The 144,179-nt window shown below is 36.6% G+C and overlaps 16 protein-coding genes and 2 non-coding genes across 22 annotated transcripts in view; 7 read left to right on the forward strand and 11 right to left on the reverse strand.

Annotated features, from left to right (window-relative positions):
• The window catches only part of LOC147868678 (F-box/kelch-repeat protein At1g15670-like), a 1,692-nt gene extending 1,361 nt beyond the window's left edge, over positions 1-331 (reverse strand). Inside the window, exon 1 of the mRNA XM_087322268.1 lies at positions 1-331. This exon is cut by the window's left edge and continues 1,361 nt beyond it. Coding sequence (XP_087178394.1) covers positions 1-258 — 258 coding nt within the window. The 5' untranslated portion in view covers positions 259-331.
• A 5,075-nt stretch (positions 332-5,406) lies between these two features.
• Positions 5,407-12,676, reverse strand: EMB1789 (CCCH-type zinc finger family protein). The gene is made up of 7 exons (XM_087322279.1): positions 9,575-12,676; positions 8,263-8,352; positions 7,277-7,336; positions 7,032-7,193; positions 6,879-6,929; positions 6,661-6,801; positions 5,407-6,238 (listed from the first exon to the last, which is right to left on the reverse strand). The coding sequence occupies exons 1-7, from the start codon at positions 12,575-12,577 to the stop codon at positions 5,486-5,488; spliced, it is 4,260 nt and encodes a 1,419-aa protein (XP_087178405.1). The 5' UTR covers positions 12,578-12,676; the 3' UTR covers positions 5,407-5,485.
• Positions 12,677-20,822: 8,146 nt separating this feature from the next.
• LOC147868680 (pentatricopeptide repeat-containing protein At5g66631-like) lies at positions 20,823-24,132 on the reverse strand. Its single transcript, XM_087322293.1, has 2 exons — positions 21,292-24,132; positions 20,823-21,042 (listed from the first exon to the last, which is right to left on the reverse strand). Exon 1 carries the CDS (start codon positions 24,005-24,007, stop codon positions 21,863-21,865), a length of 2,145 nt encoding a protein of 714 aa, XP_087178419.1. The 5' UTR covers positions 24,008-24,132; the 3' UTR covers positions 20,823-21,042; positions 21,292-21,862.
• Positions 24,133-25,388: 1,256 nt separating this feature from the next.
• LOC147868681 (zinc finger CCCH domain-containing protein 37-like) lies at positions 25,389-31,343 on the reverse strand. Of its 2 annotated transcripts, none has more exons than XM_087322311.1 (9): positions 30,823-31,343; positions 28,239-28,301; positions 27,941-28,147; positions 27,688-27,725; positions 27,492-27,538; positions 27,265-27,335; positions 27,006-27,110; positions 26,477-26,602; positions 25,389-26,150 (listed from the first exon to the last, which is right to left on the reverse strand). In XM_087322311.1, the coding sequence occupies exons 1-9, from the start codon at positions 31,222-31,224 to the stop codon at positions 25,989-25,991; spliced, it is 1,221 nt and encodes a 406-aa protein (XP_087178437.1). In that variant the 5' UTR covers positions 31,225-31,343; the 3' UTR covers positions 25,389-25,988. The 2 variants fall into 2 exon arrangements, with proteins under 2 accessions (XP_087178437.1, XP_087178429.1); XM_087322303.1 differs by having other exon boundaries at positions 27,265-27,353; positions 30,823-31,336.
• Positions 31,344-40,951: 9,608 nt separating this feature from the next.
• LOC147868682 (F-box/kelch-repeat protein At1g80440-like) lies at positions 40,952-42,637 on the reverse strand. Its single transcript, XM_087322324.1, has one exon. The coding sequence runs from the start codon at positions 42,624-42,626 to the stop codon at positions 41,430-41,432; it is 1,197 nt and encodes a 398-aa protein (XP_087178450.1). The 5' UTR covers positions 42,627-42,637; the 3' UTR covers positions 40,952-41,429.
• Positions 42,638-43,630: 993 nt separating this feature from the next.
• On the reverse strand, positions 43,631-51,398 carry LOC147868683 (pentatricopeptide repeat-containing protein At2g33680-like). The gene is made up of 2 exons (XM_087339560.1): positions 49,468-51,398; positions 43,631-46,496 (listed from the first exon to the last, which is right to left on the reverse strand). Exons 1-2 carry the CDS (start codon positions 51,139-51,141, stop codon positions 44,424-44,426), a joined length of 3,747 nt encoding a protein of 1,248 aa, XP_087195686.1. The 5' UTR covers positions 51,142-51,398; the 3' UTR covers positions 43,631-44,423.
• Positions 51,399-53,431: 2,033 nt separating this feature from the next.
• Positions 53,432-57,263, forward strand: LOC147868684 (pentatricopeptide repeat-containing protein At2g39620-like). The gene has a single exon (XM_087322334.1). It carries the CDS (start codon positions 53,669-53,671, stop codon positions 56,885-56,887), a length of 3,219 nt encoding a protein of 1,072 aa, XP_087178460.1. The 5' UTR covers positions 53,432-53,668; the 3' UTR covers positions 56,888-57,263.
• An 83-nt stretch (positions 57,264-57,346) lies between these two features.
• LOC147868685 (pentatricopeptide repeat-containing protein At5g16860-like) lies at positions 57,347-59,494 on the forward strand. Its single transcript, XM_087339561.1, has 2 exons — positions 57,347-57,394; positions 57,890-59,494. The coding sequence occupies exons 1-2, from the start codon at positions 57,347-57,349 to the stop codon at positions 59,492-59,494; spliced, it is 1,653 nt and encodes a 550-aa protein (XP_087195687.1).
• TRNAL-AAG (transfer RNA leucine (anticodon AAG)) lies at positions 57,578-57,658 on the reverse strand. The gene has a single exon. It is a non-coding gene; the product is annotated as a tRNA-Leu (tRNA).
• A 5,989-nt stretch (positions 59,495-65,483) lies between the features above and the next one.
• LOC147868687 (purple acid phosphatase 7-like) lies at positions 65,484-70,908 on the forward strand. Its single transcript, XM_087322345.1, has 7 exons — positions 65,484-65,855; positions 67,074-67,230; positions 67,743-67,859; positions 69,429-69,562; positions 69,666-69,794; positions 69,872-69,933; positions 70,223-70,908. The coding sequence occupies exons 1-7, from the start codon at positions 65,580-65,582 to the stop codon at positions 70,428-70,430; spliced, it is 1,083 nt and encodes a 360-aa protein (XP_087178471.1). The 5' UTR covers positions 65,484-65,579; the 3' UTR covers positions 70,431-70,908.
• A 333-nt stretch (positions 70,909-71,241) lies between these two features.
• Positions 71,242-74,110, reverse strand: LOC147868688 (pentatricopeptide repeat-containing protein At4g13650-like). Of its 2 annotated transcripts, XM_087322359.1 has the most exons (2): positions 72,291-74,110; positions 71,923-72,193 (listed from the first exon to the last, which is right to left on the reverse strand). In XM_087322359.1, exons 1-2 carry the CDS (start codon positions 73,952-73,954, stop codon positions 72,064-72,066), a joined length of 1,794 nt encoding a protein of 597 aa, XP_087178485.1. In that variant the 5' UTR covers positions 73,955-74,110; the 3' UTR covers positions 71,923-72,063. The 2 variants fall into 2 exon arrangements, with proteins under 2 accessions (XP_087178482.1, XP_087178485.1); XM_087322356.1 differs by having other exon boundaries at positions 71,242-74,110.
• Positions 74,111-74,952: 842 nt separating this feature from the next.
• On the reverse strand, positions 74,953-77,457 carry LOC147868689 (putative pentatricopeptide repeat-containing protein At3g01580). The gene has a single exon (XM_087322368.1). It carries the CDS (start codon positions 77,419-77,421, stop codon positions 75,184-75,186), a length of 2,238 nt encoding a protein of 745 aa, XP_087178494.1. The 5' UTR covers positions 77,422-77,457; the 3' UTR covers positions 74,953-75,183.
• Positions 77,458-80,968: 3,511 nt separating this feature from the next.
• LOC147868690 (uncharacterized) lies at positions 80,969-83,012 on the forward strand. Its single transcript, XM_087322379.1, has one exon. The coding sequence runs from the start codon at positions 81,450-81,452 to the stop codon at positions 82,812-82,814; it is 1,365 nt and encodes a 454-aa protein (XP_087178505.1). The 5' UTR covers positions 80,969-81,449; the 3' UTR covers positions 82,815-83,012.
• A 1,377-nt stretch (positions 83,013-84,389) lies between these two features.
• On the reverse strand, positions 84,390-86,138 carry LOC147868691 (chalcone synthase-like). The gene is made up of 2 exons (XM_087322388.1): positions 85,941-86,138; positions 84,390-85,426 (listed from the first exon to the last, which is right to left on the reverse strand). The coding sequence occupies exons 1-2, from the start codon at positions 86,110-86,112 to the stop codon at positions 84,390-84,392; spliced, it is 1,209 nt and encodes a 402-aa protein (XP_087178514.1). The 5' UTR covers positions 86,113-86,138.
• A 10,881-nt stretch (positions 86,139-97,019) lies between these two features.
• Positions 97,020-97,100, forward strand: TRNAL-AAG (transfer RNA leucine (anticodon AAG)). Its single transcript has one exon. It is a non-coding gene; the product is annotated as a tRNA-Leu (tRNA).
• A 13,096-nt stretch (positions 97,101-110,196) lies between these two features.
• LOC147868693 (FAD/NAD(P)-binding oxidoreductase family protein) lies at positions 110,197-114,934 on the reverse strand. 2 transcript variants are annotated; one of them, XM_087322395.1, is made up of 9 exons: positions 114,813-114,934; positions 114,228-114,327; positions 112,965-113,142; positions 112,800-112,872; positions 112,007-112,186; positions 111,561-111,652; positions 111,285-111,379; positions 110,800-110,970; positions 110,197-110,621 (listed from the first exon to the last, which is right to left on the reverse strand). In XM_087322395.1, the coding sequence occupies exons 1-9, from the start codon at positions 114,868-114,870 to the stop codon at positions 110,441-110,443; spliced, it is 1,128 nt and encodes a 375-aa protein (XP_087178521.1). In that variant the 5' UTR covers positions 114,871-114,934; the 3' UTR covers positions 110,197-110,440. The 2 variants fall into 2 exon arrangements, with proteins under 2 accessions (XP_087178521.1, XP_087178527.1); XM_087322401.1 differs by lacking the exon at positions 114,228-114,327 and having other exon boundaries at positions 114,813-114,905.
• A 10,726-nt stretch (positions 114,935-125,660) lies between these two features.
• On the forward strand, positions 125,661-134,645 carry LOC147868694 (uncharacterized). 2 transcript variants are annotated; one of them, XM_087322413.1, is made up of 14 exons: positions 125,661-126,218; positions 126,959-127,122; positions 128,021-128,150; positions 128,263-128,365; positions 130,656-130,779; positions 130,885-130,947; positions 131,061-131,099; positions 131,186-131,266; positions 131,551-131,598; positions 131,807-131,857; positions 132,511-132,579; positions 132,792-132,855; positions 133,180-133,265; positions 134,100-134,645. In XM_087322413.1, the coding sequence occupies exons 2-14, from the start codon at positions 126,973-126,975 to the stop codon at positions 134,466-134,468; spliced, it is 1,377 nt and encodes a 458-aa protein (XP_087178539.1). In that variant the 5' UTR covers positions 125,661-126,218; positions 126,959-126,972; the 3' UTR covers positions 134,469-134,645. The 2 variants fall into 2 exon arrangements, with proteins under 2 accessions (XP_087178539.1, XP_087178534.1); XM_087322408.1 differs by having other exon boundaries at positions 125,664-126,218; positions 126,416-127,122.
• A 5,099-nt stretch (positions 134,646-139,744) lies between these two features.
• On the forward strand, positions 139,745-141,748 carry LOC147868695 (uncharacterized). Its single transcript, XM_087322421.1, has 2 exons — positions 139,745-140,589; positions 140,950-141,748. Exons 1-2 carry the CDS (start codon positions 139,895-139,897, stop codon positions 141,401-141,403), a joined length of 1,149 nt encoding a protein of 382 aa, XP_087178547.1. The 5' UTR covers positions 139,745-139,894; the 3' UTR covers positions 141,404-141,748.
• The last annotated feature ends 2,431 nt before the right edge of the window (positions 141,749-144,179 follow it).

The following is a 144,179-nucleotide window of genomic DNA, read 5'->3' on the forward strand; positions in this document are numbered from 1 at the left end:
TGGAGATGGAGATGGAGATGGAGATGGATCAAGATCCTCGACTGGTGGCACCGCTGCCTGCACAAAGCACGCATAGTCATCCGCGTACCCTAATTTGACCCTCGATTCACCGAAGGAGTCGCTCTCCACCACAGCTTTCCATGAGGTGCATACTCGGCGGAGATCTGAGTGAGAACCGGCAGGCACACGGTAGAGACAGTCGAGCGCCACATCATCAGGCAATGGCGGAATCATGGGTTGGGAATAGACCAGAGACATCGGGTGGGGAGGGGCCGCAGACCGAATGGGGCTCTCAAACGCAAATAATTCAGTAACTATGGTTTGAAACAGGAATTTTGATCGGGAAGATTCCGTTTTCCTACTTACAATCAAGATCAAGTTCAGTTATTGTTTGAAACATGAATTGATCGGGAAGATTTCGTTTTCCTTCTTCACGATCAAGATCAAAGTAAAGTTATTGTTTGAATCAGGAATTGATCGGGAAGATTTCGGTTTCCTTTCTTACAATCAAGATCGATAACAATGGTGGGGGAGGAATGGTTTTAGGATTATGAGAGGATTATGAGAGGAATGGTTTTAGGATTAAGATAAAAAAGAAGAAGAAGAAGGAATAATCAGTAGGAGGAACTTTTGGCTATGGCGGATAAATTAGATTAGATGGAAATAAGATACAACCAGAAAAACAAGAACAGAATTCAAGAAGAACAACAAACAAAGAAAAAAATAAAACCACGAAAGAGATGAGAGAAGGGGGTAGCTAAAAATAGAAAAGGTTTCCAATCTTCTTCTGCTTCTTCTTCTTATTCTTCTTCTTCAGAAAGATTGAAATATTTTAATTTGTTCATAGACTAGTTGTTATGTATTGGTTTTCTTTTTGTTGTTTTCAAAAATATAAAAATGTATTGGTGTTTATCCAATTGGAATTTAATCTAGGCCAAAAGGAACAAGTAATAGACTAGGATGGGGGGCGGGACCCATCAAGTTGGGCGGGCAGGCCATTTGAGCCACTCATAACCCCACGTGTTCCCGAACTCGACATCTTATTTCATGTCATCCCAGCCCCACCACGTTCACATCCGTATTATCCATGCGCCCCGGTCCCCATCCCCAACTTCCTACAACTCTAACCTAACCCATCTCTTTGGTCTCACCCCAGATCTTCCTTTTCCGCCCATAGTAAGCTTTTCTTTTTAGTCACTGTCACTCAGAGAAAAGAAAAGTCATTTCTCACATGCATGATTTTGTTTGGATGTCGGCCTTCAACACACCTGGCTTGCAGAATGAGACAAGTCGATTACTTGATGAAGCGCCCAACCTTTTCTTTTTTTTGTTTTAAAAAACTAACATTTAGATAGGTTAGGTGTGTTCCAACTAGAAATTAGATATAAGCCGTATTGCTTGACATTAAGTCCAATTAAATTGCGGGATGGGTTCAGAATTTATTGATTCAATATATAATTCAACTAATGTGTGTAAGCACCCTATATATTTTCTTGATCAAGTTTCCGATTAACTCCATCGTATAAATGGTTTAAAAAATATCTCGATTGAATTTGTATTTCAACTAAATTGTCACATCTTCTATCAAGGAAAAGACCAACATGTTCATTTGCATATGTGCATATTTAGAACCTATTAAGAAAGCAACTTGCATAATCTTTGGAATTGCTTCACACTGAAGACCAATCCATATAAAGACTGGCATGATCATACTTATGATCAATCACGAAGATTGTCTAGGTAGTACTATATTTTGGATTATAGTAACCAGACATGTTCATTCTATCATATTGAGTATGAAAGAGTTTATTAAAGAAGTCTAGGTATATTTACATAATTGCATTGTATGCTCCTCTATTATTTTATCGAGCATTATGAAATTTGGATTATATCAATCATACACAGTCATTGGATATTTGTTGGATCATGTTGAGTGTGGCTTTATGTGTCTTGTGCCCGACATTGAAAAGCAGGCAATTTCCAAGGTAATATTTTCAATGCTTGTCACACATGTGCATGATTGCAAGCCTTATATATACATATTACGTGGTTTGTACGTAGTTTCCTATATGTTTCCATGAGGTTAAACAACAAAATAGAAAGTAGTTTGTGAAGGGTTATTTACATGAGAGTTGGCCGTGCTATATTTAAATAACATATCACAATTATGAATATGAGTGGGTCAACAAATAAAGTTATTAAAAGGGTGTAAAGCTTATTATGTTATAATTTTCAATGTTGCCTTTCTCATAGAAGAAACCCATCCAATAAGCAAGGAGCAATTGGCATTCAATCTTGAATCTCCGAGCTTTACGGGTATTCTCTCATTTAAGAATAATTTCAGACCATGAAGAACAACGCTACTTTCTTTCTTTTCTTGTTTCGAGTTTTACAAATGAGCTTATGATTCAAACTTCTACATGAAATATTGGATTTACAATTGCAAGTTTAGGTTGTTAAGGTGACATGTCACGCATGATCCATGGTGGCTTTTCTCTCTACACAATGTCAAACCTAATAATTAATTACAAAATCGTGTTTAGACTTTCCCCTTGCCCTCCCTCATTCATGCAATTATTTTAATATCATTCACCTGAGGACTAGCAATTTTATGGCCAAAACTATCACGATGAGTGTTGCAAGAGAGAATGTGAAGAGTGATCTATTGTTGAAAGAACAAACATAAAAAAAACTCGATTCCACATTTTGTTGAAATTACTTATGGGGGTTTAACTTGGAAATCTCAAAACTTTAGAGTTACTGTATACATCTCATTTCAAACTTCAAAAAGGTGATATTGTGGCTAAGAATTACAATCAAATTGGGATTTTTTGAGCAATTTCTTGACAATTGGGAATGAGTTACAATCACAAACTTACAACAGTCTACTAAGAAATTTAGAAGGAGGCCGTTCGAACGACGAAACGAACAAGGCGTGCGTCGTCCACAGTGGCCCTCCACCAACGACCAAAGTTCCTTGCTAAGAATAAGGACAAATTATCACCTTCTTATCTACTAACTACTTAACTTACGCGACGAATAAAGTTGTGATATATGTATGATGTAAATATAGATAAACATAAGTTTTTTTTCTTTTTTTGTTGGGGGGCGGCGAGCCATTTGTATTAAAATATGCAAATTATATTAACATTTTATTATCAACAAAGTTGACTTTACTTTTTAAGCTTTGTTTTTTTAAATAAAATGATTAATATACATATTAGATAGGTCCAATAGGTAGCCAAGTCTTCAACGAAAACATATATATACATTATCTTTGACAAATTGATTATGATCATTTGTTCATGAGAGAAATTTCTAAATTGCAATGTTAACACTAGAATTTGTTTTCACATTAGATACATAGTCGAGGTTCTAGGTTGTGTGATTCTATTAATGATTCAATATTGATGTTTGGTTATGACTCAAACATCTCACACAATTTGTTTTGATATGTATATGTTATGTCATAAACATGACAAACATGAATCATGTTCATTTACTAAATGACACATATTTCTCTTTGGCCCACAATTTGCATAAAATTTTAAATATTCTTAGCTTCATCTTCGAAGCAAAACATCTTTTTATTAGGATTAAGAAAAAGTAATGTATGTGAATGAATTGAAATAAAAAAGAACTTAAGTCATGGTATCTTTCTAGCTTTACAACTAATTAGAGCGTCTTCGGTGATCGAGCTCCATAATGGCTATAAACATTTGTGCAAATTATCAATGTTATGATTCCTTTTTAATATTAGTATTGCGTAAGGGAAGCTATTGTTTTCAATCATTGGATTGTGAAAAAGTTGTTAAACTGAATTTGTAAAGCCATTCCTATTCTTTTAGTAGAAACTATAATTTTAAAAGCTTGCATACTATGTATGTGGAAAATACATTTCATACATGCCTATAAGGCATTACATGCTCTTACATGATGTGACGGTTTTGTTCATCATCCTTCAATGCCCTTGTTTACAAATGTGAAATTGATGCTATTAAAAAACATAAATCCATAAGGTTTTGAATAAGATAAAACAATTACGGACTCATGCAAACATATGAAATATACAACAACCATTAGAAAACCACGACGACTAAAAACACTAGTGGATAACCTATACAAAAACAAATTTTAGAGTGTTTTTGCATAAAAGAAAAGCAACTCAAAGAGGAGATATAGGGTTATAGAACCAAATTCTTTATAGAGGTATCTCCCTCCAATCCTTATATCTCGTGAAGAGATGCCATCACTAATTCATTACATCTAACCTAACACTAGAGTTTGTTACAAATTAGTAAAAGAGCTAAGATTTGTCAACATAAGTAAGAACGTTAGTTATCATTTAGATTGAAATAATTGTTGAGGATCCAATGCTAGGACAACTTAATATTTCTCCATCAATAGGGCTCTTAAATGTATGAGTATTTTTCTAGCTCAAAATAATCATAAAAATCTCAAAACTACTTCTCAATGTCCAATGTCTCATTGCTCAACTATCACATACCTCATAACATCACCTAACAGCTCTGATAGATGTTTTGCTCCTAATTTCTTAAACCATTTCATAATGTCAAGCATCCAACCACCTCAAAGCTTTTTTTGTACCTTGCATCCTATGTTCCAAGCTTGTTTAGGAAATCTATGGTTAGGCATATTCTTGACTTTCGCGTATTCTTTGCATGGGTAGTACCTATGTCGATTGGGCACCAATTTCTAGTAGCAAGATAAGATAGGATATTGTGGAGATGGGTGTAAGGAGTTTACAAGAGTTTTAGCAAAACAATGGATTTTTCTTGTTGGACAGAGAGAGAGAGAGAGAGAGAGAAAGAATACTACCATTTCACCAAAAAAGAGAGAGTACAGCTTTAGTCCAAAAGTTTGTTGTTGGGGATAAACTTCACAAGGTGGTCCATCCCAATAGTCAATAGACAAGCGCATAACAAAATGGTTTCCACATTTGTTCTAGTCATCTTGAGAACCTAAGTTGTTTGGACAAGGATCTAGCCAATTTTAACCAACCTCAATGCAGCACAATCTTACTAGACTTCCAACCATTTTACAAAACCAGCCTAATCTCCATTCCTGTGTACAAAAGAATTGTTCCTTTGTACCAGCAAATAAAGACAACCCTAGCATGCAGATCTATGTAAGTGGATTGGTCAGTTGTAAAACCTAATTTGTCTCAAATATGATTATACAATCAAAATAACAATGTCATTTTGAACTTAGAAGACTGCAAAGCAACACCCGCTGAGTAAAGTCGTATTACCAAATATAGGGAATAAACGTTGACAGTTACACTGACACAGATCAACAATGCTCTTTAAGAAATCTTGCACAAGGGCCTAAAATTCTATGAAGAGTAATTTATACTCAAATCAAATGTATTTTCTTATATACTAGGAAGGAAAGCCGGGAGTAAAACTCCAATCATTTGCATCATCAGGATAAATTTTATACAAGAAAATGGCTCTTCTTCATTTCATCCTTTCAATATTCTGGTTAATAGACTATCAACACTTGTAAATTTATTATTAGTTTTGATCTCCTTAGGCTTCAGAAATTTGTCTAATAATAACGATGATGACATGGACACATCCAAAACAGATACCTTAGATCCTATACATTCTCTACTCTCTTCATTCTTCTTGTCTTCAGTTGATGAACCAAATTGAGAAATGGGAGAGGATTTCAATCCCAACAGCATCTCATTATTTCTCGATGTTGATTGTAATGTCTCCATAGTTCTCGCTTTAGGAGCTCTTAACAAGGGAATTCCAAATGAATCTTGTGTTGCTGGTGGGGCTTGGGATGAGGGATTATACATCATAGATTCCTCACCTATAGTGGTAAACTTTCTCTTGGAAATGTGTTGATTCGCCTCTAATGATGCTTGCAATATCTCCATAGCTTTTTCTTTCCTATCATTGATCAGAGCCATTGCACTAGAATCACTATCATTGTATCCAATACCTTTATCATCACCAACTGAATAATTGATTTCGGGGAAGTATCCATCATCCTTGGTAGCTTCAACATCATAGATGTCAGCAAACCAGTCATTCTTCTCCTCCGGTATGTATTTTGATGGGAAATCAGGAGAAAAACTCAGTGTATCCATCCCTGAGTTGGCATCTATGGCAACTTTACAATCACCGGCTGCTAATTTTTCATGGCGAAGTCGATCCTTCTCCAGGGTCTTGAGAAGTTCTTGTCTTTCATCTTCGGTTATTGGCTGCAAAATAGATCATATAGGAAAAAATTAACTACAATTATATAAAGAATTTTTTTGAAAATAAACCAGAAGAATGAACTAGACAAAACATATAGGAAAAAAACTCCCTACTACACCTAACATTTTCTTTACTAGCCAGACTGCCCTTAAATTTTCATTATTTGCCCAAATAGCCCTGCTAAGCCCCCCCAAAGGATTTACGGGGATAAATTGAACATATAATTGCTAAAATAGTATATATGGGGATGAATTGATCATGTAGTTGCTCAAAATGTACATATATTACTGAAGACAGGCGAGAGAGGGCATTTGGGGAAATAATGAGAAATCAGTAATGTTAGGAAAATAACGAAAGAATCCCACAACAACGAGCTTTCCAAAGCAATAACTTGAAATATCATAATTTTTTTTAATAGTTGTACCTCGTGAGAAAATCGGCATGATTCCATATCCAAACAGTGTCCTCGAGTATGAAAGAACTTGCAAGGAAAGGTTGATAATGCATGTGAAAATAGACAGTCCTCTCCTTTCAGACAGCAATTGTTTTTAAAGTACTTGCACATCTGACCATCCATGACTTAAATTAGCAATTTATGTCTAATCCATAACACTTCATTTGATAATGAAAATCATGCCTCACCTTAGATTTTGATTCAGGCACAACATTGTGTGAGAAAGAACAATCCACACCCTGTTGATAAACAATAACACATCAAACTACTTTAACTTCTTGTCCATATAAATCTATAAAATATACTGAAATTCAGGGGTACATAGGAGATATTTCACACACCTTGTTGCATTTTCCTTTTATATAAAACTGGCAGAACTTGATTTCTCTTTCCTTCTTAATGGCATGTAGGGGGTGAGGGGGAGGTTTAAAACTGACTTTCCGAATGCCTAGTGCCGCTTGTTTTTTTTCTTGTTTTTGTGCATTTCTTCTATGCTTTGCTCTCTGCATTAAAAAATGAAATTTAAACAAACATATTCTTTTTCAAATTTTTGTAGAAAAATGAACCATAAGTATTGATTGCTTACCTGTTTCTTTTGCCTCCTTTCAGCAGAGATTTTTTTTTTCGGCTTCTTTCTAACTTCCTCCTGTACAAATATGACGAGGATTCATCTTAATATGACATCCAAATTAAGCTAGGGTTTCTTAACTATGTCTAATTAGGTTTCTCCTTCAACTTTCCCAAAATAAGTAGTCTTTAATTGTACCAAATTGGGAAAAACTTTAACATGTCAAACCTGACCTAAGATTTTAACTAGTGCAAAGTTAATTAAATAACTTTTTGTATTATGCTAGCATCATTACATAAGTTTTAATTTGATCATGTTAAGAACAATGTAAGCTTTAACTATGCCAATATGTTTTTAAAAAAATCCACGACCAATATTACTAATGGAATACATGTAATCATTCTTTTTGTTATGAAAATCGATACATGCATGACCTATAAAACATAGAGCTCACTGATCTGATAAACCTGTGTTTGACAACCATATAAATGCACATACAGGAGGGAAAGATCATTGGAATCAGAAGTATATGTTCATAAAATGAATTGCAACATTTATATCAAGGAAGGGGTATAAAATCATATTGATATGATGATGATGGTCTCATCAGAACAATCTCGAATTTCATGTTTCATGGGCTCAATATGTAGGCATAATGGACCCATGGAGAATTGTATTAAAAGCACATCAAAGATAAAGCATGATGTCCAAAGACATGCTCCATGTAGAGCAGTCCATGGTGAAAGCATGGAACCGTGTTAACCCATCACCATGATCCATGACATTACATACAAGGCATATGAAAGCATGAAATAATGCGATAGATTTCATTTTTTTTCCAAATGCCAATAAAATTAAATTAGAACAACAAAGAATAGTAGCCAACATTAGAAAATTTCTCAACGTTAAAAAAGTAAACTATGTCATGCACAAGTATAAGTTTGAAACCGTCAATACAAATAACACTAAAATAGTCGGACCATAATAATCTTTTATTTAGTAACCTCGATAGAAAAAATTTGATCATCTCCAGCATCAGTGGTCCAGAGACCAACTTCTTCTTCAATCGCCTTTGATAAAAGGCCCTTCACGCTCTGTTCAACACAAAATAAAGAAAAATATTACCACCATGATGTGTCTCAATCACGAAGTTTCTCCATTATGGGATGGCATTTTTTTCTAGTCTTTAACAATACAGAAAAGAATAATAACTTTGTGCATTTTAGTACCCAGAATTTTTGTGATCTCTCATAGCGAACACTGAATTATTACAACAAATTTATATAAAAATGCCTAGAAAAAGAAATGGGTTTAGTACAGTGCCTAATGAAAACTTAATACCTATAAATGCTTCCTCACCGATCATCAAACCTCATAGTTCGCAGTCAGCACCTACTTACCCCTACACAAATGAGCAACTAAATTGTTGTTCGATAGAGCCATCAGAAACAACCAATGTCGTAGGGAAAAACATCCTTTATAATTCCCCAAAATCCTCCTGAACTTTCCATCCTACAAAGAGAATTCCAAACATCATGCAATGCACGAAAACAGTCATGTCTCCCAACTAACTAGAAGTCAAAGTTTAGGGAAAAGCTCCAAAGTAACTCATAGTTTTTCTTTATTTCCTTAACTGCCCCTAATTTCAATTATTTCCGAAAAGAACAATTTATATGTGATCTTCGACCAATTCTATGCTATCCTCTGTTTCTTAATAACATGTGCTTTGTAGGCTTATGTCATCAATTCATCCGCCCTTTTTTCCCTTTCAGTGACTGAAAAAGAGAGCTGCGAGATACAACAAAATAGTAATATTTGGGGAAATAATAAAAAACATTGCGAGTATTTCAGAGTTCTTTTACCTAAATATTACTTAATCGAAAATTACAGATCACTCAATGAATTTGCCCAAACCTATCATTGGCTATGTAAATTGAACCATCTAATAGACATCATGACTTCCATATGCAATGAATGATTTACACGGGTTATTAAATAGATAGAATGAAGTATGCATGAAACATCTTTACCACTCATCCATAATCAGAAAGGCATAAATAAATCAGTCAGTCATAATCTAAAGTATTAACAAGAGATATACTTGGAAAATTTTAAAACCCAAAATACCCAAGTTTTTCTTTATTTTCTAAAAAACCCTAAGTTCTTAGTATCCTTTATATGCAGTCAAATAGTAAATTCATCCTCCTCCAAAGGCATCTGAGGAAAACAAAGTAATGCCTGGTTATTTCCCTAAATTAAATATTAATCTAGGAGTGAACTTTTCTAATCACTTTGGTATAACAACTTGCCAATTACCTTCTTGCTTGCCTCTGTCTCCCTTGCTGCTTCGTTTTCTTTTGAAGATGACCTTGGTTTTGTACAATGAGAACTGTCTTTCGTGGTGATCACATCAGCATCAGCCTTTGTAGATGGCATTTTCTTTCCCTTTTGTAAAGCTGTTCCTTTGCTACCTGTGGCCTTTTTCTTGATATCCGAACATTGACCATTGTTATGATCAGCCTTTCTTTTTTTGTTTGGCTTTTCTTTCTTCTTTTTTACACTACTGATATCAGTCTGTGGAGACTTCTGGTTGAATAGCTGCCCATCTCTTCTCTTTGCAGAACGTGTATTATAATAACGAGACAAGAAAAACCCAATTGGCATGTCCATTTCATCATCCGTTGGCAATTTAAAATTTTCTTTGGAAAACTCAGGCGCATCTTTTGTCTGAGTTTCAACCTCATTTTTGTTGTTCTCTTCTTGTAATGAGTCGTTATCAATCCATTTCTCTGATAGTTCACCTTCTTCAAGATCATCATTATCTTCTAGAGTAGTACTATGTACAGTATTTCCACTTTTTCCTTCATTTGAATCATCTACATTGCTACATGGTAACAAAAAATCATCACACGACGAAAGGGATGATACTTCGTTCTTTTCATCGCATCTGTAAACCATTAAGGGCACCTCATGTTCTGTTTGAAAGCATGAAACTTCTCTTCCTTCCTTTTCACATGGTATAGCAATATCAGCACAAGCAAAAGAAGAAGAGATGTTATTATTTTTATTGCATTCCATTGAGTTGTCCTCATTGTTACATGGTATAGCAATATCCTCACAGTGCAAAGAACAAGATGCCCTATTATTTCCATTGCTTTGCTTCAAGTTACACATATCGTTACATTGTATAAGAATATCATCACAGTGCAAAGAGCATGATGATTCATTATTTTCATCCCCTTCAAATGTCCCGACAGATACCTCATGTCCTATTTGAATGCAGGAAATTTCTCCCCCTGGAACACCCTTTGAATCATCTACATTGCTACACAGTATAACAGTATCATCAAAAGGCAAAGAGCATGACACATCATTCTTTGCACTGTCTTCATTAACCCCTAAGGGCACCTCATCTCTACATAAACTGCCATTATGAATCATGTTAATATTATCCTCCATATCTGTTAGGTTACATGACCTTTGTCTCTGTATGTCTACAGGTATCACAAGATGTGAACTATTACATAAATTAATATTACGATTCATCTCCTCTTCATCTTGCATATCAACTTGTTTTGATGAAGTTTCTCTATGTATATCCATAGATACAGTAGGATACAAACTTTCACCTCCATCACTGTTATGAATCACATCCTCTTTATCTTGCAGATCACTTTGTTTGGATAGCATTTCTTTGTGGAGATTCACATGCACCGTAAGATGTGAAATTTTGCATACATCACCATTACAAATCGTGCTGAATTCATTCTGCATATCACTTGGTTTCCAAGACACTTCTTTGTGCATATCCACAGGAGCCACAAAATGCGAAATTTCACTGCATACATCACCACTACAAAGCATGTTGGCTTCATTCTCCTTATTACATTGTTTGTATAAAATTTCTCTGTGTATGTCCACAAGTGTCGCAGATCGTGAGCCACTACATGCATTTCCACTATCATGAATCGTGGCTTCTTCAACTAGGCTGCATAACATTTCTCTGTTTATACCAGTATCAGAAATTATGTTTTCTTTATCAACATTGTTGCATAACACTCCCCTATGAATATCCACATGTGCCACATTATGTGAATCATTATGTGAATCCCCATAATCATGAGTTATGTTATCTTTCCCAACTTGGTTGTATAAGATTTTGGTGTGTATATCCACGTTTACTACATGATGTGAGCCACTACAGCTTATATTATCTGTCTTGGAGTTCATATCATCAGATTTCGCATCATGCATATCAGCCAATTCAACATGAAACACTTGATCATCAATACTCGAACAAAAGACATCATCGATGCCACTTATATCAAAAATTTCTTTTTGATTATATGAAATATTTCTGGATAAATCCCCATTAGAGAATGTTCTATCTTCATGCTTCATGTCCATTTGGTTGCATAATACTTCTCTGTGTAAACCATCATTTCTCTGTGGGTCATTGCGCCTTACATCAATCTTAGAAGGAACATCAGTATTCATTTCGATGACATCTATAATACCTGATATATTATAGTTTATATTCTCCAGCTCCAAAGCCATAGCGTGATGTATTTTGTCATTAGATTTGATGGTGTCCATCTTTGAAGGAACATCAGTATTCATTTCAATGACATCCATCTTAGAAGGAACATCAGTATTCATTTCAATGACATCCGTCTTAGAAGGAACATCAGTATTCATTTCGATGACATCTATAAAACCTGAACCCTTACAGTTTATATTCTCCAGCTTCAAAGCCATATCGTGATGTATTTCGCCATCAGATTTGATGGTATCCATGTTTGAAGACGTATCAAGATGCACTTCACCATTAAAGCTTGTATTACCCTTTCTAGAAGCCATATCGTTATGCATTTCGCCATCAGAGTGCATTTGGAAAGGAAACATTTTTGAATCAGACCTCACAATGGTATCATCATCACTCATATTCACAACAATACGATCGCTAAAACGTGAAGATAAAGAAGCAGAGATGGCATCAATTCGATGAGGAAGACGCCCTTTGATGGATTTCTTGTTCTTACCTGAGCAATGAGAGAAAGTGAGAGGAGGAGGAGGAAGCCATGGAAGCTGAGGTTTGCTCAGCTCTCCAAGATTAGCGAAGAGAAACTCTGTGAACTTCAGGAATCGGTCTCGCAACCTGTGTGACGGAATAAAATCTTGAATCACTGGAGAAGAATGCAACGATGTTGATGTTGATGGTGATGGTGATGGTGATGGTAATGGTGATGGGGATGGAGCTGAAGAAATATTCCGACAATCTTCTTCTTCTCCATCTCCTTCATCCTCAGCTAGAGTCATCCTCGGTTCAGAGGAGATCTGCGCGGCGTGAAGAAGAAGAAAGGTAGAAAAACCCTAATTTTGTGCAGACACAGATTCTGAGAGGTTTTTCAAAGCGCCTAGTTTGTGTAGATATTTAGAAAAAAACCAGTATTGTATTAATTTGTTAATTATATGAGAAATTTACTATCTTTAATTACATATCTAAACATGGATTAATAACTTCAAAGAAACTAAACTTTCCTTTTTTCCTCCAAAATTTTCATTGAATTACATGCATGTAGTAGAGTAGTAGTAGTAGTAGTAGTAGTAGTAGTAGTGACAAGGTAGTAGTAATAGTAGTAGTAGTAGTAATAGTAATAGTAATAGTAGTAGTAGTAGTAGTAGTGTCTTCGAAAAATTCTACGTTTTAAATACGTACATAGCCTTCACAAGTTTTTGAAGAGTAGATGATGATACTTGCGAAATGAGTCGATTGCTCTCTACTCGTCAAGCAAAAATACCAACCTGATTAAGATAATGACACGTTTAACTTTTTGCTTTTGGTTTTCCATCCAGATAAATACTCATTGGCTAATGAAACGTTGCTAAATTAATCGTGTGCGCATAGTCATTTACAAGTTTTCTGAATTATAGGCTTACTGTGAACATTCATGTGATTTGGAGCCAATACTCTGACCATGCAAACTGAAAACATGACTTTGTTCCAGTAAATTTCCCATAACTATATTGCCTTAACTTAAGGGAAGTTTATAATTACACATCGAGAACATTGGGGATGGAGAACCTGGCCTAATCAACTCTATTACTTGACTCGGCAATATGAGAGGTCTTGAGGCCATCTTATATTGGTATCGGTTAATAATTAGGTAATTAACTAGGGTTAATTAGTGACTAATTATGTGAGTAGTTAAGTAGCGGAAGATTATGTGATATTTGTGCGTATGTGTGTGAGAGGAAGAGAGAGAAAGAGAGAGAGAGGAAGATACACTTATGAACGATAATGTAAAATGGGGGATGATTAACAAGAGTGTAGCTAAAGACCTTTCCTCTATATTAATAAGCATCAAAATACAACGATATCCTCAATGAGGTATAGATATATCTCATGTGCAAGGTCAACACACTAACTACATTCTATCTAGGTAACTACTAAGTTACGCGGTTAACCAAATGGCTAAACTAAGTTGAGCTTGATATCTCAACATATCAAATAGTTATTTGCATTTTGCTTTAGTACTTCAGGAACTACCAAAAAGTGGTGGCTAAGGTGATAAAGTCAAGATGGTAAAATGCAACAATAAAAATATTAACATGTATGGTTGAAGATCATTTCAATAACGGGACAAATGCTCCAACCAATTGATCAAGATACCTAACACGGTATCTAAGATCATGGAATTGATGCTTTATCAACTGAAGGCCTTATGATGACATCAAACTCTATGAACCACCAAAATGCGGTGGTGGAGAGGGTGAATGTAACAAGTTACATGATCCTCTATCAAGGCAAAATGTAAGGATGATGTAAAAATATATACAAATAAGGATTTGAGTATGGGATGGATCATGATCTAAACAAGTGGTTAAATTGATTGGTTCAATACAAGAGTAGCAATAAGTATTTGTGCCTTAATATTGGAGTATTCTATGAGCTAGTAAAAGGTAGTTGTCAATAGAGTGAATTTACAAGATCATCAATCCCCAATAAGCCTCTACATCTCTTGCTCTAATGCCACAATTTGGCTTGCAAGGTAAAGCTAGCTTAAATAGAATATGCATGATACATGTATTCTTTCTGTTACAGGCATGACCATATAATATCCCGTGGTAAGTTTTACCGTAGTATTCTATACACGTGGATAAAGTGTGAGGGTTAAATGAGAGCGTAAAGAAGGGAAGGATTACTTTTAATCTTTGGGATTGGGACAACCCATTAGGCCAAGTGTGAACTTGCTTGGGGGTCAAACTCTTAGGTTTGGCTATAAATATGAGGCCTAGCTACCCTCATTTGATATCTCTTGACTACATCGAAATTCTGTCCCTGTGGTGGGTCAACTCTTGTAGTGAGCGCGCCAATACCAAGTACGCCACAACACCACGACGATGGTATGGAACGCCGATGGAGGCTCAAGTCCGTCTTGATCCTTCGCTCGGGGGTGATCGAGTGGATCGACACCCTTTTTTCTCTCTCCTCTCTTATTTTTCTATTTATATTGTCCTTATCATATGCTTACATTAGTAGCTAGCTCTAACACTTTCTTACCAATAAGCTCCATTTTTACAAACTCTCTAACAAAAGAAGAAGTTGAATCGGAAACAATGTTGAACTCGAGAAACAATATAGGAAAACCAACTCATTTATTTACAAGAAGAACAAAATTGCTTATTTATAGATGCCTACATTAGGTAGTTGTAGATGGTACCTACATGTGTAGGGTGTAAAGATAATCCTACATATAAGCATGGAGAGAGAGACATTGTAAACTCTTGGCCATTTGTGACCTTTTGGTGGGAGACTGTAGAAAATAGGACACTTTAAGGAAAACTTGTCAAATTAGTGTGAATCCTCCCCCTGATTATATAAGACGGAGAAAAGAGGCTTGAAGAGTGGTGGCTTGTGTATGAGTTTTTGTGTGGTCAATTGAGTGAATGTTGATCACTACGTGAAAGATCCTACAGTATACTATTATTTGTGTGAAGGTCAAGCACAACCCTCTGTTTCTATTTGGTGTATTTTGTCTGTCTCTCTCGTAAATCAATGTTTGTTATTAAAACAAGATGACAATAAAACCCTTGCTATCTTCACTACTTCATAAATAGTGATAGTGCAAGGGAAACACTCTCAAGTGTTGCAAAACTAGATGACGTTTCTCTATCTCCTCTTGGGACAATGTCCCCATACAACACAGATGTGTATTCTCTCTCTCTCTCTCTCTCTCTCTCTCTTTGCTCTTTTAGTGACCATCTGTGTTGAAATATTTCTATTGTAATAGAGATTGCCAGGATACCTTGTTATCATCCAAACTCCAATACTCTCAACATAGAAATGGCAACTATATGATTGGATTTAAGGTTTTCTTCCACTTGTTGGTAGTTTATTCTTTAGTTTAAGTATAAGCTTCATGTTTAGGCTTAGATAACAACTTTGAGTGTAAGGTTCGATGTTTAGTCTCAAATAATAACACAAAAAAGTGATTATTATATTGTGTGGGTTTGAATCTATGTTTTAGGATATGAGGCAAATTAGCATCAATGGTCAAGTTTCAATCAATGTTGGTGGTATAGCTTATGCTTAAGTTTTTGGATTATTGTAAATTGGGCCATCGCGAATTCTTCCTCCTCGAGAAAAGACAACATATTGACTATATTAGACATTCTAATTGTTGTAAATTGTAATACTGATGAAGATGTCTTGAAGGATGAATTCCTTGTAAATGATCTTAGTGCACATTATAGATAGATCTAGAACGTATCAAGATGAAGTATCCTTGCATCTTATGGTTGGTATTCCTATATTGCATGTCCACAAAGCACGTGTGTTTTTTCAAGATTACAAATTTTCTACATATATTACAATGTACACTTTTTCATGACAAGAAAATGGCCATCTCCAACTTTCTTTGATGTGTTATCTAGGTCGAAGTCTCTTGTTTCTTGAACATGCATGTTCATTCTATAAATTCTATAAGGAGACATCATTTTGCATATATTGTCTATGTGCATTGTGCATCATCACTTACTCATGTCAACATCAAGAACATTATATTTTCACTTTCACTGTCATCGTCATTGGATTATCTGGTAGTTTGGTGGTGTTTATACCATGTAGATATATAAACTTCTACTTCCTCATATTGGAGAAGGAAAGCTTCACAACAAAGATATTAACTTGTTTCTTTTCAAGCTCTAACTAGTTACGTAACAAGTTTATCGAGTGATTACTATATACCTTAATCCTTCCAATTGTGCTCTTCATCTAACAATGCCATAAAAAGATTCATTGAGGAAGTAATCATACAAATGTTAGACAAGAGTTTTTTACCTTGAAACGAATCATTTTAGCTAACTATGATTTCAATGATAAAATTGTATTGATAACCTTATTTATCGAGCCATGGAAATTACAAGTTTTTATCACTTTTGAAATAAATAGTTAAACATATTAGTTTCTCTATCAATAAACATGACTCATCCTTCATTTGATATGGGCCACTAGGTTACCCCCCTATGTTTTCTATTCATGTAAGGAGTCGGGACAAATCAATCATTCACATTGTTAACAATGACATATCATTCAATTCAAAGTGTTCTTTATGCATGCCACACCTTAGAAGATTATGATAACTCAATGAGACAAGTTCCCAAAACTATGGTTCATGATCTTGTTATTATTCCTTGTACCGTCCATTTACATTAAACATATGGAACACCATGTGAATGTTCTTTTTTCTATTTCATTGCATGTTTGAATCTAGAATTTAAATATGTTTTTTTCTACTTGTTTTCGAATATAATGTCAAAGTCACTTTGAACCATATGCTTTTATGTGCTCATTTCTCATGTTCAACCTACCTGGATTTAGATAATCAAATCGTAATGCTCCCGAAACATCACTTCATATGTACATATCACTTCACCAAAATCATTTAGTCCTTTTATTATTTTACAACACAATTTCTTGTACTTGTCTTGTCTAAATCTCCGACATTACATTCAAGGGGGCAAATTTTTGGAATGTTATTGATAAAAAGGTGGCATTCCTCATTCCTCATCGCCTTCCAAAGGATTTATAAGTCTTCAATTTCACGAGCAAAATATATACTTTTTGAGTTTTGATTTAAAATAACGATGATCAAGTCATCATCACACACGATTTTGGTGCAATAATTCCAACATTTGAGAACTACTTTCAAATATAGGGATTCCACGACAAATTGGCCAACGTCAAGAGAATATCTTTAGACCAATAGTAAATACGAGGATATAATAAATGTATAGAGAGAGCTCATATGAGTTTAAAACAAACATTAAGAAACTCAGGATGGTCCACGTCAAAAAGTTTAAGGGTCCACAAGTAGCAAAACGAAACATAAAGAGGTTAAAACTTGCATTGTGCTTTAAGCTTTGAACCCGGTTAAAGTCATTCATTCACCCCTTGGTCTTGAACTCTTTACTCGTTGGCACGTATACCTTATATACTCATCGCCTCCGTTACTTTCACATTCTTTTCGAGATTCTAATGCACATGATAATTAAACAATGGGAACGTTAGCGGCATACAACATCGATGAGAAGCGGTTGTTAAACCGACGTAGTGTTTGTTACTATTATATTTCAAGGTTGAAAAAAATGAGGGACCGCAAATTGTGTGTGTGTGTGGCGTGGGGGGGCACCCTACCAAATTTGGTAGAGATATGTCCGCCTGAATTATATACATGTTTGCCCAACCCGAATTCGGTCGAGAAAGGCCCGCCCGACCCGAATTCGGTTGAGAAATGTCCGCCTGACCTGAATTCGGTCGAGAAATGTCCGCGAGAATGGGGATACACAATATATACATATATAAATGGATGGCCATGGTGAGGTGGAGGAATCTAGTGGAGGGAGAGGCATTTTTTTACAAGAGAAAGGGCCTGTCAATATAAAGACAAAGAGAAGACACCACCAAATTAGCACCCCTGTTGATGATGAAGGCCATGACATATGCCTCATTGGAGAGTACTCTGTGTGTGTGTGTCATACAATCTCTGATTAGATTAATGAACCATCTTTGAGATGCATCATCAATCATGCCAATATTTCAGAATGCTGTAATCTTTAAAGAATTTCTACCATCCGATCATGATTTCTTAGTATGCGTGTAATATATCTGCTGTCCTTATACCATACTTTGTGTATAATACTTGCATAATACTATGTATAATACTGATTAGTTGGAGGAGGAGGAGGAGGAGGTTAGAAGAAGAGGAAGAGGAAGAGGAAGAGGAAGAGGAAGAGGAATCAGAGCTTGCCCATCAACGAAAATCCATGATCATTAACGCATATCCATTCTCCAGTAGATAATTAGATCATAGAATTTACAGAAATAAGGAGAAGGATCGCTCCGAACCAAAGTTTCATCGAGAGGTCCAAATTGTCAAGTGATTTAAATATATGGAGACTGAGATGGTCATGATCGAAGTCCCTGCCATGGCCAATTATATGGAGACTGAGACGGCCATGATCGAAAGCCTCTCCATGCCCAATTATAACTGTACCATTTCATCATCATTGTCTTCATGTCCATCTTCTTCCTCTGTTTCACCCTCCTCTTCTTCGTCCTCCTCATTGTCCTTACCATCACCATCTTCTTTTTCATCACCATCACCATCAACATCACCATCACCATCACCATCTTCTTCTTCTTTTTCTTCTTCTTTGATGTCTTTATTGTTTGCCCTTACATCAGTTGCAGAAGCAGCAAAGTCTAATATACGTTTCATGGCAGCTAGTGTAATATCATCATCACCCGCTAAACAGAACGTCACTAAAGAGATTCAGATGACGCCAACTTTCATGGATATTGCTACGCAGGAGCTTAATGACATGGTGACCTTTATGCTTCAGGATATAGGTTGCAATATAAGTACTGAGAAAAACAAGATTAGATTGGATAATATAATGGAGACAGAGATGGCTTTCCAACAACGAAATCGCTGAAAGATAGATTTTGCATATCCATCTGTCTATATATATCCCCGATAGAAAAACTTTGAGATACAATCATCTGAAACCAACAGAGATTTATTTTCCCCTGATCTGAGAATTCTACATTGTCATCGTAGCTTTCTGAACATCATATATAGACATACGTACATACATACATACGTTACGTACACACACACACACATGTGATGTTCAGAATGATTTCTCAGGTCAAAGAAAGTTCTGATCTGTAGTTTCTGGTGATAGTATACAATGAAGAGACTGACCATAATGTACATATATTTTTCTCAGATGAAAGAATATTCTGAACTGTATTTTCAAATGATTATATATAATGAAGAGACTGATCAGAATTTAATTATATTTTCCGAGGCGGAAGAAGTTTTGGGAGTATGAATGGCTTTCTCCAGATGAAAAAAATCACATTCTCTGCGTGTTCTGATGATTAAATACATATGCACGCCAATATAAGAAATGTTATAATTGTCGCTGATTTCTCAGATCAAAGAACAAATTCTCTGTTGGTATCTCATGATTATATATATACGTGCACATATATCTATCTATCTATCTATATTTATTTATAGACATCTGATGTGGTTTCAGAAAATTTGTATTTTTTGGATACATGGGGCAATGCTCAAAAAGAATGTAATTTCTCAGATCAAAGAACTATTTCTGGTTTGTGATTATTATTAATATGCTATTATGGAAGAGAAGCTGAAGTGCATATATTTATACACACACACACACACACACACACACACACACACACACACACACACACACATATAATATTTGTATTCCATACCATGGAAGATATATCTATCTAATGCAGTGTTGTATAGTATCATCAGAAATCCATGCGGAGTAGGTTGACATTTTGAGATATGTGTGTGTGAATGTGTGTTGATGATGATACTATACAACACTGTATTATATAGATATATCTTCCATAGTATGTAATACAAAATAACATCCCATGATTTTAAGATAATAATACTGCAGAAATTCATGATCAAATCATGAACGAAGAACCATTAAATTTGTGGTGAAAGAAAATGTAGCTCTAATAATTCTTTTCATGGGAGCTCCCCATTATAAAGGGATATAAAGCTAATGTTTCAAAAGATTTCTGATGATATCTTCGAGGTTTCTATTTTCAAACAAGTTAATATTGACAGTATAAATGTGTGTGTAATATATGTTGCTGTAACTGACTGACTATGTAGAAAACCAGATAACACATCCTGGTATTTACCTATGCCCATGGAATCTCTCCTACTTTCCAGCTGTGAGAATACTTGAATCTCCCTTCTTGCTGATACTGAGAATACCTACCCAATCCATTAAACACACACTCATAACAAATTCCATGATCTACCTGACATGCCTTTCACTTTGATGATTCATCCAGATACCAAATCTAGCATAACCACAATCATAATCATTATCAGTCATTCAAAACTTATCTCTTTGACCTCAAGTATCATCCCAAAATGAGACATGATCTTGTGGCAAACCACAACAAAGAAACGAGGTTAGTTTAGACTAGAAGAGATTCAAAAATGTATCATAATATAACCTCTTCATGATTACACAATGCACACTACATATCTTTTCAACCAATACCCAACAACACATAATCGTTTACAGACCCGCATGATATTTAATTTCCCAATAGCACATCCAGAGAGAGAATTAGCATGTCCAAACAGACATTTTGCGCTCTCGATCAGCAGTGATCTCTTGGCAGAATCTTTGCTAGATAGCAAGGTCTTTTGAATGGATGAGATATGAACTTTGAACACACCTCCAAGAACTTTTAGTAATCCATCAACATAATCTTGAATGTGGATTATTCCCATCTCGGACATGTAGCTCAAAAATGCTAAAATAACGAAAATAAAATTTCAAGATACCTTTTTGGAAAGTTATCCATTAGTACGAAATATACTTTTAACATCAAGAATGTACACTTCTTTAAGGGTTCCCACAACCATCAAAATGAAGATACATAAATACACCAAGTCCCTGCTTTACATAGCAGGGGAGCAATCCATCTCAATGGTTTAGTACTTATCAGGGCTTCCAAGCATCACATAAACACTATTCTTTATGTTACAATGTGATCTTTGTATCAGCTTCTTTTATCCGAGTATATCTCAAGATGTATTATAATTCTCTGGTTCAATCTCCTCTCCTCTCTTCTCTGTCTCACCAACTCCACACTCTGTGAAAATGGTTTGCATTGTTGTCAGATGTCCTATTTGACCTCCAAGGATGATTACAAAATCTGTATCTCTCTCTCTCTCTGGTGGGGGGGTGGGGGGGGGAAATATACAAAATTTAGCCTCAGCTCTCCTACATGCTCAATCCAGTATTGTTATCAAGAGCATCGAAAGTTCCTATATATTCCATCCTGCATAGACATGGCTGTGCATTTGCAGGTACATGAACACACAAAGTTGGATGTACTCTTGAAGGAATTGGAATCACCATGAATAATTTATTTTCCAGTCTTCCAGCATGAATCTTTCTCGTCACTCCACAAACATCGCCCCATGTAAAGAAGCAAATAGATTATGCAAAAATCTTTTAGCATGACAATGTAGACAAAAGCTTGGCTCCTTGAATGAGCCCTTTAACAAGAATATCATGAATTGTGATGAAACTCTCTCTGCGAATAATTCTCAATCTTTGTTGCTGTGATAATCTATCTTTTGGTGGCTTCATACAGTCATGAAACTTCTCCAGATCTCCTATTTGAAGGTAGACCCATGCCATAGTCCATAATGTCTCTGGAAGTGGCATTATTCCAGCCTCCCTCATACTTGTAAAGATTTGCATAGCTGACATGGTATTACCCGAGTGACTGTATGTTTTTATGAGAGACGTAAAGCATCGAGCGTCTGGATTGCCGCCACATTCAATATAAGAGTGGAAAACGTAATGTATCTCGTCAAATTTCCCAGCCAATCTCAACATATCCATGAGCAAAGTACATGACGAAGCCTCTAGAACATAGCTTTCTTGCAGCATATTTTCTAGCAAGAAAATAGCTTTTTCGTGCCATTTTGCAAGAGAATAAGCATCCATCAAAGCCGTAAAAGTCTCTTGATTAGGAGGCTCTGATATAGAGTCTTTCATGTAGTTGAATACCCACAATGCAGCTCCCGCATTCTTAGCAATGGAAAAATCTTTGATAATAAAATTGAACGTGATAAGAGAGAACTTAGCACCTTCTTCTCGCATTTCAATCAGGAGCGAGCGAAGAGGTGGAAACATGTCATTTCTTGAAAGGATTCTCAACATTGTTATCTGGTTAAAAAGGTCATGTTTCAGACCTTGTTCCAAGGTTAGCCAATGAAAAAATTTCCATGCGATAATTGGCTTTTGGATGCGCCTCGATAACACTTCATAGATTGTCTCATGGGTCCACTTGATTTTTGCTTGTTTAAGGGCCAAGACGGTCAAGGGATTCCATGTTTTTAGAATTTTTTCCATGTGTAAGTGACTAGGATTCTCTCCACCAAGATTCCTTCCACTAAGATTCTTTCCACTAGCACCATACAACTCGGAGCCTTCTGTAGACAGGTATCCAGATGCAACTTTTTCCATTAGTTCTTCCTCTGAAAGCTCAGGCCACACTTCTTTGCCAAATAATAAAGCTTGTTTCTCCCCACATTCCTCATAAATTCTCCTGATACCATTGCAAAATGGGTAACCAGGGCGATCACATACAAATCGCAAGTGCTTACTGAACTTCTTCAACACCATGACATTACTGAGCTTAGCATGTGCTACCATCAGGGAAGCATATGAAATCATAGTTGGAAACATATCGATTTTTATCATGTGCTCAACAATTGCATCAGCATCATCTAACTTGCCAAATTCTACAAGATGGTCAATAAAGATCGATACAGTTCTTGGGTTTGGATCAAGCCCAGCGTCTATCATCTCGGAGAAATGCTTGATAGCTTCATCAAACCTCTTTGCTTTAGCATATATATCGATCACAGATGTCCATAATGAGGCTGACGGCTTGATTTCATCATTCTTTGCATCTTCCCAATAAGACATTACTCCATCAAAGTCACCACCACATGCTGACCAATACATCACATCACGGTACAACATGGAACGGATATTACAACCTGAATGTCGCACCTCATCGAACTGATCTCGCATTAGGGAGAATTTTCTGGATTCCCCTAGAGCATCTATGAATGCATGATATGTTCTAAAGTCATGAAAAAAACCTTGTGTTTTGAGCCAATTGAAGAACTGTATGGCTACTTCTATTTGAACTGTTTTTATGGCTTTTATCACCACATGGGCATTCATGGATGATAAATAGAATTTTAATTCTCTCTCTGTTTCTTCACACCATTGACTCTTACAAAGAATTTCACATACCTTACCTATTGTTTTGGACTCTCCAGAACGCCATGGTAGGTACTCTTCTTCATCCTTTGCTTCCAAGGAGAAATTGCGCCTTGACACAAGAGACGTTCTCCTTGAAATATTACATAAACAGCAGCTGCATTTAAAACCTAATCCTACGTCGAACACCAACTTATTTACATGTTTGCTTGCATTTCGATGCACATGGCAAGCTCCTTGTGAGAGAACTTTGTGACGATGAATTGACGTTGAGGCCTCCATAGCCGAAGGACCATTGATAAAGGAGGAAACCCTACACAGAAACAGAGTAAAGTTTCCCCTGTTCTTGCCCATAACAAGTTTAGTTTGATGAATGTGTCAGCATTTGTATGCATCCATCCCTCTCCTTCAAATGAAGGCATGAAGAGAAAAACTTGGAAAACGAAGCAATCCCTCTCCTTAAATTGAAGGCATCAAGAGAAAAACTTGGAAAACATGGGAATATCGGAGAGAGTGATGAAGTTCAAGTTCTTTACTCGCTCATGTCTCCATGTCGACAAGAGCTATACCATGAGGGAGTTCTTTACTCGCCTATGTCGATGAAAGTTATACCACATGGAGTTCTTTACTTGCCCTTCTCTAGGATAATCAATGTAACTGAGTGCATGGTTAGCCGGAGGATAGGTGTAACCTAGCAAATAATTCAATAAAAAGTGATAGTTGGTCAGTCAACCAAAAAATATAGCTTTAATGGCAGCCTACGAATATTGCCCATGGTAACATAGACATACATGATCGTATAGTGATTCATCTTGTAACATGACCCATTGTAACATTACTAAGCAAACATCTTTGTGTTTAGCTCTATGCTTCTCTATTTGATGAGGAAAGACTTAGGGGATTGATTGGCATGCAACATTTAAATCGTTTGATGGCACTAATCATCATGACCAACCAATTATTCTAGTTAGTTCCTAAGTACACACATCAAAGCACAATCTGATGAAGAGTACACCTATATAGTTACAAAGGATAAGTGAGACACGAGCAAATTGAAATGTACTAATCAAAACTTACAATGTTAACCTAAACTATAACAATTAACTTTCCAAATTCTTCATGCAGATCATTTGCAATTCAATTTGATATACGTCCCTAATTCCTCCTAAACAATAGCGCTCCCTTCAAAATACCACATCAATTGCATCCACTAATTTGCACACATATCAATAGCTATTCTAAGACACTAAAATATGCCTACGTACTAGTAACATAACAGCAACTTTACTAGGATCTACATAATGGCATCTCTTAAAATCTTGCACATTTCAAACACACCCTTAAGGTTTTCCCAGAAACCATGTCTTTGAAAACAATTGCCATATTTTGAGTGTCATTGACTTTCATAACAGATTAAATGCACCGAGCTTGTCTATCAATATTGCAAGCTACAAAATTCTAATTTTTATAAATCGTTAATCAAGGAAACAATCTCTTAAATTAGTCACTAAACAAGATTAAATAGTAATTAGTATGACTATTTAACTATCAGTCAAAAACTCTTATCAGTTTGGTCTAACCAATTGTCCAAAGGTAGCTTGGCAATTCTACCAGAGTCCAATTGTCCACAAAAACCATGCAAATAAAATTGGAAGAAGCGTGTGCAGACAACCAGCAATAATTCATGAGTATAACAGTAGAGCAACAAATAGAAATCAAAGAGCTTAAAGCACTCTTTTTCAAGTTCAATACGGGTCTTGATATATAACAGCAAATTTGTTTAGTAAAATATGTTGCCATACATAAAAAGGACATGGCATTAATCATATATGCTACAACCATCATATATTGTAACTCCCTACATTGAAAGTACAGGTCAATCCTAAAGACTTCATATGACTAAAGAAAACAAAGATCAATGTGGTTCACCTACATCACCATGTCTGTTCTATAACAGGGGTTGGGGTTTATATTCAGCCTTCTGTGTTATATTCATCAACCCATTCTCCAATTGAATCAAAAAGTTCCATGGTGTCTTCACTTTCCAATGGGACTTTCAGAAAAAACAACACGGCATGTCTATAACAGACACAAAAAAGGCTCTCTATCAATATAGGAAGGCTTCAAAAGAAAGAAAGAAACACCATGCCATGAAGCAATGAGACAGTGACATCTCATTGTTGTCACAATCTCATCGATCATAACAATGTGAATTTGGTTTTTTTCATTCAGGATGGATGGATGGATGGATGGATGTGATTTTGAATCACAAGCAAAGTGCAAAAGAACAATGATGTTATAGCCTTTTTCTGCTCTACATTCCATTTAACACTTTTTAGTAGTGTGTGTAGACTTCGCCAACCTCAAGCTGATCTGATTTGCCAGCCTCAGCTATTGCTTTTGCCGCCGCTTCACCAGGAGGAGGATGATCAAATTTGCATGTTAGTGCATATTTGCAAGTTCCCGTCTTCATGTAAAACGGGCAAGCTTGCTCACCCTGAACCATGGAAGATAAGTTTAAAACACATGTATAATACCACATCGTATATGCCATGGAAATATCTTAAATAATATTAATAGTACATAGTAAAAAATCACATGGTATATGCCATCAAATATGTTAAAAATGTGGTAAATTGCATATGGTATATGCCATCAAATATGTTAAAAATGTGGTAAATTGCATATGGTATATGCACAGAAATATGTTTAAAATGTAAAAAAATATGGTTCATGACATAGAAATATGTTAGAAAATGTACAAATCACAGCATATATATGATTTTATAGAAAAGATGAAACCCAACAAAAAAGTAGCATTACCTCCCGCCTTGGATATCCAGCAAGTGTAAGTTTGACAGGGTCTACTTGTGCAGCCTCTTTTCTCCCAAGAGGATGGTGAAATTTGCAGGTGGTTGCAAATTTACAAATACCTGTCTTCATGTAGAACTGAAATCAAGATTACAAACATTATATTAGATTTGCATCTTTTTTAGTTGCACAATCTATTGTTTCAAAAGAAAATTGTTGTGTAATGTCATTAACATATGTGAGAAGCGGTTATAATTTTTATTTCTAATTTCAATCTTTCATACTAAGAAAATGGTACTCAACCTGTTTAGATAAACTTTTGATAAATTAACTAGATGATCTGGTAGATAAATTAATCTTTTAAAAACTAGTAAGAGATAAGACTAGACAAAATGCTTCAAAATGGTGGGCAAGAAACTACAATTATAAGAGCAAATTCATCATAAACCAGTGCTTTTGCAAAATAATGACGTTTTTGTTTCTTTGCTTTATCAATGACAACGCAACGAGCAAAGATATATAAATTTCTGGGACTTAGTACCGCGCATGCAGTTTCACCAGGCCGTTGAGGGAGCATTGCAGTTTGCATTAAAGACTGCAATCCGAAATCTGTAACTGGTAAACTCATCCCATATTCTGAAAAATTCTGAAACAATAATAATAAACAATTTTCAAGCTCATTATAAAAATCAGTTATGAGTAAAGCACATAACATGAGAAACTCTCGAAATAAATGATAAAGAAATCAAGCATATTTAATATCGGAGCGGAGGAAAGCATGTCACATTTCTGAAACTTACCCCAGGGAAAATTGAATAATTCCCATAAGCTCCAGGTAATGTGCTCAACACACTTGTTTGATTTTGTGTTCCTATAGTAGACATGCTTGCTGTGATGTGAATGCATAACTAAAGGTTAAATTAGATACATGAAAACCTACATATATAATACGAAAGACGTAAGTTACCGTGTATATACAAACACATTATATATGTTATGGGGAACAGTTTAAGTTATCCCACGGTACCTGGCTTTTCTGGATGATTGTAGCGACAAGCCGATCCAAATTTGCAGCTGAAGGTTCGTAATAAATCAAGCAAAAGAGACAAGACCCATCATCCAAACATCATTGGAAGGAACACAAACAAAACGTACTTATGTTCTCTAATCCATAATAATACAAAAATACTGAGTAAAATATGTAAGTGTTTACACGGCAGTACCTCCCAGTCTTCATGTAAAAGGTGCACTCAGTTTCACCCTGTAATACATTAAACACAAAGCATGTAAGGTCAAAAAACATTCAAAACGTTTCATCACATAATACAATCAAATAACAATCCGTTCATCTAAATCAAATTAAATTTATATACCGATCACCTTCTAGACACTTTCACGAGTTAAACCAAAACTTTGATAATCTCTTGCAAGTTAAACCAAAATTCCAATGAATTGTAAAAGTTTGCAGATGCTTACAGGTCTAACAGGCAGGCCTTTTGCATTAAATGTAGAAGCAGGCTTCACTGATCCATTTTCACCATGATAATCACCATTAGTTACTATCGAAGAAGAAAGCTTTGTAGTTGTATAAGTTTTTGCCACGTCTTCATTAGTTCCTTTGTCTTCAGGGTGATTAAACTTGCATTTGGATCCAAATTTGCAAATTCCGGTCTTGACATAGAACTAGAGGAGCATAAAAGCTTGTTACATAACAAAGATAAGAAAGAAAATGATTGTAAAGGGAATATCAATAGAAGCAGATAGAAAAGCTTACTGAACAGTCAGGCTCCCCTGAACGTACTGGCAACACTTCAGATTTACTGGTAGTTGTGGTCGCCTATGCACATCAATGTATCAAAAAAGTGATAATAACTTATCCAAGATCAAACAAAGGGAATTCAGTTATTATGAAGGGAGTTTGCAAATTCCAGCAAAAAGAACCACAAAGACAAATGAAGCTTGATAAATTAAACAAAATTTCATTCAGAAAGTGACTCAAAATGCAAAAACCAAAAGTCTAACTAAGGGTGATTAATTGAGGACTGCATCTCTCTCTCTCTAAATGTTGACAATTATTCCATCCTAGTCAATTGTTAGGACAAGAAAAGTAGACAAATCATGCATTAAAGAAAGAATTGATAGAGGCATAAGAAATATCAAAGGAACATTGGTAAGAGGAATATCAATGGCTTGACCTGTCTATAGCACAAAGACGTGTTAATGTTAGCATTCATTCAGCAGCGTTTGTTTCAAGTTTTGATCTTATACAATCTATTATGTATTCCTACTTACCATAAGCTCCCCTCCAAAATCAATCTTAATTACTTTCTTTCATGTTATTCCTTCCACCATGTCTTCACTAGTTCAACACGTTGTCAAGCTCTTTAATGTTTTTCATGCGTAATATCCCCCTCTATTATATCATCAATACATAGAAGGTATATTATATAGTCAAACTGTCAACGTATACTCTCTTACTATAAGTAATTTTCCATAATTGATCTTAATTATTTATTTCATTTTTATCTTCCCTTTTTCAAGATCTTTCATGCCTTCATCCAGAACATCTTCAACATAAATTTTTATATCCTGCTCTATTACATGTTCCAAGGACTTTGCATTGCCTTCCCATTTATCATCATCAACATGATCCACTTTTGCATTGTTGTGAACATATTCACCATATTCAACACCTAAAACACATGTTTTTTATGCCCTCGAGAACCTCAAATACACTAAAAATTTCTAAATCGTGTAGATCTTTGTCAATAAAAATTACTCAAGAGGGATAAACTCACATTGCTATCATCACAAATACCATGAAAAGCCTTATATCTCCATATTTCTTCAAGATGTCCCCTTTCTCCTTGTGGCTCAAAAATATTGCTAAAAAACATCTTGATAGACCTTCATCAAGACCGCTAATATCTTCAGCATAAGATTCACCTTCACCGTCATCATCTATGGTTGCTGCTTCTATACCATGTTATCATCACACATATCAGTTTGTGTACCCATAAAACGCTTTATATCTCTGTTTATCTTCAGCATGATCTCTTTTCATCTTGCAGCTCAAAAATATTGCTAAAACATCTTGAAAGACCATCAAGACCATCAATATCTTCACCATAAGATTCACTTTCACAACCATCATCTGTGGTCGCTTCTTCTATACCATATTCTCATCACAAATAACTTAAAATGCACTGCCTACTTGCCACATCCAAGATTATCGTCATTCATGCCCAAGCTTAACCATTAGATTTGTATGTATCTTCACCGCACTGTATTAAAGTCTTCTATATGGGCTTAAAACCATCAAATCTCCAACAATTGACTTGATTTAGGCCCAAACACAGAATTTAATGGCATCTATACACCCGTTGAGGAACGGTGTATGTTAGAACTTACTATAGTGAAGTCTGACCACTTCATATGCTACAATATACATGAAAAGTTTGAAGTTTGCTTTCAAACTTTAACATAACGAGGTCAACAAACAGTTTACTCCTAAAACAGATTCCTCCTAAAAAAGAAACTGAAGAGGAAATATGCACACAGATTCAATGCATTGAATAATTTGTAGCACAATTGGCTTAACTGAACAATGATTTTAAACAGACAATAATTAGAAGTAAAAGAGAAACCTTGAGGAAACGTAATAATACGGCAACAATAAAATGAAGCCATACAAACATAAAATTCATGAGCTTTACATAATCTTTACACCATAAGACTATCATCACAGTCAAGATGCATAGAAGAATGAAAATCAATGAGGTTCTATTGTGCTACTCGCATCTCAGAGTCAAAACATAGTTGTATACTTGAAAAACGAACAATCTCACCTTAAGATTTCATGCACCATGAAAGCTAGGAAAAAGGAAAACAAGAAAAAAATTACAGACACAAGAGAAAAACTGTCTAGAGGGGAGAAAAAGATAAGTCTCCCAAAGCAATGGGGGCAATTAGGACAATCTTATAATTAAATGAACTTACTACCATTCCTACCAAGAAACTAACAATTATATTGGATCAACGGTGTGGGTTGGATATTACGTAGCTTTTTCATAATAGAAAACACGATTTAACAAATTACAATACACCATATATAGACAAGCTGAAGAACTAGATGTATGAATCCAAACCCTTGATAATAATATAAAAGGAAAACCTTCGAATTAGACTATAGTGTGGTAAAATGTATCAGAAAGATAATGCCTTCAAAAGGACAGTAAAAGTAAGTATAAAATGCGTTCAGAAAGAAGATAAGAGTAGATGGAATCCTTGTCTTAAAAGTAAGTGTATGTGAACATGTATATATAAATGAGGTATTATAAGAGTATGAAGGGTTGCACCTCCTTCCAGTCTGGGATGCCACCAGCTGGGACCCACGCGGGATGATCATACTTGCACGTAATTCCGTAGCTACACATCCGTGTCCTCATATAAAAAACACAATCTTTTTCTCCAGGTCTTTGAGGATATATAGGGAGCATCGGAGCCAATTCGAATCTAGCCCTCTTGGACATTGCATCCCCAGACTTTACCAAAAAGTATAATATATATGTGTCTTTGATTATCATATAATTAAATTTTAGATTTAATATCAATGAGTTATTCATATTCATCATAAAATAAACGCATGCAGAATAAGCATAAATAGTTAATACAGAATACGGAAAACCATCCATGTTTGTTGAAGTATATGCATGAGAGATTGGGCACAAGTACATGAATATACCACCATAAATTACCATAGTAGAATTACCATCATAACATGATAGAGAGATATTGTATATATCGTCACACGCAGTATCCAGCAAAGCCCGTGCGATTATTATGTACCAATGCAGAAGAAGAAAAACAAAAGCAGACAAAAAATGAATGTCAGATAATTATATATAGCTGATTTTTTAATCAAATATACCATAACTACTGGTATAATATGATGACAGAAGGTTCAAACGATGCCCAAATTTTAATAACTCTGATACTTAATAATGCACTTCAAAATATTAAGAAAAAACTCGGCCAGAGAGAAAATAGATAATAGAGTCTTGATGAAAATCAAAACCTCGCTCAAATCTATACCATATCGGTATTTTCATATCATCACTGGAAGGAATATTAGATGATAAATACCAAGGATGCAAAATGCACCTTCAAAATACAATAGTCTCAGCCCAAGGTTCCAAATCATTTTTTTCTCGTAACAAATTTGTTGTACTTTTGAGCACAAGAAGGTATCATATACATAGATCAATAGTAAATCAATCTCCTCACTGAAACCTTTGATAAAACCGCTTAAATCAATAGTTCAAGCTTAAAATGATACGTTAAAGAATTTTATTAATATAATGCAATTCAAAAGAATAGCATAACTCTCAGCTTGGAAAGAGAATTGGTAAGATGTAACTGGAGAAAACATTCATGCTAAATATATTTATGATTATAGAATGCACTTTAAAGCACTGATTTACAAGATGGTATCATGGTTCATGATATATAAACCAACAATAGATTGATCTCATCACTAGAATTCCATGAGACATCCATCTCTTAATTAACTATATTGCATAAGATCAAATTTAAATATTATAATTCTCTGGTGAACTTTTCTTAACCATGTATAAACTTGAGGAACGATTTTGGAATTTATATGAAAGCATGCACGAGTTCTTTTTAGCATTCTTTCTTTTGTAGTTAGAAAAATCTAGTTCTTCTATTCAGTTAACATCACATTTTCCAGACTAAATGAGCATGAAAGAAACCCAAACCCAATACGGTTTCATTATTCATTAAGAGAATGGAAAACGTTTTATAATTTCGGGTTTCAAGTTCACAAATAGAAAAAAGATGTTCCTAGACAATTACGGTTTGAGCCCACGAATTGAAAAGACAAACTAAACCATTAGGGTTTTTATTGTTTACACAGAGAAAGGACACACAAAGTAACTTTTTATCATCTAAAATTTCAACTTCACAAATAGAAAAAGAGATATTTATTGGCTTCTGGATTTTAACCACTAATTGAAATTAGTTTCTTTAAACATTTCGGGTTTAACCACAAACTTAGCATAGCTATCGCTTAAATCCTATATGTTTAAAGGTTTAAAGGTTTCGACCTCTACACATAACAGAGCTTTTTACCTTTTTGGGTTTCGACCCAAGTTTTTTTACAGCATTTGGGGTGTCAATCTCTACATAAGAAAGAGCTTTTAGTCATCTAGAATGTTAATACGGAAAACAGAATAGAAATTCTTTCTCGTTTAGAATTTCAATCTAGAAACGTAACACGGATTGTTTTTAACATTTAGAGTTGATCTCACAAACAGAGTATAGCTTTTTTATTGATTAGCGTTTGCTTGCGACTAACAGAAAACATACGAGTGGCACATTTAATGTTTTATGTTAGCGTTTCAGCCCACAAACAAAAACGAAAGAAACGCCCTTCCTTTCATCATTTCGGGTTTCAAACATCAATAAAAATAAAACCAAAGGAGGAACACATGACAACGCAGAAAATGAAGAAGATAATTACAGACTTTTGCCAGGGTTTCTTTTGTTTTTGTTTTTTTTTTGAAGAGAAGAGAGACTTAGGGTTTCTTGTGAGGCAGTAGAGAACACAGTTTGTTTGTTTTTTTTTAAAAGGAAAACATAAGAGAAAGTAGAATAATTAGGTTTTCTCAGGTCATGTCTTCTGAAAGAAAACACAGAAATAAAGAAAGAGAAAAGTGTCGAAAGACAGCAAAGTATAAGGGATTTTCTTAGAAATCGAGAGAGAGAGAGAGAGTGAAAGAAGGGGGGGGGGGGGGGGAGATGAGCATACCTTCTTTCTTCACCAACAGAGCGCTTGAAAGAAGAAGAAGAAGAAGAAAGATGAGCCTGGAAACAGAAGGAAGGAGAATATTATTTACTGTTGAAGAAGAAGAGGAAGGGGGGGGGGGGGGGGGGGGGGGGAGCTTCTCGGATTCTGATCAATATAGCGATGGCAAAGAGGGCATGGTGTCTGTCTGTCTGTCTGTCTGTCTGCTTCCTTCCTTTCCTTCCCTTCTTCCTTTCCTCCTCCTGTTCTTCTGTCTGTCTATGAGAGTGAGTGAGAGTAGAGTGAGTGAGAGAGTGAGCCAGCCAGCCAGTCAGTCAGTCAGTCAGTCAGCAGAGAGTCCACTGAGATGAGTGTGGAGAAGGAGCGGTTCACAAGAAGTAGCCATACCAGAATAAAACCCTAGTTTCATATTGCCAGAGCCAGAGCCGGGTGCTTGCAGGGGTCTCTCGTACACCTTTTCAGTTCTCGATCGATCGATGTATGTATGTATGTATGTATATATGTATGTATGTATCGGATCGGACAATGGCTTCCATGGGTCCATTGGTCGATGCCGCCCCTAAAAAAGTGCTCTCCACATGGTGATGAAATACGTTACGTGGCCAGGTCGATTGACCATATGGGAGTTTGGCTACCAATAGAGAGGCACACACGCTCTGCTTTGGGCTCCCTTCTCTGCTCTGAGGCGCACTTCCACTAGTGGGTCGATCTAGTGTCGGGTAGTATATGGCTCGCAATTCATATTGGACCAATTGCACTTTGCATTCGATTTTTGGTTGATACTATGAGATTGCCCTCGAGTTGAGGCATTGAAACTCTATCCCCAATTATACATGACTGCGTTGGTTCAAGCAAGAGGCATTTTCATGTGGCTGTTGGCTAGCAATTAGTAGGAGCATATGCTTTGTATTGATTCTCGTCTCTACCTTCAACCTACATCTTGTGCATGTGGAGGACATTGCTGGGAACAATGTTTCGAAACTAATTAGAGGGGCAACATCGATGGCACCGTCCTAGATTTGTAACTTGCTAACCATGTGGTGGCATTCAAAATGCATCATGGTTTTTCTACTGGTTGCTCTACTATGAGAGAAAAACATCATTGCCTCTTTGAAGGCACCATGAACTAATAATGAAACGAATATATATCGAGGAAATTAAGTTTCGTTTTTTTTTTTGAGGGGTGGGGTGGGGGCTGGATGATAACATGACATCAAGATAAATGACAAAAATTGAAGTTTTAAGTTTAGGGATGTTTCTTGCCAACTGTTGAGTGACAACAAGATAGATTATACAAAAGACATATAGTTTTATAGTGTCCACCTCAATTAAGTATTGCATATCACATATGACATTGCGGATACGAGGTGATGATTGATGGAATAAAAAAGAACATGGATAGTGTTCATGTTGCTAAAACATTGGTTGTTGAAGCAACAAACTATTTAGCTCAGTAGACTAATGTGAACCATCCAACCCTGAGCATGAAAAGAGATAATCTAGCGCATGCAGGACAACTCTTATGTTGTTGTAAAAAAAACATCGTATTTGTTAATATAGTGCTTTAGCTTTGTTGTCACTCTTGACATTGTGTTATCCACAAAAGCAGAATATTAGGTTTTGGATTGATGCAACTTATGACAAAATGGTTTAGAAAATGGGATGCATTATAGTTGTATCATGATGTGCCAATAGATTCTTCCATGAACAATACTTTATTGTAATGCATATGTATAATCGCTTTGGGGAAATATCTGGAGGTTCGTATTTCACATTCTACTAAACCACATTCTTCTCCAAAGTGGAAATCAACACAGAAACACATGCTAGATCCCATTCTTTGTTTGCCATCCACGTCATCATTTCTATATGACTTGACTCGCATTCTCTTTGATGTGACACACGACATTGGAGCACATCCTAACTTGCAAATGTGCGTCGGATCGATGTGTGCATTGGTTCAACCTCCAAGGGTTATGGTCAAGAAGATTGATGAGATGCACAAATTTTGAGATGAATAATTTGGCTAAATGAAGTAGCATAAGCTAGGTAGAGATTTGAACCAAAAACCTTCATACATAGCCAAAAGATGGAGAAAATAGATAAATAACATATAAATAAAGCCTTTTGTATATTCATATTATATTTAGTATATTATAAAACTTTAGGATACCTCTAGGCTAAGCATGTGTCCCCACTTGGCGCACATGCTTTAACCTTCTTATGCGCTAATGGTTGCTTGTGCCACCACTTGCTACACATTCTTCAAATTGGACTTAAGTATTACTAATTAATTCTTTGTAATCTAATTAAAATATGTAAAACAATTTAGCATATATTTATTGCCTTGCTGATTTTACATTAATTCGTATACATGAGCTATAAGGTTTGATGCCCACATCAAAATCACAAGGACACTTGTATGTATATTTTACCCTTAACAAGTTTAAGAGTCTAAACATCACACTTTGATGCGATGCTTTACCTTTGACCATATTTGAGTTGCTTTCCACATTTTGTCCATCCAGTCACTCTTTATGCACAATTTTTCGTAGTCAAAATGTGCAACATCAATTACAATTTTTTTTTAACATTGAGAGTTTGGCTCTGGGAGTATATTGTATGATCATTCAAAATCTCAATAAAATCATTTGACAAATTTCTCTACTATTGGGAAATACTTGAGGAGATTTTCTACGTCAAGGCAAAGTAGAATGAAAGATGAACAAATTCATGCATCCTAATCTAATGTGAACAAGCCAATCCCAAGTATGAGATAAGGATCAACGAGGATTTGATTTTTTCAATGTTTGTCATCTCGTAGAACGAGAGAGACAAAGAGTGAGAACTCGTGTATGGTTTTGCACCTACGATTATGATTAGTGAAACTACCATCTATATGATTTGTATATTAATTTTGTGTTATATCACTATATCTTTGAGTCTTGTGATATTATTCTCATGTTATATCACTATCACTAAGTTTGGCTACTTTTTGGAGTCACAATGTAAGATATTTAGGTCTCCAGGGATTACGAAAACCTTTGAGTTGTGTAACTCTAGAAGATGGTATATGAAATAGGTTTGTCTACGACAAGTTAAGAAGGAAACATGTTGGAAGACTTTACAAATTTCACAAGAAACCTAAGCTATAATGCACAAAAGAGATTAAGATTAGTAGGAGATTAATCGGCAATTGAGAAAAGTGGAAGAGTTGAGATGGGGGCTTAATGACTCAAAGATATTCACCATATCATAACATGTGTCAAAAATAGGAAGTTTTTGAAGGGATTTCATAACTCCAAGGAGAATCGCTTAGAACTTTAGATGTTTGATGACTTAGATTTCAACTTGTGGAAGAATTAGATCCGTGATGTTCTAATTCATGTGCAACAATGGAAGTTGGTTGATTGGAAGAGAACTACCCACATGATCAATGAAGACTGGCATATCTAAAATTATCAAGATTGATCATTCGGCTTCATCTCATTGATAGCATCTATTTGTGGAAAGTACATTATTAGAGCTCAAAAAACATGTGGAGGAGGCTATCACATAAAACCATGTCTTCCTAATGCCGAGATTGTATGAGATTTGGATGAAGGAATCCAATTCGATTACCATTAACATAGATGATTTTTATGTCCATAAAAGTTGGTGATAGATCTATTTCAAGGATGACGATGTAAACGAGGGTGATTGAAATTGTTTCCCTGACCATACGTGAACGTTTCCTACAATATAAGAGGCCCTTCAACTTCTTTTAAAAGAATAGTAAATAGATCCATTGCAAATAGTCTTACCATAATGGTTAGATGTCTTTAAGCTTCACTCCTAGATTTTTGTAACTTCTCCCACTTTCCTACTATACAAGACACGACATTGAAATTCCCATGATCTCTTACACACATCTAGCACATGTCCATAACGTAACTTCTACCGAACCCTATGATTTGCTATTGTTGAACATGCAACTTGTGCCATATGTCTGCACCACCTCTTGGGAGCTTTAGGGGATAAACCATGTCTCAAGAACAAGTGGCACATGAAGAAACATGTGATCACATGCCCTTGGGCTAAATGATAAGCCTCCCACTTCTTAAGAAAAAGATCGCGGTTATGTATTTTTTGGGGCATAAACCTTAATGATATCGTGAAGATATAAAGTTCCATGAAAGGAACTCTTACAATAAAATATAGCAACATTCTACCTCGTTTTCTCTTGTTAATTATTCCAAAGAAACATAAGATTTTTTTGAGTTGTTCATAGTACTTTTTGTTCTCTAACCGTTTTGATGATGTCTTTCGTTAACTAAGGGGCAAAAGATGAGAGGTGTAAGCAGTGATGCTCATGTGCATGTCGCTGACTCAATGGGACATTTCATGATACTAAACATCATTGCATTAGACAATATGCTCTCATATACAAAGGTATGGGGAGCACTTCTCCATGAGGATATACACCAACGATTGATGGTCAATGGAAAAGGAGGGGAACACATAATGTATGTGACTCGTGAGGGAGGTTTTGAAAAGGGTCTCATGACATGGTTGGCTCACAAGGAGAAAGTGGCCGAAGTTTGTACCATAGATAAATTAAAAAACACTACAAAAGTGGAGTAGTAAACATGGTAGCTTGGTGAGTTAATAATGTTTTACTAACATAGACGATGCAAGTTTGAATCTTAAGAGAAGTAGAAATCAATGAGCTTATTAATTAATGGTGAACACAATTATGTGTCGGCACGAGTTCTCATTGAGCACAAGTTTTTGTATTAATAGAGTTGTACCTTTATGTTGGTATTGTAAGTCAAAGGGTTCAGACCATTGTAGTCCCTATTGATGACAAGCTAGATGAGAGCAATTGTCAATCACCCTTGAGTGGCTACTTCATTTATCCTAACCTCGTGAACTCTCACTCACCTTTTGCCAAGAAAGGTCTAATTAAGAAGTTAACTAAAGACTAAATAAAAAATTAAGTGATGGCTTATAAAGGATTAACTACTAAAAGGACTTGTTAAAGTCACACAAATTTCACAAACGACAACTATCACACCTTTATAATATGTAGTTTTGCTTGATAGAGCCATGATTTACTATTTTCTGTTGCCCCAAAAGAAGATGATGCTTCCTAATGAGAAGATGAAACTCAATGTTGACCACCGATCGGTTGAACTTCTAATCTAATTAGTGCATGTGTAGCCGTCAAGTTGGGTTAGAACTCCCATTTCATAGAAGCTATCATAGTTTGCAATGTTGCATATTACATCACTCACTTAGCACAATCCAAGACTACTCATTGCATGACATTTGCTCGAATTGGCTAAAATGGTTGTCAAAGTAGTTGAGGTCAAGATAGGTGATCGTTAACTAGACGAGGCATTTGATGACATGCTAATACCTTGTTACATCATGAATAACATAGGTGACCATAGTTAGATGAGGCATTTGATGATTTGCTAATACCTTGTTAGATTATGAATAACGAATATTCAAGATATAGTAAAGTGATATTGTAATAATTTACCTATTATGCTCCAATGACATGACATGTCATTTATAGTCTTGGGTCACATCATCGTGTTATCTGGAATCAATTCACAAAGTTGGTACTTTCTTTAGTACTTGTGACACCTCTAGATGGAGATCGCAAGATTCGGGATTGGATATTACAAAAACGAAACATTGTTATTCCAATGAATAAGAATACAACACATTCAATGTATATGTTGTTGCAACCTGACATGTGGTTTCACGAACATGCAAATGCATTGTGGCACATACACAAACACAGTCCTGGTGGAAAAATTGGCTTACAAACTTATGGAGCTCTGGTCTTCCACTAAAGCAACGGGTATTCCTATGGAGATGCCTATTGGGTGTGCACCCGATTGGGTCAAATCTTCAAAAGAGATCAATAGCCTCACCGCATTGTGCAAGATGTGGTGGACGATTGGAAATAGTCCCACACTTATTATGGACTTGCTCATCCACTACAACATTTGTACAAAGATTAAGTGCATCTCTTTCTCACAAATTTCCTGGCCGAAGGTTTGGGAAACACTTTTGGCTATTTGGACAAATTTCGTGCGCCCTATCAAGCAATGCCTATTTTCTCCAATGGACAAGATTTTGGGCACTTTGGGCCTTTTGGACGGCCCGCAATACTAAGGTCTTTGATCGCAACCAACTGCATGAACTTAGCTTCTTTAAGTAATCCCTCAAGCAATCTCTATTTGATTGTCTACAACTTAGAGACATCACATTGCAAATTTACACTCTTAACTTTGAGTGCTTTTAAGCTCTTTCGTGTCTAATCGACACTCGTATATTTCTCTTTATTCTTTGTGGGTTTTCACCTCACTTTGAGGTTTCCCACTAGTAATAAAAGTGTTACTATAAAAAAAAGATGTTCAACTTGTAATAATTTCACAATGCCAAAGTTGAACAAGTTCAAAATGTATTATTGTTGGGAGAGCAAGATTCTATAAGGTGTATAAGCAATCTTCATGCTAAGGAAGGAATAAAGTTCATCCATGTCCTTCATTTCAAACATGGTAGGGAGCAGAGACTTTAATTTCTTGATTGTGATCATAATGGGGCAAAGCCAAAAGTTATATTGAATTGAAAAACCAAGTAAGAAGGAAAGGAATTTGTACTATGAACAATAAGGGCTAGATTCACAAGGATGCGCCAAAGGACGATGTTGGGCTAAAATGGTTCAAACAATACAAAGCCTCTTCTATATATGGTATATTGTCTTGTTATGCATAGTCGCTACTTAGCCTTGATGCATGATTGCGACTAGGCTATCTTGGTTGCATAACCATTCCACAATAAGTGATAATATATGAATATCTGCAATATTATATAGCATCACACAAATAGCGAGAAATTCAGTTAGCTTGAATCTCTTCATGTCAAAGTAGATGATCCTCCATAAAAGGATTTTTCAAGACATCTAGATATTCAAGCATCATCCAATGAAGATAACAACCTTTTTTTTGTTGTGAAGAATGGATTGTATCCCCTTAAATGGGCCTCTAAATGAATCGATAAATGAAGATATCACATTTGACATCCTTCAGGATTGATGAGATGATGTTAACAATAGATAATATAATGCTCAGATGAAACTCACCTAATTGACGTTCTAATATGATATATAAACTTAGCTACTCCTTGCCCAAGAAATCATTTGCTTATGCTTAGATGTGCAATGGCCTCACTGTACTTAATGAGCCAATTCAGTTGTCAAAATCAAATTGACTAGAGACACATGTTGAAACCATTGAAAAGGAGGAAAAGCAATTGATTATCTTAAAAACAAGATATGTTTGAACGAATCCATATAAGGTTCTCACAAAAGCAAATAAAGTTGTTATGTGTGTGGCATCTTCTAGTTAAGAGTATGAAAACTTCGAAAAAATATGAGCTTTGCATGAGCACAATGATAATAAATACCAATAAATTGACTTCCTTTTTACAAGAAAGGCCGGTTTAAGACCACATAATGCTGAATTAGCATTACCTATCCCAAAAAAAGGAGGCCACCCAAATCAGATGCATAAGATTTCCTATGGTTGCAAACGAACATGGAACTTGAGGAAAAGTTGAGGGTTCTTCAAAAGGTTGCAAAAGAGGAAGCAAGATAGATATGAATCAAAGCTGCAAGACCATATATAAAATATAAATTTACTCGACCACTGTTACACATCACTCTTACAATTATTTTTTTGAGGGTCCATTATATGTACAAAGATTCATGTGAAGACTTTTTTTTCTTTTCAATATTTTCTTCTATTTTTTTCCAAGAAATAAGGAGAGCCTTGGAAATTTAATAAGAGTACGACAATAAAATAAAATAAAGAAAAGACAACAAACTTTTGGTTTACATTGATTCACTTGTCTCAAAGAATGGATGGGTGGTGCATATATGAAGGTCCGCATTTGATACCTTGTCAATATATGTACATATAGAATGTGTGGTGCATATCTGAATTGTGCTTGCTTGGTATGGGACCACCTGGAAGTTGTCACCATTCCCATCCCTATGTGTTCACACACCACCTTCTCACCCACATTCTCAACATTCCTTGTATTCGGACACCTCCCCATTGTCCGCTTTCCTCGCGTTCACACCTCCACTATACACCCAAGCTGGACAACACTTCGGAAGCCACCTTTTTTTCCAACCCTTTGCCATCTCACCTTCCCACCCGTTGTGTCGTGTTCACACCACCATAGGGCCGCTTCAAAAGGCTGCCCACCACCACCACTAAATCCAGAGACAACAATCCCGCCTTTTGGTAGAGGGGCTGCACACGCGGCCATCGCGATGTCCGCTGGGAGTTCTAACACTACTTCCCAACGCCGTCCGGGCTTACAATCACTTGACCCAGTCAATTTCATGAGCTTCCGGTCAATTAGAGCATGAAGCTCCCCGTTCAGCACCATGGCCGAGCTCGGATTCCTCCCACCTTCGATCCACATATCGTTCGCCACCATCCCCCATTTCTCGGCCTGGGGATCGTAAGTCTCACAGCTCGTGCAAAACCGTCCTTGCTCCAAGTGTGAATACCCGCTAATGACCACGAGCTTTTCGCCCACGAGGAGTGCCTTGCACTCGTCGCGAGCCGAGGTCATGTCGGGCAAGGGGCACCAGGTGTCGGAATCGGCATCGTAGAGGTGGGCTGAGGAGAGCGCGTTCTTGCTGGTGTCATGGCCGCCAGCCATGACGATGCGGCGGCCATCTCCGAGGGCCTCGGCCGCGAATAAGGAGCGGACGGGGGAGGGCATGTCCGTCCCGCGGAGCCAGAGGCCAGTGGCGAAGTCGAAGAGGAATACGGTTGGGAGGGCGGCCCAAGTGATGGGGTGCCAGCCGCCCAAGACGATAAGCCGGTGTCCTAACGAGACACACCGGCAAAAGAGCGGGAGGCCGGGGGCATCAAGCCCGGGCAACAAAGGGAGGCATAAGGGGTCGTGCCGTGGATCGGGAGCTAAAATCCGATGCTCCCGGCAGTCATAGAGGCCGATGCCATAGCAAGGGGGGGACTTGGTGCCGGATCGGGAGGCCGAGAGGTGGTGCGGGTAGCTATTGTGGTTGAGGAGGAGGCAAATGTAGTGGGTGCTGTAGCCGAGGCGGTGCCGGGACTCGAAGAAAGCGCCGATTTTGGTCGCGACCGAGCTCCATGCTCGCGACACTTGGGATAGAACCGGGAGGGTGTGGACTGGCAGCCTGTGGAGGCAATTCAGGGCAACTTCGCCTGGTAGTGAGGGAATCAGATCAGGGATCATGTTAGGGTATTGGCCATCTGTTGTTGCCTCTGCCATAGATCGTCAAAGAAGAGAAGGATGAATATGTGCTTGTGGAATATATATATATATGTATGTATGTATGTATGTATGTATATGTATATAGCATATATGTACATATATGTGTACATATAGAACAAGGGGGTTGGGCATGGGCGTGGCCGTTCATACTTGGGGATGAACTTGTTTGCCGAATGTTTCTTTCTCGAGAGCCCTATGAATTGTGTGCGTGTATCCAATGCTTGCTTTTTGCTTAAGAGAGAGAAAGTGCGTGTAGATTGTCAATGCTACGATACGAGCGTCCTTCTCTTTGTGTTCTTTGGGAATCCTCATTTGAGAAGTTATTACGAAGACTATTTCCTTATGTAACTTACTGAATCTATCTTGGACACAACTCTCGAATATCCCACAATTTCTCTAGGTGTTCATTTCCTTTTCCCTAAATGCCCTTAGTTTACATGGAAGTACAATTGTATATGCACTCATATGGTCACAATCATCTCCACTTCATGATAGAAACCAAGGGTGTTTTGTTTGGGGAAATAACAAAAACTTAAGGATATTTTGTAAAGAACGAGAAACACAAGGGGTTTTCAAAGTTTTTTCCGATGAAAACATTTTAATAATATTTATGTACAACATGACAAACGTATGTACGTATCAAACTAAGGCTAGGTTTATTTCACTAAGGCTAGTTTGAAGAGTTACCATAACGCCTCTATTTTGGGAAGATATTCAAGTGCCTTTCGTTGATGGCAAAGGTTGTTTATAGCTGGATGGACATGTTGCAAAGCTTTAATAAAGACTTGTGTATTGCATATTTAATGTTAATAACACATTTGTAGTTTATTGTTTTGAGGAGATTGGCCTAGAGGAAACTTGTGGTAAAGGCTATACATACTTCATAAAAACATTTTTATACCTTATCTTCTCTTAAAAAAAGGGGGTTATGCATACTTGGACATACAAAAAACTAGTTTTTAATGTTCCCAAGAGCATTCTTCAAATGAGGCAATTAAAAGTCTTGAATGAAGCATGTCAGTCCAATCTACCTCTATCTAGTGTTTTGAAACGTTATTGCAAAGACTATATTTGGTATTGTTAAATAGATGTGAGTGTTTTTTAATAGGATCACATTCTCTTGTGCATGCAATGTCTTGTTCTTTGTTCCCTAGGTTTTTGGGCATAGTTTTTTACACCAATACATTAGGTTCCAAATAGACATTATACATGGAAGTTTTCTTCATAAGATCACATTGTGCTCATGTGATGGCGAGCCAACTTTGCACCTTTTTGCCCACCTTGAAATCCTTTTTTATCCAAAGTACCCCTCATGAGCATTAGCTATCGTTAATTTTGTTTTTGACCAATGACATGTCACCATGTCAACTCCAAATCTCCTCAATATAAACCTAAACCGTAGGTATTGTGCGGAGACAATGGTTTGTGTCATATCTAGCCTATCCAAACACTGGGGGGGGGGACCGTAGCATTGCCTTGACGATGTTCGGCCCTTATGTCGCCTTTGATTAGGTTGGACTACCTCTAACCTCAAATTGACTTTTCATTGCATATTAAATGCGTGTTTGATGGGTACACTCATACACGCACTCACTTAATGGCTCTTGGCCACCAAATATAAATATGAAGTTTGAACCTATTATCCCCATCTTGCATTTGCGGTGGTTATGTTACCTTATATATTCATTCATAGAGCATGCATGTATAGCATCCTTTTTCACTATGCACTGATAATAAGTTCTCAATTAAGTGCTTGTGACACATCCATTGATCAAGAGGAGCGTTTCTAGCACATCACTCTACCGAGAAACATTCTCTTTCCATCCATGCTTCATTTCTTATTCTCAACAGTTCAACTTTGTCTGCATCAGCTTGCATGGATGCAGATACATAGATATTTCTCATGCTTACATATGGGGCCACATCCTTTTCATCCAATTCTATTGCATGTTCAAAGGCCAATTTTCCGAGGCTCACATTTCCACATCTTTGACAAGCACCTAACAAAGCATTCCATATTGGAACATACTCACAAATCGGCATCTTATTGATCACCATTATTGCCTCATCAAACCGGCCAGCACGGCTAAATAGGTCGACTGTGCACGCATAATGTTCTAAACATGGTATTATACCATAGTATGTGCTCAACACCTCATAGTATTTATGACATTTATCAGGTAAACCCGAGTGACTACATGCATTTAGCATGACAGTTAGTGTCACGACATTTGGTTCCATTCCTTCTCTGAGCATTTTGTCAAACAGCTCAATGGCAAGATCATCTCTTCCAAGTTGGGCATATCCAGCTATGAGTGTGGTCCACGAAGTTACGTCTCTTACAGAAAGCTCATCAAACACCTCTTGTGCGTTCACGAGCAAACCACACTTAGCATACATATCCACCAATGCATTTCCTAGTAATGCATGCTTTTCTAACCATCCTTCTCTTACAATAGTGTTGTGTATTTCTTTCCCCTTACCAAGCAATCCTAAGTTGCTACATGCATTCAAAACACAAAGAAATGTGATGGAATTTGGAGAGAAACCTCCACGCAGCATTTGCCAAAAGCAATTCAATGCTTCTTCGCCATCTCCATGTTGAACATATCCTGATATCAAAGTCGTCCACGATATCACATCTCGGATTGGAAGCTTGTTGAAAACTTCTCGTGCTTTCGCAACTTCCCCACATTTTGCATACATATCTACCAATGCATTGCCAACTAAAGGGTCTTTTCCTAGAGATTTCCTTCTAGAAATGTCTTCATGTATTTCTTTGCCTTTATCAAGAGCTCCAATACTACCACACGCTTTTAGAACACAAGAAAAAGTGACTTCATTTGGATGAAAGCCATCGCTTTGCATCTTTTCAAAGAGAATTAGGGCTTCATCACCATGTCCATGTTGGGCATATCCAGCAATCAATGCGGTCCATGAGATAACATTATGAACTTGTAATGTATCAAACACTTCTTTTGCTTTCACAAGTGAATCACATTTGGCATACATATCTACTAACGCAGTGCCAAGCACAATGTTGTTTTCTAGCAACCCCTCTCTAACTATAAACACATATATTTCATTGCCCTTTTCGATTGCTCCAATGCTAGCACATGCCTTTAAAATGCAAATAAAGGTTACTACATTTGGTGAGAGACCCTCATATACCATTTCTTCATAGAAAATTAGAGCTTCTCTACCATATCCATGTTGATTATATCCAGAAATAAGTGAAGTCCAAGACACAACATTTCGTATTGGAATTTGATGAAACACTTCGTATGCTTTAGAAAGTTCACCGCATTTAGCATACATATCGATTAAAGCTGTCCCAACTAACACATTCTTCATCAACAATCCTTCCTTTTCAACTTTACCATGTATTTCTTGACCTTTCTCAGACGCTTTTAGGGTTCCGCAAGCTTTCAAGATACAAGCATAAGTAAATGCATCTGGAGAGAACCCATCGATACGTTGCATTTGCTCAAAGCATCTTATAGCTTCTTCACCATGACCATGTTGAGCATATGACGCAATAAGTGCTGTCCACGAGACAACATTTCGGATCCGAATTTGATCGAAAACTTCTCTGGATTTGTTTAAATCGCCACATTTTGCATACAAACTAACCAAAGTATTTGCAATATAAAGCTCTTTGCTAAGTAAACCACTTTTGACAACATCAGCATGTATTTTGATACATTCTTGAAGGTCCTTTTTCTTTGCACAAGATTTGAGCAATGCCATAACAGAAGAACTTTGTCGAAATTTCGGGTTTTCCATGGCAGGTATCTTCCTACAACTCTGTTGCCTCTTCCAAGCCACATCGCAATGCGTTTCTTTCGACAAGCTCAGGGATAAGATCTAGGATGTACGCTGAAGAAGAAAAGATCTAGACGGCAAATGAAAAACAGGGGGCTTGTCTAGCTCATGGGAAAGCAGAGGTTCTAGGAAACAGAACTATCGCTTTAACGATCTCAATCAATTCATTATATATGTATATATACTTCTAACTAAGGTTTTTGCTAAAACACAACATTTGTCACAACTGCAAGTGTGAGAACGCGTGTAGATTTTGATTTGCCCATTTGCTGAACTATCCCACTTGAGGACTATATCCATGTCAATATATATACATATAGATGATTTGACATAGTCTCACCGTAGAGCTAGGGTTTCGTGGCGCATCAATCGTTGATACCCTATTGTGGCGCTCGCCTACTTCCTCGTTGCCAGTAGCTGGACAACTTACTCATAATCCTAGTGACCCTTAGGGAACATGGAACATGCTTTGTGGTATAACAATGGAGAATCTCTGATCTCTAGAGCTCCCTCTTATTTTCATGATTGATTGGTGAATCTCTTCATTAAGCTATCCCAGTGGAAGAAAAACATCTCTTTCCATGTCTTCGAAAATCACACATTGAGGTTTACCAAATCTTTGTCAAAAAACCTTGGTTATCAAATCATGAGTTTCCATAATTCTTTTGCTTTCATAACACCCTTCCCAACTTGTCTATCACAATATGAACTAACGAAATGGTGAATTGTTACCTTGATTTGGTTATAACCCAATGCTAGTTGTATAGGCAATTATATATACTTATATATGCATATGACTATGTGTTTATTTATTTATTCCAAGGTGTAAATGGGTAGTCGGTTGGATATTTAGAAGCATTAGTCTCCCCACCCCATGGAAAAAACAAAAACAATCTCTTGCATTATTACAAGAACCTCGCCTCTAGTAATATTGTGAAAAAAAGAGTACGGAATGTAACATCCTTCTAACTATGATGGTTCCATTGTTCCATGTATGTACGTTTCTGAGATATGATCAATTATATAGCAACTTTCTTATTGGTAGCCTTACCAATGGAAGGTAGGAATTTAATGCCACGTCCCTAATAATTGATGATCCTTTTGTTTCTACAAGTTCTACTAATGGAGTTCTCCATATGATAATAATAATGATTGGAGTGAGATAGGTATGTCATGAGTCATGACATGGAATGCATGGACCACAAGCTCATTAACTTGACACACTTTGCATAACAAAGCCCAATAATGTTGGAAATTGGGAAAAGCTCAATGTAGAGACTAAATCACCATATTCTAAAAATGAGGGAAGATCACGAGGTTCAAATACCATAGAGCTTGGGAACAAAGAGATGTATTAAAAATGTAGTTTTCTTGCTTCCAACTATGTAGATGAGATAAGGCTTCGATTGAGTGGACCCCATCCATATCATTGACCTAAAGCCTTTCTTCTCATTGGTTGTGAAGACCAATTTATAAAGAAGCCATCTAAGTCGAAAGGTGCAACTCTCAGTGTGGAAAGAGCAAGAACTCATGTATCAAGTTGTTGCAAGGATCACATTGTTTACCACCACGCTTCACCTAGCAAGTAAAGATTGAATTCCCTCACATTGACTCAAGTCATGAATATCTCCAAAGAAAATTATAGGGCTTTTAAAATACAAAGTAAATTTTAGTCCAAAAGAACAATAATTTTGAATGGGTATTAATTTGTTCTCATCCTTTCATCTGTATTTAACAACTTTTGCATCAGCCACCTTGGATTAGCATCCTAGAAAATAGACACATTCAACAAGTGTTATGCTTTGAAAATATTCAATAAATGGAATGCCGAATGGTTCTTGTTAAGTCTAGTAAATGTCTTTCAATGGACAATATCACGTTTACACACATTTATTAAATATTCTTGAAAACAACACTTAACGTGAACATATATGTATTAAATAACTCAAATATATATATATTGTTAAATGGTTTGGTTTAATTATGATTGTGTGTGTACTAGGATTACCAACATAAATAATGTTTTCATGTACTTAATTAAGCTTGTGAACAATTTGATTTATAGGAATTGTATCTCTATGAATAGGACTTTATGTGAAGTTGAGTAACCCACTGCATGTAATCATTATATGTTTAAACATCTACACCACATGCGTTTGAGGCTTCAATTAGTAAAGCAAAGATCTTATATGTGCACCAAAACCCTTTTAGCAAAGGGACTTTAAAAGCCCCATTGCTGAGCTCATGTGAGATGGTTATATCAAGACATTCATCTGTGATTATCACAATTCATGTCGGTAGGCTCCCTCCTTTCATGACCCTTGATCAACAATAACTACCTGAATTCACATATATTGTTTTTGTACTCCACTTTCATAGCAATGGTCATTGCTTTTTGCTTCAACGAAATGATATGGGGAAATACTTTACATCATAGATCTATTTGTGGTCAAGTTGTCAACTTTACAACCAATATAACCATCAAATCATCATTCAAGAGATAAAAAGCTTTCAACAAATTGCAATGAATCTTTATCCAAATAGCAAAAAGAGACTCATCACTACAGGTCAAATTTCCCTCCCTATGATCATGTGACCCATGCATCCCATACAAGATTTTGCACTAGATCTATTTGGTGTCAAGCTAACTTTACAACCAATACAACCATCAAATCATCAAGGATAGACTCATTCAACTGTTGAAAAGCTTTCTTCAAATTGCACTGAATCTTCATTCAGATATTGACAAGAGAATGGTTACTACAGTTCACTGATCCCTCCCTATGCTTATGTTATACATATCATGTGATCTGTGTCCCCTAGGAGTATTTGTATATGCATTTGTATAGCTTTGTTGTATGCCTTCACAGGTCATTGTCACATATTTCTATTACTAAAATCTTTACGAAACTTATCATGAGAAGTTTTCTGAGAACCTCTACAAAAAATATATATACATCAGCTCAAATTGAACCCAATTTCATGATGATGAGTATTCATTGCTATTGTTCTATAATATTTTGGCATCTTCTATGTTTTCACTTGAATAGACATTACACATGCCAATATATGAGGAGGCATAGTTCTCGTCCAATTGTAGTGCGCGTTCAAAAGCCAATAATGCGAGTTTTTTATTTCCCCATTTCTGACAAGCACTTAACAATGCTGTCCACAATGGAAGATAGTCAGAGGTTGGCATCTTTTCTATTATTGCTAATGCCTCATCAAAATGTCCAGCACGAGCAAATACATCAACCATACAAGTATTTTGCTCTAACATTGGAATTATGCCATAACTTCTACTCATGCTTTCACCATACAATCGGGCCAAATCTAGCAAACCTGAATGACTACATCCATTTAGTAAAACAGTGAATGTGACCAGGTTAGGTTCTATACCGTCACATACCATTTTATTAAATAAATCAATAACAACGTTATCGCTTCCGAGTTGTACATATCCTGATATTAATGTGGTCCAAGAGACAACATCATGAAAAGGAAGTTTGTCAAACACTTCTTGAGCCTTTTCATGTGCACCACATCTGGCATACATATCTATCAATACATTGCCAATTGAAATGTCTTCTTCCAGAGATGATTCATTGACAATCTCAGCATGGATTTGTTTGCCTTTATCAATGGCTCCTATGCTTCCACATGCTTTCAAGCTGGAAATAAATGTGACAGAATTCGGTAAACACCCCTCACGTTGCATCAATTCAAAGCATTGCACTGCTTCTTTACCATACCCATGCTGGGTATATCCTCCCATTAATGAGGTCCACGAGATTAGATCCCGATCTTTAAGATTCTCAAACACTTGATATGCTTTTGCAATCTCACCACATTTGGCATACATGTCCACCAATGCATTCCCAACTAATACATCTTTCTCCAATAAACTCTCCCGGATAATTTGTAAATGTATTTTTTCACCCTTATCTAATGCTCGAGCACTACCACATACTTTCAAGATACAAATGAGAGTGACTATATTTGGAGTTAGGCCATCACACTGCATCTTTTCAAAGCAATAAAGAGATTCTTCCCAAAGTCCATGTTGCCTATATGCGGTGATGAGTGTGGTCCATGCAACCACATCCCGAGATTTGAGCGTTTCAAACACTTCTTGTGCTTTTTCAAGGAAACCACATTTTGCATACATATCCACCAATGAGGTACCAAGCAAAACATCGTTTTCAAGAGATCCCTGTATCTCAGAATGGATTTCTTCACCTTTCCTAACCAATTGGATGTTGCCACATGCTTTCAAGGCACAAGAGAACGTGAGCCCATTGGGTGAGATCCCATCATACCTTATTTGATCAAAAAGATTTAAAGCTATCTCTGGATGTTCACATTGGACATATCCAGAAATCAAGGATGTCCATGAAACAACATTTCGAATCGGAAGCTCATCAAACACTTCTTGTGCTTTAGAAATTTCACCACATTTTACATACAAACTTATCAAGGAGCTCCCAATGTATATGTCCTTATGCACTAAACCTTCCTTGAGAATATGCTCATGTATTTTTCTCCCTCTATTCAGATCTCTTCTCTTAGCACAATCTTTTAATATCGCTACGAAATCAGCATTTTTAAGGCATCGAACTCTCCATATCTGCTCAGTAGTAGCAACATTGGTATGCGAACTTTTTTTGCTCACTATTTTTGCATTCATTCCTCATGAATTACTTCTATAAGTGTCTAAATTGTATCTTTCACTTTCTATTGAACTAGCCATGATTCCTATGCCTAGGAAGAAGAAAACCAAAACAGAGGAAAAAGTGGTTAAGTAGTGCCTCCAGAAAAAGAGCGCTGCAGCACTCTGTCCTTTCAATGCCCCAGCATCTATGGACAGAGAATCCATAGCTTGAGTTACTCTTAACAAGCAAACAACCGAACAAAAGAGAACTTGATTTTTCCTCTGTTTTTTGAAGGAGGAAAAGGAGGTTCCATGAAATGAAGAAATAATAGGGCCTATTTTTCACCCTATGAGTCTTGGACTGTGAATTGATTTATTGATGTGTGTAATTGTCCCATAAATGGATCGTTGAGTCCGGGAGGCCAATTGCCAAGCCCACAACAACCACTGCAAGATGTATGTGTTCGACAAACTCCATGCCAAATACAGTTTCAAACATCTTGTCCGTTATCAAAACATACATGGGTTTGGGAGGTCCGATAATCATTTTCACGAGTAAGAAGTAGGAATTTAGTTCAAAATGAAGTTTAAAAACATCTATTATGGTATTGTTAGAGTAATTGGGATAGTCTTTGGTGATAAACTTCAAGAGTAATTCATAGGTTTCCCATTAAGGAAGAGATTCTAATTGTTTTGAACATTTGGAATTATTCTCAATCTATTTTACCACTCAACTTTCTTGACTAGTTGGACATTTTGGGAGTTGTGGGATGCATGGTTATAATGCTTTTTTTTTAGTAACACTTTTGTTACTAGTGTGAAACCTCAAAGTGAGGTGAAAACCCACAAAGAATAAAGAAAAATATACAAGTGTTGATTAGACACTGAAGAGCTTAAAAGCACTCAAAGTAAAGATTGTAAATTTGCAGTGTGATGTCTCGAAGTTGTAGACAATCAAATAGAGATTGCCTGAGGGATTGCTTAAAGAAGCTAACTTCATGTAGTTGGTTTCCATCAAAGTCCTTATTATTGCGGGTTGTCCAAACGGTCCAGAGTGCCCAAAATCGTGTCCATTGGAGAAAATAGGCATTGTTGAATAGGACACACGGAATTTGTCCAAATATCCAAAAGTGTTTGCCAAACATTCGACCAAGAAATCTATGATAAAGAGATGCACTTAGTCTTTCTACAAATTTTGTAGTGAATGAGCAAGTCCATAATAAGCATGGGACCGTTTCCTTCATTGTTATAATGTAACATTAGTCATCCATCAATGTGGAATTTCTTTATCTAGAATAGTAATAATCCCAAGAATCTACTCATAGCATTCAAAGTGCTAACAATATTTCATGGCTCATTGAATTCCACTTATGTAGGTTACAAGAGAAAAGATTTTCCACAGTTATCATTCCATGCTGAATTGCCCCTAATATAGCTTTCATCAATTAGTGACATATAAAGTTAAGAACTATCATTCCATGCTGAATTGCCCCTAATATAGCTTTCATCAATTAGTGACATATAAAGTTAAGAACTATCATTCCATGCTGAATTGCCCCTAATATAGCTTTCATCAATTAGTGACATATAAAGTTAAGAACTACATGTATTCATTCTCTAGTGCATGAAAAAACTACCATCCACCATGAAGAAGGTGATTATCTACCTAGGATTTGTCCCACAATCACTAAGGGCTCTTAATTCATCGTGTTCACCTAGTTAGTCATATGATATATCTATGTTTACCTTACACAGTTCTCAATTAAAACCAGGTCAGTGCAAATGCAACATTTGGTGATGTGGCCAAAATCTACAATGGCAATTAAATAAGTTTTCACTTGCTCAAGTGTATGCAACTACTATATATCTAGCATCATTCTAGGTTTCGTGTGGATTGATCACATCAATAAGGTGTTCTCAAATAGAGTGAGCATGTAGAGCCTTAGTTTTATATCTAACATTGACAAATAAGCCATTTTATTTAAATCCATTACAAAGTTGTCGTGATGCAACAAAATTTCGCGACGAAAATATATGTCCAAGAGAATTGGAGTCATCGTCATCAATGGCCCTCACATACCCCCAAACATCATGAATTGGAAGCAATGCCTAGAATGGTGCTTACCGAAATCAAGTATGTGTGTGCTTAGCGAGCAAAGTCATGAAGTAGGCACTTTCCACCAATGCGGGGCATGTGTGTGTGGTGTGTGTCGCTTACGATCGTTCCATGCTAGATGATGATAGCATAACTTGTGGCACATGTTAAGCTAAAGGTAGGTAGTTAGTTAGTTAAAAGTTGGTTCAAGAAGGAGGTTTTGTAAATGAACTTAAAAAGCTTTAGCTCTTGAGAACTTTCAAAGGAAATATGAACCATGCATGCATGCCAAAACTATAACCACATGAAGAGAGAACAGAGTGGAATCTTCTTAACCATACCCTGTTCTGATCTCCAACAGCAAAGGTGTCATATAGACTTTCTGATATACAATGAAAGGGGTAACGTGTGCTCACATTACAGGGCAATGTTAGAGGAGCCTCTGTCTGTGAGTATTTGTGTGAGGGGATGAGAAAAGATACGGACAAGATCAATGCTGAAAACCGGTATCCTAATCAAGATTTTACAGTTGTTGAGTTGCTTCAGTCTTGTGCCAAGAAGAAGGATGTGTGCAGAGGCACAAGGATTCATGTGGAGGTTCTAAAGAGAGGATTACTTGAGAAAAGCCCTTATATAGCTACCACTTTAATCCATATGTATGTGAAATGTGGTCTTTTTTCGAAAGCTAAGCAAGTTTTTGAAGAACTTTCCACTAGAGATGTAGCACCTTGGACATCACTCATTGGAGGCTACGTCCAAGATGGTCAATCACATGAAGCAATTGATTGTTTCTATCGAATGCAGTCCGAGGGTCTCTACCCGAATGAAGTTACATTTATTTGCATTTTGAAAGCTTGTGGAAGCGTACAATCCATGGATAATGGTAAAAGGGTACATGATGCAATTGTGAGTAGAGGCTTGCTGGAGAAAAATGCTATGTTAGGCAATGCTTTAGTGCACATGTATGCCAAATGTGGCGATTTCGTACATGCTTATCAAGTGCTTAGAGATCTTCCATCTCGAGATGAAGTCTCTTGGTCTATTCTCATTCTTGGATATGTCCAAGAAGGGCTATGGCATGAAGCTTTGCATTGCCATGCACATATGCAAAGAGATGGTTTTTTTCCGAATGTGGTCACCTTTGTTTACTTATTGAAGGCTTGTGGCAGAATAGGAGCTATTGAAGAAGGTCAACGAATTCACAATGAGATTACTGCTCGGAGATTGTTGGACACGAATATTGTTCTTGGAAATGCGTTGTTGGATATGTATGTCAAATGTTGTATGTTGGCAAAAGCACACCAAGTTCTTGATGAGTTGCCTAATCGAGACGTAATCTCTTGGAATACACTAACTGCAGGGTATGTTCGACACGACCAAGGCCACAAAGCACTGGACTGTGTTACAAGGATGGAAAAGGAAGGACTCTCTCCAAATGAAATCACATTTTCATGCATCTTGAAGGCTTGTGGTAGCATCGGAGCCATCGACAAGGGAGAACAAATTCATGATGAGATTGCAAACAAATGCTTGCTAGAGAAAAACGTCATGCTTGGCACCACGTTAGTCAGCATGTATGCCAAATGTGGCGTGCTTGTAAAAGCCCAACAAGTGCTTGAAAAGATTTGTCTTCGAAATGTAGTGTCTTGGAATGCACTTATTTCTGGATATGTCCAACATGCACAACCAGATGAAGCACTCAATTCTTTCCAGAGGATGCAAACAGAGGGAGTCTCACCAGATATAGTCACCCTGGTGTGCATTTTAAAGGCTTGTGGTAACGTAGGGAATATAGATAGAGGCAATGAAATTCATGATGAAATTGTTAATAGGGGCTTGTTGAAAGAAAACCTTATGCTTGGTAATGCATTGGTAGACATGTACACCAAATGTGGTGTACTTACGAAAGCACGGCAAGTGTTTGAAGGACTTCCGGCACGGGATGTAGTCTCTTGGTCTTCACTTATTGCAGGATATGCCGAAAATGGTCATGGCCATGAAGCGTACAAATGTTTCAAACACATGCAAAAGGAAGGGTTTACCCCAAATGAGGTCACATTTACTTGTGTTCTTAAGGCATGTGGAAACATGGGAGCCATTGAGAAGGGTGAGCAAATCCATGATGAGATTGTTAGTAAGAACTTCTTGGAGAAAAATATGGTGCTTGGAAATGCTTTGGTTGATATGTATGCCAAATGTGGTGCGCTCATAAAAGCCCAACAAGTGCACGAAAGGCTTCGTATACGAAATGTGGTTTCTTGGAATGCTCTCATTGTGGGATATGCCCAACAGGGTCAAGGCCATGAAGCACTGAGCTGTGTTGCAATGATGCAAAATGAGGGTATTTTTCTGGATGAGGTCACCTTCACTTCTATCCTGATGGCTTGTGGAAGTATAGGAGCAATCGAGAAAGGAAAACAGATTCATCATTTAGTTGCTAGCCAAGGTTTGGTAAAGAAGAATGTGGTGCTTGGCACTGCATTGGTGAATATGTATGCTAAATGTGATATGCTCGTAACAGCACAGCAGGTGCTCAAGGAGCTTTGTGTTAGAAATGTCGTTGCATGGAATACACTAATGGCAGGTTATATCCAACAAGAGAAAAGCCATGAAGTGTTCAAATGTTTTTCACAGATGAAAAAAGATGGTCTCTCTCCAGATGAGGTCACCTTCATGTTCATCCTTAAAGCATGTGGCAGCTTACGAGCTCTTGACAAGGGCAGCCAAATTCATGATGAAATCTTAAGCCTAAGATTGTTGAGTACTAATAATGATATGCTTGGCAATGCCTTGGTGGAGATGTATGCCAAATGTGGTGTATTTCCAAAAGCACAGAAAGTGCTTGAGGAGATTTCTGTTTGCAACGTAGCGTCATGGAATGCTCTAATGCAAGGATATATTGAACATGACCAATTTTATGAAGCATTTGATTGTTTTATATGGATGAAAAGAAATAGAATCTCTCCTAATGAGACCACCTTTGCTTGTGTGCTCAAGGCATGTGGTACCATAGGAGCTTTTGAGAAAGGCAAAAAAATTCATGACGAGCTTATCCATACCAGATTTTTGAAGGAAAGCGTTGTCCTCGGAAATGTGTTGGTCGATATGTATGCCAAATGTGGAGTGCTTGAAAAAGCACGTGAAGTGCTTCTTAAGATTCCGATTCGGAGTATAATCTCTTGGAATGCACTAATTGTCGGTTATGCCCAAGAGGGACAAAGTCATGAAGTACTCAATACTCTTGCACACATGCAAAAAGATGGTATTTCCCCAAACGAGGTAACGATTCTACATGTCTTGAAGGCATGTAGCCAGCTAGGGAAATTGAGAGAGGCAGAAATGTATTACGAAAATATGAGCAAAGATTATCATATTACACCTGTACTAGAGCACCATACTTGCATGGTGGGTGCACTTGGATATGGAGGGTGCTTTGAGAAGGCAATGTTTGTGATCAATAAGATATCATATGTTGAAAGTCCTTGTATTTGGATTGCGCTATTGGGTGCTTGTCGAAAATGGGGGAATGTAAAACTTGGTAGATTGGCGTTTGATCGAGCAATTGAGCTCGATCCCAACCTTGGCTCACCTTATGTGCTCATGGCTAGTATTTATGGAGATTCTGGGATGTGTGAGGATGTACAAAAGATTGAAATCATGAGACATAGAAATCATGTGTATGGATAAAAGCTAGGAATGAATATGTGGGGCTGATGCATAATGTAAATATGTATTCTTTCTCTTTTGGGATTGAGACAATTGTACACATTCTTTTATGAATGGTGTAAAAGACAATAAATTCCTTACAATCATAAAGGATAATGGTGCAAAATATTAATATTGGAAAACCTCAATGTGCTGGTAAATCCTACAAAAATACGATTTCAAAGAAATGACTAGAAACATTCAAAGAAGAGGACATATATGTGTTCTTTTATATCTTTTTGAGGCATAGGAAGATTAGAAAGCTTGCCCAAATGAAACCCTGAATGTTTGATGCATAGCAAATCAGTTGACTATTATGTAGTTAATAAATGTCAAATTTGTTTAGCAAGCCCAAAAGTCTAGAATCTTGCCCAAGCAAAGAAAATTGAAGCCAATAATACAAAATACCAGCCAATAATACATCTGATTGAGTTAGGTTCCATGGAAATGAGTTTGAAATCTGAACGTGAAAAACGCAACAAAGAAAAGGTAAAATTGCAAATTGTAATGAAGTAAAAGTAACAATAAGAAGCTAAAGAAACAAAAATGACATTGCAATGGCCAGATTCTAACAAATCACAATTGAAGTTAATAAGTGATAGAAGAAATTTACGATGCCTGAACAATAGAAAGAAAGATAGGAGGAAAAAACATAGAAGAAGCATACACGGTTGACGAGAGTGGGATTTGAACCCACGCCCTTTCGGACCAGAACCTTAATCTGGCGCCTTAGACCAACTCGGCCATCTCGTCACATAATATGCACACCCAGATATTTTATATTTATGTGATTATTATTTGAAAAACTCTTTTGGGCTTTATTTGGGTTCTTTATTCATCGATCATCGCCGTGGACAGAGATACAGTCTCTTAACCGCGTCAATCAAAGGATATGTATGATAATGGAGATGGTGCCGGGCCTCTATTCTGTTCCAATTTCGGAGGATTATTCACCATGAATTATTGTTCTCTCTCTATCAACAGATGCACTTCTCCATTGCTTGCATTGCAATCAGATGTCTTCCCGAAGGTATGCAAATACATGCAGAACTTGCAAGAAAAGGTTTTCTGGAAAACAATGCTTTCTTGGGTACTTCATTGGTACATATGTATGCTAAGTGTGATGCTATTGGGAAAGCGAGGGAATCTTTTGATAGAATCTTGTCTCGTGACTCGGCATCTTGGAATGTTGTGATTGGTGCATATGTTCGGGTTGGGTTCGGACACGAATCTATAAGTTGTTTTGAACGTTCGAAATGTGAATCTTTTGTTCCTAGTGCAATCACTTTTGTATGTGTGTTAAAAGCATGTGGAAGTGTGAGGGATGAACAGAAGGGACATGAAATACATGCACAAATAGTTGCATTAGGGTTGGTTCAGAAGAATGTTTTGGTGGGTAATGCAATAGTGGACATGTATGCAAAATGTGGGGTTATTGGAAAAGCACAAGAAGTGTTTGATCAGATTCAGTTTCGAACTATAGTCTCGTGGACATCATTAATAGGTGCATATACTCAATATGGCCATGGAGAAGAAGCTTTGAAGTGCTTCCGATCGATGCAATGTGAAGGTATATCTCCCAACAAAGTTACTTTCATTTACGTCTTGAAAGCATGTGGTGATACTGGTGCTCTTCAGCATGGACAACAAACTCATGCCCATATCATCAGACAATTAAGATTTATTGGAAATGATATTTTGATTGGCAATGCTTTGATTGACATGTATGCGAAATGTGGTTGGCTCCAAGAAGCACATCAAATGTTTGATGAGATATTGGTCCACGATCTCGTCTCATGGAATGTATTGATCGCTGGCTATGCTGAACATAGCCATTACAGTGATGAAGAGACAATTCATTGCTTTGAAAGGATGCAATGTGAAAGCTTTGCACCGAATTCCTTTACATTTGTTTGCATTCTAAAAGCATGTGGCCGAGTGGGTTCCATCAATAAGGGAAATAGAATACATTTGCAGATCCTCAAACACGGCTTTCTCCATAAGGATACTTTGGTTGGAAATGCATTGGTCAATATGTATGCCAAATGTGGTTTGCCAAGAAAAGCACATAAGGTGTTTGATGAGCTTTGGGTCCGAGATGTGTTCTCATGGACCATGCTGCTAGCTGGATATGCACATCAGGGAAACATTGACATCGTCATTGGGTTGTTCAATACAATGATAAGAGAAGATATACTGCCTAGTGTGGTCACATTCACCATGATTCTTACTACATGTAGTCACTCGGGTTTACTAGAAAAGGGCCAAATGTTCTTAGAGGTTATGAGAAAGGGATATGAAATTATTCCAAGTTTTGAGCACTACACATGCATGGTTGATTTGTTTGGCCGTGCCGGGAACTTTGATCAGGTCATTAGAATTATAGAGAAGATGCCGACATGTAATTATCTTCCTACATGGATAGCACTATTGAGTGCATGTCGCAAATGGGGCAATCCCGAGCTTGGTGAGATAGCTTGTGAACATGCAATACAACTGCTCAAAAACTTTCCCAGGGTTTCTATTTGTATGAACAAAATTTATGAAGCTAATTCCTTGGAGGAGGACTGGAGGTTTAGGAACAATTAATTTGACTTAAATATCCATATTTTTCTAGTGTGGAAGACCTTGGTACTACCTGATTTATGAACAAAGCACAACTAGTCAAGAAGCCCAAAGTGGATTTTGACTTAAATCCATTCTAAGTCATAATTTCTCAATGAATGGATGTGGTCGGAAAGTTTAATGGACATACATGTCCTTTGCATGTGCAAATGTTGTCTTTTCCAGCAAGGCTAACCATTCCCCTTGATAAGAACCATGAGAACCTATAGCCACCATATACTCGAACTATTTATATGCGTATATATACAATATGAACATCAAAGCTATGTTAGAAAATGAAAGATATAGGATTGATACCATGCCTACACACTTTTTAGCATCAAATCTTATACGGTTTCCTTTTTATTTATAATAAAGTATCTCCATAGTACTCACAACCCATAAAAAGCATGCAAATTCATGTGGAACGTCAATAGTGGCACCAAATTAGTTTGAGTTTACCGAAGTTTCTATGCTCGAATGCTACTAGCCCAAAAAGGTTCAAATAACTAGCTTGTCTAAGATGTTACTCCTACAACACACATTATAACTATAAGACATACAAGATATCAAATGTTCCTTAATGAGAATTTCAATTGTCTATGTGGCATAACCTTAGTTTGTTGGAAGGGGGGGAAAGTTGTAGGTATATAGGAGTTTATCGACTAGTATTTGATGCATCATAACACAATATTCATCAAGAACAAAATACAAACTAAAAAGAGTCGCAACTATTTTTTGACCTATTTGGGGAACTCTAACACAATAATATAGAAAAGTATTCCCTATTTGGAGACTTGGATTGAGAACATGTTAAATCACCCACCATAATATGTCTAGAATGCTTGTATTATGTCGCAACTAACTAATCTAATCACATAAGTTCAGTCAAACAAATATAAGATAATGTTAGGTATAATCTATACTATTATTGAGCACTTCATCATGTGTAAAAAATATCAAGAGCGTAGTATTCAGAACTCACATGATTTCAAATTTCATCACGCCTATATAACTCATTATGCACATGCTTTTATAAGTACAAAATGAGCTACTTTAATGTCTAAACTATAAGAAATCAAAAGGCAACAAATGTTGTGAGTTTGAATTAGGTTTATGGTAGGTTGACACTATGTACTCCAAAAACTAGCTACACTTTGTGTGTTCCGTATTCAATGAGCACATGGGAAAATAGAATTATTTAATGTATGCCAAATCACAATCCTATGTTAGGATTATAGATTCATGATTGTCAAATTCATTAGAAGACTGATGCATGTTATTTCATATCATAATCCATCCATTATATGTCGACATCTTTGCACAAGTAAAATAACTCATGCCGGATCCTCGGATGAAGTTATATGATCATATCATGTGTAGTTATCACACTTATAACATAAAGAACTCATGATCATGCTATCACATAATTTTTCTTATGGTTGTGGGTACATGAGTTGGTTTTCCCAATCAAACCATCAACATTTCACAATTCTATAATGCTATTTAGTGTTGCACAAATGGATGAACAACATGTTACGAAGTGTTGATTGCATGTAGTCCCTTTGCATCCATGATAGCCAAATCGGTTAGGAATGTATATACATAAATATATAGGAGGGGAATTTCTTCCAAAGTATGGTAATTTATAAATAATTTACATCCTTGAATTATTTGGGCCACTTTAAATGTTATGATGTTTTTATTACACATAAGCAATCCACCAAACTAAATTTCAACATTTTATACCACGTACTTGACACAAAACGTGGAGAATGCAATTGTTGTAAACCCTTTCTAAACAATTGCATATTAAATTTGAGGATGTTCCCTCATGAATTCATTCATTTTTACTTGCCTTCAAAACTTGTTTACCTACACAAGAAAAGCTTGCTAAGTAGGATTATTATTATAATGAGTTTACGTCTTGGTGCATATATTTGTTAGTAACCATGTTTTTTGTTTTATATAAACAAAAAGGTTGCTAATATAACAAGAAGTTTGCAATTGGAATTCGCGCATGTTAATTTTTTTATCAACTCGACTCAAATTTTTCTGATATGGATGATGTTCATGACATTATATCATATTCGTTGTGCATTATGATTAACAATCGGCAACGGTTCGGTTCGAGAGGGTGAAAACCGAACCGTTTAAAATTTTAGAAACCTGAACCGAACCGAACCACGAAACCATTAAACCAAACCATTTAAAAAAATTCAAACTGTTAAGCCATTAAACCGGTAAAACCGTGGTTTCATGGTTCGGTTTTGGTTTTCAGCTTAGGTCCATTTTTAAATTTTTAAATATTTCATTATTTAAATTTGCAAAATTTGAAAGATTTTCCTAAAATGTGAGAATAAGACATGAAAATGAAAAGATTGTTTAAAAACATTTTTTTCAATTTTTAAAAAAAAATTAAAATCAAAATAAAAAAATGTTAAACAGTTTAAACCACGGTTTCTAACTGTTGAAACCGAACTGAACCGAACCGTTTAAGCCATTAAGGCGCGGTTTTGCGGTTCAGTTTGGTTCAAGTTGCCAATTGTTAATTATGATCCCAAGAGAATTATTTTCAAGTTGAAAAGTCAATTGCAACTATGATCAAAATTACTACATTAGACAACAATGTCATCCTAGAGACGATATTCTATTTTATGTATAAAGTACTCATAAGGTTTATTCTAGTGTTTACATTCTTTAGCATGGGATCCTCAACAATTTCGGATGGTCCATCACCAACAATAAAAAGAGATGCCTTAATTATCTTATCAATTTGATGTTGTTGATGAATCATCGTGAATTTTCTTTTTGGAAAAATAAAATAAAATCATCGTGAATTTTCTGTTCTCGATTATGTTATTCAGAGAATAAAAAGTATGACAACTAAAATTGATTAATTTAGACCTGTTTTAAATTGAAAAGAGTTCTTACATTAAAAATATTTTTGTCACATAATCCTAATGCACACACATGAAGCTCAACTTATAATGTCCACATGATACTTCATACTATATCACATGGTCGATTCATATCGGTTATCTCATAAAATAGATGTTATTCCTTCTCATACATATTTGTTTTCATTGGCTCACACATAATGGGTAGGATAACAATATCTAGATGTATGCTATAACATTCAAATGACTACATGGGTGGTTTCAAGAATGCACTAGGAGCATTTATGCTCTTTCAAAGAAAGATGAGCTAAAATTTTCAAAGTGAAGAGTCAAGGGGGAAACTACAACAATATGAAAGTTGGTTATGTCTTTTTCCCATAATACAATGATGGATTCTTTGTATGAAATGGAGAATGTACAACAAAATTGATCAAGTTGTGAGAACTTAAGAATACTACTACTATCAACATATTCATGGACATATCAAACAACTTTAGGTTCTACCTGGTCTGTCAACATGTATAATCTGACAACTTTGAGCAACCTAGAATATTTATTTTTAGGCATGCATAGACAAACCACATGCACATGATCCTTGTTGCCATCGAAATGCATTATAGAATATTGTAACATTTTAAAAAATGGATATTAATTACACCATTACTTGACATCACATATTAAAGCAATTTCTAAAGAGATACATATGATCATTGATAATGATCAATTTCCCATTTGTGAATATGATGATGAAAAATGTATTATTAAACAAGTGGGTACATATCATGCCCCAAATCTGCACATGTTACAAAAAAATCCTCTTATGCAATAAATGTTGATTATAGAAACATGCATTAAGCATTATATTGGTGTGCTAGTACCATGTTTTACATATCCATGGTACTCATGGGTGCATCTGTTTTCATGAACAAGGTTGAAACCGTCATGTCTCAAATGTAGCTAGAACTCCATCAAGGTAGAACATGAAACATTTGAGTATTTGCCGATCAAAATGCCAGAGCACTTAACATTGTCTGACCCTAGTATGTAGCCATGACAGTAACAATCAGCAACGGTTCGGTTCGGTTTGAACCGAACCGAACCACGAAACCGCGGTTTAACGGTTTCAAGGGTTCGGTTCGGTTCAAGTTTAGGTTTTTATAAACGGTTCGGTTCGGTTTCGGTTTGGTTTCAGCAGTCAAAAACCGCGGTTTAAATGGTTTAACGGTTTTTATTTTTTATTATTTTAAAAAAAATTGTTTTAAAACAATCTTTTCATTTTTACTCTTATTCTCACATTTTAGGAACATCTTAAAAATTCTAAAAATTCTAAATAATGAAATATTATAAATTTTTTTTAAAAAATAAAAAAATTTGACCTATGTTGAAAACCGAAACCGAACCACGAAACCGCGGTTTTTACGGTTTAAAGGTTTAACGGTTTGGTTTGGTTCAGGTTTCAACTTTTTTAAACGGTTCGGTTTGGACCCTCTCGAACCGAACCGAACCGTTGCCGATTGTTACATGAGAGGCATGTGTGCTCATTCATGTTGTGAAATGCACAAAGGCACACCACAATATGCTAACTTGAATGAAATCGGGTTATCTTTTTAAAATTATGCATGGACGGGCACTTAGCCAACACACATACTTAAAACTCTGCTTGTGCACTAGTGAGATTCATATAGGTATTCTTGAAGATCAATATCAAAGACACCATGAAAATGCAGCATGGTCAAAAGCAATGATTAAAATGGTCATTATGTTACTGAACGACTCCTCATAAATATGACAAGGAAACTTGTTTAGGTTTCAAATAATAATGAACACAACGAAAATGACATAGACCATGTATTAGTATTCAACATTGGGGTACAAATTATTGCATATGCACACAAGTTTCAACCAAATCCCCTTATATAAGTAAGAAATGTTGGCAAAGAGAAACACGCCTAAACTATTAATTAGAGAAATATTTATTTATACACATAGGGTTTTCCGCCTTTAGGAAATATATATGTATGCGTGCAATGGGGTGCACACCAACTCTTACGAATATTACACTCTTTTTTATTTTTTTGTCATGGTAATATTACACATTAATCATGCAAGTAAAATAAATTTTGATTATAATGGGACTCATGCCAAGATTTTGACACAATCTCGATGGAACTAACATGTTGATCCCATGGAAACCATGTGATTATGGTGGCGTCAGCATGAGAGTTCTGCTAGTCTATGATCACTCTATCGCTAGTAAAATTGATACAACTAACATTGTAGAGATGATGGGTCCATGCCATGTGATAAGAGCAAAGGCTATATTTATAATGGGGGCCACACAAGCTTCGATGGGTGTATATTAATACCATGACATTTCCGTAAGTTGATAAATCTTGAGCATACACGTTCAAGACACAGTGAGTCGAATTCGCAAAAGAAAACCGTAAGGACCGATGCACACCTCGGCATTGGAAGCAATATTTCATCTAGAAACTTCCGAGGTTGTGGGTTCGTTGTGTGGACAATCGGCACCATCCAAATGGAGTGAAGGGCCGGAAAACTTCGCCTGTGAAGAAGGAAGTCATGGCGTGTCCTCGTGGTTTCTACACACACACACCCAACGAGTTAATATACGAATAAACGAAACAAGTTACCTCATCTCTGGTTCTCACACACAAAAAAGGAGTGAACCCACCCGGTGACTAGAGCACCTTGTCGAGAGATGAATGGGCGGGTTGGGTTCGGACTCGAGAAACCCATCCATAAGCTTATATATTTCCGTGTGTGTTCGAGAACAATTGGGATATGTTCTTTTGTTGGCACAAACTTGAGAATATGCCCCCCCACCCCCAATAAATCAAATGGATCTTACCTTTCGTGCTAATTAATTAACTTCCGCTTTTATGTATGTAATAATGTATGTATGTATGTATGTATATATAGGGGAGATATATTTGTAAATTTCCACAAATTGTTTCTCTGAAAAGCTCTTCTAACAATAAAGCATATGCTCTCAATGGATCTCCTGATTCTCCACCCCCCACCCTCCCTGCAAATGACAGAATAACATCGTTTTCCTTCACGCCATTCCATTGATCAAATACCCAAAGATAAATCAGTTTAATTAGCATTTGTGGCAGCAATACTACTGCTAATAATAATAATTAATAATGTCATTAATGTCCAGCAAGCTAATCCTTACTCGTTTCAATCTAACTACTCTTGCACTAATTAGTGCCCTGCTTTGCTTAACACTATGTAGTTTATCATTCATATGTCACGGCTACAACGTGAACTCTATGATTAATATTGTCGAGGAGAACTTCATTGATCAAGGATTCAATCCTCAGGTCCATTTAAGATCGATTGATGGAGAATTGAATGTATTGGTTGTGGGCGATTGGGGAAGGGATGGAAAGTACAATCAATCCCAAGTGGCAGAGAAGGTGCTCACTAATTTCTCTATTTGATTACTTACCCAAATTTCCATTTCTTGTCATCAAATTTAGTGAAGTTAAATGTAGAAGCGATTAATATAATTACGTCTCATAAATCATCATGAATGGCTATATAATAATGTTAATTAGGATGTGTCTTAAGCCCCAATTTAGTTAAGAGTAATAAGGCTACTATATCCCGATCAAGTAATCCAATTGATTAATATAGCGGTCATTAAGCCCAAATTAATAAGGTTGACCTTATGAAGCCTTGAGTTTAGAGTCTCTAATCCCTGTTAATGATGTTTTCATTGACAGTTAATTTAAGATTACAGACATGAAACACAATCTCTTTAATATTAAGGTCATTCCCTAAGGCCACTTTATGAAGATTAAGGGAATTGAGCCTCAAATTATAAGATTAAGATAGCTAACTCTAATTTATCTAGCAAGGATATGGTCTCGTCCAATGATCCAATTGACTTATAATGATTTCGTTGGTCTGATGGGAAAATATTGAGTAAATAAGTAAGGATGAAGCGATTCGAGGAAGAATTATGGTTGTATTAAGATGAATGACTTGTGGTTATATCTCTTATTAATCGATTCAATAAGAGTTATGGGTATAGATAGCACGCTAATTGATGATGGTCTACTAATTGATTAATTAGTTACCATTTTTGAGGTGATTAAGGAAGGGTTATCTGCGATGGGAAATTTTATGGTGGAGTGATTGGGTGTTTATCGTAGTATTAACGATAATGGATTGTGGTTCAGTCATTAAGTTATTTTATGGAGGATTATGGATAATATGTAACGATAAGCAGTTATGGTTTCCTGGTATGTATGGTGATAGACTCGGAAGGATGTATATTATGATTAGTTCTGCTTTCAGATAATTGAGTGAGCAAGGGAGGATCTGCGTGCTCATTAGTTATGAATTTTGCTGGTTAACAGATAATTAAGGAACTTGGTTTCTTCGTCTTCTTTTTAACGCATAATTGTGTGAATGAGTACGAAGGAATGAAGCTGGGTAATATAGTTATGGTTTGCTAAATTAAGCTATAATTAAGGCCAAAAGACATAAAAAAAAGAGGTTTATGTTAAATAAGGTAAGGATGGATACTTGGTTTGAGTGTGTATGTATGTACATATATTAGATCATTGCAAGTTCTACATACATACATACATACATACATACATACATACATACATACATACATACAGATGGGCGTGGTGGGAGACGCGCTCGCGGCCGCTTTCGTGGTTTCGGTTGGTGACAACTTCTACGAAGATGGCCTCACGGGCGCCAATGACACCGCCTTCGACACTTCCTTCTCCGACATCTACACTGCCCCTAGCCTCGACAAGCCTTGGCATGTTGGTCAGTATACTACATACACATACACATACAATATATACATCCATTCAATATATTTATTTATAAGGTGTAGGCACTACTACTTGACAACATTCGAAGACAAACACCCTATGCCCATGAAAATTTCCCCACGTAACCCTGATCTCTTGAATACCTTCCCACAACAACACCTATTTTAATGCCCATGAGACTTACAAGGTTAACTGAGTTTGAGACATCATATTGAACTTGAAAACAACATTCAAAATAATAATTTGTAAATGTTTAGTCGTGCTCTTAGGATAAGTTTATTGAGAGCATTTGGAACTGTGCGGTTCTTTCACTTGCATGGGGTCACTCTCTTCTTATCTTAATGCTCTTGAATACATTTTCTTCCTTTGAAAAGCAATATCAAAACATTGGACTCTTCAATAAGTACGAAATGCCATAACTTCAAGATATCTAAAACAACTGTCTTCTCCATCAATCGAGTTTTTAAAAAGGCTCATGAGGCTTTCATGATTGATTTGTTTTAGTTCTTGGTAACCATGACTATCGGGGTAACACACTCGCTCAACTTGATCCCCTTCTCACCATTCGAGATTCGCGGTGGCATTGCGAGAGAGCTTTTGTGCTTCGCTATTTCTTGGAAGGTGCGTCTTACCCAACTCTTTTACAACAAACTCGAGGTATTTATGAAACCAAAATTTCAACCTATAATTAAAAAAATGAACGAGTTTTGTTTGCATCCATAAATGGCACATGGTCATAGTACTTAATATTTCATGCCCATTTTTTGTCTTTTAAAATAAAATGTGCTCTACAAGCTGTATGCCCTAGTAATTGCAAAAAAGTGTCTAGAATTTATGTGTTAAAGGTCAAATTTTGTCAGTTTAATTTTCCATTAAAAAAACTTCCCATTTAACATATATATCGTGCCATATGGGACAAAAGAATATTTTATAGATGGAATTATGATAAAGTAGAGTTGTTCTACTCTACACCAAAGTATTTATTTAAGACAACAATTAGAACTTAGAAAGAGGCTCATTACCTAAATGTACATATTTCATGTTTAACCTTAGGGCATTCTTAATCATACTGACGAATCTGTTTTTGGAATAAATAAATAAATAATATTGCCAAGATAAACATGATTTCTAATTGCATTGAATTTTTTAACATCCATTAACAAATTGGACGACATTAAGTTAGTTTTCCATTGAATTGATTATCTCCTCCACAAATCTCATGATGTATTTGAACAATAAGATCATGAAGGCATTGTGTTTATACACATCCCTATAAAGTGTTGCTTATAGATGCATGAGTTATCATAGTGGTTTGGTCCTAGTGCAATGTAAGCACCCTCAACCCTTCATTAGTGACTACACATCCTAAATGATTGGTTGAATTGGTGAAATACTCAACTTTAGACGAACTTGAATTTACATTCACATAGCCATTGATTGACAACAATTTACATTGCTTATTTAGTCTTCAACCCAATGCCTAAGGCTAATATTCGATGCTTCATGTTTTGGCATGTTTGTAATGCAGTACACAACGACCATGATGTAAAGTAATACGGTTGGGAGTTAGCAAAACTGAGAGTCATGATTGTATATAATCAATAAGATGTTATGAAAAAGTATCATTCTAAATGCCTTGTCCAATACCTAGGGCGAACAGTGTTTGATCGTAATATGTCCTCGATTGTATTGGATCCTTGTATTTCTCTTCTTGGGAGTGTTCCTTTTCCGTTCCCTAAATTTCCAATTTCACGGTATTTTGTTTTGTGACACTAGTTTTAGGGTATCGATATCCTTGATTTTATTGGATCACGTCTTTGTCTTCCTTGGAAGGGTTTCTTTTTAGGGACTAGTGTTTCATCTTTACTACCGGTGGCATGTCTAAAAATGCACTCAACAATAACAATGTCAAATCACATATGGTTGGAATTTGCAGTTTTTGTGCATGGGACTTGTTACTTCCCCATGCCTTGGGTAATTTAGTGTTAATTTAGTGTTAGAGACATAAGTATATCCTTTATTTGGTTGGAGCACTTCTCTTTCATTCCCCTAGCTTTGAGAATTTTGTAAAAGCCAAGGTGATTATATTTCTTAATTAAGTGGAGAATGTATTCAAGCTGTATATTTTATGATGGCACTCTAACAAATACAAACAACCCTATTAATGAGTTTTTGTGTATCATTGTGAAGGAAGTTTGGCATATGTGGATTTCATATTCTATGATACAAATCCATTTGTGAAGAAATATTGGAACGAGACAGAGCATACATATGATTGGAGGGGGATTGAACCAAAACAACAATTCATTGACAATGAACTTCAGGTGCATAACTCAAAAAAACTTCACAACTTTAAACATGATCGTCTAATATCAGAAAACATAATATTCTTAAAATGTTTGTTTGTTTATTGATTTTATTTCTTAGTTTCTATCATCTTGGCTTTCATCATCAAATGCAACATGGAAGATTGTAGTTGGACACCATCCCATTTACTCTGTTGGAGACCATGGAAACACGGTTGAGCTCGAGGAGCTAGTTTATCCTATCCTGACGGTAAAAAGATCATATGAATTGTTCTCTTAACACATTTTTTTTCTTGATTTGTTCTTCAAATATGGTTTATATCACAGGAGCACAAAGTTGATCTTTATGTCAATGGGCATGATCACTGTTTGGAGCATATCACTCGAAGGTTAGTTGTCTTTCCATTTCAAATGCTGTCATTGAATACATAATGCCATATCCAAATGTGATAAATTGTGTGTATGTGTGCGTGCTTTGCCCCAATTTTAGGGTTTTATCCTGTGAGTCTTCCTGATATGATCCATTGTATGCTTTCTTTGTGTGCAGTCCCCTCATTTGGAGGTTTCTGACTAGTTAGTAGTAATATAACACATTACTAAACACAGAGTATGTGTGCATGTGCTTGTATGCAATGACTAAAGTATCAAAGGATTTTGTTTTTGGCTTTTGCACTATAGTGGGATTGAGTTTTTGACGAGTGGAGGAGGTTCCAAGGCATGGAGGGGGATGGATACAAGTGCGGACATGACCGGGCTGCAATTCTATTATGATGGTCAAGGGTTTATGAGCCTATCTATAACAGGGACGACATTGTCGTTTCAATTCTATGATGCCCTTGGCAATACACTTCATGGAAAAACCATAAACAAGAACTTCACTTCATAATCCATACATACCATATAACTCAGCTTGTCTCGCATGTTTTCTGGAGAAGCCAAATGTACAACCGCCCCCCCCCCCCCCCATATATTGAAAAAAGGTTTGCCTCCATAGCTAGCTAAAATTAGGTAAAATAATTTTACTATACTTTAATAAATTCTTGTAAACTTGTATATAATTAAGCAACGAAACTTCTTGCCAATCAGCAATCAATGTTCATACGTGATATACAAATATGGAAACCTCCTTCGAACTTAATAATTGTGTTTGTTTACACAAGAATTATTTGGTTCAAAGTTCGTACTTGAAACACTTTCATATGCAGCAGAATTAAGGAAAATACCAAATACCCACGGGTATATCGAACTAACCCCTATTAATTTTGAGACTATAAAGTCTACTCTTGGAAGAAAAAAGGGTAATATAATCGTTGTAGTTTAATGAAAATGTCAGCGTGATTAATCAATTGATATTTTCAGAAGTTGTGGCTGTAGTGAAATACACTCTTCAAATTGTTTGCAGCAAAGGAAATTAGAAAGATGAGGAATGACAACAAAAACAATAAATTTGATGTGGATGAGAAAATGAATATTCAACAGATTTTTTTTTTTAATTGAATAGATCAAAATTTGAATTGAAAAAAAGGGTAATATAATCACTGTAGTTTAATGAAAATGTCAGGGTCATTAATCAATTGATATTTTCAGAAGTTATGGCTGTAATGAAATACACTCTTCAAAATGTCTGCAGCAAAGGAAATTAGAAAGATGAGGAATGACAACAAAAACAATGATTTTGATGTGAATGAGAAAATGAATATTCAACAGAAAAAAATTTAAATTGAATAGATCAAAATCGGAACTAATAACAAAGTGGAAAGTAGCACTTCAGTTTTAGGCTTTGCATTCAGCTTAGTTACGATGATTGATAAGCATTTCAACTTATTGTGAACGAAAATAGTAGTGGTCAATTATGGTGGCAGAGGCATGAGATCAAGCTTGTTCTCCCCTGAATATTTCATGATTTTCAACCTCTCACGCTTGTGGAGTTTGATGCATAATGTATGCTATCACAAATTTCCTTGACTGAACACTCTAGTGAATCCCCAGTCCCCATTAATCTCATTATAAGTCCACTACTTCGCCGTTTGCATAGATGTTGGACATTGAGATATAAGCACCATTACTTTCAATGGTATCCATACAGATTGCATGATCAAAGGCAAACTTTCCAAGTTCACCATTTCCATGCCTCGAGCATGTGGTCAACACACATGACCACGGGATGGGATATGAATCTATTGGAAACTTCGACAATACATACAAAACACCTGAGAGATTCCCTGCACGACCAACAAGGTCCTCTATGCGAAAAAAATACTCCCTTTCCATACATAATCCATTGTCCCTATCGATAGAGTGGAAGAACTCGAGCCCTTTCTGTACATGGCCAACATGAGAACAAATAGAGAGGAGAAGGAGATAAGTTATCTCATTGGACTTGATTCGTGCAAGTTGAATCTCTCCAAAGAGTCTTGCTGAAGTGTCAAGATTCCCTTGGCGGGCATACCCTGAAATTAACGAATTCCACGAGGCTATATCAGGCTTAGGTATAGAATCAAAAACCAACTTTGCGTCATCTACACTACCAAAGCTTCCATAAGCATGGATAAGTTTGGTTGAGAGTAAAAGGTCTGAATCAAGTCCGCCTGAGATGATGATGAAATGCACATATTGACATAGCTCTGAACTTCCAGACCTAGTGCAGGCCTGTAAAACATAGAGAAATGTGGTAGTGTTAAGGCATATTGGTGTTCCACCTCCATCCAGTATTTTCTGAAACATTTCGAGAGCTTGCCTGTCATGCCCATTTTCAATATACACCAAAAGCAGTGCATTAAATAAGATTGTGTCTGTATGTAAGGAGAAGTGAGCAAGGAACATCGACTTTGCTTCCATCACACCACCACATTTTCCATACATTATCACAATATTGGCTATGGTCAAAGGTTCTCGATCACATCCCTTTTTTCGTGCATCGATCAGTAGTGCCTGTCCAATTTCAAGCGATTTTACCTTAACTTTTTCCATACAAGTAGTTGTAAGTGCTTCTTCTTTCTCTGCGAGCAAACCACAGGCTTGGAAGGTGAATACAAAAGTGCATTCATTTGGGTCCATCCTTTCACCTATTATCTTTTTATAAAGTTGTAAGGCCTTCTCTCCTTGACCTAATTCAACATATACCGAGAGCATGATTGTCCATGACACGATGTCATGGTGTGAATGTGCTTGAAACAAGTGCTCTGCCTCCAGTATCCTTCCATATTTTGCATACATGTTTATAAGCATGGTGCACACTAAGGTATCGCGTTCGAATCCGTTCTGGCGGGCATCAGAATGAAGGGATAGCCCTATCTCTACAAAAACACTATTCATTCTCTCTTCATCAGCCATCAAGCAACATGCTTGTAATGCCATCATAAAACTTGTCTCATTTGGAGACATTTCTTCTTGTTGCATTTGCCGAAACAACCTCAATGCTTTCTCACCATATCCGCGATCAACATATACCGAAAGCATAACATTCCATGGCACAATGTCATGGACAAAATGATATGTAACGAACATGTGTTCTGTATCCATGATTGTTCCAATCTTACCATACATGCCCAAGAGGGCACTATAGATATAAATATTACCATCAAATCCTTTTTTTAAGACATGAGAATGCAATTCATGACCTTTGCTTTGCCTTTCTTGAAGCATTCTGCTCTCCTCTATTGTGTGTAAAGAGTTTGCTTGTATGAGACATACCATGGTTCGTTCATTGGGACTCATCTGAGTTTCTAGAATCTTCTCAAAAAGAGAAAGTGCTTTTCCCTCTTCACCTATCTCGACATATGTCGAAAGCATAGCATTCCAAGACACCAAATCATATTGAGCCAATCTAATAAATACATCCTCTGCTTCCACAACATGACCACATTTCCCATACATCATTATGAGAGCACTTACGATGAAAAAATTATCTTCAAACCCTTCTTTCTTTGCATAATTATGTATTTCGATGCCCTTTGCAACGGCACATATCTCTCCGCAAGCTCTGAGAAGACTAACAATTGTGTGAGGACTTGGTTTTAAACCTCTTTCTTTCATAGAACCATACAATTCCAATGCTTTTTTCCCATATCCACAATCAACAAAGCCCGAAATCAGATGTGCCCACGAGAATATATGGTGAAATGGGGATTGATTGAACACTCTAAATGCATCTTCAATGTCTCCACAGGAGGCAAAAGTTGTCACTAATTTTACATTAAACGAAGTAACAGAATCCAAGCCAAAGAAGGCCAAATGGCTGTGAATTTGTTTGGTTTTAAACAAGGATTTCTTCTTCTGGCAGTCGTTCAGAAGAATATTGAAGAACTCTGGAGAAGGAAGGGGGGTCTCTTCCAACTCTCCTCTTTCCCATTTAATGCTTTGAACATCAGGATGAGAAAAGACAGAGCAATTGGTATGAAGAAATTGCATAACAATTTTGTATGCACAAAGATCAGGTCTACCTCATGTAATCTGAGCATTCATTTCCATGTAGAATAGAAGGGTAAAAAGGCATGCATACCCGCGATATGCTTACTCTCACTAATCATTCATTCCATTACCATTCATTTGGTGTGAATAGACCTTATAAACAACCCTCCTCAATAGAGAAGGTAGTTAAGGAAGAAATGTTTGTCGAGACGGTGCAAACCCATTGCACCCCTGTTCAATACGAGTTGTGAAACTTGGTTGTCAAGTTTCCGTCATTCTATTGCGCCCTTCTTGACATTGTCGATATCATATCTTCAAACTAATGTCTCAACTCTTATAATCCTAATACTCAAATCCTTTGAGTTTGCATTTCGTTTGTAGGTTCCTAACATAATCTAATTTGAAGGCAACAATCCATGTATTTCAAGTGAAGTCTTCATCTTTCCAAAATGAATGCTATAAATGTGGACAAACCCACCACTTTGTTTGGAGAATGAAAATACAAGGAATGTGTACACCACGTAGAAGAACACTAACATATGCATTTGTAAACATGTAGACAAATGTGGCACTTTACTTGGACAGCCAACTAAATATAGTTGGAAGGACACAAATTTCAGAACCCCTTGGCCAAAAGAGGCAATACATGATGATTGCCCCAAGAAATAGCGAAAGTGCATGTGGATTAGATTATCCAAAGTGGCACAATTAAATATAATAGAAATAGCCCATTATGTCCAATTTGTACACAAATAAAAGAAAAACATTTCTTAACTATCTCCTTTCCGAACAAATGTTTCTACAATCACTTCATTAATAGCGATAAAGTTATTAACAAAGATTGAATGTGCCAAAATTATAGGATAATCATATGTTCAAATTTGAATATTAGTGTTCAAATGGAAATGCGGATATTACATTATATATATGGACTACGGAAATGAAAACATTCTTGATATTTTTACATCATCATTCTATTGGTATTTCTTATTTGTGGAGTGTGTTAGCAGTTTGTATCACGGTAAGTGCCAGAAGCTTGTACTAATGATATTCGACATGGCTGAGGTAATCAGGTGTGTATTGGAAATACTTGGTGTGTGTTTGTGTGCATTTTGAGAGGGGTGCATGTGTGTGCGCATTAGCGTGGGCACAGGATGAGTGCGTGAGCAAGTGAGGGAGTGTGTGCGCATACATGCTTGTTTAAAGTTCATTCGTATTCTTTCAATCACTTATTCTATTATATGTTCATTTGCATTGGCATTCAATATCAGCAGAAATAATCCAGATTGTGTATCATCAATATCTATGGCACATTCAAAAGCCTTCCTTGCCAAAAGCTCAGCAAAAGCTAGATTTCTACAAGCACCCAAAACCGCAGTCCATGTGGCAATATTGGGTTGCGATTGCATTATCTCAAGTAAAGCTACAACACCATCTAGACGTCCGGCTCGGCCAAAGAGATCGAGCATTGTAACATAGTGCTCTATTGTCCTTATAATCCCATATTTCTCAGTCATCAAAACGATAAGTTGTAAGCCCTCATCGATGAGACCACCATGAGTGCATGCGGATAGAACATTGAGAAATGTTACTTCATCCGGGGCGATATCCTTATCACACATTGTCTTCAACAAACCAAAAACTCGATTACTCTCTCCTCGCAGTGCATATCCAGCAATCAAAGAATTCCATGGAACTACATCATCTTGCACCTCTGATTCATTGAAAACATCTGATGCTTCATGAAGAAAACCGCATTTTGCATACATATCCACTAGTGTACATGAGACTAAAGGATCTCCATCAACCCCATCTTTCACAACGATTGTGTGTATGTTTTGGGCTTTTTGAATAAAACCCATGTTTCCACAAGCTTTCAAGCAATAGAAATAAGCGACCGCGTCTGGGTATACACCTACAGATTTCTCCATTAAGGTGAAGTGTGTCAAGGCTTGCTCATCATAACCATGGTCAACATAGCTTCTAATCAAGGAAGTCCACGCCACGATGTCGACCTTATTCAATCCTTCAAACACTCTTTGTGCTTCAACTAATAACCCACACTTCGCATACATTGTTATAAGAGCTGTTCCAACATGTGAATCGCCCCAAAAACCTTGTTTCACAACAGCAGAATGCAATTTTCGACCAAATGTGATCGATCTAAGACTACCACTAGCTCTTAACGCCGCTACATATGTTATGGAGCTTCGTGATATGCTCTCTCTCTCCATCTTTTCAACACATTGCAATACATCTTCATTAAACCCAAGTTCAGCATAGCCAACAATCATAGTATTCCATAAAACTACATCTTGTTCCTTTGATCGTTCAAATACATCTCGTGCTTCTTCGAGTGAATGACATTTAGCATATGAGTCTACCATTGCACTAGCCAAATACAGTTCGCCATCTAATCCTCCTTTTATGATGCCTGTATGCATTTCTCGACTCTTAACAATGTCTCCGTATTGACAACAAGCTTTGAGAAAGCAAAGAAAAGTGCAAGTATCGGGAGCAATTGCCTCCAACTTTATCTTATTATAGCAATCCAAAGCTTCTTGAAATAGCCCATGAGTAACATAACCTGATAGCAATGCATTCCAGGAGACTACATTCCGAACATGCATTTCATCAAACACATCCTTTGCTTCAGACAGCATACCACATTTGGCATACATATCAATCAAAGTAATAGCCACATATATATTAGTCTCGTTTTCCATATAAATAACTTCGAGATGCAATTGTAGGCCATAAATACAACATTTGGTTCTAGCACAGGCCTTGAGTAGAGATTGAAGGGTGAAAATGCTCGGGTTTACAGCATTGCTTTGCATGGTGTGAAACACGACAAATGCACATTCATATTGTGCAATGTCAACATAACCTTGTATGAGAGACGTCCACACTCGCTCAGCCAGACATATTGATAGCTTATCACATTTCATTACATTATGAAGTTTTGATATTTTATCGTATCCCAATACATTTTCACATTTCAATAGCATTTCGCATTCCGACATGTTTTCAGATCTTGATACCTTATCGCATCCTGATAGCTTATCATGCCGCAATAACTTATCAAACACATTTCGAGCTTCATTTAGATTACCACAATCCACAAGCATTGGAATCAGACAATTACTCAAAGATGGATGGGTTTCTACATTTTTCTTGCATATGTAAGCATATAACCGATATGAGAATCCACGATTGCCAGTGCGTCTGCATCGTTCAATGATTGGAATCAGGGTTTCTATGGGGCCCAACTCAGTAGATTTCTCTAATAATGTTAGGGCTTCTTCCAAGTTTGAATTGTGGCCAGTTGAAAGGGTTCTAGTAGAGCTAATGTTATTACTCAATGATCTGATAAAAATTCTGTATAAAGTAGGGTTAGTAAACATGTATTGATTAATGATAGTATGTGGTGAATATGACGAGGATATAACGATCCATGTGGGCATTCATGTTCCAAACTTCAAAGTTTGCTCTGAGCAAAACCCTCATTCGAATCAGTGAACTAATACCATAAAAGATAACTCAGAGTTTTGTTATTTATGACAATAGCCCTAAGGTCTCAAGAATTACGAAAATACCCCTATCTATGATAAGACGGACATTTATGGTCATTTTTTAGAGCTTGAGGGGGATTCTTCCAAATATACCCTCGGGAGTATTTCGGGTGTTTTACCCTTTCTTCTGTGTGTTGCTGACTTATGAAGATTTCCGGGTTTTTTCTCGGTATATACTCAAACATAGCCAAAAGTTGTGTCAGTCGACATTCCAAGAGTTTGAACTCCTGCTTTCGCATGTCGGGAAGTTCTTTTTCTTTCTATAGGAAACACTCGTATATAGAAAGAGAGGTTGAGTGACAGACAACAGTAGAATAATTCCGATTCAAAGTGTTGACACACGTGAACATGCATGCATGCATGCTAGCTCACGTAATGTTGCATCCACATACATGCATTACTCAAAGTTGCAAGTAAACCCACCTTGGGTCGGGATTGACAACCATTCTAGCCAAGCATAGTCGAACGATATGATTCGCCCTTCTACTCGAGACAACAAATATGAGAGCTATATGGCCCGCCATAAAACATCGAGAGACAATTTTTAATTGGATTATGTTATTTTGATTTTTCTTATGGTGGGGATACAAACATCACAATTAAAGTTACACTTTTATGAGAAATTTGAGAAATTGAAGCTTTTAAATTTTTGGCTTTTCTCAAGAAGATGGAAATTAGTTATTCTAATGAATGCATTGGAGTCACATGGAATTTTGGGGACATCTCATTGCGGGTGGGGGTAGTATTTCATACTTTACATCTACACAATTTTACGACTTCTCATTGCGAGACCTTGTTGACCCCAACATCATAAAATTGATCCAAATCTTCAAACTAAATTAGACATTGTTGAAGGAGACGAATACATACTTTATGGGTTATGCAATAAGTTATAAGAAGTCACGCAATGTAGTTCATGATAATTCGAGTATGTCATGTTTGCCTAGAAGAGACAGATTTTGTGCATGAATTGCAATAATATATTGGTAAATTAGTCTGCCTGAAGTCATCAATATATGCACGCCCACTAATCTTTATTTTGATTATATTAGCAAGATATCGAATCTTAGTATTGGTTTACTAACCTTTATTTTGAATATATTAGCAAGTTATTGAGTTGCAAGATTCAAAATAAAAGTTTATTAACCTTTATTCCAAATATATTACCAAGATATCGGAGTTCAAGATAGACTATATAGCAAGAATTTAAGTTCATATTATTCTACTATATGTATGTCTTTATTTTGTAAATAATATCAAGCATTGAAATGTACACATAATAGTGAGGGAGAGTCACGAAATATATTTTCATCCTAGCAACTTGTACCACCAATACTTCGATATTTGGTTCACTTTTAGTGTTGAGCCTTATTCCAATCAAATGTCTTGATGCTTGTGTTTGTAGCAGCTTGATATGCCTTTGATATACATAATAGAGTCTAGGTCACTTTTTAAATGAGCACCTTCATTATTATAAGAGTAAAGGACCAACCATTGAAGATATAAATGATGCAGTTGATGGTGGAACACTATTACATTATAATGATACACATAATAAAGTCGGAAACAATCATCCATATGGTAACTAAAATCCCATCATTTTGCTTTTCGTTGAATGCTAAGAACTTGTAGTCTTTATGTATGAAATAGGATGGCTTCTCATCTTTGTCAGATATTGAACTTCGAATGCTCATAAAAGCTTGTACAATATTTTCAAATGTCTTAATTGTTGATAAATGAGAACCAATAGATTTTTTCTAGCTATAATATTCTTTTGGTTTCATTAATGTGTGACTTGTAGAGGCCATACCTTGAAGGTTGTGGATGTTGAAGTTATAAATATTACACTAAACTTGTCTTACTTTTAGGTAAAAGGCAACTATATTAGTGTCCTTTTAAGTTTGATTACGTTAGCAAAATGGAGGACAATTTCTATAACCAAGCTAGAGAAATAAGTGTCCTTACACCATTCCATTAGTCATAGTCATAATCACAAATTCATTGTGTTTGGATAAGGGAACAAGTTATAAGAAATAATTATGGCACACCATGTCAATGTACATCTCCATGAATATCGACAATGGTGAGACAACTTTAGAAACCAGAATTATCGAACATTAGCACACACAAAAATATGCAAGTAGGCTAGAAAGCAAAATTATCAAAACATATGGAAGAATGTCATGAGTCATGAGTCATGTGTTTTCTACCATATGGCACCCAATTTCATCTTATTTAGAAGGAGATCCTTACAACATTTCATAACAATCTCACCATAGTGTATGTGGCATTTCTAGTTTTTCCACAAAGGACTTGATTGTTAACCCACACATCCAAATTCTCAGCCATTAATTTACAATGTAATGCAACTTAACACCACTTTTATTTATATGCTTATGAATACAAATAAAGGTGACCAACTTTTGAAGCAAAACTTATTCCAAGTTTGTGAAAATAAATGGTAGTTGAGGTGTGCTAAAGGTCTTTCTCCCAAGTAAATATCAAAGCCATTAAAATCTCATGTTGTTTGGATCAACGTGTGTGTAAGGAACATGAAGTAAACTAGAAGAGCATAACTTCTTTAGAGGATATGGCCACATAAGCACCTTCCCTCGCCTCCTACTTGAGAGATTCACCATATCCCGATATTCTATTGGGTAAAATATCCTTTTGAGACCTTATAGTGTTATGACATTGAGGGGAAGAACCTTCTACTTATGTACAAACAAGCACCATTGTGGACACTTAGTCTACAAGATGGTTAGAAACCAATGAAACCTTGGCCTTACTTATGTGTGATTAGAGGAAGTAAATCTGGCAAAGCAATGGAACAACGATAAATGAAACGCTTTGTTGGTTAGTTTGGATTAGCTGAATTCGGCATAGCTATGCAATAACGATAAAATGAAATGTTGATCACAACTTGTTAGAATCTGGCAGACTTATGGATCAATGACTAATGAAACATTGGATGAAACGAGGCAAGCAGACATGTGTAAATGCTCGACGGAAGCAAACCGGGCATTTTGGCAATATCCATGTGAACACAAGTGTGTAGGAGAGAGGTGTGTGCAAACCCTCACCAATACAAGTACAGAGAGGCTCAAGATCTGACATGTGTGTTGTTTTTAAAGAAGCAAAATGATGATGAGATTGAGGTGGAAAATTGGAGAGGCTTTTGTGGGGTAGGTTTTGCCACACTCAAAACATACTATCTGTTGGTATGTTGAGAGAGATATATATACATATATGATATATATATATATAGAGAGAGAGAGAGAGAGAGAAGTCTATATTGATGTAGAGAGAGGATGTAGGAATGGGAGGTCTATGTAAGATGTAGAGAGAGGATGCAAGAATGAGAGTGGTGATGATGTATGATATGAGTTATATGCATGTCTCACATCCATCCCATGCCATTTCATCGACGGTCATCGTCGAGAGACCGAAACACCACTTTGTGTAACATCTTCCACCTGAAACCTTTCCATCGAGACACATCAAAATGCATTTGGGCTTTTCAGGTTTTATGTTCGCTCACAATGTTGAATTGTGATACATGTGTGTGTGTGTGTGTGTGTGTGTGTGTCAGTGTGTTTGTGGAGAATAGAATGTTGATGTGAGTAAAGTAAAGCTGCACATTTTAAGAGGAAAACAAAAAGTCTCATCTACATACATATTCTTATGTCTCCACACAAGCTTAACAGGTTTAACCTTAGCCCTCTCCCTCGTTCTCCATCTCTCTCTTGGGTGAGCTCAATTTCTCTTTCTTGATCAGAATGTGGGTTTTTTTATAAGTCCTGTCTCTCACATCTGTTTGATTTCATAATGGCAGGTTTTTTTGGGCCTTTGTTTTTTAAATGGCAGCATTTGTTGTTGGCTCCTAAATTTTTTTTATCCCATCCAAATCTGGTTAGCGAATGGGGGAAGTTCCATTTTGTATGTTTCTTGCAAGGACCCTTATGGTGGTAATTACACTTCTTCTTCTTCATTCTCGAAGAATTAGCACGATTACACATCCAGACGACACGGAAGCTCTAATGCGAATCAAAGCTGCATTAGATCCTCGCACAATTTGCCTGGCTTCATGTCTGGGGACATGGGATTTCTCCATGGACCCATGTGAGTCAGTGTTCGGGCCGCAATTCACATGTGGGATCAAGTGTGCCAATGACGACTCCTCCAATGATGATGATGACAACAGGACATCATTTAAATCATCTTCATCACCACCACCACCCACAAATCAAACGAATTCTCATTACAAAAGAGTGATTGGTGTGCTCTTTGACAATGCCGGCTATGGGGGATTACTCTCGCCCTATGTCGGGAACCTCACGAGGCTCCGGATTTTGCAACTATCCGGAAACTTCATCGCCGGCACCATCCCTGACACCATCTCACACCTCTCTCATCTCATCATACTCGACCTCTCGGCCAATAGATTCACCGGAGTCCTACCCAACTCTCTCGGAAACCTCGTCCATCTACAGACCCTCGACTTGTCCGACAACAATCTCCAAGGCACAATCCCACGCTCTATAAACTATCTCACTTCCCTCACAAATTTGAGATTGCAAACCAATGGGCTCACGGGAACTATCCCCAACCTCCGGAACATGTCCCTCCTCCGACAACTCGATTTGTCGGGCAACAAATTCTCGGGTGCCTTCCCGACATCTCTCCCGCCAGAGTCCATATCCTTGATCTCCTTGCGGAACAACAACTTATCGGGCAAACTTCCTAGTCTCATCATCTCAAGCCTCACACACCTCATTGTTCTTGACCTAAGCCAAAACCAGTTCAGTGGATGCGTGGACGATGCCATTTTGGCTCATCAAAGCTTGCAGCAAGTAAACTTATCCGGCAACATGTTGGTTCAACTTAGGGCCCATGGGAAACACCTAGTAGAGAGTCCATTGGTGGCGCTGGACATAAGTTATAACCGTATATCGGGTCGGCTCCCTAGTATGTTTGCACTCATGAAGGAGCTGTCGGTGTTGTCGCTTCGGTACAACTTCTTTCACGGGGCAATCCCGCAAAGCTATGGTGCGAAAGCAATGGCCAATGGCATCCTTGCAAAGCCCCTAGAAAGATTACTACTTGATGGGAATTATTTGATTGGCCCACTCCCCACCCAATTCATTACGATGGTTCCCAATCATCACATGTGGGCGAGTTTCAGCGATAACTGTTTCACCCATTGCCCAATGCAATATGCCTTTTGCCAAGGTAAGGGTCAAAAGACGCAAACTATATGTAGGCTCTTTAACCCTTCACATTAGGGGGGTTGTCCAAAGAGGCTTCATAGAGCTGGTTGTGCTAATCTAGCCACTCATCTAGATTCGAGAGAGTACTCTACATGTAATTAGGAGTGTATTAGGTGTTCATTGCTAGCGAGCTAATCACCAGCATTATTAAAGCTAATGGTCGATTTTGTAGAGCTATGTTTAGTTAATAATAGAGTAGAGGAGATTCCACTATTTGTAATTACACAATGTCCTTGCTTGCCTTCCTTTACCTTCCAAAATTTTTCCTTTTGTCTTGAACTTTATAAAGTTTTACAGATAAATATTAATTGAGTCAGATGTATTGGACTTGGTGGGACCACGAGCTAATCCGTTTGCAAATATGTACATCAACGTGACGTGTCTAATCTAGGAATAAATATGTGAGCATCGTTATGACATGATGTGCATAATATTTAAGAAAAAATGTTGGCATTGACAAGACATGATGGTGCACCATTGTGGTATGAATGCGAATGAACATCAATATGACATGTATATTTAGGCATAAATGTGTGGGTATGGTGGTGTTGAAAGGTTAATTTGAACAGTTGGCAAAGGTTTTGAACTTGTATTGCCTGCCCAATGTTAGAAATTTCATAATATACATATACATATGAGAGAGGGAGTGTGTGTGTTTGAGAGCGCAGTTACTTAGTATGGATGATTGCTTGAGATAATTTAATCATTTCCATCATTCTTATTGACAATCATCACTAGGGCATTTGCTAATACATAGTTACGAACTAGTTGATGCTAATTTCCAAGATCTTTTTGTGAGTAATAGTAACTTAGTAACTTCATATCATAGAATGGGTAATGAAACCTCTAGTTCAATGCTATCAATGTCGCCATGATTACTAACTAGTCATTGTTATGTCATAGACTACACATGATTTATTCATGTGTAACAAAGTGAGTGCTTGTCAAACCTCATTCCACTTCATATTTTCCATGTGTGTAGTAGATGAAACTTGTGATGCGTTGCCATTGATCTCTAAAGGTAGACGTCGAAATTTCCGTACTTTTTTTAAGTTTGACAGTTCACCATTTATTGCTTTTTGTGAATGAGATAATCAATTGTCTTTTAGAGTACAACTCCCCTAAAAGAAAAAACGCGCGAAAAATATCGGTGGGGATCAAATTGGTTATCATCGTATCGTGCGTAGGGGAAGAAGCTCCTCGAGGGACAAAACACAACACACACACAATCTAGAGATGGAAGTTTTATAGTGAACATGAGGAGGATGACATACACCTACGAAGAAAAGACTACTACTACTACGGATGAGATAGAAAAAAAACAAGAATGAGGAGCAAATGACAAGAATGCTTGCTACTAAGTAAGGATGTCTCATTTGACCACCGTAGTTTTTATAATGGAAGCTTCGAACGAACGAACGAAACATCGATCGATCGGTGAAATTGTGCGACTTGCATGTTTGTCCGTCCCCCCCTATGTGAGAGAGACATGGGGGGCCCAAGTGAATGAGTGACTGACTACTCATTGGTAGCTCTTAAAGTTTGGTGCATCATGATGCATGCAAGAGTGTAAGAAGAAGGAGACTCCCCCTAGGAGTGGGGAGGGAGTCCACGGAGGAGCAAGGCCTCGCAAGTGAGGCCGGGGCCGAAGGCGAGGAGGAGGCCCCAGCGGTGGCCGTCGCCGGAGGTGGGGAGGCGGCGGGCGGCGGAGGAGCGGCGCATGTGGTCCATGATGAAGTGGACGCAGGCGCTGGACATGTTGCCGAACTGGTCCAGGACGTGGCGGGAGGCGGCGAGCTTGTGCTTGTGGAGGCGGAGCTTGTCCTGGACCTGGTCCAGGATGGCGGGGCCGCCGGGGTGGACGATCCAGAAAAAGTCGTTGTAGTTGAGGGGGTCAAGGTGGTCAAGGTGGTGGTCAAGGTTCTGATGGTCAAGGTCGTGGAGGAGGTCTTGGACGAGAGCGGCGATGTTGTTGGCGATGATGGAGGGGACGTCCTTGAGGAGGTGGAAGGTGAGGCCGACCTCGCGGAGGTGGCCGTCGATGGCGCCGTCGCTGTCGGGCAGGACGTGGCAGGCGGCGCGGTGGATCTCGAAGCAGGCGCGCTCGCCGGCGGGGGCGTGGGGCTGGCAGCCGACGACGAGCGCGGCGGCGCCGTCGCCGAAGAGCGCCTGGCCGACGAGGCTGTCGAGGTGCGTGTCGCTGGGCCCACGGAAGGTCATGGCCGTGATCTCGCTGCACACCACCAGCACCCGCGCCCCGCGGTTGTTCTCCGCCAAGTCCTTGGCCACGCGCAGCACCGTGCCGCCGCCGTAGCAGCCCTGCTGGTACAGCATCACCCTCTGCACCGATCCCCTCAGCCCCAGCAGCTTCATGAGCGCCCAGTCCGCACCTGGCATGTCCACCCCCGCCGTCGTGCAGAAGACCAGGTGCGTTATCCTCGACCTCGGCTGCCCCCACTCCTCCATCGCCGCCGCCGCCGCCGCCCTCGCCAGCTTCGGCACCTCCACCACCACCATGTCCTGCCGGACGTCCAGCGACCTCTCCCAGTACGCGCACAGCGACGGGTTCGCTTCCAGGAGCTCCTCCGTCAGGAACAGGTGCCGCTTCGTGATGCACGACTTCTCACCTGCACAGCACCACAACCACCACCACCATCACCATCACCATCACCATCACCATCACCACAGACAAATTACATACATAACAACAACAACAGCAACAGAGAATTGATTGGAGATTCTCTTCCATTTTAGGGCGTTAGTAGTGGTGATGAGCTCAGCAAGCAAGCAGGCAGGCAGGCAGGCATTTCATTCGAATTTAGACATTAGGGTTTAGGGCTAAGGCTAGGGTTGGGGTTAAGTTTATAGCATTCAGATCTGGAAAATTCGGCTCAGGTCTTTCAGGTTTGGAGAGTTGGGGTTAGGGAACTCAGATTTGGAAAATTAGGGTTAGGGAACGCAGATTTGGAAAATTAGGGTTTGTTTTAGGGTTAGAGAAAGTGAAAAGTTTAGGATTAAGAGGGAAATTTTGAATTTGCAGGAAAGAGAAGGGAGGGGTAATTAGAAAGGGTATGGTGGTGTCTTTAACCATTTTTAGACGAAGAGAGAGAGAGGGTATGGAGTCATTTAAGTTCCACTTACACATGCGCTCGAATTTGTGTTTGAGTTCGATCTGGTCATTACTGTTGGTGACACGAAAGTAGAAGTCGGGATAATCTTTCTGATACATCACATTCGGGGGTACCGACGTCCCAATGGCCAGCACACTCGCAGGACCTTCTGACCTCTCCACCATCCTTGGACAACTCTCCATTTCGATTGATAGTGGTCTTACCTCGGTGTTGGTCTTTCTCCTCCACTCTCACACAATTAAGAACCTAAAGTTGATTCACTTGTTAACCCTTGATGTCTAATACTTAGTCTAAACTCATTAGATGCCTGACCTCTGATGTCTAAACCTTAATGTGTTTCGGTACCTAGATGTTCTGGAAAACTGATTGCTATCATATCTAACCTTCAATTCCCAAGACCAACATCTTTTTAAAATGTCCGAATTTGTATAATCATCCAAAAGCCAAATGCTTAGTATCTCAAACACCTTGGCATATATACCTTCGTTATTGTCTATACCTTGATGTGTATCTCTAATCCTAACCAAAGCCTTAAGCTTATTCTTATTTTGCCAAGATCTTTACAGTTTATCCTAACCTTAAACTAAATCTTAGTGCTCGATGTCTGGCCTTTAATGCTTGGACCTTAGCATCAAAGTGTATTATTAGACACCCTTAAGGCTTAATACCTTTTCCACAACCTTAGTTATCATTCAAGCTCAACCTCTAACCCTCACAAATATTTCGATGCTTCATTTTATCTATTTTGTTGACTTCCTCAATGCTTGAAACACTTGCCCCATGAATTTGTAGTTGGTAGAGGTGCATAGCTTACCCTCAATTTTCAACATAAATATTTAGAGGTGTAACATCAAGCACAACTCCCTTGTGAGTGTTTTGATGCCACTTCAAGGATTGCTATATGTGGAATTTTAAACAAAATGAGGACCCCTTTGTCCCATAGATATGACATGCATGATATGCATGTTACTACTAATCATCAAACCTATCAAGTTATGTTTTGACCCTTCACTAGAAAACCTCATAGTTAGCCATGATGTGCATGTGCATATTCTTGAGTATTTGGAGAAGTATAAATCATGTATAAACCCTCCACCAAGGAGTTTATACAATAAATCATTTGATGTTGTACTTTCTTTGGATTTTACTTTGTCTTCCTTTCCTAAATACTTGGGGTTGGTAATGGATTGTCATAATCAAACATGGAAAGAATATGCAATGTTTCTCACCTTCCCCCATTCGTTCCACCTACGTCTTAATCTCATCATCTTCTTTGCCTTCCTCTTTAATTACTTGACAAAACTATCCCCTCAATATTTTCTTACGATATTCAAAATAAAAGTATGCCTTCAACATGAAACATGAAGGTTGTGCTTTCTCCATTTGTAGCTTTGCATTTTGTATTACCTTTTGGAATTGTTGGTGTGTGTTGTATAGTTCTTATTGAAACGTAGGTGATGCCTTGTGACTTATCATGATGCATGTGCATTGTAAATGTCATTCACTGTTTTATTCCTTGTAATGAATGGCTCATAGTCATCAAACAAGTTTATAGCACATGGGCATTAATTTGAAGAAGTTTTTCAAGTTTTTTTCACTCTATAAAAGTATTCCTAATGTTTTATCTCATCTAGTGGCTATGTGTTCGTGAGTTTTTGTATACGCTTGTCTAATGGGAGATCACGAACGAAGTATTCATCTCTACAGAAAACCATGTGTACATGCATCATTTCACAATATAGTTAGATGATGTTTTCTCATGAAATTTCACCTTACACATTTAGTGTTTGTTGTCTAACCATAGTTGGATGTTGGATATCGGGCTTACACATAATAAAATCCTATTTCAAAGAACCGATATAGTAAACAACAATGAGATTATGTAATAGTGTGGTTCGATGAATAGACTACATTGTTTTTTCCAAAAACAAAACTCCTTCCATTAGTTATAAATTTTTACAACTAGGAACGTTATATACAAATCCTAGAAGGGACTCGATAGTTCCATCTATTGTGAATAGACTGCATTTTCATAATCCTTAAATCAATCTCCAATCTGTTGAAATGCACACAATGAAGTAAATGTCCTCTCAAGCAATCTCTTATGGATGAGATCCGTCTAACCAATACCAATACAATTAATCCAATATTTCCTTTCGATGTTTGAGGATTGTTGTTGTGCACTATAGTGCTTCAGTATGCATCCCTAGGAGGATGGAATGTTGATGTGTGAAAGTTCTTCACCTTGACATAACATAAACCATTACAATAGATAACCACAAACTTCTATGAATGATAATGCTCCCAGGTATGAACAATGGTTGATAAGTTTCTCTACAATTTCATTAATTTGCCACACTGTAAATATATGCAAATGAATTGAGAACACCTACTACAGAACCAAATGATCATTTTAATTATGTGAGCTTTGAGTCACAATCATGTTTGTTAGAGAAAACAACATTAAAAGGGAGGAATGGTCATGAAGTTAGATATTTTATGTTTACACATAGTGCATTACAAAAAAGCTAAAACCTCCTTACTAATATATAGAACACTATAGTCTAGAGCTCTTGCCTAGTAGATAGAAAGTTGAGAGTGCAACAACTCTCACATCACCCTTGATTGTCAGAAATAACAATCGATTTATCCAATTAGTGAAACAATTGTCGTATAATGCACATAACATGTATTTGTTGATACATTACCCACATAGCTATTAGTAACTACAAATGTTTTTCCTGCTTAATTGGTTTAAGCTTTTTCTTCCCATCACAATTCACAGTCTTTGCTTGCAAACAAAAACCAATTTATAAATTAAAAAAAAGTATCAAATATTTGCCAACAGCTTTTCTCCTTGACAATGTTTCATATAAAAACAATCTCGTGTTGGGGTGTTATTGAATGACGTAGTCAATGGCAGTCCAAACATCATAGGTCTACCCTCTTTTAGTAAAATGGACTAAATATATTAGGACTAGTTCGAAGTCTAGAATTGTTTTTGCTCAATTGTACCTTGCATAATAACATGTTTTTCTTTGTGTGCAAAATTGCATTGATAACTTGGTCAATGCATGTACCACATCCTTTGTATGAACATGTAAGATATAATGGAGTTGCAAAAACACATTAGAAGGATGATCAAAGTGTAAAGTGTAAGAGTCCAACTCCCATATTTGCATACAAAATAGGTGAATCATACGACATAATTTACATTAGCTTCTATAAGTCTTAAATAGGTTGAAGTTGGATATAAAGAATATAGATTGTGGAGTGAAGGGTTGAGAATTGAGAGTTGAGAGTTGGCCTATGATGTTTTGGTTCTCAACGAATATGAACAAGTGTGAAATTTTATGCCAATGCACCTGTAATATAAATAAGGGAAAAGTACTAGGATACCCCTGGGAAGTTCATCTATTTACCAGAATGCTCCTGGAAGTTCCAAATTTACCAAACGACCCCTATGTCCAAAAAATTACACTTTATAAAGTAATTATACACTCAAATCTACAAGCCCTATTTACCAAAGATGGAAGAAATGGACCCGAACTAGCCGTATTTACCAAATATTTTAGTGTATAATTACTTTATAAAGTGTATTTTTTTGGACATAGGGGTAGTTTGGTAAATTTGGAACTTCTAGGGGAATTCTGGTAAATAGACGAACTTCCATCGGTATCCTGGTACTTTTCCCGATAAATAATTATATCATTCACATGATCAATATCTTCTCCATATAAATCATCGGAATTGATTAATACTTTTGTTGATTATTATTGTGCATAGAATGTTTCAATTTGTGAATAAAAATCTCCAAAGGGATCCAATGGAGGTGACCAAAAGACAATCTATTTGACAATGGAAGTGTTCTTTCAAGCACAACTCTTTCTCAATGCAGTAATTTTCCCCCATGTGATATTTTTCTTTCAATTCAAATGAGAGCTCCTTTGAGTTTTGGCTTAAAGTTATGTGTGGCCCTTAGTAGGAATGCGTGAAATACTTTTTGCTATGTAGACATCATTACCCACAATCAAATAGGAGTGTAACATATTGCCTCGTTAGAGGGATGAGAAACCAGAAATTTTTATTTGTTGATATGTACATCAAGATTCACTATTTGGAAACCATATCAAAGTGAAGATATCTAATGCTCGGTACAAACTCAAACTAGTGGGACACTTTCTCAATGATCACAACTACTGAAAATTCCATTGAGAATAAGAGACCCCACACAACTAGAGGCAAAAAATGTAGAAGAGAAAAACAATATTTGTTGTACTTCTAATGAGGTGCCAAAACTAAATCAAACCTTATGGAAAAATGTGATATTTGCTTCTCAACCTTCAGTATCCACTTATGTCTCCATCCACGAACAATAATAAATTCTATGTACCAATCCACTCAGTAGACACTTGCTACCCAAGTCTCACATAGTCAACCATGACCTATCCCACACACATTTCTCTCTTAGTCATTATATGCATTTTGAATCGCAACATTCGTTAGAAAATTCTTGAACATACATACTCATTTGCTAACTCGAACATAATAGAATGTATTCTCTATGGACGCTAGCAAGTATTGCCTTTAAAATTAACATGGAATATCACATTTTGACTTCTATTGACCTACATTGCATCTTAATGTATTGTGTACTACCTCTATCAATTATCTCCACCGTCATTCTCTAATAATTTTGCTAAAGATGCTATCATGATTTTTTTCATATTGATACCCTTCGACAACAAGAACATTGACTCATCCAAAAGGTGTAGTCTATGAAAGTTTCACCTTGTTAGTCATGCACAAGACAACATCTAATTATTCAGTCTCATGTACTGATGTACTCATAATCCTTCCTTGACTAGAAACTATATTGAATTAGGATAACACGCCCATGCATAAGACTTTGAAATTGACTTGACTCTCTTAAATCACAACAACCTTACAAGAAAAACTATGAAATACCCCCAAAATTACTAAAAAAAACTAAAATTTTAACATATCGCTAAAATCATGAGTTCCATAATGATCAACTAAACGATAACACAATTAACAAGTTCAAGTAATAAATATCAAGTAGTATGGTATGGTAATTAGAACCTAATCACATGTTTCTAAAGTGGTACCATCATCGTCCATGTCTCATCTATTATTCTTAATATATGCTATCACATTTGTGGGGGGATTATTTTCTTGACATCATAGATCTTCTTGTTCTTTGCAGGTCAAGAGAAATTGGAGGCGAAATTAAAAGTTCAAATAAAATCAGCTAAAGTGGCATGGAGTTGTTTGATCAAGGCAAAAAATCAAGGTGGACTAGGGACGGTGGATCCGGTTCACCAAAGTAAGGCTTTACTCGGTAAGCTCCTAGTGTGAAGTCTCCAACCTGGACCAAAATTGTGGAAATTGTTTCTTAGAGACAGAACTCAACTCTGGTGTCTGAGGAATGGCAGCCCTTGGAAGGCAAAGAAGTGGTGGTTGTTTAGTCTAGGTCTAAAGTTAAAAGAACCTACTAGCATGGAGGATAGGATGGCCCACACCATAATGAGGGCCTAGTCAAGTTTAAGAGAGGGGCTAGTCTTAATGCAGCCAAAAACGATAGAGGAACAACTACCACTGTTTTGGAACCCTAGGATTAGAGATGATGACAATATGATGCATGGCCTGAAAAAATACTTGCCATGGGGGCAAATGGTAGGGTACAATATTAGTTCAGTAAGAGACTGGGAGGATTTCAAAAGGAAAAGAAGGGAGGGTCTGGTTGGTAGTCCTAGGTTTACTGGCATGTTGGAAAAGGTGACCCGTTTGATAAATAAGGTTATTGATGGTCTAGTTAGGCTGAATGAAGAAGAGGGGCTCTGGTTTGGGTGGTTTGTAGGTGAGGGCGATGCACAAATTATCTGAGGTAGGTGCCCATGTAATGAGTATCGTTTGTGGGGCAACCTAAGTGTTGTGGCAGACAATGGCTAGTGGTTGGCAGTGCAAGTGGCAGTGTTGGAAGGTAAGAAGTGGCAAGTAAACCCGGACCCAAGGAAGCTGGAATCTTATTGTAAGCTTTGGATAGTTGACAACAAGCCCATATGTGATTTGGATTGGGATCCACTAGTGGTGTGGTGGCAGAAACCGGGAATGGACAAACTAGAACGGTTTTTTGAGTACACTACTAAACCAGGAAGGCAAATCATTAGCTCCAAATCGATGGGTGTTGCTCTAACTCGCAATAGTTGGAAGGATAAAGGCATTTCTGATGACTTCTTGAAGTCGTTTTGGAGGAGGTTATGGGCATTCGATATGCTAGAAAAAATAAAGCTTTGGTTGTGGCTTCTTAGTCACAAAGCGGTACCGGTGGGGGAGTGGCTTAGGTGTGGTGGTGGTGAGGCTGGTTGCAAGATTTGTGGACACCCTTTGGAATCAATTCCTCATTGTTTTTAGAATTGCAAAGAGGCTATTAACATTTGGGGTAGAAGTCTCAGGATAGTGGCAGCATGCGGCGTGAATGGGAGAGTAGTATGGGGGTCTGTACAGGGCCTTAAGTTAACAGGGGAAGGCTGGGTTGAACAGTTAAACCCCCACGATCATGGATTTATAGTGCAAGGTGGCAAGGTGTTTCAACGGGCTGGAGTTCGACCTGGCACTAACTTAGAATGTTTTGAAGAGATATGGATGATGGTGGCTTGTTTATCGGTCTGGCACATTTGGACCAGGCGTTGTAAGTTTGTTTTTCAACATCAAAAGACCCCTAACGATGAGGTGTTATTAAATATTTGGTTTGAGTTGGTATCTTGGCTGCGGGGACGATACGACTCGATTAAGGGGGAATCTGATGCAGCTGAAAGAACTCAATCAAAGTTCTTGTTAAAATGGGGTAGTTCTCCTATGGTGGGCAGATCATCATTAGGGCCTCAATGGAATTACCAAGCACCCCGATGGTTGTTTCCCCTAATGGTTTCCATCAGTGATTAGGTGCTATAAATATGTATAGATATGGTACAAATTACTAGGTTATAGGAGTTATTTGGATACTTTTGTTGAAAATGAGGTGGGGACTATCTCCACTTTGGTGGGAAGGCCAGAGTGAGGGTTGATGAGAGGAATTTTTGGTGATCTATGATGTAATTTGTTTGCTAACTAATGCGAAGTAGTGTTTTTTTTGGGAAAAAAAAATAGTTCAAATAAAAAATAGAGTTTAGTAATTATACAATAAATAAAAGAGCAACAAGATCACAAAGTTTATGGGATAGAAAATCCTTGTTTGTTTACGTGTGTTTTCAAAATGTATTGTTCTAAGTGCACATATGTAAGTGTGTAGTACATAGTTTGTTTTGAGTGCCATTATGCATGCCATATATTGAGGTTGTGTAATTGCATCATATCATTCAATGGAATCTATACTCAATGTGATTATCCTAGAGAAAAAATAAGTGAGTCGCTTTACATTGTTGTATATTGAAGAAAGGTTCTAAATTTGCATCATGAGTCCACATAAACCCAAACATGTATGGTTTCAAAGAAAAAACTAAGGCATTTAATTATAAAAAGTTTAAAGGATCTGAATACCATTGAGGGAGCATGCTTACACATGGATAAGGCACATAGGCATGGTGCTTCATTGATCTTGAGATAATTTGCATACTCATTTCTCGAAAGACTAATCCTGTGAATGAAACCCCTCAATCATGTTGACCCATTGTGAATGAAACCCCATGATTTGCCTAATCTTGATTTTACTGCAAGGAAACTCCCTTACACCCAAATCATATAGAATAAACTCCATGCATGGAGTATGTAAGAATACTTGACAAAGTTGAGCAAAAATCTAGATTGCCACCGCCAGTTTCCATGCAATGCAAAACATATGCAAATATGGTTCAACACTAGCATTTTTATTAATATAGAAGGAATGTATTTTATTAGAAGGTTGGTCAACTTGGTTGTTTTGTATTTCCAACAACCACAATGATATAACATTGCTCTTGGGTCAACATGATCAATCTTACCTTCTCAAATTAGGATTGTGTTCAAGTTCATTTATTGAGAAAGCAAAAATAAGTTGTAAGATATGCATTCTTCTCATCTTTTGGCCCATACAATCCTATTGAGAGACACCAATATCCTTCTTTTTCACAAATTCTCAAACAAGTTCCTCATATGGGTTTGGGCGTTCATAATAGGATTTACCAAACTCTAGTAATGAATTGTCATCGACAATCCTACCAATTATGAAGGATCCTTGGCTAGCCATTGTCTTACACAAGATGGGTTGGGAAGATTTGTCGCTTCCTTTCCATCTATTTTGTATTTTGTATCCGATATGCCTTTTTGAAACTAATGGAAGCCTATGTTGTTTGGGGGAAAAAATCCTACCAATTATGGCATGGTAAAGAGTTCTTGATAAAAGTCTGTCGTTGTCTTCGAAGTGTTCTTCAAGGGTTGTAGTTCTTTCACAAGAATGAATCCCATAAATTTGAGGAGTGTTGGAGGAGCTATTGTCGTAAATGCTCTTTATGTCATTTTGAATGAGAGGTTTTTGTTGTTTGTGTGTCCTTGGGCCACTTTATTATACATGATGTGAATAAACTCTGCTGATTACCTTGGTATCTCATGAGAGCAAGATTCTAACTATGACTACTAGGCTCAAAATGGAGGTTCTTGATGATTTTCAAGGTGCAAGCATTGTTTGTAATCTACTTAATTAAATATTCCTCAACATTGTTCATGGCTTAGTGGACGCACTTGGCACTTACACGTGCATTTTTTAAATTTGGTTGCTCTTTCATGCAAACACACAATAAATGTTCTAACATGAAGAATTTCCTTTGTGCATCCATCAAGATGTGAGCTTATTTCATGCTTTTATTTCTCCACACTAAATGCATTCATATATTGTTGGTGTTGTCCAAGCAGGGAAAGGACCCTGTGAACTTTACATTTATTGTAGAACTTGTATGTAAAGTAACTGGAAGACCCTATGGGCATGCATGTTTTTCTGGCTGAAGGTAGGACATTAATATTGTTTGAAATGCGCATCACTTGTGTTCACATTTGCAAATATAGCTTCGTCTACCTCATTGAGGTCTCCTTCGATATAATTTGAAATCCCATCATTGTTAGAAATCATTACCATCCTAGCTCGTTATAATTGTCATGGTCATCACTTGAATCATTGCTTTAGAGCACAACCCACTCTAAAAAGTTAATGGTGTCATTATTTATACAAGATTAAGTACACATGTATTTGATCTTGTTATTTTTTGAATATTCGTTTCACTTGTGACGAAGTTGTGTGCCATATAACCACCACATACGATCATTTTAAGCTCTTATGGGTGGGTGTCCATGTGCATACTCTCTAGAAATAATAGCCTAGAATAACATTATTTTAAGACAACTTAATCCCCTCTCAATCATTCATACAAATATTGAATTCGAACATGTATTATCACTTGTTTACGAGATTCCTCAAAAATATTTCATAATGTCATTTCATGAATTTTACACGTCTAAACTTTGCTAAGATACGTCTTTCACCTTCCACCCAATCTGTTCTTAATATCCTTACCCGAAGAAGATTAATTTGTATAAGTGTAGTTCTTGTATATACACATAAAATCGGCTATGATGTGAGCACAATGGAGTTGGTTGGTATACTCCTTTATCCAACACAACTTTCGTATTTTTTGTGATTTTATAATACCAAGGCATCTCTTTTCAAAAAAAAGAAAAAAGAAAAAAGAAAAAAGAGAGAGAAGATTAATTTGTTTGAACCTCTAGTTAGTAAACATATTATATATGTTAAGGAGACATCTAGTACTCAAGGTTTTTGTTTCCCCAATATATCATGAATGCATTACATTTGTTGATTGATGTCTTACCAACATTTGCACATGAAAACAACATAGGTATGGTTTGATCTACAATGTTCCATCCACATTTGTATGGTTAAATTACGGTTGAACACTGATAAGTTGTTATGTTTCAAACCTGGGTTTTTTTAGATTTCTCTTAAGCATGTCATAAACCAAGTACCTCATGTATATATTTAGGGCATATTAACCAAACGATTCTTCAATAGAACTACAGTTCCATGCTCATATTCAAATCATTACATATGATGTTCAAGAGCCACCTTACAAGTACCCAATATCTCAAGGCGGAGAAGCTTATAAACCATCCATGCATAATAGTGCTCTATAGTTAGCACAATGTTGTTCATAAACTCAACACAACTTGGCCCTTTTAAGTGGTTATATTTATGCATAATCAATGGCTCACGCCAAGAGTCTCAAACCAAATTGTTTAAAAATTTTAAACCTCAACCAGACTTGAAACTAGTTCATATCAAACAATTTAAGTAACACTCAAAATTAAATCAAACAATTTCGGTGATCCTTGAACCTAAAATATTCCAATCTGAACCTTTAAGTTGTTAAGGCTCAAATGAAACATTCTAAATCACTACTTATAACTTATAAATTAAACACTATATATTAATTCAGTAGTGTATATAAACCCTTGCGTATTTGAAACAAAACAATGCTTCAAAACTAATAAATGGCAACAATAATTTGAAATTGAACCGAACCGAAATGTTATACCCCCAAGGCAAACCAAATCAAAACTAAAGAGTTTTCCAATCTCTTAACATAAATCAACCAAAATGAATCGAAGAATTAACTTAAGTTTTGCTTTTGTGGTTGAGCATCGACACAATTTGAACCATTAGCAACTACTATTAATCCAAGTAAATGTGACCACGGTGGGCCTCTATATCTTCTCTCATAGATTTGTTGAGCCACCTACTGACCATTTTAATGTTTCCATTTTCATCTATATTCAATTGATAACATAACATGGTTCATGAAATGCCATCTTGGACTCGAATCTCATAGATTTTTTTTGTGATTATGTAATGACCCAAAATTAGAAAAGACAGCCTAACGCATTATAGAGCCAAATTCGTTTCCTTCCAATTAATCCTACTTCAAAATTTTGAAAGTACGTTTATATTCGCTTGTTAATTTTTCGCACGTCTTGGTCTAAGCATCACAAATTTAAATAAATTTATAAAAAAATTAGTGGATATCATGACGAGATGGCCGAGTTGGTCTAAGGCGCCAGATTAAGGTTCTGGTCCGAAAGGGCGTGGGTTCAAATCCCACTCTCGTCAAAGAGATCCTATGAATTGTTCTTTTTCTTTTTCAATTCTTTTTTTATATGCCCTTAAAGAAAAAAGCATTCTCCTAGTGTGTCCAAATGGATGCTCCTTACAACCCCACCACTCTCGTCGACTTCTCCCTTCTTGCTTTTGTGCTTTTTTATTTGTAATTTCATCCACTACAACTCCTATCCTCCTACGCCTCATGTTGCATATTTGAACGAAAACAATTGCTTTAATTCCATGTACTTTACCTTGCCTTCTAGTGTTTCTTTTAAATATGAGAACTCTTGTATGCAATCCATGATCATGTCGATGGTAACTTCAACCATAGCTCTAGCCATATTTCCCATTCGTGCCATAGTCATACATGAATGTTCGTATCATACAGTATACTCATACGTGAAATGGCTGCAAGTATGACTGAAATCCATTCGTACAAAAAAGACTATCTAATAGTAGTATCTTAGTATCTAGGGAAACAAAGCCAATGTAATTATGAAGAAAATGTATATAGTTCACATTGCACACATATGCCATTCTCAAAGTTTTTTTTCTCTACATTACAAAAAGAAAATTAAATGCTTATAATGTCACAACCGGCAAGCACCCATTAGAGCTCATTCTTAGGAAAAAGCAATATATATATATAAGGGTGAGGATGGAGGGCATCCAGTGGAGGTCATGCACCCTGTTCATTTCGTCCTTCTCAGACGTCAGTTTCTCACTCCTCAAACTTCAGTTCATGACGTGCGTATTATACAAAAATTAGAAAAGAAACCCCAAACGGAAAAAAGGGGAATGAATATTGCATATCATATGTGAACGTATGCAAATGATCACATACATCTACCTTGTATGTGAATATTAGGAACTAGGCCTTCAACGAGAACCACCTTTAAGTAGAGCACTCTAGGTACAAATGATGTCCAACATAAAAATGATTATGAGAATTCATGGTTGCAAATTGTTAGAATGTAAAAGATGGCATTGGTGTGTAAACAATTCGTTGTGAAAGTTACATATTTGTATATATATTGAAATGGTATATGGTTGTAACTTGTACTCATAATTTTAAAGATCGTTTCTAACCGCCAAATTCCATGGTTTAAACTTTAATGGTAGGATAAGTGGGAAACCAATTTATTCTAGGATGTGTGTGTGATGAAACCATAAAGATCGATAATACATGGGAACATGTGGTGGTATTGGAGCCTTGGGAGTCATGCTATATAAAGGGGACAAACTCAACAATGTATACCATTCAATAATATTTAGTGGTAGACATTGTTGATAGTATTTTATATTTGATCTCGTCTTTGGCACGAGGGTAGCCGAGTGTGGTTAAGCAAGTTTAAACTATTCTTTTTTAAATCTTAATCTTGATTGCTTATCATTAGTGTTTGAGTCATAATATTTAGTAGCATTTATTTTCTTGACTTGTTCTACCCTTTAACAGAAGATTTTGTTTTTGAGAATTGCCCCTAAGGTATAAGTCTATAATATATATTGACAAAAATCCCTAAATATATATATATAGATAGAATAATGTCCATCTTACCCAAACTCAATAAAAAATCCCTAGATATATATATATAGTATAATGTCCATCTTTCTTTACTCAAATTTTGTACATAGCTTTACAATTACTTGTCCATACTTTCATCAATATTGTATTTTGCATTAACCCATCTATCTTTATTGTTTGCATGTATGAGAACATCTCTATCAACATAATTACACACTAAATTGCAAATTAGAATATGTTGTTGTCAGGTGTTGAGCATCAAACCATGAAGTGGACATATATTAAAGAGATGTTAATACAATTCCTTAGAGATGTTAGTACATTGGCATCTTTCAAGACATTAGTATACTTTTTCTAGAGAAAGAGAGAGTGATAAATAGACTTCATTATCGCATGGGAGGTCAAATATGATGACCTATGGGGACCGAAAGTGAAAGATTTCCATGTAGCATGTGCGGAGTTTAGTAGTGACTCTCGATGATCAACTCATTGAACATTATAATGGAGAGAGACATTGATAACAAACTATGAACTACCCACTCGTCTTCAGATCTATCAAATCTATGCACTACCCACTCGTCGTCATATCTATCAAATCTATGAACTACCCACTCATCTTCAAATGTATTTCTACATGTCAAATAAGAATTTGTAGGGGATATGGGTCTAACAATTAGCTTGTTTAAATCTACCAATTTCCATGATACATTTCATGACTTACATTGTCAAGCTAATGTCATATCTCAAGAAATAAAATTAATAAAGTGCATTGTGCCGCTACAAAATAGACATTAGATGAAGCCATTGTATGAATGTAATGAAATTAAAAGTTATTATTATTATTGCATGCCCAATTATGGCCTAGCGGCATGACCAACAAAAGAAAGATAAAACATATATTGTCAATACGAACACACACATATATGTTGATATGTATGCCCATGGATGGGACTCATATGGTCACGTTGCTCTCTTTTTTACCCTGATCGGGTGCGAAGAAACACAATGTAGTGAAGTGGAGATTGGGTCGAATCGAACCAAAGATGATGGTATGATGGGGCCAACGTGTATGCATATGTATGGGTAAGTGTCACAAGGTCTTGAACCTTGGATCATAAGAATCCAACCCCCCCACATCCCTGTCTCCAAAACCCAAGGAAAAAACGTTGGGAATAATATGCTGCAAAAATTTCCCTCCCAGCCAAACATATGTATTTATTACTACAATAAATAAATTAAATATTTAATGTGCATTTTGCTCCTCCTCCTCTTCTTCTTCTTCTCCTTCAATGCAAGAAAATAAAATGTCAGAAATGTTCAAAAAACAAAAGGAATTAGGCTTCTTTGGATTCCATTGGGTTTTGAATTAAAATAAAAAACAATTGTCTGATGGAAATAATAATGAGAATTAAATACTTAGAAAATCAAGACAGGGAGAAGGGTGATTTCACATGGAAGCCCAAGGAAGATAAAGCCATGTATTAATGTTTCTTGGCTCCATGTGTTTCTTCTTTTGTCCGATGTTTCTCATCAACCAATGTGTGGCTACTACAACATTATTGCCGAGTGTTTTGTGTTGTCACACCCCCCCCCCTTCGGAAACGAGTTGGCAATCTGAGTCTTCTACTTGAATCGGCACCATGCATGCTCACAAAAGAGACCAAAGATCGAAACTCTCCAGTAACACACTCGGGTATGGGTATTCAATACGATGTTTTGTCGAAGCCAAGCAATATATTTGGTTCTCGATATTTGACATTGATGTAATTTCATTACATGATTCAAGAAAGTCAAGTCCATGTTAGAGTTTGCGTTGCGCGAATAACTATGCCTTCTTGCATCTACATGCTAGCTAAACAATATATGTTTCTTGGTTAAAGATTTTCCTCAAGGAAAAAAACCATGTTAAAAGATGTAAGACCCACACAATGTAAATATTAAAGAGGTTTTGTACTCGTTATAAGGATTCAACACATTATATTTTACACCCTCCAAATTATTCTATTTTACACCTTCAAAAATATCGAAATGAATGGAACTAGACTCAAGCCAACACATTCCTCAGCCCACATAGTGAGATGTTTTTACCTACAAATGGTAGTAAATATGTCAGTATCACATCTAAAATTTGGAAGAAGTTGGGAATTGCGTGACTTATCCTACCATATCTCTGTTGACTTGACGCATTCACACAAGTTGGTATGAAATTTAAGGTCGAGTAAAGTTAGTCATGACCCACTTTAAACATATGTATGTATTGATTGAGCATTTGGGTGCCAAGTTCCAATCTCAATAAACACTTCATCAGTTGGATATCCACATCCCATTCTAGTAACTTCCCTGGCACTTTTGGGTAATCTTCTAGTAGCTTCCCATGCCCCTAAATTCTAGTCAATTGAACAGGCTTTGCGTATACACAAAATCCTAAGGAACGGTTGTTATAAGTATTCTCAAATACCCAAGTAACTTGTGTCACTCAAAACTTGGGGATTAACATTTCTACCCTATAGCATTTTATGTAAATTCGATTATTCACAATTTATGGTCCCAAATGTGTCTTTGATTTGATGTTATTTTGTTGCCATGTACTTTTGACACTCCTTTTGACAATTCCATTGATAGTTGAAATTAATCAATAGGTACAATATCAAAATTGCAGTAAATAGAGGTCAATCATAGTACCCGACAAGCACTACTTGTTATTTATTCAAACTGCATACCATTGAGGGCTATGCATTACAATGCTAAAGAATTTGATTTGTATTGATCATTTCCCATATTTCTCTCATGCCAATCATGGTTTCCGATTACCATGGGCCACTTGGTATTTATTTCTTTTATTGACACAATCTCACAAATAAAAGAATGATCATAGCTTCACAAAGGGCATTCATAAAGCATTTCAAAACAAGTGTGCAAATGGTATACGAATACCCAAGGAAGAACACTGAATAACAAAAACTACTCTACATTATGCACACAAACGACTTGATGAGCTCAACGAGGAGAAATCCTCTAGAAACTTACGCTACAAAAGTATGGAGAAGTAGCTCTTTACATCTGGAAGTTCGTAAGACAAAGAAGAGATCTATTAGGGTCCTCGCGGATTTCCCAATAACTACTCTGTTGTAATTCCTATATATCAAGGCTTGGTTATAGGAGAACTACACACTTGTGAAACTTCATTGTCACGTGATAATAACTGTTAATAAGACTAGGCATCTCAACTCCAATACAAAAATCACCAATTTCATGAAACATAAGAAAACATAAAACAAGAGAATGTCTAGAATGAGGAAGATGTTCAATACCATGCTGGTATGTATACCCCTCATTAGATGTTGGATCTATGCATCTCAATTTCAATGCATTGACTAGGGTTTGATTCGCTTAGGATGCATAAAGTCGAACATTGTTAGGAAATTGTCAAAATTTCTAAAACATGGTCAACCAATGGTAGACCAATAATTGAAGAAGTTGGTTATACTCCGAGCAAGATTTACTAAAAAATTTATGTTGTGATATGGTTAAATCATAATGTTGCACAATTTAATTATGAATATGTTGCCTCGTGCAAATTGTGCATGCAATGTTGTGTATGGGGCATGTTTAACATCCACAATGTATGAAACGAGGCATATTCAATTTCACTACGAGTGTGATGTAGTATGTCTGGTGGAGGACAAGCATTATGCAAACATGGTTATCTTAATCCATATGCATGGGACAACCATGTATGATATTTTTGGTTTATGGGGCAACATTTTGACCGAGTGATATTGTTTATACACGATCATCATGCATATGTTTTATTGAAATAAGGTGTTTTCGTAATCAAAATTTTGTAATTGAGTCATCTGGCCCACAACATATTGATTATTTGAACACTAAATGCCTATTCATTTTACCTTTAAAAAAATGATCAAGGATAAACCATGTCTAGTTTATGAGGCTTCAACGAGATGCCACATTGCCATATTCACCAAGTGATTGCAAAGAGTTCTTCATGCGGGTTGGCATTGCAACTTGAGATTTAGAGGAAGATCTTTGTTTGGAGTATCATATTTGTTTGGAACAATAAACACTTGGTATTGTAATTCCCATTTGTAAAGGCTAAGTTATAAAAAAATTGGACTTTACTATTGCAATGCAAACCACCAAACCAACGACTATACCGTGCTTCACTCTTCAAGTTCCGTGGATACCTAGTCTTTCATAGGACTCTACATTTTTTTCTATGATGATTGAAATGAATGCACACTTCTTTGGGTATTTGAACTCAAACATCCCCGAAAGAGTGAATTATTTGACAAAAACAATTCCTTCGAGCATCCAATTACGATAAGGAATGTGTTCACAATGATTGTGATGCATTTTTAAGCACTAGAGACTGCATTGGGAGGGCATTCAAAATACAAACGCAAGGGGAAAAGTCATATTCCTCACAAAGAAGAGTATTCAATTTTCTCCTTTTTTTCATAGGTTCTTCTCTCTACGAAATTATGTACCAACATACATGTAGGGCTGCCCCTAATGCCGAGGAGGCCGTAAGAAGTGTGTGATTGGGTTCAGTTAGGAGGACATCTTACACCGTCCGTTGTGGGATCAAAGATGAATTATATGCTTGCACGCATACATCGGACTCGTTAAAACACTCGAGTTTCCCCCAACGAGAAGATGAGTAAGGGTCTCATTCCTCTCCAAACCAAAAAGAGATGTGACGTGATACCTCCCCCGCCCCGCCCCCAACCCCCACCCCTCTTTCTCCTTGACGCACCACTCGTGATTCATGACACCCGATTCATGACTCCCGACTAACTAACGAGCATAGAGTGTGCCGAATGAAGTACATATATGGAGAAGTGAGCTAGGAGCCTAGGAGGTGTGAACACACACACACACACACACACACACACACACATAGTGCCTTGTCTCTGTCTCTATGTCTCAACTATATTGACAAATAAATGAAGAATATATATTTATATAATAATATATATATGTATATACATATTGACATATACATCATACATACATACATACATACATATATATATATACATACATGAGACACATGAACACTCAAAATTTCCCACTATCAGTATCCATTCAAAATTTTGTTCTGTTTCCTCCTCTTGAGCTGCCATCTCTCCCAATCCCTTTCCCCATTCATTCCTTCTTCCCTGCAATCCAACACCCACCACATTTCCTCAGCATGTGGCCTGGCTATGGCCCACAGTTCAAAGAAGACGAAACCGACCAAACCCTTGACGAAGCCGGGCCCTTGCCTTCCGCCATGGGCTATAAGAAACTCGAGAGAGCTGCCTCCTGGCTCTGTTCTAGCCTCTCTTCTGCTTTCTTCACTACGTTGGATTTGTGTGCTTGCATTAAGCTTCAAACAGAAGACATTTCTTCAGAAAATGTTGTGCTTCGAAGAAGACGAAGAAGATCGTCACCATCATCATCAAACTGCGGCAATTGTCCATCGAATCCTGACAAGTTCAAACCAAGCTCCAACAAGTTTCCGTCAAATTCAATGGCTTTTGGCTCAAGTCCCTCTTTCGATGCTTCCAGACCTCTTCTGATGTCTCAAAACGTGATTTTCCAAGTGACCAGGAAGAGAACTAGACCTTCTTCATCATCATCTTTTTCTCTTTCTTTTGTTAACTCCAACTCCAACTCCAACTCCAACTCTAACCCTAATCCCAACCCTAAAAGGTTTAGGTTCTTTGGAACTCATGAGTATCACAGACATACTTCCTCATGATTCTTATGCAATGAAAGTGCCTTTTGCTTTTTGGTATATAATATGAACACTTTTGTTGTTGTCATTCTTCTTCTTCTTCTCTACTCCTCTAATGTGTTTCGAAAGTTCTTTTGCTCTCTCCTTTTCTGCTTTTTTTTTATAGCTTTCTTCACATTATGCTATGTTCTTTGACAGAAGGATACATTGAAAGGCAATCTGTGTATCTCTCTCCAATTTTGTGAACTGTGAATTGTGAATAGGGGTTCTGACAGAACATACATTCTCCATTGTATTCTTATGGGGGAAGAGAGCAAAAGCCTCAATTCTTAATTGTCTCTAATCCTGTTATGTCTTTTTCTTGTATGTATATGTGGACAGTGGGATCATTCATTCAATGGATTTTGGTTGTATAGCTTTTTTTGTTCTTCTACCCAAGATCCTACATGTCCAAATTGAAGTGAATTGATTCCAATTTGATAAGCCTTTAATTTGCCTGATGTTCCAACTACATCAGAACAATGTGGGACATTCATATGATTGGTCGATTCGTGGTTGAGACACTTGTTGGGTTAATGAATTGCGTACTACTCAATGTTTCGCATGGGTGGTTTGTGATGTGTTACATATAATGTGCCCAAGGGACATTGCTTCTTACCTTAATCTAAACCCTACACCTCTCTCTCTCTCTCTCTCTCATATCGAAAGATTTGGCCTCTAAGACAATAGTTCGAAATCGATAATACACAAGGACATGGCCGTTTGCTTGCTTTCTTAAGCAAATATTGTCAATCTTTGATGCCTTTATGTGTTGTAGTCTTGTATATATACAAGAAAATATAATCAAGCATTAATTAGAAACTTGAGTCCCACCACTTGCGTGCTTATAGCAATGTTTGTTGCATGAACATCTTGCTAGAAAGTAAAATATGGGCAGTCTTAGCTTTGAATCATCATCTTAAATGTAACATCTATTGGAATTCATATAGATATATATAACAATATCGTATGTGATTGAACAAAATGTTCTGACACATCTAGGGATTCTAGGCTATATGAGTTTTTTTTTGGATGGGCCAATTTTTGCACATCAATCCCAATATGTATTTCTTCTTGATGTATGTATGTGAAGAATGTCCATGTCAATCTTTAACACCCATTTACCACATGAATCCACGAGTATGCAACTACCATTACTAACAAATTCATTGGATGTAAAGCTGGCATTTTAGATCCTTGAGCACCAATAATAATAATAATTCGTTAATGTGATTTGTATAAGAACAACTATCAAATGGAAATACAAGAGAATCCATTAAATTTGATCGAAAAGAAAAAAGGGTAAAGTTCGTTATTCTAATGACATTCGTGAGTTGCACAAGATACCATGTACCTTTGGGAGCAACAATGAACACAAATTTGCTACTTTCACATAGAAAGAGATTGGAATTGACTATCAATACTTTTTTGTTATTGTTAGTTTGAACTCTGGACTTTCTATGTATACATATTTCTAGTGAATTAAGACATTGTCGCTAGTCTTCCCAAACTTGTTTACCCATTCCCATAAATTTATATCATGGGTTAAATTTCCTTCTTAGTACTTGTATTTCATATTGCATGAGTTAGAGAATAACCTTGCTCAAGATTTGGCTTCAATGAATTCAGTTTCTTTAATACAATAACATTGCAAAAAGAAGAACTTGAAGAGAGCAAGATCAGTTCAAAACTAAAGTCTCAAGCCTCAAAATACACCATGCAACTTCCTCATTCCCTTATTTGTGTTAGTCCCTCCCCAAAGGACATGTTCAGTTAACCAAACCTCTACGATAGTGAAATATCATGTACATTTAGTAATCCATGCACTTGGGTTAAAATCTCTTGTAATTGCGTAAAGATGATACTTGCGAATTGTACAGATAGAATATGTTAAATTCTATAAGCAATTTGATCGGTTGAGCTCTTCATGTCACTCACATTCTTTCATGTGACACAACTTTCTTTCTTTTTCATGATGGGTGCCAAGAAAGGAATTGATAAGAGCTTCCACACATGATCCCATGGACATTTTTTTAGACTTTCTTATGAAATCACATTGATGTCTAGGTGGTTGTATTCTCTTATAAATACTTAACAAATGAATTTGTAAAAGTTATCCTCTCATTTACATGGTGGACATTGTGGGAAATTTGTTCTTATGGGTGTAGATTGATTCTAGACAAAATGAAGAAAACAATACTCGTTTTTAATCTTTTGGATGAATACCTATAGTAGGCAAAATTATACTTTTGTAATAATCCATATATAGTCATAACTATTAAAATAAGATCTCACCCTATTGTGAAATGCACATTATAATGGATATGCCTATTATCCAAGGGTCGATGTATATACATGTTATGTTTTTGGGTTGTGGGTATAAATCCAAAGTTTTCCTCAATATTTGGTCAGAGTTTTTTTCAGAGTGGTAAAGTTGTAAAGTCTTGTGTAAAAAAATTAGCTCATTAAATAGATCATGCATCTATGTATCAATGGGTAAAAACATGAGGGAATATAATACAACATTGAAGAGGGCTATAAAGAGTCAATCCATTAAGAATAGAGGGATAGAAGAAAGCATTGTTGTGGTTGTGAGTATCATCTACTTGGCTTCAAGTAAGTCATGCAGTCAACTAAGTGGCTAGATCCAAGGAGAGTTTGGCCCTTCTGCCTAGAAAATAAATCTACCAGTACACTAGGGAATGGGGAGGATTCAAGAACTCACCACTTATTGGTATGGAATGGCTTATACCGAGTCCCTTGATGACATAGTATTATTAGATTCTCGTGCCTCATCTTGTTTTGAGGAATGATTCCTTATATCTAACAGGCGAGGAAGGTGAAAATACCATGGCACATATGAAAGACCAAAAATTGACTATTGATATACTAATGGACAGAAGAAATAACAAAACATGGACTACCACATGACTCTCGGATAGAAGAAAGACCAAAAGGTTTAGTCAGTGATAATCTATACCCGCTAAAGCCATCATATTAGGAAGTATTTTGCGATCTTTTAAGTGGGTTTTTATTGATGATGATAAAGCTATACTCACACCACCATATCAAGTCATGTTTGACTATCTTAGGTATTGGGGGATGTGATTTAATTGGACCATGAGAAATGGATTCTTGTTTGATGGATTTCGTGGGGTAACACAACAACTCCGTAGGATAAAAGGGAAGTTGATTAAGCAATTTTCGCATCCATGTTGGATGGGGACATTGTCCCAAGATGAGGTAGAGTTATGTCATCTAGTATTACAACAACACTTGAGAGGGTTTACCTTGCCATATTGGTACGAATGAATTAGTGGAGATAGCAATGGTTGTATTATGATCTTGTTTGAATAACAACCATACATTTACGGACAAAAAAACTGAAAAATTCTTTTATAGAAGAAAACCAAAAGGGGACAAATGTATGAACATTGGTATTATCAGAAAGTTCCAAACCTCATGTCGGATGATCTCGTGGTTGATATCATGCCTTTTTTGAACCTCAAGGATATAACAAAGGTATAGAGCAAAATCCTCAGCGAATTCTCTCCTCGGGTTTATGTTATGCCCTCAAATGCCCTAAGTTTATGTTATTATCCTAATGTCTTCCATATATTAAAGCAAAGGAAGGGTAGGCGAGAAAACCTCAGAGATATATATCCTCACTGAGGTATTTACTATTTATTCCCACAAAAGCCTCAAAAAAGTTCTCATTATGCTTCATGATGCCGTTGAGGGGTCAAACCAGAGAATGGACAGGGGGGAAACCTTGAGAAAGACCCTCCTGGGGGTCTTGGTGGATTGCACATGCACCGAGGTTTTTCATTATATCTATGGATGAAAGCCACTATTGCGCCCTCGCGGATTTGTGTCTACTCGGGCTTTTCATTATTTCTCCGAATGCCATCTATGCCGGCCGTGAGGAACCCATCAAGCGTGTTTGTTTGAGTCCTTCCAAGGGGGGTAGGGGTTAGGGAGAGGGGGGGGGGCATTTTGGGGAAATAAATAAAAGACATACCACAGGGGCATCTCTGGGAAATACAGAAAACCGCAGGTATGAAAGGAAAAACAAATATGTAGTTACTGTGTCAAGCCAAGCTAAGCTAAGCTAAGCCCTAAGAAACCAAAAGAAAACCCTAATTTCTCCACCGTCTGGCTTTTTCTTCGAATCCTTCAATGCAGCTGAGGTTTAAGGCTATGGATTCCTCTTAAAACCGAGAGTGTTCAAAATAATAATAAAAACCCTGCGTCGAACCCTAATTTTTGGATCCTCTTCTTCAGCAAGACACACTCACTGCATTTCATCTTCGAGGAAATCAAAGTTTAGGGCCTTCTTCTTCTTCTTCTTCTTCTTCTTCGAAGAGAAACCTGTGGTTTTTGCCCTAAAAAAAGACGCTAGATTTAAAGTCTCTTTCTGTTCTTCAACAAATTAAAACCCTCTCACTTTCAAAGCTTTTACTATGGCTGCTTCCTCTGGAGCTTCTCGACTCTTCTCAATGATTAGAAACCATCGTTTTTTGGCGTCTTCTTCTCTTTCTTCTAGATCTTCTCAGCTCTTCTCAGTGATCAGAAACCATCCTTTCATGGTTTCTTGTTCGTTCTTCTTCTTTACGCTCTTCATATTTCCTTCTACTTCTCGCATCCTTCTCTTCTTCTCTCCTCTTCTTCTTTCCACATTTCTGTGTGCCATCATTGTTCTCTCTTTCCTTCCCCATTCAGGTGGAATGGAGCCTTTCGTGGATTCAGATCAGGATGCGTATTCTTCTTCTTATTCTTCTTCATTAACTATTGCAGAAATGAAGCTTGGGAATGGAACTATTGAAGAGATCTTCTTCTCAAGTCAAGAGGATTTCGTCAACACAGAAACGTTTTCTTCGTCTTCTTCTTGTTTTTTAGAAACTGATCAGAACTACTGAAATTTTGATGCAGAGAATGCTACGAAGAATAATTAAGAGATGAGAAGAGTTGTACCCATTCTACATGAATAAAATTGTTCTAACCATTTTGATTCTACTAGAAAAGCTTTTTTCATGCCGTTGCTGATTAATCTCAACAAACAGGTCACTATACTAGCCATGAAGATGAACCCAATGGTCATAGCACCATGCATGGTGATTGTAAAATGCTGTTAATACCAAATACGTGGCGGATAGTATGCCTTAAAAGAAACTTCTTGCTAAATGAAATATTGAGTTCAGTTCATATCTAAATATACTTGCAATTTACGCATATGCTTTTATATGGTGAAAAGAGGTGATGCTTCATTACTACAGAGTTTTTGTTGTCCTCAACGTAGCTCGTTTAATTGTTTGCTTTTGTATCTAATGATGATTAAATAAGATAAATGCTGTAGCAAGGTGGGTGTTTGGGAAAGAAAAACTCTGTTGAGCCCAAATATACTGAATTCAACTCCGTTTTTTGTTGTGTTCTTGACCTTCACCTTCCTGGGCCATATATCCACATTAACTCATGTATGTAAACTTTGCGTTTATATAATGGAGAGATTTGATAGATTCTAAATCCTAACCTCAATGACTGGGTAAAGGCAGTCAGATTCTTTGCTGTACTAAAATTATCAGTATATTTTGATCAGTTGATTTGTGATTGTGGTGAGGACTCATAGCTTGGGGCACAACGCATGTACCATCAACGCTACGTTATTTTGCTGAACAGTTACCAAGCTCAATAATGTTGTCAATGTTGTTTTGCAAACACTTGAAAACTGAATTCATTTGATATATTTTCCAATTCCCATTCAATAATCAAGCTATTTTAACTTATGATGAGGCACTGTATTCAAATTTGATTTTTTCATCAGAAGTTGAGCTAACTTAGCTTACAGAAAGAAGTATTTCTTACCTTTACCTTTCCCGCATTGCCATTACAGAACTTATGAATGAAATATGCAGATAGGACCCGTTCTATATATTGCTTGTTCAGAGCATATATGCGTTGAGATCAAAGTCGGTTCTCAAAGACATGATTGACCTCATCCCTCAATCTTTGATATAGAACTTCAAGAACAAAATTAACAGCATATCATAGTTTGGCATTTGAAGCCAAGAGAGACTGAATCTTCTCAGAGGCTGCTAGGCCACTTAATATAGCACATTCTACATTTGGGCCTAAACAAAAATCCCCACAAACTGCAATACACATATCCTCATCCACCAAACATCTTTCTTCCATTGCAATGTATTCTTTTGGGAAGGCACTACCCCTACAAACAAACATTAAAACGTTTAGTAGAAAATATAGAAATAGAAGATAGATGGGATGTTGTCAAGCGTGAAAACACCAAGATTCCATTTAGAAAACCCATTTTACATTTTCTTGTCAGCAAATAAAGATCATAAGCAGTATAAATACATAAAAAATAATTCTTAAAGCAGTCATACCATCGGTGAGCTTTAGCAAAGATGGGGAGAGGCATGTCTCCAATAACCTTGAAATGCTCGAAGCACGAGTTTGCAATGCTCACCAAAAGATCATCAGAAAGTTTGCCCAAACCTGTTCTATCGATAATATCTTGGGCATATTCTGCTGTTGATTGAAGAACCCAACATTCCCTGGAAAATAGAAAACAGTCACCTATCAAATCAAACAGCACATACAAGAGATTAGTCAACTTGATACTCGTATTATATTTCCAAAAGCACATTTTCAGTACTGCCTATTTTTTAGAGGCATACTTCGAGCAAAGCCATTGTTCTGAGAAGCCTAGTCTGAAAAGTTATTGCAAAACCTCTATATTTTTCGTTCTCTTATGGTTTTTTCCCAATAATGTTAATTCATCACTACATTTGCAAATAACAGGACATGCCTCATAATATTTCCTCATTAATTAAGATGACTATTCCCTTGTGTAGGGAGGAATTAATACCCAGCTGAGAGCTCGTCTCGACCAGGTTTGCTAGAATCACGGGATGCCCAAGCTAGCACTTTAGATCCAGATATTGCAAATCCATCATAAGGTATCTGTTCAAAAACTAAGATTCCCTCAATGTACAAACACATGTAAACGTTACATAACAATCACATGAACCTATCTACATCTCTCACAATATACAAACTCATAACAATCACATATACAAAGCTATACACAAAACAATCACATTATAAACTAATCATTTTTTATTACATAACAGTTTTTGTTTACCGAAGTCAGACGCTCTGGAAATGCTAGCATGATAGCAAAGCTGGAGGAGGAAGTCACACCAGCTACTTTTTCCATCAAACTTGGTACTCGAGCTCCAGTTACAACCCACATTATTTCAAAATTTTATCAATAAACCTTCCCATGTATAAATTACTATATGTGCATGTATTTGTTCAGATGAGAGATTATGAACAAAACTTCAACAAAATGCAAAGCATAAGTACACAAAAAGGAGCATATATAATAATATATGCTTTCTTTTTCATGTTTATTAATCCAACGAAGATGAATATATTATTGACCACTACTGTTAATATTTCATCATGATCATTTCTTGTTTTGTTTTTTGTGGTTTGAAACTTTATCTCATACCAAGGGTTCATCATCATGAAGAACATTATGAATGTATTACAAACGAGAAGAAGAAGAACAGACAGAAGCAATACACAAAGGTGGAGGTACTTTATTCTGGATGAAGAAGCGTGAAGATGCCATGTTCTTGTCAGTTGCGATGACTGCTTCAAATTTTCCTAGCTCTTGCCCATCCTTACCAGACAGAATCCACTTTCTATGCTCTTTTTCCCATTCCATGTTCATAACCGTGACCCCAAACCTCGATTGAACTCCTAATTTTTCAACATTCCCAATGGATCATCAACGACTAAACTTGATAGATTAACAAGGGAAACATGGGGTTGAACTAAATACATAGATTTCTTTACAATCCATGATTGCATGCTCATTTATAAGGAATTCTTGGTCTTCAATGAATCATGGATTGATTTCCACATAATCACTTTCATGAAGGAATATCATGAAGTAAGATTATGATCCTATGATGGTAGTTTTCAAGACTAAAATCTCTGGCTTCAAGGAAAACATGTCTGTTATCAATCATCCTTCTCCATTAATATAAGAATAAAAAACATGTATCATGGTATTCTACCTTCTAAAATACTAAATACACTAGCATGATTATCGCATAAAATTTATAATATCGTAAGCTATTATATCTCTCCATAATCATTGTGACTCTTCCATCATAATAGAACTGTATTATATCATGGCAGGTAATGGTATCACTTTTAGAAATGAATCCTTCCATAGCAAGACATTGGGGGTGGCATGCCAATATATTTGGCTTTGCTCCATTATTAGGTATTTTCTATCCCAAACTTCTCAAAGAGTATTGATTATTATAATCTCTTTCTAGATAAGCTACTAACATCATCTTCATACCTGGTTGTCGTGATAATGCTTGACAAATTGCATTCATACCCGGAATGCCGACATATCGCTTTTTCATTACACCCTGTTAAGCACGGCAAACAAGTATCAGTCCAAAGATGTAAAGAAAACTTATGTAAATTTCTTTTAATAACAGACATGAGTGAAGATACACACAGAATCTTCGACAAATATTTTCGAACTTGTATCATATGTACCAAATTTTCCTTTCCATTCCGCAATTATCCCCATACCCTCCCAGTTTTCAACTAGCCTTTGCACATTTGTATCTTTAATCGTAATATATTGTGTTCCATGATCAAAGTAATACATTTTTCCATCACCGCTTCTTTCTCTGTGTCATATCATTAAACAATATCATGAAAAATACACCCAAATTTCCAAAAAATGCATCATATTATCATTGGGAAAAATATCAGTTAAAGTTAGAGCTTTTTATGAAATATATTAGATTTGTCAGCCATGTAACCAAGCCATTAATCCAGGTCTGAATTTAATAGAATTTTCCCACTTGAAATTAGGTTTGGAAATGCCAATGCTGACATGTATTTTAGGTCACATACATGTTTCGATATTTAGATGGGAAGTCAAGCTTTGTAATCAATTTACCAAGCCAAATTGTAAGTTGAAGCTGTATGAAGCTGTGTAAAGCAGTTATCATTCAATGTCTAAATAAATTATCAGCCACTGAAAATGATTGCGTGGCAAGACTATTTGTGACACATCAACCATTAAAAATGCTGATTGAGCAGGTAAACTTGAAAAATAAGTTTCTTTGAGTAATTTCCATAAAATTGGACATCATCTGTCCATTTCTTTCTCTTCGAAAAAGAAACATTTTGTGTCAAGAACAGATAGCAATTCATAGGCACAAAAATGTATGGAAGGATAACGCAAAAGGCACAACAATTTAAAAATAACGACAGGAAGGATGCACACTATAGGATAATGGCAGAAAGAAGCATGACAAACATAGATTAATAGAAGAAAAATGCATAACAATTATGAAAATTTACAGAAAATGATACTAATAAACAAAACAAGAAAAAATATCTCATATATGAGAAGGCTTTCTAATGGAGTTTAAAAATAATATGTGAATAGTAATCATAGACTTAAACTTCCTTGAGACAATTCCTTTTTCATATCTCAAGTTTTTTCACGGATTCAACAAAAACAAATGTGAAGAATATCCATAGACTTAACCTTCATTGAGATTTTCTTTTTCATATCTAGAATGGGGTTTTTCATGGACTCAAAAAAGAAAATGGGAACAATAGAATTCACTTTCTTTTTGAAATTTTTTGTATATATATTTTCATGTATCAAGAAAAGAATATATGACTTTTTTCCATATCTAAAATAGGTATTTTCATGGATTCAAAAAAGGAAATGTGAGATAATATGCATAGACTTAACCTTCTTTGAGACATTCTTCCGCCAGCACCCCGGCCTGAATCAAAAACCATAACAGAGACTCCTTGTTCAGCTAACCGAGACGCGCACACAAGCCCAGAAACTTCGAAAATAGAAAGAAAATGATATCAGATAGATCAAACTGCCAAAATTTCATTGAAAATTCAATATAAAATGGCATCAGAAAGTTCAAAACTCGTAATACCATAGAAAATGAAAAACATAAACCTGTGTCAATTGCAAAATCAAAAGGGTAATATAGACATGAAAGCTCATATAATGTCATTCAAAATACAGAATGAAAATGAGCACCAGAGAAATCAAATATCTAGTAATGTTACAGGAAATGGTAGATTGATAATAATAATAATAATAATAATACAAAAGGAATATGATACCAGGAAGATCAATACTTTACATCATGCCGCAGAAATTTAAAAAAAGAAGAAGCAATGGAATGAGAGAAATTCTCTATTTCAGATCAAATATACGAGAGAGAAAAAAAGATATCTCTGTTACGAATTACATAAGAAAAAAAAAGTAGAGATCTTTCTGTCAGGATGATTTGATGAGAGAAAATAGACCTACCTCCTGCGCCCACAATTGCGATCATTTTCTCGGCAGCAACAGTTGTTGAGGAAGCCATTCTATTTCTTTCCTCTTTGATGAAGACGGGATGATAAAAGAAGAGAGCTGAAGGCGAAGGAAGAAGAAGGGGGGGGGGGGGGTACCTCAATTTATTTTTAATTCTCAGGGATGCCCCTCAGATTTCATAAGGTGCTTCCCTCTTCTCCAAAGGGATGACGATCGGCAATGAAATGGAATGACTGAACTCCATCGCCAAAAGAAGCGGGTTATTGTCTTGAGGCCTTTGGGGATGACTCTCCGATGCATAGGGTCATAATGCCCAAAGATATTCAAAGTTTTCATAAACCATAATGAACTGTCATTACGATCAGCGATCCAATGGGAAGACTTGACTACATGGCGAAAAGAAGTTGGTTATTGTCTTGAGGTCTAGGAGATGACTCTTCAATGGATTGGGTCATAATGTCCAAAGAGATTCGAAGTTTGTTTGGTGCTTGAGCTACATGCCCTTGGAATGGAACTCCTTCTAGCACAACCCCATATAAGGTGATGGACTTGGGATACTAGATTTTCCACGGCATCATCATACCCTCCATGTTACTTTATTGCACTTTTTCTTTTGGGTCTTGATGAAGTACATATGCCCAATGGATTGTCGAATTTGTATCATTAATATAATGCATTCAACAAATACGTTTGTGAATCACGTATGTATGTTGTTAAGGTTTGGATTTAATTGTGCTCTGTATCTAAAACCTTCTCCTAGTTATAGTTTCATCATCGACACTATCAAGATTTAGTCTTGGACTCTTGAGTGTCTAATTACATATTTTAGATATGGCCAATTACATATATGAGATTTCAAACCATCAAGGACCAGTTGGCCATGATTGATTGGTCGAATAAGTTGCTTAGGTCAGAACAGGGAGAAGAGAAAATGGGATTTGGAACCTCGACTGTTGCTCTTTGAGATCATTATTCTGGGAACAAAACCACATTCCCAAACTAAATAGTTATTTCCTTAGACAACTACGAACATGGGGTCTTGATCCACCTTTAGGGGAAGTGACCTCAAACCACCATGCGAAATCATCTAAAGCCTAAAATCATTTTTGCGTTGCCATAAAATGTGAACCAACAACAATGGCTTTGGGCAAAATAAGAATTTGTTATAAAAAAAGGACCCATACTTGCTTTTGAAGTGGACCAACTACCAACATGGCTTGTTGATGGCTTTTAAAGAACCTTTGAATGTTAATTAAAAGAAAATCATATGAAGCATATAAAACAATTAATATACTCTATGGATGTATTCTATGTATATTAACCTATTGAAGCAACACATTGGGCGACAAGCAAAAAATTCTAGAGACATGGTCAAATACGGGTGTTGTTAGATCATCTCTCGCTCTAGTGAATGATGGATATCACTTACTTATTGCATGCTCAACAAGAAGTATGATGACTTATTACACGGGCATGATGATTTAAGTATCATTCTCATATCACCACCAATAAGGGGGGACCACAGGTTTATGTGCTTGCATTATTTACATATAAAGTGTTTTTATTACATGGTGGTTACCCCCTTCTTTGGAAGGAATCACATCCTTTATATGTTTATTTGGGTCCATTGGTCAAATTTGGCCTCCTTATGGATTCTCAAAATGTATTCTATTATGGTGAAAAACATTATTACTAAAAATGCTATTGCACAAGATTTAGTGTCCCTGGCTACATCAATAGCGGGCACAGGGTACACATCAAAATGCCAACATGCATGAAGAATACCCCACCAAGGAGAGAGTTGACATACTAATACTCACTCTAACTTCCACATATATGCCTTAACTCCACATCTATCATCAAACATCAAAGCATTTCGATAAATATAATCCCAAATTCAATGAGCAATTAGACATTATATGACAGACAAGGACTATCTTTCAACAAACAAAGTTTGCTCCAATAAACAAAATTGACATACTAATACTCGCTCTAACTTCCAATAGATATGCCTTAACTCCACCTCTATCATCAAACATTAGAGCATTTCGATAAATATAATCCCAAATTCAATGAGCAATTAGACATTATATGAAAGGACAAGGACTGTCTTTCAATAAACAAATTTGACATACTAATACTCGCTCTAACTTCCATAGTTATGCCTTAACTCCACATCTATCATCAAACATCCGAGCATTTCGATAAATATAATCCCAAATTCAATGAGCAATAAGACATTATATGAAAGGACAAGGACTATCTTTTAATTAAATCATGAAAAAAAAAAAACTTGTTTGTTCATGCAGAGTTCATCGTAACAGTATGCCTAAAACAAGGGGGGGAGATTTTCTATATTTAGAACCCTAAAACAAAACCATGGCCTTTTATGTAAAAAGGAGAGCTTCAAAAATAAATATTACTTTAAAGATACACTCATCTTTCATATGCCCCACCTTTCTCCTAGGTTCAATACTTGGATGCCCATACATTAAGCCCTATGGCTTTGTACCACTGCATGATTGTCATGTTTGGACAACCTTAATCCTCGTAAAGGGTTGTCATACTATAATTGGTTATTACCTATATGACTTTGGATATTTGGCACCAAGCTCAGGAGTTTATGGTTTAATTGATCATAAGCGGAAGAGTGTTGATCCTTAAGCCAACTCGATCCAATTGCTTCACAATTCGGTTCTTTTGAACACAAATATAATGTTTGGCCCATTGGTTTGGGTTTCGTGATCCATAAACTCGAAAACTAATATATTGGGCACATTTTCAAAGGTTTAGCCCATTCATACTTCAATTAGTCATAAATATGGTATGGACATAACCTTATGTATTAATTGCCCAGGTATTTCGTACTTGGAGAAGAATGATTCGAATAGACATGGATTGGTTCTATATTTGGCGTGTACATAATCTAATGTGTTTGTTCTCTAGATCTTTCATTGTTGGAGAAGTATGATTTTGATATATGCCGTGTTTATGTTCTTCACCTAGTTAAATACCATGGATTCCTTTGTGCAATTACTTCTTAGTTCTTGCATAATATTTAGCCAAAGTGGCCAATGAAAGTATGGATTGAAATAAAACAATATTCTTGTCTATTGCGCTAAAAGAGTGACTATGATCCATCAATCACTATCATTATAGACAATCATAATAGCATTACGAGGGGGGGGGGGAGGGGAGAAGGACATGACATTCTAATATGGATACATACCTATCATTTCTGTTGAATACCAAGCATGCTATTTTCTCGTTTTATCGTTTACTCAAATTGCACAAGTATGGTGTAAAATGACCTAGGATTTATTGATATGTGTAGGGATAGCTACCTTATTTTGTAGTGGTTGATAATAGTTTACTTTACTCTATTACCTTGCCTCGTAATAAGAGAGCTTTCAAGAAGAGTATGGGACTAACCTCATCACATCAAAGTTATGATCATATCGTGTAACTCTTGTCTAATGTGGGACATCAAATTTCAAAGTTTGTGCATTGCACCATGTTTGTATGTTAAGAGACTCTAAAATCAAGGCTTTTTTCTCTTAGAAATATTGAGATCATACACATTAGTTTGGTTGTTAGTTACATGGTTAGATGTCAAATATGGCAATTGTGCACATTCATTAGTATTTTAATTATGTGTATGGTTAGACTGTCTCATTGACAAGTTGCTATAACTAGAAAAATTACATTCAAATATAACTTCTAAACATGAAAGAATATTTGAGCCACACAATCTAATTTCCATTATGATTATTCCATTTATCCCTTTGTATGTTAGAACTACAAGCGGATCTTGATGAAGGCAAGTTCAAACTGAGAAACTAATAAAAGAAAGGATGTTTTACAAAATTTATGGTATACAAACTAGTGCTTATGTGAATTCTTTCAATGGACTTTGCCCGATTGATGCAACTAACACATAATATCATCATGTTACTTTCAATTCAAAAATATTTTTTGGCATTCATTGATGTTGGATGTTTTTGCTTCTTGAATGATTGAATAACTCCTTGTAAGATGAAGGCATAAAACAAATGAGTATGAAGATATGTAAATTGTAGGGGTATAGGATGCAAGAATCACATGCAATCATAATGAAAAGGAGCACAAAGACATGATGAAGTAATTACTTGAAGCTATCACTGAAAAGCCTATATCCAAGTTATTACACACATGTACATACTCATGAAGGATGGAGGGTGGCTTAAAATGCATGACTTGTATGTTATGGACATATCTTTCTACAAAATTGTGTAAATAGTCATATTATTTCAACAAATTTTTAAAAAAAGACATTGAATGGTGGAAGTGAAAATGTTCAATTGTTCCAAATAGCTCCTAGTTATCTCATTCACTAATGTTGTAAAGTTGATAATATTAACATGTAACTTCTTTATTTTCCCATTTTCAATCAAGAAAATATATTGACGTTATCCAAGTATGTAAAGAGAGTGTAATGCCATTTAGCATATAAGAAACTTGGAAGCATTCAGCTTTGAAAGTTTGTGTGGCCATTGTGCGAGACACATAGAAAGTCACTTTTTTCAAAGTTTTTTCTTAGATTTTATGCTTGCATTGCATGTAACCCAAATGAGTGGTACGATACCAACAAAAAGTGCAAAAAAGTGAGTAGAACATTCTTATGGTTAATAGATCCTGTAAATGTATGCACGCCACAAGTGAGTTTTCATTGTTTTCGCAACCAAAAGGAAGTTTGGTGTGATGCATGTTCAATGATGTAAGATCATGGAAATCTAATGTCAATTGCATGAACTTGAAAAGGTAAATATCCTATTCATGAATAGTGAGTATTTGAATATATCATTCAATCTAAACCGTGTTTTTCGTTGGCACATGTTTGTAACCATAATTGGGTGGGATGTGGGCGCACTTTGTATGGTAAAGGTCATAGCAAAGTATTGTTATCTATATCAGAGGCTCATCAATCTTGATGACAAGCATGATTGCAAGTGGTGGTATTACACAAGGAAGTACCAAAGGTTGTTGGCAGTTGAACTATGAGTTTGTCCTGTGAAGGGTAACACACAAGGTTTCCCCAAAACATGCTAGGCATGGATTAGGAGAACCCTGAAACTTGTTGGGCACAGTCCAATAATCCAAAACCAAGCTTTCGAATTTGGTTGCATACTCGATCCGAGGTATTCTAATGCATTGTTTGAGAATTCGCCCTGCATGCACCCACATTTGTTGAGCACGTTAACGAGAAGATAAACCAAATGCCCACAAAAGAAGTGTGTAACTGAATGAGAAGACACCACATGAATGAGGAACCCACCACTCCCCCCCCCCCCCCCAAAAAATAAAATAAAATCACTTGAGTGTGTGTGTGGAGGAAACAAGCCAAAAATGGAATATGAAAGAAAAAAAGTCGTGTTGCTTTCGTGCATTGTCTTTGTTTTTTTCCTCCAAAACTATAAATTTTTGTCTCTCTCTCGATACTGGTATTAGATTTTGTCTCAATTCACCAGAATTGACTTGTTCCCCCCCTCTAAATTTAGAGATCTACTTCCAAATTTAGGGATTCCTCTCTAACTATATTTGACCCCCTTACCCTCTAAATTTGGTGTTAATTGAATTCTCTCTCTATATATATAACAATCTCTCAACACACAACTACATGCATATATAATATGTGACTGTTATGAGCCCCCAACCCTTGATCTTATTAGTCGAATTCTTAATCATGATTAGCCATCGCAATTAAGCCCAATCACAGCAAATTAGCACCCCCCACTACCCGACGCTAATCTTCTTCTCATCAGCATTAATATTAATCTCCACCATGCCTACGTTCCCTCATCAATTAAGCTCCTCTAGTGAGTCTTCTGGGAATGACAGAATCTCTAGGGGGGCTTTTGCTCCTCAGGGATTGAATCGAATTAGACGAAGAAGAAGAAGAGCCGAGGCATTCTCCGGAGAATGTGGATCTGAATCTGAAGCTTTTCATGAAGATCAGAGAAGATTGGATGAAAGAAGAACAAGAAGAAGGCCTAACAGTAACTATCAAAGATGTGAATCAGAATCAGAATCAGAATCAGAATCAGAATCAGCATCTTTGGATGGAGATCAGAGAATCTCGGATGAAAGAGGGAGATTACAGAAGAAGGGAGATTCACCCGAATCTTCAGCTTCGGTACTGGATGTGAAGATCACTGGGTTCCGAAGAATGAAACGCATCAAAAAGGCAGGGAATCCATTGAATCTTTCGATCAGCATACGCTCGGATGCCTTCATGATTAGCATAAATTACCCTACGGAATCAGCTCACCACAGAATCAATGGCGGTGGGTTAAGGAATCATGAAGAAGATCAACACAGTAACGGCGGTCATCAAAGTAGTGAGGATTGCGCTAAGGCAGCGAGTGATCAATTGACGGTGATATCAACGCCAACTGGGAAAGACTATGAGATACCAAGACCTCTGGTTTGCCCGCCTGCCCCTCGCAAGAGGAGATTCAGGAACAACACATAAAAAACGATGTCAAGGGATGGCACCATGGAATCCAATACCAAGTATTTGGCTGCAATCATCTCAACAAGTCTGTACCATGCAGGGTTTCAGGTTTTCTAGGGTAGCTTAGGATGTTTTGGGAGAGAGAATGGTGTTTTAGGGTTTAGTGGAGGGTTAGCGATTCCTAGGGTTAGATTGTGATTACTGATAGGGTTTAGGATTTAAACCTAGCTAATGACTACTTGCTTGAAGCTCGATTGCATTCGACTCCGAGACATTATGGCCCTAATTCGATATTTGTCGAAGCCACTCTGGACAGAACCAAGGAATGTATCCCCCCCTCCCCCAAACCCCAAACCCTAAACAAAACAAAACAAAAAAACCCAACCATCCTTGAGCTTCGCCATCTCATCGATGTCAAGGCTTAGTTGTGATGATCTTCTTCGGAGGTTCCGAAACATACCAATGAAACTGAACACCGTTGCTCTGATTCTCGGTCTCAATTGATGACCTTAGATACTCTTCGTGTTCCTGAATCGTGGTCATCTCTTCGATGTTCTGGCCATAATTTGTGATCATCGCCATCAAGACATTTTCTTGTAACCACCAAGGCCCCCATTCTCTCAGACACTAACATGTGTGTATGTATCTGAGCTCCCCTTGCTTGTATCATGAAATTCCTTCTTGAAGACCTTGTTGAATTTTTTTTGAATTTTACATCAAAGAGTTTCATTACATAACTGCTAAGCTTCCTAGTCATGGGTGCTTGGTATTTGCTTGGAATGTCAATTCATATGAGCTTTTGAAGTCAAGGAAAGACACCAATTTTCTTTTAGTTTGGCGTATGTTGTCTCCCAAATGTTGTTGCTATTTAATCTACTGAACCTAGTTAAGTTGCATCATATGGTATGTATCAAGAATTGTTAAACTCTAGATTGCCATTAGAGAAGCCTTGCATTATTACAAGCTTTAGCTAATGATCATATCATGCGTCTATACGTGATAACATTTCAAGGCTGAGGAGATGCGAGAATTTGTTGTTGTTGCTTCAGGGCTGAATATTAACTTTCGTGAATTTGTTCTCGTTTCATGTATTGATTGAGATATAAAAGAACATAATCAATGTATTGACAGAGATATAAAGGAACTTGGGTGGTGAGGGTGGATAGTGAATCATGTGGGGATTTGTTGATATCTAGGCTATCCAATTGGGATGGAGGTTTCACATGTTTAGCTTATTAATTGGGTGTTCAAAAGGCTTGAAGAGAAGTTTATGTATTGGTGGTCCCAATCTTGGTCTTTTCATGTAAACCTAAGGTGGTGGAATTTATTATTATACCCATGGTTCCTTGTTATCTCATGTTATTGCCATGGTCAAAGAAGACTATTGAGAACGTGACTGTAATTTAATGCCGTAGTTGTTTCTATAGAGAAACGGGAAATGTAGTATTTCTTGGTTCCCATGGAATCATAATTTTATTCCTAAACGACTTGACATAGTGACGAAATTGAATTTATATGATCACACAATGGCTTGGAGGGTTTCTTTGCTTAGATTTCTATTTCAAGTGTACAAGCTTGAATGTAAATGGTGTTGTATGTCTTGGATATATTGGCATCACGCTAAGAAATATGAAAGTTGAGACAAGTTGGTGGAATGTTATGATTTCCAATTTAACTATGAAGTGTCAAGAGTCTTTGATAGTTAATCAATTAGTGACAAGTTGGTAGAGTGTGCTGGATTTTATACATTATTGTCCAGAGGGCATGTGTGTTGATTCTTTACAAATGAAGGTTTTGACCACACCTTTCATCTTTGCTTTAATCAAATGGCAAGGATCGATTATATTGTAGGATTCCATATTGGTCACACAAAAATGATTGATGGATATTCAGAGGGTATATGCATATTTGGGAAAAGTTGTCGGGTTTCTTAGTATTGCAAGGTTCATACCAATATTTGGATGAAGAACCAAAAGAGTTTGATGGGAAATTTGTTGAGAATAGGGGCCTTGTCAAAATGTTGAGAAATGATGTTTACTATCACATAGTTGGGAGACCTGTGTGGATGGAGGAAAAAATTGTAAAAATTTGGGGATTCTCAAAGCCTATATCTTGGTGACATCACGTGATTGAGATGGTTGGAAATCTTGATTAACATCGAGAGCCAATGTATTCATTGGAAAGATTATGGTGGGGCTGGCCTTAGGGAGATGATGCATTACGCCAAAGAAGAATTGTGAATGAAATGGTGTTTTTTTGCTTAGTCAAAGTGGAGATTGGTAAGCATGGATTTGTTTTTTGTCCAATAACAAAGAATAAGTAATCAATGCAATGTGGATGTTTTTGAACTAGAGTAGTAAGATATCCATTCAATTGGGAATTTGCATGTGGAATTGATTGAAGAGATGTCCCACATTCAAGTTATTTTGGAGTACTTATGGGATTGGGGGCTATGGTTCAAGTGGAGTAGGAGATTTGCTTTTAGTATTGGTTGACAAGCTGGGGTGAAGAAATATGTTTCATGATGAAAAGTATTCTTCCATGGCAAAATATAGTGTTGGAAAAGTAGAGGAATCTACCATATGAAGAGTGACAATTATGTAGATGACAAATCATCATGTTTGTCATCTAAATTGGTATGTGGGTTGGGTTTGAGCACTTCATATTTGAATCCTATACAAATCAAATGTTGGTTGTAAGTTAGTTTTCTCGTTGTGGATCCAAAATCCATTGTAAGTTTGTCAGAGTGGTGTTTTTTCTTTTGTAATGAAAGCTATTAATTGAGAGAGAGAGAATACAATGGAGATCGGGAGGTCATGGGTTCAACCCCTACATTCCACAGTGGCATCTAGTGAATTAAAAGAGATATGTATGAAGTATGTAATAGAGAGGTGAGATAATTGGGTTTTGAACCCAAGATATAGTGAGTGTAACAACTTAGCACTAGGGTAAGATATTAGAGAGACATACTTAAACCATTTTTTATGTTGTGGCTTCCAAAATTACCTTTTTTAATGATACCAATTCATCATAGTTGTGTGTGCATACAATGTTGTTTGTTTATAGATCATATTCTAATGTGCAATAATTTGTTGAAGACCGTTTTGCATAGTAATATCTAAAGAACTAATATTGTTACAAAAAATGCTCGACTTGTGATCATCAAAGAAGGGGACATATGGGAGTCTAAGAGCTCCAAAATTGTTAACAACTTAATCATGGGTATTTCCCAAATTGCAATGAATAAGGAAGTTGACAAGTTGAATTTAGCCATTCAATGAAGAAAATATCGGTTGGTTTGAAGTTTCACATAATAGGTAAAGATTTGAACTACATGACAAAGTTCTCGATTTGTTAAAGACATTGCCGCATGAGCCAAAATGTAATCTAGATATACATGGAAAACAAGAACAAACACCTCATAGTGTTCATTGTAAGTACACAACCACTTAGGAAGGTGAAGATTCCATGTATCTATCTTTGAGGAAGAAAACGCTTATCCAAGGTGAAGAGTAATGCAAGGATCAATGTAGTCCCAATGCAACATTTGTACATGGTAATCAAGTATGGAAGGTTGAAACTTGAGTCAAGGTCATATTCACTGGTATTTATATTCTATGTTATTTATAAAGTGGACGTAGATAAACCGATCAAAGGAAAGCTTTCATTATATACATAGTGTTTATGAGTGTTATGTCATGTTTGACATGTGCTATGCTTTGAAACAAAACCTACTTGTTTCAACAAGAGCCAATTCTATGATATAAATAATTGATGATACTCCTCCTCAAAATGGCTCGGGCTCTCTAAAAAATTTGATAACTCTAACACGACAAAGTAAAATTGCCTAGCCGAAAATGAAAGGGAGAGAGATGGAACAAAAATCGACCAAAATTTAACAGAGAATGGGGGCATCCCCGATTGGTCGATACATAAGTACACACACACACGTGCGCCGCGGGGAGGGTGAGAAGATGGAGGCCGAAGGATGGAAATGGCGGACACACCAGACATGAAGACTATTTGTATATCTAATCCGAAACAAAGAGATTAAGGAGAGAGAGAGAAAGAAAGAAAGAAATATTATCGTCGTGTAAGACCAAAATTGGCCCATGAGACAATTGGTTTACAACAAAAATGGGGTATTTACCGATTCATCGAAAGTAAAAGAGAGAGAGAGAGAGGCACACACAAACACACACATGTGCACGGTTTTGGTAAACCCTAAAACTCATTGTACATATAAAATACTTGTTTACATAATAAGCCATCGTATGTATGTATGTATGCGTATGTGTATGTTTTATTTACGTCTTCTACGTGAGTGTATGTGCATGTTTTATGTCTTCTACGGGAGATCCAAAGTAACCGTTCTATAAAACATAGAGAAGGCATTTCAAACTGCGTATGCGCTCTCATACCACCACATACGGTCCCCACCGTATATACGGTCTCGTACATACGCTTTCTCTCTCGCTGCAAGGTTTGACTGTCTTCTTCTTCGTCGTCCTCCCCTTCGCTAAAACCCTAAAAAAACACAGGCAGGCAGGCAGATAGACAAACAGACAAACAGACAGACGCACAAAGAAGCGAGCTTCCCCATAACCATCCCTTCAATTTCTTTCAGATCTTTGTTCTTTCGATCGTCTCTGTTTGTTTCAAGATCTCATTTTTGTGTAGCGTGTCCTTCTCTTTTCCACTCTGACGCGGAGCACCGAGAGAAAAGCTTCTTCTTCTTCTCCGATATGTTCTGCTCGTATATTTTTACGAGAGAAATTAGGGTTTCTGAGACTGCTAATTTTTTTCACTGCAGTAAGATTTGGGCATGATCGACACAGGCTTCTAGAGCAGAAGAAGTTCTTCATTGAAGCCGTTTTCGTCTATTTCAACAAACCCTAATTTGGCAGGTGAGTCCACTGAAGCGAACCCTTTGACAGGGAACCTTAATTTGACAGAAAAACCTACGTTGACAGAAAAAACCCTAATTTGATAGGTGTGAGAAATGCGACCAAACTTAATTAGACAGGAAAACCTAAGACCTAATTTAACAGGAAATCCTAACGTGACAGGGATCCTTAATTTCGATTTACCTTTAATTTGACAGGTGAGATTTCTGCAGGAAACCCTACTTTCACAGGATAAGGCACAAATATGTCGTCAATTTTCAGCGTTAATTTATATACACTCTGTATTGATCGTTGGTAACTATCATAAAAAACAAGAAGAGTATCTGGGAAGTATCTTTAGCAATTACATCATACATAGGATAAGAAAGCTGAAGAATACAAAATTCAAAAGTTGTGAAGGATAGATTAAGCAAGTTGAATGAGAGATGGTAGCATTCTAAACCAGTGGATGGACTGGGTGTACAATTCTATGGAAGTTGAAAGAATTCTAAGAAAGCTGAAGGATAATAAGTGAAGGGTAGATCATAGAACTGGGAGCGAGTCGAAAAAATTCAAAAAAGTTTGAAAGAATCAAAAAAAAGTTGAAGGGTTGATCGTAGAACTCCAAAAGTGGGAAATTGTGAAGAAGGAAATAATTCTGAATTTGTGTGGTGCTTTTACTCAACAATAAGAAGAAGACTGTGATTGGGTGGTGTGGTAATGAATGATGGGATTAGGTCAGACACGATCAGCCTTTGCAGGGTAATGAGAGGATATGAGTAGGCCATTTAGGCCCCGGCCGTTGGATATTCACAAAAAACTCCCCATTGTAAAGTCCGTGAAGGATTTGGATATTGATGAAGCGGCGGCGGTTTCACGGGCATCGTTCAACAGCAATGTTGTTGCCTATTCTGATATCGAATCAGTAAGTACAGTCATTTTGATTAGTAATATGTAAAGATTAAGGTTTTTTCACTAGGAGACCCAATCAGTAGGTTTGAGGAATGGTCCAGTAACGACATTTTATTAAATGTTTAAGATAAATATTGCTGTTTTCTAGGACCCTAAACTTGGAGCTAAGCACCATTTAATCATAGTTAACAAACAAACAAACTAGGTATGCGAAAGAGAATTATTTTCCTCCCAATTGCATACCTCCCAATCAGTTGGTGTCAGAGATGGGCAGATAAAGATGGTTACTTGCTCATTTAATGGAAATAGATATCATTATCAATAAATCAACATGGGAATGCTAGAAATAAGAAGAAGAAGAAGAAGAGAAAGAAAAGATATATTAATGTCTCTAGAGAGAATGACTTACTGTGTCCAAATGCCTCCCAAATGCAGTTTTAATCAGATATCTTGAAGGGAATTTGCATCCTGCATTACACTGACATGCTGTATAATTAATGTGTTGTAGCTATACTAGACTCAAACCAGTAAGTTTTCACGGCCTTTGAGCATTAAAATTAAGAAATCCTGAAGGCTCTCAGAGTATTAATGAGTGGTGAACCTTTTATCTCATGAAATCCTAAGGGGTGGAAATATTGGGCGAATCTTTCAAACTTCCATACTTCCATGTCTTTGAGATAATTTTCAGGAATATTATTAATATTTTTTTCAATCTTCCCGATATTGGGATTTTGTTTATTAATATGGAAGGTTGAAATATTGGGCCAATCTTTCAACCTTCCATTCATTCAACTCATTTTCTAAATTGTTGTAAAATTTGGGTAATCTTCCATCTAGTTGCATTTGTTTTCATGAGCTGCATTTGAATTATTATTTCTTATATGTATGGTACAATGTTCACTTTTTTGTAGGCCCAGCCAACTCCGGCAAAACGTAAAGCTGGAGAAATCCCTACACCACAATATATTGTGGCGGAATCATATGAAAGAGACTATCAAAGAAACTTTGTGCAACCTTCCTCATATGTTCGTGGTCGGGGATGTATGTAATCTTAGCTCTAAGGTCCTATTAAGTTGGGACTTTGTGCAATGTATTAGCAGATCGTGGCAGTTTTCTTTGACAATATCTGTTTTTTTGTGTATGTATTCTACAGCAAGGGCTGATACCACTGAATTTGTGGAGTATGATCTTGACAATGATGATGATGATTGGTTGGTGATGTACAATAAAGAGGAAACCATTTTGTCCCCTGAGAGGTACGCCTTTTAAACAAGAGCTGGTTTATTTCTTTCTAAGGTACTTTATCTGGTTTGAGGGAGTGGTAATAGACATATGATGCATGGCTGTACTTGTCTTTTGGGGTGGTAGTCTTAAGATTTAGAATCTAAGCCACTCAATCAAGTTACCATTGCAAGGTAGAATCAAATAGGATTTTAACACATCAGATAACTCGAATTTAATATGGTTTGACACATTGGCAAGCCAGAGATACAATAGGATTTTCACAACTGAGAAATATTTTGAATACAGTGATGTGGAAGTTGGATAATGTTTTGTAAATGACTGATCATCAATGGAGACATACATTGTGCAAGAATGTGATGTTCAGCACCAAAATTTAAGTTATTTGAATTTAATGCTTCTAGTTCTCTCTATTGTTGTTTCTGTTTCCTGTAGTCTAGAATGGTGCAAATGGCATTGGCATATCATCCGTCACATCTAGTCATATAATCTTTGAGAGAAAAATGTATTTATTTCAATTTGTTTCTTGGACGTGTGTTCAGTAATTGCACAAATATTGTTGTAGTGATGCATGCAGTTGTTTTAGATGTAAGATGCTAGTGTGTATATGACATGGCAGTCTTTAACCTTTTGGAGGATGAAATCTTCAGTATTAGATTCAATATGGGAAACAATTTTTTTTTTTTGTAAAACATTTTCCTACGTTTAGCTGTGCTGCTCTCCAAAATTTATCTTTTGATATTGACTAATATTAAAATCCTTAATCATTGGCTTCTCACTGCTTTATAAATTTACCTGTAGTGTAAACACACTTGACATTGTTAGTTGAAACTACCTTCTTTCTGTTAAGTGTAGCTCCTTTTAAGCTACACATACTCGGGGCCAGAACAACTGCTGGTCATTTCCAGATTGCACAACATAATTTTGAGTTTAAATCTGAAAAGAGTGACAAAGAATTTCATAATTGAGACTCAATAAATTCCTCTGGGAGAAGCTTCTGAAACCAGACCATTGGATTGATAACAAAGTATTTAATCCTACAGCCATCAGCTCTTGCAGTGAATGATCTGTTGGAGATTATTTGTTTTCTTCAGGCAATGTTTAATTTTTCTTATATGTTGAAAATGATCTGGGGCATACACTGCATATACAGTGATATGCAATGCAATAAGATTCTGCACCCTGGTTAAATGGGAATAACATGTGTATATGAGATGCAGCCTGCAGTTTGGTATTATTTTTGGCCTGCTGATTTTCTTTTGCCATTTACCAATGACAACCATATGTAGGGTGTCGTCTAGGTGTCAATTTTCCTCATCATTTACTGTTATGCTCTTACCTCAATGAATGTTTGTAAGACCTTTTAAACTTTGCCAGCAATACACGAGAAAATGTCCAATTAGATATTGAACAGATAATGCAAAAACAATTCAATATAAGATGTCAATGAATGTGTTGTTAAAATTTTGACCTTGACTCAGAATCTGATTGCCGAGCTAGTGAAGATGTTAATGAATGTGCTGTTAAGCCAGTATAATGTCCTTATGTTCATCATATGCAAGGGGCTATTACCCCAATAGTGGTGTTTCTCCTGCATTGCAAACAAATGTTAAGGACAAGGAGTTTATCCGAATTTATAGGGTAGATGATAAATCATCGTAAGATGTAATTGTTACTGGGGTTTCATTGGCCACTTTTGTCCTCTCAGAGAGGTTAATTACCTTTCACTCATCCAGTAAAGCTTAGATATACTTTATGCAGATCAGTGGTATGACACCCATCCAAGTTTTAATTTTGATAAATTTACCATGCTTCTCAGTAAGGATGCTAAGTTTTCTGCCTCATACCTTTCGATGACTGCATGGACATTGACCATTTCCTGCTCATTGCATATTCTCCTTTGCAAAGCTTTGCCATTATTATTATTGTAGACATTTGATGACTCCGTACAAAATTTTGTACATACATGCAACATATAGACAGCAATGCATTTGTGTCTCGTATGTTCTCTCGGGGATTACCCACTTGTGATATATGATATATCTTGTATGTGTCTGTGACTAAGAGTTTGAATGTAGATAAATTATAAACTGTTTGGGTATAGCATATCTATATATAGTAATAATACAAACACTCTTAAATATATTGATAAATACTAACATTTATAAAAAAATGTATGGGTATGGCATAGGTATTGTAAAAACCCATTGAATGTTTTTGATATAGCGGTGTACTGAATTTTTTTCAAAACTGGAGAAATAGTATTTATGACTGGTATGTATTGTTTATTTTGTTTTGACACAGTTTTGAATGGATGTTGTATAAACTGGAGCTTCTTGATTATAAAGCTCGAGAACGAGCTGGAGCAGTACCAGCTGTGTATGGCGTGCCTGTGCCTGTATTTCTCCAGGAAGAAGCTGCATCTGAAGTATTTTGGCTGTCTTTTCTCTCATGTTTTTAGCTATTTGATGGTTTCAGGCAATACAATTTGATTACAAAAACTGAAAAAACAATTGTTTTCTTTCTTAACTAGATTTTGCGATCACAATCATCTACAACAATTCCTGCAGCTGTTTTTGACTACTGGAAGACAAAGGTAAAGGTGCCTTGGGTTTTTCCGTATGTGATTATAGAATTTGTTTTTCACTTTTAAATGTATGTATTTATTTGAGTTAATGTTCTGTTTGGGGAAAATATTCAATAACGTAGAGGGAGCAATGGCAGAAGCCAATTCTCCGGCGATTACAGGTTATTATTTTATTCTGTGTAGAATTGTCAGTGTTTCTTCAATTCTTATTGCTCTCTTAATTTGTTTTCATTATGATTTTTTGTAGCCACCACCACCAGTGAATGATACAAACCCATTCAATGTTTTCAGACCTAGAGAAAAGATGCACCGGCCACATACTCGAAGGGTGAGTTATATAACATTGCATCAATGAACGGTTCTCTATTAGGTCATCTTATAGGCTTTTTTCAGCTCCTAATGATACATTTGACCATGTATACTCACACCCTATGCATGTGACAATTGGTAATGGTAAGTTCTCGGTAGACTGCAGAATTTGCTTCCTTAAATTGTTCATGTATTTTCTATCAATTAAGTAACTATGAACAGTATAATCTGTATATCTTGATTGTAATTTGTGCCACATACATGGAAATTGCATTCTAACACAGTTCTTTCTTCAATGAACAGACACAAAGACGTGAGAATGATGTCGTGTCATTTGAAAAGTTGCGTCAGGTATGAATTTGTGATTCTATCAATAATGAGGTTATGTTTTTTGTATCATAAAAGCATGAGAGGTTTTAGGGTGTCAAGCAGGGTATATATGGTCATACACCATTTATGTGGTGTTTACAGGACTTCCATATGGACACTATTTTCTGCTATGTAACTATCTATGGGGACTTTTGATGCATTTTAATAATATATAGAGTTAATTTACCAGGTTCATTGTAACCTGGAGCAAGCAAGGCTGCTACTCGAAACATTACAAAAGGTATTTAGCCTTTCCTACACATTTCTTTGTAATGTCTATCTCTTTTCTGATTTAAAATTGTAGTGCTACTCTTTAATGCAGAATATGCTAGCTAAATTCATAATTATTTATAGAGACAGTTTCTTTAAAACACATCTTTATGATTGCAAGGTGGAATATCCCATTATTATTTGATATATGAGGGCTTAGGATACTTGAATTTCTCAGCCAATGCATATAATTTATAAGTGGGCTGATATCTGAAGTTTAGAGTATCTTTTTGGGAAAACTGTGCATGGATTATAACATGGTAATCTGATGATCAAGTCATGAAAGTCATTTGATGTCCAATTTGTCAGAACTCAAGTTCATTAGAGATTAGTTGAGTAAAAAAAGTTACTCATTATTATAAACTAATCTGGATCAGTAATAAGGTTATTAGGTGGGCTTAAGGTCCTTTCATGGATCTTATACTTTTATATCAACATGCAATACCGAGGTCATGTCCTGTTGAAGTTTTGAATGTTAAATAAGTGTTTCAAATTAGCACTGTAAGTACTGGCTGGTTTTTGACTGACATTCAGAAAATGCTTTCATGTGTGGGTGTTATTAACATCTCAGTTTTGTAGTTCCACTAATGATTTACTTTGTGAATACATTTAATGTTTTTTCAGAGGGAGGAAAAGAAGAGGAATCTTTTGGAATGTGAAGTGAACTTACAAAGAATGCGGATAATGTTAAAGGTGAGTCTCATTATTGATTTCTTTAAATTTTTACAAGCTTAGAATAAAACTTAAAAGATTCCAAACTTCAATACTTGAAACCTTTCAGATTTTGTTTCCCTTTTCCTATTTTCGTTGTATTTTTAGAGTGTTGTCTCAAATTCATGGGTTTGTTTTATTAAAGTTGTAAGTGATATTTCTAGAACTCTTGTTTGAATTTGTTGGGTACACAGCATGATGCGGAGGTTGAAGATGAACTGGTTATGGGCGAGAGCACGCCAACCACTCCATTCTCATGTAAATATAACCGATGCAAGTTCTCCTTTTTTTAGAAAGAAGCATTAGATACCCCTAGAAAATTACCACAGTAATCCCCCTTAGGGTGGTGAAAGTTTGTGTTAGGTGGTATTATGATGATTCTGTACTAGTGAATACTGTGGTAAATTTCCAAAAAGCTAAGGGGTATGTTGATGTTTTGCTTTATTATTATTTTTGTAGAAAATTACTATAGTATGATCTAACTGTGGGCTATTTTGGTCAATTTCCAAAACTAGGGGTACTGTGGTATTTTTTCTATATTTATTTTATTCATGGCTTTTTACTATTCGGGGTGATGGTCAGTGATGCTAGACCAAGGGGAGACAGCAAAATGCACATGGAAAAGGCGGCGCGCACATTTTCAGGCTCGTGGGCGGCCTTCAAAGCGGGTGAGACAATATTTTATTTGGTTTCAGGTCATGCTTCTTGCTTGGTTCTAAATGTGTATTTTATGAAAATCCACAATTTGTTTTTTTGTAATTTATGTTGTCGTTGGTTTCAATTCAGCTTTCATTACAATTTAAGATTTGTTTTTTCTAGTCAAGATGCCCCACTCTCTGTTGAGTGTGTTTTGCTAAAATACCACTCATTGTTTTCTGTAATTGCTAAAATGCCACACAGTTTTACCATTTTTTATCATCACCGGAATACCACACCTATTTGCCAAAACATGAAGGATCTGAGAGCTTCATTAAGTAATGTTGCTAATTAGCTATATCTCTTCTATAATTGTCAGAATGCCTCAGTTTTGTTTAAAACATGAAGAATCAAACCCCTTAATTAAATAATGATGCTAATTAGGCTAGGGAATACCAATTAATGCAGAATTAGAGCAATAATTATGTAAATATGTTAATTGAATAATATATATTAAGTAACTAATAGATAGATCTCTCAACAAAAACAAAATGTCGTACTATTTGGAAAGTAGCAATTTTTTCATTAATCAAGGAAAAAGTACATTCTGACAATTACAAGAAAGGTAAAACTTCAAGTACCCTGGGTATCTGTAAAAATACCCTAGGTTTAAAAAACAAACGACCAGTATACCCTTATGTAGTTCAGATTTTGGAAGCTTGGCGGGTATCCAGGTAAATATCCTAGAATTTTGTAGAAAGACAGGCATTTTGCTCTACAAGAAAATGACAATTTGATAAAAAGGAACAAAATGTCCTAGAATTTAATGTCACGGACGATTGCTGATCTCTGATTTTTCAACTCAGATCACAACAGTTGCAGAATCACTGGAGCCTGTGTTTCTATTTGTGAAACCAATTGACCCTGAGAAGCTATTGGCAGCTGGGATTGTGCCACCTCTGAACACTCTGGTTTCAAATGGTGCAAATGACAGTTCAAATGGCATAGATGATACTTCTTCTGTGCCACCTTATCGGATCCAAGGCCGAATAGGTAGAGGTGGCCGTCTGGTTTTTGACCGTTGGAATCCTCTTACACGGACACCCATCGGTTATAATCATATTTCAAAATTTCCTGGTGAAATCTCATCGTCGATGAGATCCCATCCCCCTCCTCCTAGGTTAAATGTGGAAAAAAAGAGTGCTGATACTTCAGATTTAGCTACTATTGGGTAACAATATTCTTCTTTGTGATTGTGATGAAAAGAAATCAAAAAAGAAATGTAATGACCTTCATTGTTCTTGGGGAGGATCTTGGCGTTATATGAGCCTAAGAAATTTACCCTTGTATCAGTAATTTTGCCTCGTGTATATTTCTCTGGTTCTTTTTAATGCACTTCCCATTTCTACTTCGATGAAGCTCGATATCACCTTTGAAAATATGTGGTCTGTTGTCTTTTGTAAACCAGTGACAATGGGTTTAGTTGGTTAAACAACAATAAAGGTTTAGGGTATTAAAGTAAGATTCAGTTTTGCAAAACATAGGTCCACAACAATAAAGGTAGAGATCACAACTGCCTAGTGCCAGTTAATGACTATTATCTTAGTTTTATGGTTATATTTATGTACTTCAAAATTAGTATCATAGTAGCATCAAAGGACTACAAGCTTTGCATTGATCTAGTTGCCACTCTTTGATGATTTCCCATGGAAATTTGTACCAGCATCATTAAGTTACTTCGCATTCAGGTGGTTTTAATCACATGATCCATATCATATGTATTATTAGACTGTCTGCACTTTATTTGCCTGTACGCCTTGAGCACATTGGTATCTGTCATGTTATGCCATGCGTCCTCATTTGTTCTATTGATTAATCAAGTTTTGAGCCCTATTTTATGGTCGATAAACTCTGAAATCTTATCTACTTCCAACTAAATCCTAGAAATAATTTCTCAACTTAGATATGTAGGCACATTTGATTACGTTGATAGAGAGCTATTTCCATTATCTTATATGTAACTCTCATTTGGATTAGATTATACTGATATGGATTTTGTAGCATTGCTATTGTATCCTTATTTTTAGATTGTGATAATGTCATACTTTTGAAAGTATTATATCTTCGAGGCTTATTGTATGCTTAACAACTTATAATCTCATTCTTTGAACAAATGGGTTGGATGTCTTCACTTGAACATGAACCATGTTTTTATTATGTGAAATAGATCATCCCTATTTTACAAAACCAATCTTTTGGTCAATGAAACATGCTCAATTCTCTCGTCTTTGGGAGAGGTTCTTAGAAAGTTGTGTCATAGATACCTGGAATTTGATGGGTTCGCTTCTTAATATTCTAAGGCTGTGTATATTTGAATGTTGTACTAGTATTTAGAGGGAGACCAATTCATGCATTTTCTAGCCATGGAGCCATATCATCATTTACAAGATCAACTTGCATTTCCATTTGTTGGGAAACGGCACCCAAAATAACAATCCTCTCTAATGTTTAAACAAATGCATGATATAATCAAGATATGCATTGTATCATCGACTTGCTTAAAAATAAGGAAGCTAGGGACATGCACCCTTAATAGTATATACATATATTAGAATTGAAGTGGCTGACATCCATGTGTTAGGAGCAAAAATGACCCAAGGGTAAATTGGTCTTGATAATGGTCTTTCTTGTCTATATGAATCACTTCATGGTCTTTGGGAATACTCAAAATCTTCAATTTCCATCCAAATATTTACCATTTATGTGTAGACTTACATCGATGCGTCAAACCATTGGTTGCATTGTTCTCTTTTCAGGGTCCAATGTTGGGCTCTATGGAATCTCTAGATTATTCATGTTGAGCAAGTTTTCAGCAATAACCTAGTTCTCGTCCTAGTAGCAGTGATTTAGGTTTCCACGTGAAGGGTAGGCATATTTATGCCCCTAACTTTGGAATGTATCATCGCCTATATGTGCACGTTAAGTTGAACCTTTGTTTTGTCATTAACTCTATATCAATTTGATAGTTACCCAATGCATTATCCACATTGTTGTTACATGTTGTGGGACATTTCTTACTTCTATAGTAATGTTGCATGAAAAACAAAAGAAGGAAGGCAAGAGTCTCAAATACTTTGACAAGAAAAATAACGCTCTTCAAAGTCTTTGAATACTTCAAGACAAATGATGCTCTTTAAAATCCATTTTAAATTATGAGGTGGGTTTCATTACTGTTATATGAGACATGATACACAACGTTGAGGTTAGGAATGGTAGTGGTAATCTAAAATATGAACATCCTTAGCTTGTGGGGGTTAGAGCTTAGTTTTGAACTTTAAAAGCCAGACAAGTTGTTAGGTATAGAATCAATTCATCGAAAGGAAAGTATGAAAATTAACCATTGTACTACATGGGTAACATTGATTATATGTTTACATGAAATATCACTTTATGCACGTTTTCAAAAAGTGGATAGACTTCCAATTTGAAATGATCATCATGATATCCAATTTTGTAAAACCACTCTTCCTCCCAAAAACAATAATTTATTAGTAGGTTGTCCTTTGAGAACACGTTCGTTATCATTAACCATCATTCAATGCATGAGTAGTGAAAGTAATTGAGATTTAATCTTGAGCCAATCATGAAATAAATCACTAATGATTAAACCATGTTTGTTATCAATCACCAGTGTTAATTAATCACAACCACATACATCGAACACCAACTTTTATAATTAAGTTGAGTTAAGGTGGTACTACCAATACGAATCAATGCACTAGTTAGTCTAATTACGATTTGGGTGATGGGACCACGGAAGTAGACTCCCTTATTTACTCACTATAGAATAAATGGGATTCGAGTGGGGGGTGCAAAAGAAGGTGATCACGGACAATAATTACTTGTGGTTTGGGGCATCATGATTGATTGTCATGGTGGAGAACCACACACCATGTTTTTTTCTCATTGTGTTCTTACCTTCTTGAGTTTGTGTCAGAGCTCATTAAGTAACCTTACATTGTGTGGGGGATACATGCCTTGGCCTTTATAAAAGGAGGTTAGATTGGTTTTGAAGTACAACTAGGTCTTTTTATATTTATATTTAAGTGGGCCCAATTGTTGGATATTGAGATGCATGCACTAGGGAAGGGGTGCCATTTAGGCTACTTAGTACCAATCGGCAACGATTTGGTTTCAATCGAACTGAACCGTGAAACTGCGGCTTAGTGGTTTAAACGGTTTGGTTCAATTCAGGTTCAAGTTTCGGTTCGGTTTTAACAATTTGGAATTGTGGTTAAATGGTTTAACGGTTTGATGTTTTTAAAATATTTTTTTAAAAATTGATTTATTTTGATTTAAAACAACCTTTTCATTTTAAAGCCTAATTCTCACATTTTAGGAAAAATCTTTAAAATTTTGAAATAATGAAAAATTTTAAATTTGAATTTTAACCTAAATTGAAAACCAAGACCGAACCACGAAACTGTGGGTTTAACGGTTTTGTGGTTTAGTTCAGGTTTCAAAAATTTTAAATAGTTTGGTTTGGACACTCTTGAACTGAACCGAACTATTGCCAATTGTTACTACTTAGGGTGGCATTCTTGTAGGTAGGGAAATTGGATGGGGATACATTTCTTTGAGAGTGGAGAATTCCCTAGGGAGTGTCACATCAACCTAAAAGAAACAAACAAATTGTAAAAAATAGGTTGATTTGTCTTTGACAACTCAAGGTGGATACATGCATTTCTTTTTGGCATTTTATAATAAAGAATTAGAGTTTTATGTGAACATAACCAATTTATATATGTAGAATGCACAAGCAAATTGTTATCAGATCTATGGGGTAAGTAACAACAAACTCGACACTTTGGTGAAGAGAACATCTTTGAGTGACTCTAATTATCCAAGTTCCAAGCTTGAAAATACAAAAGTTAGAGTAGGCATTGGGACACGATTAGCATAACGAGGACAATGACATTGTACACCTCTCAAGGAATTAAATTCTTATTCATCTCTAAATTATGAAAAATCAAACATCTCCTCATCACCTCAATCATTTGTCGAAAGTTATTCCGATTATGTCATTAAGATTTTTAGAAGGTTTCAAGCTTGTGGTCAATAACATTATGCAAATTCGTTGCTTGAACCGTGACAAATCAAACATCTACTCCTCGTCATCGCGTTCTTTGGCAATCGAAAATGATTTGGGTTGAAAATATCATTGACATTCGGAAACATGGGGGTCGGCTTATGAAAAACTGGTTACTTTCATTCATCATTCTTAATTGTCACTTTCATTCATAAATCTTAATTGCCATTTTCATCCATCATTCTTTACCCTATGCGACATTTTTTGGATATAGTATTGTGGGTATGTCTAGTCCTGCCCTTAGTGATTGTATAAATACCAACCTTTTGATGATGAATCTTCTTCAATACTCCACATCTTCAAGATCATATTTCCCACCATGTTAGAAAAAAAGTTGTTTTTCCATGAATCCAATCATTCATGTAAACTCATTCTATTTTAGAACTTGCATATTTAGTTGTGGGTGAATTTGAAGTTGTCTATTTACACTCACACGAATTACAATTTCGGATTATTGACCACAATGTATAAAAGCTGAAAATGTTGCATAGACAAACATCTCTACTTTATTGTTGACATTTCCTCCCTCCCCTTACTTTGACATAATGCGCGTCTTTCAAATCTTAAGCAAACGCTTCGATGTGTTGCACTCCCAAGATTGTTCCGCACTCCCTGCGTATAGATCAAGATTTGATCTGAAATAATTTGATGTGTTGCTCACACATTCATATACAAGTTTCAAGAGCATGATCGAGGCAAAAATATGCTTTCTTTCGTATAGTTTAATATAGTCTCAAGAAATGTGATGGATCAAGAAAAGCTCCTAGTGTTCGAACCGCATGATTGATTGCGCAGGGCCAAGAATTCTCGTGTGCCCCAACGATAGACATTAACATGATCACGGACCTAGGATAAATATTAATATTATCACGAACCTAGCATAAACATTAACATTATCACGAACATGAGGTCGACGGTTTTAGACACTTTTTCATGGCCACTTCGAGAGTCAAAAACTTATTGAGACTCTCCTTTTCTTTTTGTAAATGGTGCAAATACATGGGGATGGATCAAATTGTACGCAAAAAAACATTTCGTTGTGACAACGTCATTGATTATTCGATGGGAATATGCGGATGCCTCGAAAGAATTAAGACATGTTTCGCCAATAGATTAATATATATATATATATAAAGAAGCTCTCCTTTATGATCTATGAATTATAAAGAAAAAAACAAGAAAGAAAGGCGAAAAGGGAATTGTCATACAAAAAACAAGGTGGTCTTTTGACTTGGCGGCATTTTGAATAGTCATGTAAAATGTGTTAGTCGTTCACCACCACATACCATGTTATATCCATTTGTATATAAGTAAGTGTGTGTGTGCGTATAAAAATATATATAAGGTCCTTATGACTCCTTATAACTAAACCCAAAGAAACATCACTTCTTGTATTACTATTATAAGCTAGCTGGAAATATAAGGAGCTAAGTTGCATATAGCTATCTCCCCTCAACTACTTTAAGCAAAGAGAATCATATAGTTATCCCCCCAAGCACTTACTACCATAGAATGGTGGCCCAGAATTGTTGGGAAGAATACCTGGCTAATGCGCACAGTGCAGTGCCAATGGACCCTTGGGATACCAACCTTCAACTCTTCGATGTCTTGGTCGATAACGACGACGGATCGGGCAGCTTGTGGACTCGGTTGCGCCGGCTTTTCGGGAACACGAAGAGCAGCAAAGCGGTAGTGCCTAGCAAAGTCGCAAGGGTTGGCTCCTTGCTCGAACTAGGGGACATTATCGTTGCGAACGAACAAGTTAATGGAACCTCGTGGAGGATGAATGTGGAGAATGCTATCTATGAGGGCTTATCCAGATTGTTCGATGAAGAAAACATCGAATTTGGGTCGAAACGGCATGACCTTGCTATGGTACCAGATAAATCATCGACCACAGGCCTAACAGCCCCCATGGACACAATAATGACAAGTGTGCAGGATTGGTTCAAGAAACAAAGCCTTCCGGACATCAACACATCCATCACATCCTCATCCTCATTGTTGGGCTCGTTGGGTCTTGTATCGAGCTCGGCCTCGGCCCAGTTCGATGCCATGGACAGTAAGACCGTCAAGTGCAATGTGATGGGTGTGATATCGAATCGGGTGAATGTCGATGCATTGATGAAGCTTGTGGGCATGGGTAATAGCACAACCAAGTGGAAGCCGGACATATCACAACCCCGACTCCAATGGTCTCTCAAAAGGTAATTGATTTCATTCAAATCTTGTCCTGCTTCCCAAGACAACTATTATGAACAAGAAAGAACATAGAAGGTTTGGATTATGGGCATAGAACTTGATTCGCATAGGGACTATGTTAAGGAAAGACATTGTTGGTTTCAACAATGGGTTGCTTTAGATTCTCTTCCCAACATATATGTCATTACAAAATAACATAACCTAACTATGAGGCCATATACATAGCATATAACCTTCCTTCAAATATAAGGTTACAAAACTATCTTCTATTATATGTTTTAATGACATTCCTTGTAGAATTAATTTACTAAAATGTGTTCCATACTGCATAAATTGCATGTGTGCTAACTATTCCAACTATGCAGGGGGCAGAGGACATTCTGGATCATTACGGAGATAATGTGCGCGAACAAAATTGAAATCGAGGCGGTGAAATCACGGAAAGCGGACGCGAAAGCGAGCGTGAAGCTCCAAGGGGGTGCTGTTAGTGTTGGGGATGGGAGTAGTGGAATTAGTAGTGACAAGGATGTGAGGTGGAGTGTATCTTCTTCTTCTACCTCCTCCTCTTTCCCATTTGCATTCAAAGCACTTAGAGTGGCTTATGACAACAATGGAGACCTCATTTCCACACAATCACTCACCAAAAGCCAATCACTCAAGAAGGATAGCACCACCCAATCCTCTTATCATGACTACATTAATTCTGTTAATAAACCATACCATATGTCCCTTAGTCACCAGAAAGTTAACACTAATCAATCCTTTGATAATCACCAGCTTGCCATCCCCAACCCATCTTTTGATACTACTACTAATTAACCTGCTCAGTCTACACCTAGCTAATCTAGTGCTGTAAGACCTTGTACTAATCATGTATGTTTAGTTCCTTGGACAATTTTTGATGCGGTAAGACATACAACAATTTGTCTGATGCCATGCTCATACATCAATCATTATCATGTGTCCTTCTTCCATTGTAATGAGATTGACAATGCATGGGAGGGAATCCTCAATGGAAATAGCATTCAAGGAAATTATCTTTACTAAGTATGCCGAGTTAATTTTATGCTTGGACAACAAGAAATGAATAGGAATTACTAGTATGCGAGCTTTTATTCCCCTTGTCAAATATTTTCAAATGACTAAGTTAAAAGATTTCTCCAACATATTTTAGGCACCATTACTAGTCATGCACATGTGTCAACATTATCTTGTTTTGGTCATAGTGAGAGCATTTGGACCATAAGTAAAAGGGACTTCACTTGCTTTGTCTTCATAAACTCGAAGAGAAGGTCTTGTTGTGAGGTGCATACATATGTATATGGTTGCTACACTAATTATGCAACAAGAATGTATTTTTGAAGACTCCCGTAATTTGGGAAAAAAAAAATGTCTTCAATGTTTCTTAGAATCAATGATCTTAAGGAGGAACCTCTTATTGCATGGGGTGCATGCATTGGTTCATCATGCCATGTGTCCTTTGAGGCCATCCCATTACAATATGCCTCACCCATGTCCATTTGTTGTGTCCTCGAATTCGGCATTACTGACTTGAAGGTTTGGACTTCATTAGATTTGAGGTTACCATATGTAATGATAATCTCATTTGCTTATATGTCAGAGAATGATTGATTGTACAAAAGAAGAGGGGTTGTAGTGGAGGATTCCTTAAAGTATAGTGTTGAATCAATTAAGAGATTTGATGCACATCCCCAGCCAATCAAGTGTAACACTATTCATTGAAATGATCATATACTTATAAAGATTACCATCCATTTTCAATACCTCAATTGAACCTAAGGCCTCAATTGAACCTAAGTACAATACCGAGGCTTTCTGATGGAAGCTATATGTGATCAAGTATAGCACCATTGAATCAAACTAAAAGTATCACCAAAATGAGTTCTTAATGGTAGTAAGAAGGAGAGCATTGTAAAGACCTCACATTAAATGGTTGAGATAACAACGTCATCCGATAGTGCACACCCTCTTTGCAAGCACACTCTCTTTAGGACACATTTGATTGTCAAAGTTCACTAGATACTTAATGGAAGTGGATACTTTAATATCCCACTCACTCTCCCATCATCATTACATTCATATGAAATTCTATATGTACTTGTGTAAAGTGTTGATCGTGTAGTTGATTATATGTTTATTATTCTAGATTTATTCTTACACTCAATTTTCTCTCATTTTAATAATATTATGGTTTGGTTTTATGATTCTCTCACTCTTTCTCTCTTCTTCTTTTTTCGTAAATAATGGCTTTCATTACGAAAGAAAAAACACCACCATGACTAACTTTCTACAAAGTATAGAACCCTTGTATCAGGGCTCTAAAGACTACTACGACTCCAAACTCAATGCCACCCTACACACCAATTCAAATGGTGAATATGATGATATGTGACATTGCAACATTCTCTCTCTCTTCTTGGTTGAGATTTCATGACTTCTCTAGCATTCTCAATTGCCACAAAAGAAGTCCATTTAACATTAGAACATATTTTCTCACCCCAACTAGCGAATAAAAAATGAAGGCATTCCGCATATTCCAATTGAACCATAGCCCCCAATACGTCAAGAACTCAAAAATAATTTTAAAATGAGGCATTGGTTCATTTTTCTCCATATGTGCAAAAACCCAACTGAAGGAAGATAGACTTACTCCGGTTAGAGACATCTACACTAAACTGATACACCTCCAAACCAGGCTTGCCATCGGACATGAAATAAATCGATGCCTACTATGTTCCAATTCCATCGAACAAAAGAAACATGATCCTTTAGTAATGTTTCTTTTTTTTAATGCATCACCATATGGTAAAACTCCATCCTTGACTCTCCGAATAAATACCGTGGCTCGTAGCATCAATTGAGAACACTAACTTGCCTTGATCACATGAAGCCATCAAGTAATGGACTTATGAAAACCCCATATCTTTATAACCCTTTCTTCCAACCACTTATGTTTGTCAATCAACTTGTGATAAGCAACATTTGTTGAGATAATAGTCAATCTCTTATTTCCAACAAACCTCCAATCAAGCTCTTGAGATTGTCCATCTAAAGAAATTGCTCATACGAAGATAATATTTGTTGCAACTTATCCCAAATAAAGGTATAACCTTTTGGAATACGAAATGTTGATCTTATTGTTCGAAAAACCGTTAAGCTTCTTTATGACACCAACATAGCATCCTTAATTGTTATCAAACCCAATCTAGCCATCCGATTAAATTGAAGGTTAAGAATTTGTTTACCTTCCCACCCTAACAACCTTGATGTCGCCAAAACCTCCATTTGTAATGAATTGGCACATCCCCTGTCACGACCACACCAACCGCGGACTACGACAGAGCACGAACGATGAGGCTATGATTGATAAGGTTACGAATGTGGAATAGGAAGTGACAAGGCTAGGAACTCTAGAAGTTGTGCATGATGAGAACATGAACTTAGGAAGCTATGGAGAGCATGAAGACATAGATAAAGAAGGAGACAATATGACATGAAACAAGAATACTACATTGATATGCCAATGACTGGTGTTGAATCCCTTGAAAGGGACCAAGGAGGTTACAAGCATTTA

The sequence above is a fragment of the Azolla caroliniana genome, unplaced genomic scaffold (genome assembly GCF_043228905.1).
Source record: "Azolla caroliniana isolate FFs.n. ecotype wild unplaced genomic scaffold, voAzoCaro1.0.p SCAF_1, whole genome shotgun sequence".
Classification (NCBI taxonomy): domain Eukaryota; kingdom Viridiplantae; phylum Streptophyta; class Polypodiopsida; order Salviniales; family Salviniaceae; genus Azolla; species Azolla caroliniana.

Excerpts from the sequence above, each read along its gene's own strand:
- EMB1789 (XM_087322279.1), bottom strand. The coding sequence starts at position 12,577 with ATGACTCTAGCTGAGGATGAAGGAGATGGAGAAGAAGAAGATTGTCGG. Across the intron at positions 7,337-8,262 it reads ATCAAATTTTTTCTATCGAG|GAGGAAGTTAGAAAGAAGCC; the intron begins GTTACTAAATAA and ends ATATTTGTACAG. Across the intron at positions 6,802-6,878 it reads TGCCTGAATCAAAATCTAAG|ATGTGCAAGTACTTTAAAAA; the intron begins GTGAGGCATGAT and ends ATGGATGGTCAG.
- LOC147868681 (XM_087322303.1), bottom strand. The coding sequence starts at position 31,224 with ATGGTAATTTATGGTGGTATATTCATGTACTTGTGCCCAATCTCTCAT. Across the intron at positions 28,302-30,822 it reads GCATCCCAGACTGGAAGGAG|GCGACCACAACTACCAGTAA; the intron begins GTGCAACCCTTC and ends TGATGTGCATAG. Across the intron at positions 27,726-27,940 it reads AAGGCCTGCCTGTTAGACCT|GGTGAAACTGAGTGCACCTT; the intron begins GTAAGCATCTGC and ends AATGTATTACAG.
- LOC147868693 (XM_087322395.1), bottom strand. The coding sequence starts at position 114,870 with ATGGCTTCCTCAACAACTGTTGCTGCCGAGAAAATGATCGCAATTGTG. Across the intron at positions 114,328-114,812 it reads CGCAATTGTGGGCGCAGGAG|TTTCTGGGCTTGTGTGCGCG; the intron begins GTAGGTCTATTT and ends CTATTTTCGAAG. Across the intron at positions 112,187-112,799 it reads AGCATTATCACGACAACCAG|GAGTTCAATCGAGGTTTGGG; the intron begins GTATGAAGATGA and ends TTGAAAAATTAG.
- LOC147868685 (XM_087339561.1), top strand. The coding sequence starts at position 57,347 with ATGGAAATGAGTTTGAAATCTGAACGTGAAAAACGCAACAAAGAAAAG. Across the intron at positions 57,395-57,889 it reads AAAAACGCAACAAAGAAAAG|ATGCACTTCTCCATTGCTTG; the intron begins GTAAAATTGCAA and ends CTCTATCAACAG.
- LOC147868694 (XM_087322413.1), top strand. The coding sequence starts at position 126,973 with ATGAGTAGGCCATTTAGGCCCCGGCCGTTGGATATTCACAAAAAACTC. Across the intron at positions 131,599-131,806 it reads CATTTGAAAAGTTGCGTCAG|GTTCATTGTAACCTGGAGCA; the intron begins GTATGAATTTGT and ends TTAATTTACCAG. Across the intron at positions 133,266-134,099 it reads GTGGGCGGCCTTCAAAGCGG|ATCACAACAGTTGCAGAATC; the intron begins GTGAGACAATAT and ends TTTTCAACTCAG.
- LOC147868691 (XM_087322388.1), bottom strand. The coding sequence starts at position 86,112 with ATGGAGAGTTGTCCAAGGATGGTGGAGAGGTCAGAAGGTCCTGCGAGT. Across the intron at positions 85,427-85,940 it reads ACACAAATTCGAGCGCATGT|GTGAGAAGTCGTGCATCACG; the intron begins GTAAGTGGAACT and ends GGTGCTGTGCAG.
- LOC147868695 (XM_087322421.1), top strand. The coding sequence starts at position 139,895 with ATGGTGGCCCAGAATTGTTGGGAAGAATACCTGGCTAATGCGCACAGT. Across the intron at positions 140,590-140,949 it reads CTCCAATGGTCTCTCAAAAG|GGGGCAGAGGACATTCTGGA; the intron begins GTAATTGATTTC and ends CCAACTATGCAG.
- LOC147868687 (XM_087322345.1), top strand. The coding sequence starts at position 65,580 with ATGTCATTAATGTCCAGCAAGCTAATCCTTACTCGTTTCAATCTAACT. Across the intron at positions 65,856-67,073 it reads AATCCCAAGTGGCAGAGAAG|ATGGGCGTGGTGGGAGACGC; the intron begins GTGCTCACTAAT and ends ACATACATACAG. Across the intron at positions 67,860-69,428 it reads GCTTCGCTATTTCTTGGAAG|GAAGTTTGGCATATGTGGAT; the intron begins GTGCGTCTTACC and ends ATCATTGTGAAG.
- LOC147868689 (XM_087322368.1), bottom strand. The coding sequence starts at position 77,421 with ATGCCCACATGGATCGTTATATCCTCGTCATATTCACCACATACTATC.
- LOC147868684 (XM_087322334.1), top strand. The coding sequence starts at position 53,669 with ATGAGAAAAGATACGGACAAGATCAATGCTGAAAACCGGTATCCTAAT.
- LOC147868680 (XM_087322293.1), bottom strand. The coding sequence starts at position 24,007 with ATGGGCAAGAACAGGGGAAACTTTACTCTGTTTCTGTGTAGGGTTTCC.
- LOC147868690 (XM_087322379.1), top strand. The coding sequence starts at position 81,450 with ATGGGGGAAGTTCCATTTTGTATGTTTCTTGCAAGGACCCTTATGGTG.
- LOC147868682 (XM_087322324.1), bottom strand. The coding sequence starts at position 42,626 with ATGGCAGAGGCAACAACAGATGGCCAATACCCTAACATGATCCCTGAT.
- LOC147868683 (XM_087339560.1), bottom strand. The coding sequence starts at position 51,141 with ATGAATGCAAAAATAGTGAGCAAAAAAAGTTCGCATACCAATGTTGCT. Across the intron at positions 46,497-49,467 it reads TAGAAGATGCCAAAATATTA|ATCTTATCCCTGAGCTTGTC; the intron begins TAGAACAATAGC and ends CGTACATCCTAG.
- LOC147868688 (XM_087322356.1), bottom strand. The coding sequence starts at position 73,954 with ATGCAATTTCTTCATACCAATTGCTCTGTCTTTTCTCATCCTGATGTT.